The sequence below is a fragment of the Marmota flaviventris genome, chromosome 6 (assembly GCF_047511675.1).
Source record: "Marmota flaviventris isolate mMarFla1 chromosome 6, mMarFla1.hap1, whole genome shotgun sequence".
NCBI lineage: Eukaryota > Metazoa > Chordata > Mammalia > Rodentia > Sciuridae > Marmota > Marmota flaviventris.
Window position 1 is genome coordinate 6,942,370 of NC_092503.1, and position 121,896 is coordinate 7,064,265.

The following is a 121,896-nucleotide window of genomic DNA, read 5'->3' on the forward strand; positions in this document are numbered from 1 at the left end:
GGAGCCTGGTGATGCTCCTGGTGGGGCAACACAGGACCGCCCAGAAGGTGCGGCTTAGGGTAGGGTGAGCTGGCTCTTCAAGTGGGCAGTGTGACCCCGCTTTGTTTCACAGGTGCATTCACCAGAGATCAGCGTCTGACGTTCAGACTCTGGAACCTGCTTTGCCTCTGCCAGTCAGTCACCAAAGTGGATTCAGACCAGTTGCCTATACTCCCTCTTTCTGGATCCTTCCACATCTATACAAAGATATGGTGTCTGTAAGGATGAGTCAGAAGTCTATTGCCACTCAGGAGGGTCACTTCCTAAAAATACCTTCAGAGATTTAATTGAAAACATCCTTTTTCCTTCTTTGGTCAGGATGAATGAATCCCACCCTTACTGTCCATGTCTGACAGGAGGGTCAGGCCATAGTGCCTCTTACCCCAGAACCAAACCTGTGAGGAAGGTGAGGGGCGCCAACACCTCATGTCACAGTGTGGCCACGCTGGCCCTAATTCACACCCTTACCACCTCAAGCCCCTGCATTTCAGGTGTGAGCTTGGGTGTTTCCAGATTTCAAGCAAATTTCCAAGCATTTGGGGGTTTCAAGGTCTTGACCCGTCACAATGGCATCAAAGCACTCAACATACCACCAAAGAGGAGAGTAAAGGTGTCACTATCTCACTGAATCCAGGAAATTCATAGCATTTGTCACCACAGTATATATTCATGATAGTCAACTACTATTTGAAACTGTCCTATAGCCAAAAGCTGTAGGATTTCACCTCTTTAGGGTATCGCCTCTCTGGGGGCAGGGATGGGCCCTACCCCTCCATCAGAGCCTCACAAAGGCCTGAACAACTGAATTTCAATTGTCTTTGGACTCCCTTTCCTAAAGCCGGGAAAAAGCCTCCCATAAGTAGGACTATATTAAGTCAACACTTGGTAGGTGCAGTTGCCAGTGAAAAGCCCAGCCACTCTCCAGTAAAGGTGAACAGGGACAGACCAGGTACTCCTCACCCTACAGCCTTGTCTCAGTTTAATATCAAGGCTGCGGATTTATTAAAAGGCACTTATTAAGCACCTACTTGGATCTTTTCAGTATCTAGAAATGTCTCTCTGACTGTGTTAGCAAAGTTTTTCACTGGGTAAGACTCATGTGATTGTTATCCTCATGTTTTTCATGCAAAGGTACAGTCTTGTTTTATGTGTCCCAGGAGTTAGGAGTTTTCAAAGTTTCTGGCATCTATGTTCTTGTCTGTAAGGAGGTGAGTGGTATGAGCGCAGAGGGAGAGCGCTGTGTGATCGCTCCTTTAGCTTTCTAAAATGAACTAAACTATACAAATGATACTTTCCCTTCTTTCTACAGTGCTGGTTTTAGCCAGATCCCTGCCAAACACCCTAGAAATTCAGAAAAGACATCAGAGGCATCTCAGACAGAGGGAAAGTGGATGAAATAGTCCAGGGTATCTCAGGCTTTTAAAGTGCATACAAAATAAGGCCATAACACTGTGCAGTGCTCAGCCTGGTGAGAACAGGGCAGCGGAGACTGGGCTCCTGCTCTACTCCTGAAACCAAAACACCCTGGCTGGGCACCTCCCACCACAGCTGGGTGTCACGGGGTCAAGTGGCTCCTATTCTGTTTGCTTTGCCTATGAGGAGGAAACTAGAAACTGGGAGATACGGACACACCCAGTTCAGGTTCAAATGACTGCTCTGTTGAATAGTGAATTCTCATGTCTTTGTACCAACAGTACCCAGATTTCATGTGATTGCCATGAACCACCACAGGGATGACTTTTGAGGCAATCTGACTCTGAGGGAGACAATTTAAAGAAGGAAGATGAAAGAATTTAAAGACTGTTTTGCAGTTTGGTGCAAAACAAGCTGCATGCCTGTAATCCCAGTGGTTCCGGAGGCTGAGGCAGGAGGATCCTGAGTTCAAATCCACCATCAGCAACTTGGCAAGGCCCTGGGCAATGTAGCAAGACCCTATCTCTAAATAATTTTAAAAGGGCTGGGGACATGGCTCGGTAGTTGAATACCACAGGGTTCAATCCCTGGTCCCTGGCCCCAGAAAGAGACTGTTTTGCAGCAGCCTTCTGGAATAAAATTCTGAAATGGAGGACTTTTCAGTACATGAAGGAAAGCAGTGAGGCTAGGAGATGGCAAAGATGCCCTAAGAGCGAGTAACACTGTCGGAACTCTCAAATGTTATCCGACTAGTGAATAGTCCTCGGGGGGCTGTGTGGACCCAGTGGGTGGCGGCTTTTTAATGTAAGGCTGAGAGCTGATAAATGGGTGGTAATATCAACCTGGTCGCCTACAATCTCTCTACCATCATTTCACATTTTTTACTAATGGGCTAAACAAAGATAAAGGTGATGAAGTATGTGGTGTACACCGCTAGAAGGCTCAGGGACTAAATAAAATAAACGTAAGAGTCCATTTGGAATGAGGCAGACCTTTCCGGCCCGGTGGTATTCAGGGAGAGTGGGGAGGCCTGCAGCCCCTGCCCCGCCCTTGTCTCCCACGCCATGCTGCGCCTGCTGCGGGTTCCCCACTCCCTCAGCCCCGCTGCTCTTTCCTGCTGGTCCTGGCTAAGTACACGTGCAGTCACTCTCTCCATTACGTCCCCAACTCAGTACTTCCTCTCTCCCCAACTTCCTTCACTTCTCCCCCCACAAACCACGAGGCTGAGAGGGGCAGAGGTGGGGCGTTCAGGGTCTGCCTGGCTGCCTCAGCACTGGTGTCTCCCACCAGCCAGGGGCGCAAGGCCGCCTGCTCCCAAGGCCCACACAGCAGCCAGCTCTGACTCTGAAAGGAGAATGACAAACCACAGGGAGCCTGGGAATTGGGAACTGAGGAGGCAGAGAAGAAGGACCTGGAGCGAAGGGAACCGTGTAGCAGCAGCTGGGCACACAGACTGCGTCAGCAATGCCAGGAGGTTGATTTCAGCTCAAAATACAAACATTTCTCAACAATTCTAAAATGCAAACAATTCTAAAATCTCAACGATTCTAAAATGCAAAAGGGCTACGGAGGAAGACGATGACTAAAGAACAAAGAGAGAGTGTGTCAACAGTGCCTCCTGGCGTTGTGTGACACAGCTCCCTGTAGGGACGGGGTGAAAATGGGAGGTGGCATTAGGCCACTGAGTTGCACACGTGTTGCAGTAAGTCCCTCAGAAACAGCAGTGGTTCTGATGGGCTGAGAACAAATCGCCTAGTGACACATGAAAAGCACTGCGCCCTGAGCATGGACAGTGCTGGCCCGGAGGTGACTCACGGCTTGGCAAAGTGACAGACTACACGCGCACGGACAGAGGACTTCTTCAGGGCAAGGCTAGGAGGCTCCATGGAGGGACGAAGTGGCAAACACTCCAAGCAGCACGTCATGGCAGTTTACACCAGAATACTGAGGAATCAGCCAGATGGTGACTTTGGACACTCACACTGAGAAGAGAGTTACCTGCTTCGACACACTGTCAGTAACAAATAAACTGATCCATTTGGTACACTGATCCTCCTCTAAACAAGAAAACAGGGTCAGGCCTTAAAGGGCAGGTGCACACTCCCATATGCAGAAAAGCACTCAAATGTCAAGCTGAAACGCTTCCTGGTCCTGTTTCGGACTTCTGCACCAGCATTTACAACCTAAACAGAGTCTATAAATACAAAGGAACTCCATGGACCTTAATGCTGTTGCATCCTGGGAAACAATCTCATTTCCACCAGGAGTCCCTATACAAGTCTAAGTCCCACTTTAGGGCCACCTTCGGCGGCCGGTATGAGTCCACAGAGAGGACAGTCTTGTTGTGGCTGCCTCACCTCTGGCACCACCTCCTACTCTAGTGTACAAATGCAGCTTTATGCATGGGCTTGCAGAGGGGCCTGCTTCTGAATGACAGTAGCCTTTTATGTAAGCTCCACTAGGCTAGGAAAGAAATACTGTTTTCTAATTTTCTTTAATGCTCTAGTTCAAAGGCTGGCAAACTCTGGCCAAAACTCTTAAACAAAGTTTAAGGACTCACACTTCCCATTTTGAAAACTTGCTCTAAAGCTACAGTAAACTAAACCCAAAGCATGCAGAAGGAAGGGAAACATAAATATCAGTACAAGAAACAGATATGGAATCCAGAAAAATAGACTGAGAATACAACTGACACCAGAAGTCAAATCTTTAGAAAGATCAACAAACCTTTATTTAGCCAAGGAGAGAGAAACCACAAATTACTAAACTCAGGACTACAAGTAGACACCACTACTGGCTTTATAGAAATTAAAAATGTTACTGGAGGTACTACAAACAACTGGCAATCATCACGTAACTTGGCTAAAATGGATAAATTCCTAGAAAGACTGAAATTACTGATATCAATGAAAGGAAGTAGAGACTTTAAGAAGTACACAGAGTGAATTAATAGCTTAAAATCTGCCCCCCCAGGGAAATCTATGTCCAGCTGGTTTCACTAGCGAATTCTATCAAATATGTAAAGAAGTTTGGTGAGCAATATCAATCTCCCACCATCTCTTGGTGAAAAAGAGGAGGAAACTTCCCAGCTCACTGTTGGAAGCCAGAATTAACATGATACCACAGCCAGACAGGGCATCGCAAGAAATGGAAACTGCAGAGCTGGGCCTTCCTCCTGCAGCACTGAAGCCGAGTCCTCAACAAGCCCTGCGAACCCAGGCACAGCACACACAGGGAGCTCATGCAGGGATCAACTAGGGCTTAAGCCAGGAACACAAATCAGTCCATACACTTTATCAACCAAACTGAGGACAAAATCTACATGATAATCTCCATACACGAAGAAAGAACATTTGGCAAAGTCTAATATCCGACCATTACAAAAGCTCTCAATGAACCAGGAAGAGAAGGAAATTTCCTCAAATGGAGAAAGGGTATCAGTGAAAATCCTAGTGACTAATTTCTACTCAAGATGAAAAGCAGGAGAACTAACATCATCAAAATGGCGATATTACCAAAAGTTCTCTATAGGTTTAATGCAATCCCAATCAGAATCCCAACGGCATTTCTTGCAGAAATAGAGAAAGCAATCATGAAATTCATATGGAAAAATAAAAGACCCAGAATAGCTAAAACAATGCTAAGCAGGAAGTGTGAATCAGGCAGTATAGTGATACCAGACTTCAAACTATACTACAGAGCAATAGTAACAAAAACAGCATGGTACTGGTACCAAAACAGGCGGATGGACCAATGGTACAGAATAGAGGACACAGAAACCAATCCACAAAACTATAACTATCTTATATTTGATAAAGGGGCTAAAAGCATGCAATGGAGGAAGGATAGCATCTTCAACAAATGGTGCTGGAAAAACTGGAAATTCATATGCAACAAAATGAAACTGAATCCCTTTCTCTCGCCATGCACAAAAGTTAATTCAAAATGGATCAAGGAGCTTGATATCAAATCAGAGACACGGCGTCTGATAGAAGAAAAAGTTGGCTACGATCTACATACTGTGGGGTCGGGCTCCAAATTCCTCAATAGGACACCCATAGCACAAGAGTTAATAACTAGAATCAACAAATGGGACTTACTCAAACTAAAAAGTTTTTTCTCAGCAAAAGAAACAATAAGAGAGGTAAATAGGGAGCCTACATCCTGGGAACAAATCTTTACTCCTCACACTTCAGATAGAGCCCTAATATCCAGAGTATACAAAGAACTCAAAAAATTAGACAATAAGATAACAAATAACCCAATCAACAAATGGGCCAAGAACCTGAACAGACACTTCTCAGAGGAGGACATACAATCAATCAACAAGTACATGAAAAAATGCTCACCATCTCTAGCAGTCAGAGAAATGCAAATCAAAACCACCCTAAGATACCATCTCACTCCAGTAAGATTGGCAGCCATTATGAAGTCAAACAACAACAAGTGCTGGAGAGGATGTGGGGAAAAGGGTACACTTGTACATTGCTGGTGGGACTGCAAATTGGTGCAGCCAATTTGGAAAGCAGTACGGAGATTTCTTGGAAAGCTGGGAATGGAACCACCATTTGACCCAGCTATTCCCCTTCTCGGTCTATTCCCTAAAGACCTAAAAAGAGCATGCTACAGGGACACTGCTGCATCAATGTTCATAGCAGCACAATTCACAATAGCAAGACTGTGGAACCAACCTAGATGCCCTTCAATAGACGAATGGATAAAAAAAATGTGGCATTTATACACAATGGAGTATTACTCTGCATTAAAAAATGACAAAATCATAGAATGTAATATGGCAATATGTAAATCAATGGATGTGTAACTGATGTGATTCTGCAATCTGTATATGAGGTAAAAATGGGAGTTCATAACCCACTTGAATCAAAGTGTGAAACATGATATATCAAGAACTATGTAATGTTTTGAACAACCAACAATAAAAAATTAAATATATATATATATATATATATATATATATATATATATATTTCCTCAATTGAAAAAAAAAAAAAAAAGATGAAAAGCAGGAAAAGAATGTCCATTCTCACCACTGTCACTCCATGGTGCACTGGAAGGTCAGCCAGCGTGGCCAGGCAGAGTTGAAAAGAGAAGCCTCTTGTGAAAGGAAGAAGCAAGACTACCCTTATTTATGAGCACCACAACTTCAGGTGCAGAGGACGCTCCAGAGTCCACAGGACAGCTAGCAGGACTACTTAGTGAGTTCAGCAGAGCCACGGGGTCAAAGATCAGTATTAGAAATCAACTGTAAGTATACATACTAACAACAAACATCTTAATATAAAATCAAGAAATATTTTCATTCACAATAACATGAAAAAGAATACAACACTTAGGAATGAACATAAGTTTGAGAGTTGTACACTGAAAATTACAAAGCATTGCTAAAAGAAATTAAGTACCTAAATAAATGGAGAGAGATCCTGTGTTTGTGGATTAAAAGACTTAAAATTAAGATAACAATACTCCTCAAATAGTTTCATAGATTTGATGCAATTCCTGTCAAGATCCCAGCTGGGTTTTTTGCTTGTTTTGCAGAAATTGACACACTAATCCTAAAATTTATATGAAAATGCAAATAACTCAGAATAGTCAAAATTGTCTTGAATAAAGAAGAAAGAAGTTTCAGGACTCACAGTTTCCATTTTAAAAACTTGCTCCAAAGCTACAATAATCAAGACTGGGAGACATCTACCTAAGATAGACATACAGATCAACAGAACAGAATTGAGAGTCCAGATGTACATTTTACATCTATGGTGAACTGATTTCCAACAGGATGTAAAATCAATTCAGTGGAGAAAGAACAGTCTTCAACAAATGATGCTGGGTTATGCAAAGACCCACATGCCAAAGGATGAATTAACTAAAAATAGACAATAGGCTTTATTAAGAGCTAAAACTATAAAACTCTTAGAGAAAATAAAGGTGTCTTTGTGACCTTAGATAAGGCAATGATTTCTTAGATATGACATAGAGTACAAGCAATAAAGAACAAATTGGTAAATGGAACTTTAAAAAAATTAAAAACTTCTATGCTTCAAAAAGGAACCCATTAAGAAAATAAAAAGACAAGTAATTACTGCAGGGGAAAAAAACACCTGCAAATCACATATCCAGTAAAGAACTTGCAGCCAGAATTGATAGAAGACACTTATCACTCAACAAGTGACAAAAAAATGCTAATTTCAAAATGGGACAAAAAAATCTGAGTAGACATTCCACCAAAGAAGTTGTATGAATGGTCAAACAAGCACATGAAAAGGTTTCGCCATCATTAGGAAAAAGCAAATCAAAACCACAATGCAACACTACTTCACACTCAAAAGAACAGCAATTATCCAACAGGAGAAGCTGGAACCCTCAGATGCTGCCAGTGAGAATGATGAGCATGGACTTACCGTGCAACCCAGCAGTTCCACTCCCAGGAGACATGTCCACACAAAGACTGTGTATGGGAATGTTTCAAAAAGCAGAAGCAACCCAAATGCCCATTGACTAGTAAATGGATAAAAAAGTATTACACGTCTACATGGAATAGCAATCATCAATAAAAAGGAATGAAGTATGGATCCATGCTACAATGTGAATAAATTCAGAAGTGAGCTATGTGAAAGAAGAAAGACACAAAGGCAACATATTGTAAGGTACTAATTACAAGAATTGTCTGGACAAGCCAGTATACTGAGGCAGGAAGTAGCTGAGTAGTGACCTTAGGTTAGGCAGGAATGGCAAGTGATGCAAGTGGACATGTGGTCTCTTTCTGAGGTGATGGAAATGCTCGAAAATCAGATTAGGATAGTGATTGTACAACTATATAACTGCATTAAAAACCATTGAATTATAATACCCTTCAAATTAATAAATTATAAGGTTATGTAAATTACTGCTCAAAAGGATATTAAAAAAACTTTTAGACAAAATTCTAATTGTTTTATAATCCTCTGGATGTTAATTTCTTGGCTGAAAAGACCCACTGCCCTGGAGGGAGGGAACAGAAAACATGCTGGAGGAGTGGCCGGCCTAGTGTAGCTGCTACGTGGAAGGAGCAAGTCAAGGACCTGAAAAGATTTCGGGAAGCTTCAAGGTCAATCTTTAAAAAAAAATTTTAATAGCAAAATGAAGTAAAGAATACCATCAATGACATAAGGCTAGGCTTTTTGAGAAGGTTCACTGCTGAAATTCAGTTTACACTCTGAATGTAGATGCGTTCTCCTCGTCCGGCAGTATTTACACCGACGACCTAGCACCTCTACATCTTGGTTTAAAAATAAACTGAGCCTGACATGTGGTAACTAGGCTTGAGCTTCGGTTGTAATTTGCTGGTTAGTAGGATATGATTAAGAAGGGCTACCTCATACCATTAGCGTTGCTTCACTATGTCCTCTGCTGGTCAGCAAGGAGACACCAGTCCCTAAGGAACACCTAGCCAGTGTCCAGCTGAACACACTGGCTGTGCTCCTTCTGCTGAGGAAAATGCCAGGCCCCTCTCCTGACTGCTGGCTCTTAAGCTGTGAACCATTAAAAGACAGTGTGACTTAGCTTTCCTAAAATAAACCATTTATTGAAAAAAGAACCTTTTTCTTAAATTTCATTAATCAGCCTTTTGCATAACAAACCTGCAGCTTGCCAACAACAAAAAGGTTTCACAGTCAGTGCACTCAACAACAGGAGATCAGAACAAGGTCCAGGACACCTGATAACACCACGACTTCTTTTGAACCCAGAAGGGTGAAAACACTACATTGATGTCACGGTTCTCCACCACGGGAGAAACAGGAGACAGAGGCGGTGGTCCGTGTACAGTAGTAATGGCACTTAACATGCAGCTTCTTTAACCTCATGGACACTGTCACTCAGGAGGCCCTGTGCCACGTCAGACAAACAGGAGCAGCGGGAGCAGCGACGCCTGTCACCTGTGCAGTCTTCAGTTGGAAGGTTAAAAGGCGAGCACTGCTTCTCAGCAGTGTTTATGTAAATATTACATACAGTAGTGACTAAGGGGTTCTCCAAGTCCACACACTACCAGGCCACGGGCTGGAGAGCTTCACTCTTCATCTGTGCAAACCTGTGAGGAAGCAGGAGAGAGCTGAGCCCAGGCAGGTGCAGGCACACAAGCAAGCTCGCCTGAGCCGAGACTGACAGTAAAGGCCGGTCCACTACCCTGGTGCCAGCACCCTGCTGGACACAGGGGGAGAGGCACAAGAAAGGAAATGCTTGGGGACAGTGCTGAGTGTCCTCTCTCAGGGAGAACCTGGGAACGGAGAACTGAAGTTACTTTTTCAAACATATGTCTAATCTTGGGTCAATGTTGATCCATTATTTACATATTCTATAAGAAATAACTATTCCCGATGACTAGTCCCTAAGGCCCCACAGCTAGCCCGGCTGCCTGTTCCACACCCCCGCTCTTTCCCGGTTCTCTCTGGCAGTGGGAGTGCCTCACAGAGCCCTGTGGTGCTGCTCTTCGGGGTTCCAGTCTCCTCATTCTCACTGTTCTGACACACACCCCAGCAACACTTCTGCCTCCCAAATCTCTATCACAGCCCAGTTTCTTCTGGAGTGCCAGCCCTAACATCCAAATGCTCATCTGAAATCCACAAGCAAATGTTCCAAACGTGCTGTGAATTTAACTTACTGGAGGAGAAACCATCATGCCCCTGGCCCGCCCCTTAGCCAGTTGCCCTCTACAGTGGTGAAGGTAGTTTCCATGAACTGCTGACAGCCAGGAAGCTGGGCCACCCTAGACTCCTCCCCAAGTTCCCCCTTCACATTTCACATCCGACCAGATCCTTAGTCAAGGCCATGCTACTCCAAACATGGTGGATAGTTTGCTAATTGCCCATTCTCAACTCTTCAGCTGTATCAGCAGATTCCTAACTAGTTCCTTATCTTCAGAGTGATCTTTCCAAAAAGTTATTTAATGATGTTATATTTACAATAAAACTGGCATTCCTTAAAGCTGCGCTGCTCCTTTTCCAGGCCATCTCTTGCCCTTTCCGTACCCCGTTTTCCTCACCTGTGCTGGCTCCTCATCGGTTCTGCCCTCTGGACTCAGCCTTCCATGCCTGTTCATGCAGGCTGCCACACCCTGCCTCGACTCCTCACCTGGCCAAACCCTCTCTAATAGGCTAGGTTATCAGCCTTTCAATCAAGAGAAAATAACAACTGAGATCACCCAACTGCTCTAATTCTCCTGCTCAGTAGGCCACCACCACTACCACAGGTCTCACATCAGGCTGTCCTGACTAACCTGTCCCTGATGCCACAGACTACCCATTCACTGCAGTGGAAACTAATCTTGGAGCCAGTACCATTTAAAATCCTATTTAGCTGTCCCAGGTGTACCTAAATATGTGCCGCCAAAATAGATCAAGAACCTCAATAAACATTTTTCAAATAAAAAAAAAAAACCATAAAATTCCCTCACATAAGAAGACATTTAGTTCCTTTCCTTTTTAGATAAGGTATTTTAAAATTAAGTTTCCAAATTTCCTTACATGCCAGATGCAAAACTGAACTTAAATATTTAAACATGAAGATAATGATCAGTGATCTGACCTTGACAAAAGAATGGTCGAGGAGCTGGCTGGCCGTCCACCTCATCTTCGGGTCACTTTCCAGGCAGTGAGAGAGAAAGTCCTTTCCCTCAGGGCTTAATCTTTCAGGAATTGGGGGCTTATGTCCCATTCCCACTTTATACATAATCTGAAAATTGTGTTCATATTCATGCCAAGGCCTCTACAAAGACGGGGAAAAACGTCAGATTTTAATATTACATGGCCATATAAAATGCAAATACTCAATCTTAGGCATCTTAAAATTGGTATCTATATTTGAAGTAGCAAACTTACTCAAAAGACCAAACAGAAAATACTTCAGGCCTTGAGGCCACCTGATCCCCGTTAAGCATTCAGCTCTCTCACTAGAACACGACAGAAGCTGGGGACAGTACATACAGGAACAGATGTGACCGTCCAATGGAACCTCGTCTAAACGCAGGCGGACAGCACGGTTTGCCCAGCCCATTTGGGATATTCTGTTAGTCCAGCATAATTTAGAAGCCACTGTCACATAACTAAAAGATGTAATATGTAAAATGATACAAAAGTCACTAAAACATACAAAACTCAACATTTCTCTCACAGGGATTTAATATGCTCCCTGGTTGAATAATGAAAACTCTGTGTGGGTAAAGCTTATTTTACCATGATGAGAAGAAAAATGAGGTTCACAGGGGAAGGAACTGAGTTATTATACCATTCTAATTTATGTGCTATTGATTGGTTATTCCAACATGTACTCTTGAATGGGAATACATGTTCTTGTGTGACTTGACTAAAATAATGCGGACATCGTGGCTATCTTCCTTAACGCTAACAGAGGTAACATCAGCAAATATTTGCTGAGCACTTGCAAGGTGTGTTCTTTTTCCACAGCTGCAAGTATAGCTGGATAATGATTTAACTAGTTTCCTAAGAACACTTAAGAGCTTGCTAGTGTTTCTTCTGTGTAAGTGATGCTAGACAGCCAGACACTCTTGTGTACATGTCTATACTATACATTTTTATAATTACTCCTCAGTAGTATCTTCATCAGAAGCTAAATTTTCAGAAGGAAGAATTTCTTGATTTGAGGGTATGCAATTTAATTCTGATAGATACTGTTTCCCAGAGTATTCTGCATTTTTGACCACAATATATGTCAATTTCCTTATACCCCAAAAGCAAGTATTCTATCTTTTTAAAATGTTATTCATGTGCTAAGTAAAAAATAAAATTCCACTTTTAAATATGTAATTCTGATGAAGCTCAACATTTCATGTTTCTTTCTTTCTTTTTTTTAATTAACAGGCTTATTTTTTACAGAGTACTTTAAGTTTACAGAAAACTCCCTCGGAAAATACGAAGTTCTCACCCAATTCCCCACCCCTCCAGTTTCCTGTTATCCTCATCTTGCATTCGTGTGGACCATTTGTCACAACTGATAGGCCAACATCCACGAATTATTGTTCATCAAAGTCCACAGTTCACATCAGGACTCACACTCTGTGCTGTGGAGTCTGTGGGTATGGATACATGCACAATGGCATGTATCCATCACCACCATCCCACACAATGGTTTTGCAACCCTGAAAATACCTGTCCTCCATGTCCGTGTGCTTCAACCACTGATGTTCTTGATGTCTACAGTTCTACCTCTTGCAGAATGTCACACAGATGGAATCATACAGTAAGCAGCCTTTTCAGATTACCATCTTTCTTCACTTGGCCAGATGTAACTAAGGTTCCTCTATCTTCTAAGGATTCATAGCACATTTTTAAAGATCTCTGAATAATATCCCACTGTGGGGATGTAACAGTCTGTTTACCCATTTATCCACTGAAGGACGTCTTGGTTGCTTCCAACATTTGGCATTTATGAATAAAGTTACTGTAAGTACTAATGTGCAGGTTTCGCATGGACCTAAATTTCAATTTCATGTTTCTTTTTGTAACTGCTTGCTTCTTTATGCTTTCTTTAAATTCACTTGTTAAGTGTTCTCTATAGCATATATCTTATAAACACTTGTTTCCTAGTTTGTCCTTTTCCTCAACATTATTCTGTCTTTTGATAGGTCACATTTTTATCTCTAATTGTGTTTTCTGGCAGAAAATGTGTCCACAGAATTTATAACCAATAATAAACCACAACTACTGCCCCATCCCTGTACAGTGCCCTCCTGAAGTTCCTCCTCCAGGTACAGGTTCTGCTTACCTTGCCTGTCACCATCTCTATGACAACGCAGCCCAGACTCCAGATGTCTGCTGCACGTCCGTGGCCTTCTCCTTTAGCACGGGTAATGACTTCAGGTGCCATGTATGCTTTAAAAGTCACAGATATAGTGATTGTAATACTATGTATTAAGAGTGCCGAGCAATAAATTAATATTTTTATATTATTTTCCTGAATTATGTCAAAGGAATGCTGAAACTGAAAACAGGGATTTTGAATCATTTGTTGAATGGACTTTTTAGGGACAGAATTCTGTTTTAACAGACAACTTTTGAATGTGCAAATTTTCAAATAAATTGTATTCACATTGAAAACAGGAAATTGAATTTGCAAAAGAGGATACAAAATTTTGTGACATTAAACAATCAAAATACCGTTTCAACTAAAATAGTTTTAGTAACACTATAAACAACACAAGAGTCTTTCTGAGAAGAAAAAGCAGCTATCCTCCCAGGGTAGTTAAGATCATTACTCAGTCAGTTGCCCTCCAGGAGAAGCCTAAGCATGTGGGGGAGGGTCCTCCTCATGACCTGTAACCTGCTCCCACCCTGCAGGTCTGTGCTGACCAGGAAGGGTGAAGGGAAACCCAGGAGCCACGCCCACAGCACTTAATGAGTGCAGACCAGCCCCACTGGCCCATACCTGCTGTCCCCAGTGTGCTATTCACTTCACCAGGCATGGTCTGGGCATTGTTTTTAAGCTTTACTGAGCATCCAAAATCTCCCAATTTGATGAGTCCAGATGAGGTAAGGAAGATATTGGCACCTAACAAGAAATAAGCAGTCATTAATCAGCCTCTGAAACACAATATTGGCACCTGCATGTTAATGTGGTAATCTAAACTACAAGAAACTATTTATAAACTAAGTAATATAAAGATTATGGAGTTTTACTTACAACGTGCAATTACAAAAAGATGTGATGCTTATTCACAAATGTTATTAATACAAAGCAACAAAATTTAACATCAGGATAGACAGCTCTGACCAATAAATTTGGAAATGAAAGATGCATAGATTCTAACTCTAAAAACTCACAGAATACTTGAGAAATTATTATAAAACACAAATGTGTGTGACAGTTCCTGAACATTAGAGTTGGATGCAATTAACAGCCTCCACAAGAGGAAGAGACACGTAGAAAGACCAGCACACACGCTGTGGTTCTTCAGAGGTGTGGCTGAGGCCACCTCAGGATATGTTTTAGAATATGACTAAAAACAATGTTCTGTAATTTTCCAATATTTCTACAAGCAATATACAAGCCTAACTCATACCAACTTATAATTGGAACTTGGGGTTACTGCTCACCTCTCAATGCAGCTTGACCTTTTACTATAGGCTACGAGATATTATTGCTCCAACTAAGTCACACATCTCTAGCATGCGTCTATGGTACTTCTTCACAAAAAGCGACACAAAGACGTCCAAACTGGTAAGCAGTCATGTGATGAGAGGTAGTCTAACAGTCATCCTCAACACTCGAGTCCTCCCAAGGTTCAGGTCCCCACAGTGGACTAGAGTGGTGATTCTGCAATCCTGCACATGTACTCAGCGTTAGCCATGCTGAACTATAAGGCATTAGATAAGGACACCGGTGTGCTGAACTGATTCAAGGACTTGGGCAATTCTCTTTACGCAGCCACCATTTCATGACAGTGCACCAAGGGTAAGATTTCTGAACAACTGAAATAGGCAATGCCAGGGGCTGATACCGGGCCAACTAAGCAAAGGCCCAGAATAATCCCCACAGCAAAGCCATGTGGTGGAGAGGCAGGCAGCCAGCAAGACTTGGGAACGCTTGGTGACTTAGGGTGAGCCATGCTGTGAGCATGAACAACTCCTATGCTCAGATGCAGCAGATTCTGGTGGGATCTGAAGTAGTCCAACAGACTGCATCTGGTCTCTGGTCAGAAGTCACACCAACTCTCAAGTAAGTGTGTTTAGGTTAAACTCAGACTACATGACAGATGGAACTCTTTAGTGCCAATTAGAGAAAAAAATACTCTCCTGCTTTAATTATTTCCTAGACTTAAAAAAAAAAAAAAGGTCAGGGGCACAGTGTGGTTAAGACAAACGTCCACACTAACAGATCTGAGATGAAAGGATCGCTATTCCCCTTGTGCCAGAGTGAAATGCACTTCTAACCAATCAGCATGACCGAATTAACCTTTAACAGAACTTTAATTTGGAAGTTGGTGTAAATAAACCCTGTTCTTACCTCCAAAGACATAACTGTACATTGACTTACAAAGCTATTTCTGATTTACTATCATTTTATAAATTTACAACACTCATTTACAAATACATAAGGATGCTGACACTAGAAATAGAAAGGTTGCTTTGTTGACGAATATGTAGTAAACACACAGGCTATGTCAAATCAGCTCATGAAACTTCCTTTTGGAGAAGCAGATTTCTCTAACAAACAGATAAGAAGCTAGAGACTCTTCTCAGGGATGCAGACATGGTTTTATATCACTTCTCAATGTGGTGTTTGTTAAAGTAAAGATCTATCTACGTGGAAATAGACATACTGTGTAGGAGAGGATGGGAGCGAGCATCTCCAGAGCACCTACTATGTGGACACCGGGTGCGCGTGGGGATTACCTTTAATGTCACGGTGAACTATGCCATGCTCATGGAGGACGTTGATGGCGATGGTGATCTGCTTTGAATACAGCCTGATGACATGCTCCTGGAGCCCCAGTCTTGACACCTCTTCTAATGTGCCCTCGTCACAGTACTCCATGAAGATGTACATTTCTTCCTACAGGAGGAATAAGATGAAGCCCTGACTGTGGTGTTCCTTATAGTGTGAACAGTCTGGAAAACCACCCAGGCCGTGCTCCAGAATCATTCTTCTTCCTAGTGATGCACCACACTGGCCATCCCAAGCACTGAGTGTGCTGTGCAGAAGATGTGTCTAACAGAGCTCATCAGGGTAAGAAAGCCTCCTCCAAATCACAGGGGATGCACTTCTATAATCCTGCAAGATCAAGTCTGCCATATAAACTGAGACAAGGAGTCACAAGGCCTTCCTAGATACTATTAAGTACTGAAACACATCCTTTTCCAATGTAGACATACTTGTGAAAACATCAGAAATGATCAACACTCAACTCTCCCTGGAAGCTTCGGCTCTGCACCAAGACACTCCAAGTTATCCTCTCTTCCCTGACAACGTGCATCTCTAAACCCAGGGGAAATGAATGTAAGGTTTTAATTTTCTGTCATTTTACAAAGTTTCCTGAACAGCAGAGACAAGTATTCAGCATCACTTAATGATGTACTGTGAATGGAAAGCAGGCACATGTCACGTGGAGGGGTGCTTCAGAAGGACCTTCTGACTGGCAGGACAGGTTTCAGTGCTTTGTAATGTCGGGTTGATGACTACAGTCTACAACTTACATTTTAGGAGGAACTCCTCTAGTTTCAGAGAGAAGGCAGAAATGATGTAACTCATGGAGATTTCCTGATAATTAGGCAAAGTTACTGTGCTCTGAAATGAGAAGACCTGTGATGTAGAACAGGACTCCATCGTGCACCCTCACTGACTCCTCACACAAAGCAGTGTGACTCAAGGTGGCTTACTCTGTGCAGCTCCACACCAAAGTACCGAACCAGATTGGGGTGCTTGATGCCCTCAAATATCTTCAATTCGTCTGCAGTCTCCTTGATGGTTTTATGGTCATTTGGTTGAAATCGAATCTGTGAAAGGAAAATTGCTGGTAACTATCAACACCATCACAAACAAGAAACAGGAATGTCCTAAGCAACGAGGTCTGTAAAGGTGTCTCTTTGACACTTTCATTGTCCAGGCCCACTGGCATATGGTCCTTTTGTATGTGACTCGACTTACAGATTTTCTTTCCTTTGTTGTTCAAGGAAATTAAGAATGCTTGTGTTTGAATAAGTGAGGATATATAGCAGCTAGAATTACTGTTACAACTGTGAATATAACCACCCAAAACATTTAAATATCCATAAGCAAGCTATCACTGGTGTTTTGCTTTGGGGCAATACAGAAAAATCAAATCTGATTCTGCCCGTATGAAGTTTACGGCTCTAGATTTCACAGGTAGACCATGCAGTACTGTGTTTCTGTGCCTCGTCTATTATTCCACTTGGTGCAATGTCCTCCACGTTCATCCATATGGTTGAAAAGGTGAGTACAGTTAATAAAACTGCCAGAACAGCAAGTTTCAAATTACAAAAAATGCGATGAGGAAGGTTAATTAGCTTCATTTACTCATTCCCCATTACCCACATGTATCAAAACATCACCCTATCCCATCAATACGCACAGTTATAATTTGTCAATTAAAAATTTAACACAAAAGGAAAAAAAGTTTACAACCACGTTCGAAAGAGGAGAGCCACTGGCCAGCAAGAGGGCAAAGTGGCTGGGACCCTGCTGGTCAAACCTCCCATCTCACCCTCAGCCCATCCACCTTCCCAGCCATGAGAGGGCCCCTCCCTTGGCAACAAGCCCTTTCCCTCCCTCCCTCAGGCTGTTCTTTGGGCTTCCCCTACTCTTGTCAATCCACCTCCAGCTGTCAAAACACCACCCATGTCTGACCGTCCTCACAAATGTCACCTTCTCCCCAGCTCCCTGCATCAGGTCTTTCTCCTCCTGTGGCACTTCTCATACCTCCGTGGTCTTGACATACTCACTCCCCACCCTCACTGGAATCTTCAGCACCTTTATACCCCACGTCATTATGTTAGCTCAGCTGTCGCGTTGGTCCTGACTGTCTCAATGCTAAGACATGGGCCTCAGGCCTACACACCTTGCCATGGATAGCACTTGTCAGCTGTGAGCAGGAGAAGCTTGTCTTTACTCTCTCATGCTGAGCAAACCAACTCAAGGCCCCACTGAGCCAGCTGACTCACCTCCTTCATGGCCATCAGCTCCCCCGTGTCCACACTGATGCAGGTGTAAACCTTCCCATATTGTCCTTCTCCTGCGAACAACACAAACAGGCTGCTCGTCTAGTTAACACAGACAGGTTTAGTCACTGAAGCTTACAATCATGTTGTCCATTACTTCTGGATGTATGTTTATATATCTACAATTATGTTCACTAGAGTTTAATTACTGCAAGACTCAAAATAGTTTTGAATGTCCCCTAATAAGTGAAGTCTCAGACATCAATGTGTCCTCTCTGTAAATATTTTTAAATAGAGAAAAACTGGCTTCAGGAAACTTCCAAAGAGACATCAGACAAGTGATGAGCGGCTTACACTTCTGAGCTCTCATGCCTCACAAGGAGATCTGTGTTGGGGTGGAAGCTAGTGGTCAGGAGCACACAGGCCCCGTCTAACCTGTCTGCTACAAGGGCCAGGAGCATGGGGGCAGGTATTCTCTTGTGTCCCCTCTGGGATGTCAAACCATTGGGATTTACAGCTGAATTAGATGGAGAATGACAAACTCTGTAAAGCACTTGACTGTGCCAGGCACTACCCTACTTGATATCACCAAGGCCCTCCGGTTCCCCGAGGCCTGGAGTCCTCTTTCACAACTGTGTCTGCCCCTCAGGGTTAATTACCTGACAGATGGACACATCGAACAGAGACTATTTTCACTCCACCTTCCTTATTTTCCTTACCAATTTTGTTTCCTCTTTGCCATTTGAAGGTCACCTTCCTCAAGCCAACATGCATGACATTATCATAGGATTTAGGGGTATCACAAACTTGACCAATGATATTTTTTCTCCTCATTTCTCGATACCGCTTTTCTTCAAACAATCGGACTGATTTCTGGATAGCTTCTATGGGTCCTTGTTTAGAAGCAGAATCTGCAGAGAGACCCACAAACTCATCGGTCCTAGTCACTACAACAAAGTCAATTTCCAGTAAATACCAATGACAATGGAGCAACAGACATCAGCATGTCGTCATACTCAGATAAGAGCAGGTGAATGGAAGGCCTGCAGAGAGTGTCTCTCCATGACAAGACACACTAAATAAACCCGCTGCTTGTTAGAAGTACATCTCCAGCCCACCCTCCTGCTGGCCAGCACCTTAGCAAACAGGAAAGCTTACCAAGTTACTTTCCTACATCAGTTTATATTTCAGTTCCCCATTATCTGCTAACCAAAAATCTAAGTTCCTTCAAACAGGATTAAAGGTCCTGTAGAATTGAGACCCAATTTCACTTTTCTAGGTCTTTTTGTTTTAACCCTTCCTCTTTTCTTCTCTTACCACATGCTCCAGATCTGTGAGACTGAAAGATTTATGGAACACACCCAATTGCTGTTTACTTTCCCCTTTCAAGATTTCTTAGTCTTGAATATGTAAATATGAATTGTAGTAGCTCTCCCAAGGGGAACAGACCCAGTGGTTCCCAAGTTTACCTTACCATAAATTGTTTCGAAAAGCAGAGCAAAGATCTGGACTCTGGGGGAGCCATGAACAGACCCTCCATCAGGATCAAGCCTAGGATGTCTCCCCTACATAAATCCTAGACATACACGTAATCTGTCACCAGGCCTGTCAAATATGGCACCAAAGCTTTTTCCTACTGCCATTCCCTTTTTGAAGCCCACCTTAGTCCACTAAGTATTATTAATACTGAATCACTTGAATGGGCATTCTAACTGATCTCCCCAATTCCTCCCCAATTCAGGCTAGCAGGGTAATCTATTGCATAGTGTTTTCTAATCCCATCCTCCCTTTAACCAAATATACCAGCTGCTCAAGAGCCTTTGAGAGCTGCCCACCACCTCTAGATCACTAAAGACCTCACCCCTCAGATTTCACCTGCATTTACATCCAAACCTGCCAGTCTGGTCCCATTGGACCATTCTGCAGCTATCAAGCCTCAAGGTATGTTTTTCTCTGTATTTTGCCTCTTGCTTTGTTATAGACTTGTCTTCCCTCAAGAGTCAGGTCAGGGCTGGGGATATAGCTCAGTTGGTAGAATGCTTGCCTCGCATTCTAAGGCCCTTGGTTCAATCCCCAGCACCACCAAAAAAAAAAAAAAAAAAAAAAAAAAAAAAAGTCAGGTCAGTCTCCTCCTTCCATGAAATCCTTCCTAACCTCTATAGGTCCTGGGGACAAATACTCTTCTGATTGGTCATACATATGAAGTTCCCAACTTCTAATTCAAAGGGGTGCTGTGCTGGGGAGAGCTCTGGCCTTAAAGACAGAAGTGTATTCTAATCCCAGCTGTATCATTTACTACCTTGGCCAAATTATGAGGTCTTTCAGAATCTGTTATCATTTATGAAATGGGAGAAACATCTATTCTGCATACTGCTCAAGACAGCTATGACAAAAAATACATGAAAGCATTCTGTTGATCATAAAATGCTAGATAGTGAATTTTCTGTTATTCACATTTCTGATTAATACTGATTGATCACCTACTTCATTTCAGTTTTTTCCCTCAACTTTTCAATATAAACAGCTAAATATACTAAGCTGCTTAAGAATATAAAAAGCTTGTAATTTGCTAAACAGGAAACATCCACAAACAATTAACAATGGGAACTGATGTCAGAAGTATAAATGAGATCACAAAATATTAATGTAAAAGGTCCAATAATTCAGAAGTTAAAGCAAAAAAAAAAAATTTCTTTTTTTTTTTTTTTTGGTACTGGGGATTGAACCACAGTGTACCACTGAGCCACATGTCCTTCCCCCAATCCCACCTTTAAAAAAATTTTTTGAAACAGGATCTCACTAAGTTGTCCAGGCTGGCCTTGGTTAGCCTCTTGGTTAGCCTTCCAAGTCACTGGGATTATAGGCATGTGCCTTGGTGCCCATAGCAAGCTAAGACAATTTTAAATTGGAACTAATCATCTCACTCTTAGAAAACATTTTTAAGTTCAATGTCCTTCTTTTACCTTTGGTCTGGCTAATAAGTGTCCGAAGTTCCCAACTTCTTCGTGTTGACCCACTTGAATCACCTCTTGGATATGCTGGTTCTGCAAAAAGTATTTTTTTTTTTTTTTTAAACACAATTTAAAGATTTATAAAATAAATATACTTGAGGGAAGACTGAAACAGTGAGTGGCCATGGTTACTCTCCGGCCATCCTTTCTGGTGATCAGTTCCTAATGTGCTTGATGCGGGTGCCAGAAACTATTTCTATAATCAATTCTAGAAAATTGTACCAAACTCATACGTTGCTATCAGGTTTTTTTACTACTTCCCATAAATAACAGAAAAGAACACTGTATGGGTCCTGCATTCCTGGGGACTCCATTCAAGAGGCTGTTTTCGGAAACCCTGTCCTGATGCAACAGGAATAGCAACATGTTGCTGGGCAGAGACACTGAGGGCTGCATTGGAATAAAATTTCAGCCTATCATCAACAAGTGCAGTATCACTTTGATATTTTTTAAAGTGAATAGGAGTACCCAACAATTAAAATATCAGCAATACTGATTAAAAAAAAAAAAAAGGCAAAAAGTAGTCTCAGAATATGCAAAGCCAGCTAAATAGAGGCATCTATATGAAAAGTCAGGGTGTTGAGCACCAATCTTCTCATAGAGCCTAATGCTCCTGACCCTTTCTTCCTCTTTACAGGTGTTAACAATAGGCACTGACTGAGACAAATCACTAGGCAGGTAGAGAATGTGGTTGACACCTTTAAACACTTACCGTCTCGCTCCTCTGTGGGGCTTGAGTGACGACTCAGAGACCTAAACTGCAATTCAGCAGCTATGGAAGCCAGTCGATCATTTTCAGGGACGCTGGAACCCCTGTTTTAATATTTTTAACAATTGAACTATCAATTCAATGGAACTTAAAATGAAAGATCTGTGAGATTCTTCTGGAGCCTTGATTCTCAACTGGGGAAAATGTTGCCCCCCAAAGGACAATGGCAGTGTCTGGAGACACGCTGGACTGTCATGGAAGAGTACAGTTGGCATCTAGTGGGCAAAGGACAATGCACAGGACAGTCCCACAAGAACTGCCACCCAAAAGAACAGAGCTGTCACTGAGAAAAGGTCCCCTTCCACAGGCTGTGAGGAAAATTCTGGAGCCAAAGAGAGCTCCACTATTATCCCTCCACAAACAGCAGGCCAGACCCACAGTTCCTGCCTGCAGAATGTCCTGTTTTACATTAACACAGGACATAAGATGGGTTAACTTAAGTATGACTGACAGGCATGGGAAGCTCCATAGTTTAAGCCCAGGTAAGGTAAAAATATGGCTAATATAGCTAATGTTCAAGGTTTCCATTAAATTATATTTATTTACTCAACCATACTTAATGTAATAAAATTATTACATAGTTCAAAAGATTTCAAACCTCTAAATGGTAAGAAAATGGAAGGGAATACCTAATGCTTTTTCAAGCAGTATTAGCAAAGCAAAAGTACAAGAGCAGGAAGCTTAATATATTAAATAGAACAAAGTTAATTAGTTGCTTTTCCAGAACAAAGTAGCCAGAGTAATATTCAGCAACCAGAATGAACCCATAAGGAGTAAATACCAGGATTAATTATAAAGGAAGTGTTAAAACTGCAATACAAAAATTAAATAATCCAAAATAAATATGGCATTAGTTGATTAAAAAGGTTACTGGGTGTGTATTTTTAAGTGAATGATATAATGAAGTATGGTAGCATTTATGCTCTTTTCATTAAACACTAAGTAGTTGACAACACAGACTATTGGGAAAATTATGAAATATATACATTTTTATGTTTCCTTAAATCTTCAAACCTAGTATAGTACTTGTTAAAAAAGAAAGAGGGTGACAATTTCTCTGCCATGTAGTTCAAAACCACGGGTGCTGAAGTGAAGGAAGACATCCACTTATCAGCAGTGCCACAGTCTGAGACCATGGAGGAGTCACCCAACGCCTTTACCTTCCTGATTCCTACAGGCAAAATAAGTCGGTCCCATGTCCTTCAGAGAATTTTGCAAAGATAAAAAGCAAGAACACACACTTTTCCTAGTGGTGTATCTGGGAATGTTTAACAACTACCTGTGGGGTGGGACCTGAGAGGGTAGGAGGTAGGCCGTGGAATTTATCAATTTTGACAGGGTTATAACCATTATAAAACTCTAGACAATTAACAATCAGCTCCTGGGAATCAGCAGGAGCTGCTCCAGCAAATCCACCACAGTGAAAACATTTTTTATGCACAATGATGAGAAGTGAAGCCCAGAATAGGTATTTGTTAGGGCAAATAAAATCAATGAAAAATGCCCTAAAACACTGCAAGGTCAGGTGAAATTCAATTTTGGTTACTGATTCTCTAAGACAGGCAAAGGCTACCCACTGTGGGCTGAGAACTGAAGTCATCAGTGTCACTGCCTCCTTGTGGCACTCTTCACAAGCCTGGGGCATGCTGTGCCTCGGGCTCTCACCTATGGCCGGTGAGCCTCCAAAGCAGTGAGCCAATCCACAGCAGCTCTGTGGTCCACCTCCCAGGACCACCAGGATCACCGAGGCTCCCCGTGAAAGTAAGCAGTCACGTGCAGGTGGTAGTCTCCTGACCACCCCTCACATCTTTGCGTGGTTTTGCTCTTTTAACTACCCTCATACATACTAAAGCAAACTTTGCTCATTTGTAAAAACAATGAATTTCAAGATAACATATTATGATGCTATTAAAATTCTTGGATGTTAAGAATTGTCCAAGTATATAAAAACTGAACACAAATACTTATGAAATATTATTTGTGACATGCCAAAAAACAAAACTGCTTATGCAAACCATCAAGACTGAATGCACAGAAAGGCCAATTGCACATATTTAACTCCTATAGTAAAATATAAATAAATGCCTTAAGCCTCAGTTCTGTGGAGACTTTGAGACTGACTTTTAAAAAGTGAAATATTCTTTTCCCTTTCCAGTTCTGGAGAGGCCTCCTGTGAAGGAGGACACAGTGAGTGTGGGAGCCAGTACCATTCTGCTCAATATTCCCAGCCACTGTCTGGTGCAGATTCACCTGCCTTGACTCTGCACTGCATTTGTAAAGACAACAGTCTCAGCAGCCACCACGGGATATGGAAGCATGTGTGCACCATAAAGTCCTCAAAACAAAACAAGGATAAATGAGAATCTGGTTCAATGTTAATTGTTAATTTTTTAGTTGACTGCTTAAGCTGTAAAACACTTATATTTTTAGGTTATTTAGGTTTTTAGGTTACATTTATTACTAAAATTAGGAACATTAATTATTTAATGAGAAGACTGGAAACATTTGTAGAAATTTTAAACTTGTTAAAATTCAAAAACTTTTCATTTTTAAAGGCTTTAAATCCTAAAGTCATAAGTCATCTATCTGCCAACTAAGATATGAATCTTTTTCCCCTAAGAGCTGAAGACTGTAGAATTTCACTACATTTCATCTCTTGGTCAAATCACCCTCAACCCAAATAGTTTTGTACGTCACCTTCCTTACCAGAAGATGGGATATCGACAGCATCCCATCTTTCTACCCAAGTATAGCAGAGGAATTCAGAGACCCAGAGTCCTTCCTTATATACATCAGAAGAACTTGATAAACTCCTCTGCCAGGAAATAGCTAGAATGGAAGAGACTGGGAGTCTCTCCTTATACAAAAGACTAATGCAAGAGACTTAAATTTTTCTGAAGCTTGCCACATCTGAATGCTCTAATAATCATCTATTCTCCAAACACCATCAACTCATTTTCCCACTTTTGTATAACTACTTCTAATCAACAATTATTTAAAATTAGGAAATTAGGTCAGAAATTGATACCTCTTAAAAAATTCATTTCCTAATGCCATGATGGGATGCCATCTCTGTACTACGCTGTGACTGCCAGGGAAAGGCAGTGTCATGTCCCCTTCTACTGTGCCCAGATTCTTCCCTCTGATCCTCTATGGTCATTTTGGCTAATACCGAATCCAAAGAAAAATCAGCATCAGGCACACGGTCCACCTGGCTGGCTGGTGACTGTGACAACCACAAAAGACCCTGAGCACCACTCAAGTACTAGAGGAAAGAAGCCCAGTGGTCCCCATGAGGTATCCTAAAGCTAAGGTCCCTGTGGAAGGACACATGAGGGATGGCAAGGACACATGCGCTGATGGAATGAGACTACCTGGTATCAGGGGCACTGCTGATGGGTTTGAGTGGCACAGAGTCGCTACCACAGGGAGCCAGGCGGCCGGTGGTAGTGGTGGCAGTGGCAGCAACAGGAGCAGCAGCTGGGCTGCCATGGCTCCGCCCATCCGAAGTCACGCTCCGAGCGCTAAGACGAGAAGAAAAGCTTCAGGAACACAGGTGAGAAAGCGGATGGACTTGCAAATGGCTTTCAATTAAAAATAAAACATGAGGAGAAGTGAAAAATATTTAAAAATACAAAATGCTGTTTGAGATTCATGTATGGGAAAAAAGGACTAATTTCAAAGGTTTTTAAAAAATAATGTGGTCCTTACTTAGCAAATCCTGTCAAATGAAATTAACTTATGAAAGTGACCACATAGGGGAGACAGGATGCTCACTACCTCAAGACGCAGAAATGCCACCACATTCAAGGACATCCCTGTGAATGTACTTGCTCCTGAACCCACTTCAGTGCTCAGCTGCTTCATAACTAGCCAAGACCGAAAAGGTCATTCCAGCTTTCTCCACTTTTACAGAGATGTTCAGTACTGTTTTCCAAATGTTTACTATGCTACGCAAACTTAAGTTTGTTTACCTAAGGTAATTTTTCAAAGACAGAAAAAGAAAGAATTATTCCAAGGCCAGAATACACTTAGTAGCTTGAGGTTATAAAGAAGCTGAGAAATTCAGTTATCTTTAAAGGTACAGGCCTGTTTTAAATTTGCATGTCTTTTTTGTTTGCAACTAAGGCTCTGTGGTATGACTTCAAGATAACGCAAATAAGAGCTTTTAAGAGCATATGGACAAGACAGAAAAACATTTAGCTCTCAGGGCAAGCAAACAGTTGTTTCCAGAGCATCGCCATGCACGCCAGAGAAGAAGCCATAAAGGAAATGACTGGAGGAACACCAAATACCTGAATCCCTCTGGCGTTGGGATAATTAGATGTGGGTTAGGAGGGTCACTATGGCATCGAGGTACCTTCACAGGACGGGGGCTGTTCCGATGAATAGCTGCCAATGGAAATGGCAACAAATGCGATTTGTTAAAGTGGTCAATAGAAAACTGACACACCAGGCAATTATTAAATGTAAAGGGAATATCTCTTAATCTTGTCAGTGACCAAAGTAAAACCATTCAAGAGTAAAAACTTAATTACAAATATTACATCATTTTTTTTTTAAAGTTAAGAAAGCTATATTAAACACACAAATTTTTTTCACCAAAACCAATTTTTAAAAGATATATACTGAACAAACAAATGATTACACTCACTTTAGAGGTAGATGAAAATGTGGCAATTCTCTAATATAAAGGAATTCTCTATGCTATCTACACTTAAAAAGATCTGGTCATGCAAATATTTCAACAGGCCCTACGCTGGGGGAGTCACTGTCACATTCTTGAGTACATGAAGTTTTATTTGATTCCTTTAAGACAAACCAAGTAGATGGAGTATAATTTAACTGTTCTTTTTTCCAGAGTATGTTCTCTTTTTCTTTTAAATATTATAGTAAAAGTTAAATACAGATAAAATTTAAAACGAAAACTTTAGAGATTTTACCTAGTGATTATAAAAATGCTGAGCATTCCATTTTCCCAACAACTATATGTAAACAGGAATGGACGTGTGTTATAATCTGTCCATCCTCACGCTTTCCTCTCAGTTCTACTCACCCTGCTTCACCCCTGCTGGAGACTGAACTCAGGGCCTCGTGCATGCTCGGCAAACGCTCTACCACTGAGCACATCCCCAGCCCTGAACTTTTAACTACCTGATTTTACCCTTCAAGTTTTGTTTTTCTATGTCATATTTTCTCTTCACACTGATAATTCAACTGAAATGGGAATCCTGTTTCTTCCTTCATGGTTTTGTTTCCTTCCTTTTAATAACATTACACAGGAGAGGTGGTAGCAAACTCAGAGAGATCTAAAATTCCCTTGTAAAAATAGCAGAACAAAAACCAAGCAACTATTAGCAGAAAGCCAGGAAATCTGAGTTTGGTTCCTTATCTCAATTATTCTAATATCGAGTAAAAGAAACTCAAATAAGTAACAAAGGTGAAAAGGACAAAAAGAACGGGGCTGGGTTGTGCAGTGGTGGAAGCTTGCCTAGCAGGCACAAGGCACTGCGTTCGATCCTTTGCACCACATAAATATAAAATAAAGATATCGTGTCCACCTAAAACTTAAGAACAAATATTTTTTAAAAAAAGGAAAAAAGAAACAATTTGATAAGGATGATGTCATTAATTCAGCAAAGACTGGGAAGTACTTAATCAAGAACCACTACAACATTTTCCCATGAAGGTATAGACATTCTGTTTTAAAAAGAGCAGGCATGCACACACACGTTTAATATTCTTCATACATGAAACAAAACATTTATTTTAAGAGTGTAAGCATGTTTATTTATTTATTTAATGTTGTGAAACTGACATTTCATTGGGAAGAAAACCCAAATGGCCAATAAAAATAAAGTAGATGTTCAAATTTCACTAGAGGTCAACATTTATCATAGAGATGTTTTCATGGCCAAAATAAAGATAAGCCCATAGAGTAGTGAAAGAATTTAGTACAACCACGATGTCTGCAGTGTGGCCAGAAGAAGATGAATTAGATCTGAACCTGTTGACATGGAATTATTTCTACATTGTCAGATGCAAAAAAGGAGAGATTAATATTCAAGATGAACACATTTTTATACAATAAATGCAGGAAAACAACCCTATAGATGCTTGTATGATTATGTGAGCAGAGAAAGGTAGGGTGGAATGTGTACAGGTGCATGAATAAAGAGAAAACGTAGAAGGCTGCACATGAGGCTACTGTCATTAGCTGCAGCTTACAGCACAAGAGAAAGAAAGCAAGCAGCAGCAGCAACATGACAGCTGATGTGCGCTCAATTTCATTAATTTTCCTTGTCAGAGAAGAACACAAAACCAAAAGACAACTCTCACTGTGTACGGGACACTAGAGTGTTTACAAAATATTATTACCTTATTTACTCCTCGTTAGCAGCCCATTTTACACATTACAAGGGGAGACTCAAAGATGTTAAATGAAGCCCAGGTCACTTGCTGTCAGGCAATCTGACTCTGAGTTCAGTTTTACCATCCCATAGTGGCTGAGGGGACAAAGGACAACTTGAGCCTACAGCAGGCACTATTAACTGTCCCACCAACAGTTTGAAGTGACAGGCATATTCAAAGATCATGGACTCAAATACTACTGGTGATTACCTTTGCATTACGGCAATGTGAGTATTTTTCTTGTCTTTTATAATTTTTCCTACATCAAAAATTTTCCTTAATGTACATCCTCTCCATTTTTCTACATATTTTTTTCTGTTATAATTGCTTTACAAAGAAAATACTGCTTACGCAATAAAATATTTTAAAGAAGATATGTGTACTGAATTACTGAATATGGATTCTTAGAAAAATATTTTAAGAGATCAGAAAATCAAACTCTATTTATGATAACAGGCTTAAGCCAGTTTGATGGGAACACAGTGGGCTTTGTATACAGCTCAAATAATCTTACAAAAAATAATCCCCATTTTTACAATAGTCTTGGTAGAAAGAGTTTGTATAAAATAAATGAGTCTCAAAGTTTAACAACCAATGATTAACACTTGTTCTTATACTAAATTTTCTGAAGCTAGCAAGTACCCTTTAAGAAATACAGTTCATGTTCAAAAATTTACATTTATAAATTATTTTTGTGTGATTTAAATTGTATAAAAGTTTTGGGTTTTCACTTTTGGGTGCTTATATGCAAATACACTTTTGTTTTATTCAGAATGTATCAAGAATAACATGATACTTATTAGTCTCTTCTTGATATTTTGTTTTTAAAGTTTCGACATATACTGTAAAACTATATAGCCTAATAATAATTGAAAACTGTAGTTAAAGTAATGTATACTGTGCCATAACATTACTTATTCTTAAAAAAAAAAAAAAAAAGTAAAAACAAATCAGAATTTACTACCAAGGAATGGGGAAATGGGTTCCTAGGAAAACTTGTGGAGAAAAATGGTTGCCACTCTTTTCCAGAGATAAGGGAAAGGGGAAGAGAAGTTATTCACCCACCTGCAGTGTCTTTTGACCTTTTCAATCTTTCCTCCCCATGAGCAAATATTTTAAAAGGAAGAGTAGAATGGTAGTATTGATATATTTTTTAAAAAAAGAAGGTAGTTTCACCTTGCTGATTAGCAGGAAACAGCCTTGTGTTGATATTTTAATCTTCCTATGGGATTTAGAACAATTAATGTGGAATTCTCTAAATATATACCTCATTTCTATCGCTTTCACTGTCATTTCCCTAAATACTCTTAAAACATCTCACAAGATGACCTGCTCTTATCCCAACCAGTAGGCTCCAGGAGAAATGCTGGAACAGCTGTCTTACCAAGGTACAAACCTGTAACAGGACTGTGTGGCTTTCCTATGACATGGCCGATGCATTCGTTCATCAAGGCTTGTAGGCTCTAGAAACCAAAGGGAAATGGGAAAGAGAAGAGACGGCAAGTAGAGCCTGCATTACATCAGCAGTACAAGTTAGGTTTCCAGTATATTTAAGAGACATGCTACTTTGAGTAAATATTTTTAATTAATTTAAAAAAATAGGTTTAATCATAAATTAAACACAAATGAAATGTAAAAGAATATAGTACAAAATTCCATTTTTATAAATAAGCACAAATTAGCAGTCAATTGCCCATGATGCATTGATACACACAAGCAAAGGACTTCTCATGTAACCAACTCTACACTGGGAAGATAAAATAAACAAATTCACATTTTAAAGAACATTTTAAATCTGATGGAATTTATCAGAACAGTGATAATACTTAACTCGAGCATTACACTGAAGTGAAATAGCTAATCCTTACTCAGTTTATAAAATGCAGAAACTAATATTTTAGAAGTACCAGGGTTTACAAACAACTGGATACCAGATAATGACTTAATTTAACCCTATTGTGATTAAAAATAAAAGCATTTAAGATCTTGCTATGCTATTTAGAGTGTTCCAAGAACCATATTTATATAGGAAACACATAAACAAGAGAATAGAGAGTGATTGACTTTTTTTTTTAAATTTTTTTTCTTTGTAGTTGTAGATGAACAGAATACCTTTATTTTATTTATTTATTTTTTTATGTGGTGCTAAGGATCAAACTCAGTGCCTCACACATGCTAGGTAAGCGCTCTACCACTGAGCTACAGCTCTAGCCCCTCAATTTGTTTCTTAATGAAAGAAAATTATAGACTATTCCATACCAAGAAGTCATCTTCTGGCAGAGCTGAAATAAAGGCAGGTTCAATGGCTTGCAGAAAATCAAATCCTTGAGTTGCCCACCTGTCACATGAAAATGTTCAATAATCACAAACCCACCAAGGAAACGCTACAGCAGTCTCATATTACATGATAATGGAAAGTAATATAACTGGAAAATTACTCTTTAGAACAAAATACATGTTTTATCTTTATACAAATGCCTGTGTTGAGTAAGTTTATAGTAAAAGTTTTCTAATAGTTAACAGGATTTCCTAAGTATAGATTTTCTTTTCTTTTCTTTGTGGGTAGGGCAGGTAATCAGGGATAGAACTCAGGGGCACTAGACCACTGAGCCACATCCCCAGCCCTATTTTGTATTTTATTTAGAGACAGGGTCTCACTGGGTTGCTTAGTGTCTTGCTGTTGCTGAGGCTGGCTTTGAACTCTCGATCCTCCTGCCTCAGCCTCCTGAGCTGCTGGGATTATCGGCGTGCACCACTTAGGCGTGCAGCCTAAGTATATATATTCAGTAAAACAACAACAACAACAACAAAAAACTGATCACTATCAAGTTTAGAATCCTCCTTGTTACACCACCTGCTCCAAAACTTCATATACCATATAGGAACAAAATACCACCAACCCTAGATGACTCATGCAGAAGGCATGCTTCTGGGACATTACCTGGGTCTTGTACCTCTACCACTCTCACATTTAGTCAGGACATAATTCATCCATTTCCGGGCAAAGCTTATGTATTTGTCTCCTATCTTCTGTCTGAACTCTCCAGACATCAAACGAACAACTTCTTTATGGTACTGTAAGAAGATTTCAAGTATATCAAAATTATAAAAAATTTATTATAGTAATGCCTACACACTATAATGTCATGTCTGCTAAAAATGTCATTATCTAAAACCAAAAAGTAAAATCCAATTAAATCTTTATATTCTGAACTGCATGAAGAATTAGTGTCTAAAAATGCAGTATCATAAAGGCTTTATTCATAAGCTTATATTAAGAAGTATGTGTTTATCATATTAAACATCTCTTAAAGTTTTAAAATGTAGTAGAAAGCTGTTAAAACAAAATAAAAACCAGGCAATTATCTAACAATTTAAAAGTCAACTAAAATTTCCAATATTTGGCAGCAACGTACAGTAATATTCTTGGCTAAACTATGATTACAACAAATAAAGTTTGTTGTTAAATGAGTCTTAATACTTCTGTAAGTAACTTACAAAGCAGTTACTAAAGTATACTACATTGTTCCTCTTATTTTACCTACCTCAAACCCAAAATTGTACCCCTGAATCATTGCTTCTCGGTAATACTGCTGCAAGGTGACAGATTCAGATTCATCAACTTCGGCATCAAACTCGGAGGTGAACATGTGGTCTACTCGGTCAATGGCATCACTTATTCTGTTGCAGAGCTCTAGTGCGTCATTCTGAAGAGTGCGAAGTCACGATGGACACAAAATGAAGCAAATCATACATTACTTACTGCATTTAAAAAGGAATGCTACATTCATCATCACACTGACATTAACTACCACAACACATTACGATCACATTTAGTTAGCAAAAGAAATCACTGAATACAGAGGGAATTATATTATTTTCATTTTTATTTGTACTTGGCATTCTTTAACATTTTATAAAACACAAAAGGAAAAAAATCCACTTAAAATGATAATGCCTAATTACAATCTGGTCTTTGAATAGGTGCTGGTGTCTTCAGTATTTCTGTGTATCAACCACCAGAAATGTTACTGGCACTGCCTGGAGATATTTTTGGTTATTAAAATGGAAGGAAGTAGAATTTAATAGCATATGGTGGGCAGAAGCCAGCAACGCTGCTAAACATCCTCCAATGCACAGGACACACCCTACAACAAGTAATTATTTTCCCAAAATGTCAGCAGAGCAGATGATAAGACACAGACTAAAACAAGCTTTAATTGACTCCACAGGCAATATCACAACAGCTTCAGAATGCTCTCCCTTCCCACCCGTCCTTACACACACCTGTGTGCACACAGAATCCATCAGACAACTGCCCCCATATATGGTTACAAAAATATATTTCTCAAATCATCAGCATTTCCCTGAAGCTAAGAAAATAAAATGGTTTTCACCCAGCATATTTCAACAGCCTTACCTGCTACTGTTACTTTCCATTGCATATACCAAAATCCAGCCAAATTAGACCATGCGATAGTCAGCACATATCCACCACCCTGAGCCGTGGACACACATGCCCAAATGTTCCTTCCTGATTTGCATCTTTTGAAACCCTTCAAGTTGCTGTTACGGGGCCCTAAGCCTTCAGGCCTGTGGTAAGTTTTTAGGTCCTTAGGGTATAAACTCCCCAAGTTCAAGAATAATCAGCATCTCATAAAATCCTCACACTCCAGAGTTCATCCGCTCAGACTAAAATAAAAGACAAAAGTCTCCCACTCTGCCACTGGTGTGAGACTACAATTTATAAAAGAGAATTATAGATAAATAAGACAAGTCAGATTGGAAGGGAAAAAAGCAAATGTCTTTCAAATGATTTGTCTTGTAGTTTCAGGGTTTACTTCTTTAAGAAATCACACCTTACTGTGACTGAGAAGACATAACTGATGGCTTGTGGGAAAGTGTAGATGAGACCAGGACTGATAAATGCGTACAAAATAGAAAGTGATGAAAACAGAAAAAAAATGGGAAAAGAATACAGGCTCTGGCTTGCCACAGACTTTGAAGGCCTTTGTGCCCATGTACAACTGATTATTTTCCCTATTATAGTTAATTTGGCTGAATCATTTGTTCCTTTTTGAGGGAGAGGGGTTACTGAGGATTGAACTTGGGGCCCTTGAACTGAGCCACCTCCCCAGTCCTATTCTGCATTTTATTTAGAGACAGGGTCTCACTGGGTTGCTTAGTGTCTTGCTGTTGCTGAGGCTGGCTTTGATCCTCCTGTCTCAGCCTCCCAAACTGCTGGGATTATAGGCATGTGCCACTGCATCCTTGGGATGGCTAAATCTTTTGTTAAACAAAGGAATAAATAAATCTTCCTTTAGATTACATATCATTGATATGGAACTCTGGTAGTAAATCCTGGAAATTGCTAAAAAAGAAATTAATGTACATTAGGAATGAAGAGACCTAGAGTCCAGCTTCAACTTTGCTACTCAGCCATGTGACCATTATGAATTCACTTAACTGCACGATTTTCACTCCTTTCCAATTATAAATTTCCTCAGTTCCAGAAAGGGTTGATATGAGGAAAAGTGTATATTGGGGAGGGAGGGAGAATGGAGGGCAACTTCAGAGCTCCTGTTCCCCAAATAACATTATGTCACGTCTCTCGACTCTTCCACAGCAGCATGCCCAAAGATAGTCATCAGAGCCGGGGAAGGGAGAGGAGGCGCAGTACCTTGAGCTGCTGCAAAGCTCTGGCAATGACTGGCTGACTGGACGTTTGTTCCTGGCGTAGAGTCATAAGCCCCTCAATGGACTGCTGGAAGGATTTTCTGTGCATCGTGAGATGAGCTGACTGCATGACAACTAGTAAAAGATTGTCCACCTAGGAGGGAAATCAGACACAGGGTATGACAAAGACCAAAGGCTGCTTTCCCACTCTAGTTCAAACCTCATCCAAAAGCAATGTCAACCCCACGGCCACCAGGTCAACAACCACCTGACCAGAGAGTCACAGGCAAGCAAAGTTGCTCTCATAGAGCAACACTCTGCAGTGGGCAATGACGTCCAGGTTTTCCCACACAGTGGAGAAGAACCCACCGCACTGCACAGGCCTGCAGTGTTGACATAGCTAGACCTCTGTAGTGTGGAGTGTTGGGGGTGTGAACATGGGCTCTGGAGCAGCATGTCAAGGTGGAAAATGCAGGAATAGGACCAGGATCAGATAAGGGGGCTTGTGTGAATCATTTAAGAGATCAAAACTGTATTATTATTATTATTTTGTCTAACAGAAATAGTCACTGCCGTATTTGAAGTTCACTGTTACAACCATCATTCTCAAAGTTCCAAAACAACCAACCAATACAGAACTGAAGAACAACAGTGAGCCTGAAAGGAGGAAAACTAAAAGAAACTATAACCACTTAGGAAAGGGACGACGACTTTCTGAGTGTGACAGTAGCCCTGAGGAAGCAGGGAAAGCATTACTTACTGGATACACTTCTGGTGTGTCGGGGCTAGTGATTAACTGCAAGTGGGGAAGCTAGATTTATATTACCTGTCATGCTCCTGGCTTAAATGAGTGGGCAGCCTGCACCATCTCCTCACCTGGGGAGACAGGGCAGGTCTATGGGCCGGAGGGAGACATAATGAAAGTGACTGCGTTCTGGTCAGGCTGACTAAGATGCACACGGACACTCCTATCTCTGTCCCTAAGCTGGACTCAGGTAACATGGGAAGCTCCTTAAAGTTAAAATCAGGGTGCATATAAACTGACTGGGATCCTTATTATATGAGCAGGAATAGCCATTGCTATAAAAATAATTAAATAATCAGTAAGCCAGAATACTTAGGTTACTGGAATTTCTAGAATTAGAAATTAAATTACTGAGATAATTCTTTTAAGACATGGGTCTCTAGACCTAACTACCTGAACTAAGGAAAGGCATAAATAAAACAGATGTATCATTTCAAATATTCCAGTATAATGTAACATAATTATAAAATTTAATGGAACATTTCAGTACAAATTATACTGAAAATTACCAGTAGAACATTGAAGCACTCTTTTGGGAAACATATTCTTGAGCAAACCAGGGCAGTTAAATCCATCATGGGCTAGTAAAAATTCATTTTTCTGAAAGCATTTTAAGTAAATAAAGTAGCTAGAAGGTGGGGGCTCAGAGAGTGGACGTGGGACCTGGAGTGAGACTGACCTGCATACTTCTCAGGGTATCCACGGTCTCCACCTGAGGCACTAGCTTAACAGGCTGTGCGTCCCAGGTGCCCCAGCCACCATCTGAGTCCCGGGCCCGGTCACTGGGCTTGGTCAGAAGCAGATAGGCGTCCACGAGCACGTCGTCTGGGTCCTTTGCACAGTCCTTCCCCGCAGCGGCATCGAGCAACTGCAAGACGATGCTCTTCTCCTCCGCCAGAGAGTCCGGAACAAACACTTGCAAGTTCTCCAAGCCAGGAATCTGTACCTAGAAAAGAAATGATCTAGGCTTATGCATTTACAGAAATCTGTTATTTAAAAAAAAAAAGAAAAACAAAAGCAGGTTCAGGGACAGGATTTGGGAAAGACAAGAATGTGAGCAGTATGGGGAACAGCAAGCAACTGAGGTCAAAGTGACGGAAAGAGAAAGTCTGGGAATGGACTGGGGGAGGTCCTTTCAGTCTCTCCAGTTATGGGACATCTTTTTATTGTTCAATTTTCAACCACAAAATACTCCTGGGAGGGAATGGAACAACTTCAGTCAGCACTGGTGTGTGAAGCTTTTCAAGTCACCTGATGCTCTGCTGGGGGTCAACATCACCCATCATTTTAACAAGGGACAATAATGTGGTGCTGTATGAGCCACATATCCCACACATCCCTCGGTGTGGCATAACATTTCCAGTAACAATAACATATATAGATTCCAAAGTACTAAATCTCAAGCAAAGGGAAGTAAAGATGGTGACTCAAAAAGTGGTTCTAGTGATAATCCGGACCGGACACCAACATCAAAGATCCATGTAAAAACTTCAAGCTGCTTCAGGAAAAGTGAGGGTGAAAAAGCCACTATTAAAAATCAAGGTTATCTTTTCATGTACATTATTTTAACCAAGTAGTATGTGTAAATATTTGATTACTTATCTGCATTCTTAAGATATGTTAAGTCAAATAAGAAGTGTTTTTCTAATTTTCACTGGGAAATTATGGGGCAGTTCTATAATGAGGTGAATGTATGGCCTCCAAAGCCTAAAATTTTCATTATCTGGAACTTTTTGTAAAAGTATGCCTATTTTAGAAAAAAGAATGAAAGGCAAAGTATTTCAAGTATACTTATTTACCTTCACGTACTGTTTTGCTTTTAGAACATCTAGTAGGTTTCTAACCGGGGCTGAGAGAATAAATTCTGCTGCTATTTCCAGGTCCTAGGATCAGTTACAAAGAAACTTCTTTAGTATTAGCTTTCTTAAAAGTAAGATAAAAGAAAAAATTTAAAAAAAAATAAAGGAAAGTAATCAGGTTTGCAAACTCACCTTCCTCAACATTTTAGCAAATCCAAGTGCTTTTGAGGCTCTTTCTCTGGCTTCGTGGAAAAGCTCCTTGAGTGCCCGACTGATCTCTATAACAGACCTCCTGCCAGCAGATCAAAGCCAGGTCAGAAGCCATCAGGTGTGCCCCAGACACAACAGCATGAACAACAAAGATGAAGCAAATCCCAAGTCACAGTAACAAAGACTGCAGGCGTTTTCAATGGGAGCAAGCCATTACTGTGAACGTATACATAATATGGAGAAGCTGGCTACTCGGTTTGGTTTTCTGGATGGGCATGTGTGCAGCTCCTGATTCAATCCTGGGCAAGCACTCCACCTCTAAGCTACATCCCAGCCCACTCCTTAGTTTTATAGGAAGTACTCATGTCCTTTAAATATATGCAGGATACCTTCAAGTAATAATAGGTCAAATTCCTAAAGGTTTCATTGATAATTTCTTGGAGTTTGAGATAAGTACAGTCTGGTAAATGTCTAACAACTGGCTCTGCAAAAGCATGGTGGCATGTAATACATGTCCATCTGTGAGGTGTAATGCTCCCACTGTGGAGGATCTCAAGGCAGCAGTGAGACTCCACAGAGCAGTGCCTCGGAAGGGATGTGCACAGTCAGTTAAGGCAAGCCAGTTTCAATGCACCACTGTGCATAAAGCTCCTATTAAATCCATCCCTAGTGAACAATTAGAGCATCATAAAATGTTCTTTAGTTCAATATCTGTCACCTTGAACTCTTATGTTTATTTAAAATCTATGATATTAGATCTCAAAACTACAAGACCTATAAACTGACGCATTCTATTTCTCAACTACTCAATTTGGTTTCCCCAGGTGAGAACGTGTGTGGGAACCCCTTTCTTTAACCTTGGCATAGAAACATCCCAGGTATTTTGAAACCCAAAACGTGTTTTGCATCAAACTTTGGGTGGTGAGAGACAGAAAACATTCTAGTTCTGGAGAGCCAGTTTCATTTGAGCATTAGCTAAGACTGAATTACATATGACTGATATACGGCCACAAAACGGCTCGATGGCAGATATATATGCCACAAATAGCAATTTCAATGGTTCATCACAAATAGCGTCTGCATAGAACTGGAGGAAATTCAACAGGGGAGTAAACCATGATTTCATATATTTAAGCTTAAAGTTAGCTTAAAGGAGAAGCTAAATTTATCCACTGTCATTAACACATACCATGCACTGCTACAGAAGTTTCAAAAGACAGAAACATAACATCTCATTAAAGACATTCCAGCAATTGTGGATAGAGATCACTGATTCTACTCATTTTTAGTCAACTTCATCCTTTACTCTAAAGGTATTATTTTCATTATGTGAAATAAACTCTTAAATTCACTTTCAAAAAATTTCTCACATGAAACCATAACTAAGAGACATAAAAAGACATGACAGTAAGAAGCAAGTCCCGCTAAGTCTATTGCCCAAACTCCTCCAGCCCGACACATCTGGGTCTGAACGAGGCTCCCACAGGCTCAGCACTGACAGCAGAACTGAGAGGAGAAATGGAGCAGGAAGGAGCACAGCTCCGACCTTATTTCATCTGAGGCACTGCTGTCGTCAGCACTGGTCCAAAACTCGGCACAGCTCTCCTGCAAGCCAAATTCCAGAAAGCTCCCTGTGGATTTCAGCAGCATCCCTGCGATGTCACTAAGGGAACAAAAATAACAAGAATAAAACTGGGAAGAAAAATCTTCCTAAAACCAAAAGGCTCAGCTACTACTATAATAACTTAAAACTCAACAATGAGAATTTTTCTTCTAATATAAAATAATGATTATTGTGAAAAAGTTAAAATCTAAATTATAACACATACCTATCTTTGTTTTATTACCCAATTATTTCATCACAAACCATAAAATTTTATAATCTTTTTTGGTTGTTGTTGTTACCAGGGATTGAACCCAGGGGTGCTTAACCACTGAGTCACATCCCCAGCCTTCTTTAGTTTGGCAGGGCCTCACGAAGTTGCTAAGGACCTCGCCAAGTTGCTGACGCTGGCCTCGAACTTGTGATCCTCCTGCCTCAGCCTCCGAAGCCAACAGTCGTGAGCTACCACACCCAGCCTTATGTTATATTCCTAGTGGCTGTGTGATTATTACACAAATGTTATTTCCATCTTAAACAAATGTTACAAAATGTTATGATAAAAAATGTCAAACTAAATGATGGGATACAAAAGCAAAATGAATTACTTCAATGCAACTGTTTTTTGAATTTCCCTCACAACTAGCATTCTATAGTTGACAAACATGAAATACTCTATATAGCTGATCCTTCTCATTGAACACACCATCTAAACACTAATGTTAAAATGAACACCCAGTAGTCAAAAAAATCTAAATGAATATAATAAAACTTCAACAACTGTCTAATGACCTTGATACTGTTCAAGGAAAGGCACTTATCACCTAGCAAAAGAAGGCAGGGAGGCACAGGACTTGTAGTAGATGTGGTGGACGGCAAGTGCGAGGGTTGCTGTCAGAGAAGGACCAAACCCAGCTGAACGCAAAGCTGTTTCATGGCCAGAAAGCCCTGCAACCACCTTGCACAAGTGTCTAATATTAACAGGGAGAAGAGCAGGAAGAGGGGGTCTGTCAGAAGGACAGACAGGCGGAAGCCAGTTCAGGAAGAACAACAAACAGGATCACGCATGGAGATGTGTCGAGCAGAGGCATGTTAGTGAAAAGGAAACCGCCCAGCCAAGAGGAGCAGAGGCTGCTCATGCCACCAAGGGTCAAAGTGAGACTGGGACAGTAAATGGGACCATTCTGGGAAGAGCCTTGGATGTCACACTACTTTATTTGATCATTTGTTGGACAAGTAAGTGGGCACCAAAAATCTAAGTAGGAAAGGACCCGATAGACACATGCTTTTAAAAAGAATATCATACAAGAATATTCAGGGTGGATTTGCTCAACAGTGACTGAATGCCTATTATTTATTAAGAAGGAGTAAACAAAAATAGGAAAAAAGCCCTCCGGTGGAGAGAGATAAAAAATAAAATATATCGTATTTCAGATTAATAATCAGTACTTTGGAGAGAGAAAAAAGCTAAGGAGTCCTTATGGGTAGAAACTTTGATTTAAAATAGGCTGAGAAGGTAACATTTGAACAAAGACCTGAAGGAAGTGGGGAAATGAGTCATGAAAATATCTGGAAGAGCAGTCCATGGAAGAGGACCAGCAACTGCAAAGGGCGGTGGCAGGAGCCAAGCCCAGCCTATGAGAACAGAAGGTAGGTCAGGTTGGACATGCAGGAAGCAGAGTCTAGGAGGAGATGAGGGCCAAGGTCCGTCAGTAAGAAGGCAGACTGTGGCCAGCCCCAAAGGCCACTGTCCAGGCATTCTCACTAGACTGAGAGCCACGGGAGTGTTCAGAGATGGCCTGCTGTGCCACGTAACAAGGTCCATCTGATTCTGGTGAGGTGCAGGCAGAATAGGGAGATGATTTAGAGAGTACTGCCCTGACATGTGAACAATGCCAGCTCAAGAAGAGCAGGGGCAGGAGTGTGAGCAGAGGTCCAATTCTGCATGTGTTCTCAGGGCCAGCCAAAAGGACCAGAAGCCGCACATGTTCAAGAAAAAAGTGAGGGTGGACCGCAGAGCAGAAGCTGTGGCTCCAGTACGGCAGATGCAGTCGACTGCAGACCTGGGACCCCAAAATGGGCAGTCCAAACAAGGGGCAGCAGGGAGGACAAGGAGCCTCTCAGAATAAGGAGTGGGAGGCAATAGCCAGAGCCTGGGCTCAAAGCATCTGAAGGACAAGCAGAAGACAAAGATACAAATGCTGAAAGGAAGAAATGAGGGTGCAGTAAAAATTACATATTTCTAGTGTAACTAGCAGGAACCTATTCAAAATTTTCTTCAACAAAGCTTGATAGACTGGAAACAGCAACGACAAGCAGAAAATACAAAATATAACATAAGTTACAGGCAAAGCACAATTAAGGGAAATAAAGTGGGAGGGGAACTCGGGGGGGCAGTGATGCTGAAAACAGCAAGGAGAGCCTTTTTTAAGAAGGCCGACTATGGGAAAGCCTGCCTGGGGACCACAGCCTGAAGCCCAGGAGCAAGGAGACAAGAGCAAGTTCACTGCTCAGAATAAAACAGGATGTAAGAAGACCTACAATCCAGGCAGAAAAGTGGATAAAAGATTCTGAGACATCCAAATGGGACAGAGATGGGTGGAGTCCAGATCAGCCAGGAGCTGGAGTCAGAAGCACACCTGACATGGAAGTTAAGGGGCTAGAGCATGACAGGAAGGAGCGAGGGTGTACGTGACTTATGAAACGAAGCAGAAGAAATACCAACATATAAGCAATGGGGAGAGAGCACCAGGAGACACTGACAGGGTCCAGAGCACAGGAGAGTCCCGAGCTCACCTGAGTCAAAGCAAGTCAGACTGGAGTGGCCACTGGCAGAGTCCTCTGAACTGCAGCCTGGGCTCAACAGTGTGGGCCTGACCCAGGAGGAAACGCATTCCTACAACAGACCAGTGCTGTGCTCCCTCCTGCAGACCGTCCTGGTTTCTGTCTATATGCTTTCATCAAGCATAAACCAGTTATGAAGAGATGTGTGATTAGGCTAAATTACCAAAAAACTGTCAGTGGAAATACATAAGTTCTGACTGTCCCCACCACAACTGAAACACCCAGGTCTATTCTACCCTTGGAGCACTTCCTTCCTTTTATTAAAATGATATAACAAGACAAAAAAAAAAAAAAAAAGAGGGTTTACCCTAAAGCAGGATTTCTCAGGTTCTAAATGGATACTTTGGGTGGATAACTGCCTGCTGTGGGGCCCGTCCTGTGCAGTGCAGGATGTCCAACCCGGCTTCTGCCCACCAGGTGCCAGTATTATGTCCTCCAAATGTTGACAATCAAAAATGTCTTCATATTGCCAAATGTCCCCAAGGGTCAAAATCAACTCTGGTTGAGCACCACTATTCAAAACTTAGAAGAGGGGCAGGTACATTACAGGTATGAATGATTATAATTTTCAAGTAACTGAACATTCAAACGTGTGAAAGAGACTCCACGGGCAAACCAGGAGAAGAGTGAGAAAGGAAAGAAGCCATACTGTGAAGCAGAAAGATTCCTACCAGAAGAGTTTTCCAGCCTGTGCCTCTCCTCCCCGTATGTAATGAGTTATTTCTTTGGTGAAATTCCATTCTTCTTCTAACAGATTTTTTAAACTATGGGATGCTTGAGGTAATTGCTGTAGCATTTGGATCCAGCTTCTCATGTAATCAAAATATACCTTAAAATACAAAAATATAAAAGGAGATATTTGAGAGTAAATTCAGCAATCCACATCTTCACCTCTATTAACATAAAAGATACTAATCAGACAGGCATGTCAAAAGGGACTGTGGAGAACATGAGACACAGAGGCGAGGTCTTTGCCACATAAGCTAAGGTCTAGGGTAGATCGTTTTTAAAACTGTATAACTCTTCAGCAACTTCACACATCATCCACATCCCTTTACATGCCTAATAACTAAAAAATTCACAATGTACAGGAAAGTACAATAATAGGGAAAACAGCACTTGGAAATGTTCATTATGGTACCGGGAATAAATTTATTAAAGTATGTTGTATTCACATACAAATATATGAAACACAAATCCTACTGTTACATATTTTTATAATATAATCAATAAAAAAATTTTTAAAAAGAAATCTTCATGATGAACAAACATAACTGTGGTTCTCGTAGGAGAGTAGGATCTTTGCTGGTTTCACTGTTCTTTTTAGCTGGGGGCAGGTGTGCACTGAGGCGGACATGCCGCACCTCCCCTACCTGATGCCCCAGATTTGTGTGGCCTAACTTCCCAAGGTTCATTAAACAACTTAAGATGTATGACCAGACTATCAGTTGTCCTGAAGTGGGTCTGTGCCCACCACCACTTCTACTGCGGCAGCCCGCCAGGCCTCAGCCCTCCTTTGACTGAGCTGCTGGGTGGGAGAGTTTTACCTACAAGCAGTTTTTCTCAAGACAGGCTCACAGAGGCTGTTCTGACCTCAAGAGCACACCCGAATCACACACTCTCTCCCTCAGGACACCTTCTGACACGGAGTGGGACATTGCCATGAGGCCTGATGCCCAGCTGCCACGTTGCTCTCGACTGCCGAAGGTGACTTGCCTCCTGCACTTAGGAGTTCCCAGGATTCTTTCTCTACCTTCAAGTTCAGTTTTTTCACAGACTACAATGTAAGAGTTCACTCTCTTTTTGTTTCTCCTCAGAACCAGTGATAACTTTCAGTCTGTGGATTGCAAATCTTTCCTTCATCTCAAAACAGCATTCCTCTGCTGCATTTCTGAAGGCTTGGGTCCCCCACCATCCAGCTGTACAGTGGTGCTCTGCAGGCCTGGGGCCACTCGACCAGAGCCGTGTGTGACCCACCATCTTCCCAGAAGAAGCGAGTTTCGCACACTCCGGTGCTCCCTCACCTCGTGGATCTCCCCTCACACCCAAGGGCTGCAAACAGCTGGCACCCCCACGCTTCCTCACCGCTACTTTCAACCCACTACTCTTCCACATTCTCACTTAAAAAGCTCAACAAAAGAAAGACTCTGCCCCTTGAAGGTTTAGGTTCCAGCTGTACCATCAATTCCGTCTTCACCTGTCATCACCGACTTCCAATCTGCCCGCTTCAGACCTGTCTGTCAGCTCTGGCCTGACCTTCCGAGTCCCCACCCTGTTCAGGCTCAGCACCATGCTGTGACTTCGACTCTGCTTCAGTTCAGCCCCCTGGCTTCCTCCTCCTCCAACAGGGCCTTCCTCGTGTCTCACACCAGAACTGCCCAACCTCCCAGGACCAAGCCAACACTCTGAGGCCCTGCCTCCTCCCCTCCTTCAGTTCATTTGTTCACTCACTAACACAACTTCCCACCAAGCAACTAGCCGCCAGAGTCCACAGAGCCCGGTCTTTCTCCAACTCACAACCCCCTTCCTGGGTCCACTTTCCTTGTCAGCTGCTCCCACAGGCCCACTCCTCAACACCACTCGTCAGTATGCTGAAGTCCGTCACTGCTTTTCATCTCACTGCTTGTTAAGACCCCACTGCCAGCCAAAGCACAGCTAGGCCATTCCCTGTGTCCACACTGAGAAGCTGAGAGCCACCAGGAAGCCACCTGTCAGGAAGTCTCACTGTTCTGCTCAATCACAATCGTCCACCACACGACATCCAGCATTCCTGGTGATCGTATTTATTTCACTACTCATTTTTCATCTCTCTACAACCATCGTTTAAAACTCCTCCGTTTCCTCAACCCACTAATACTGTCGCCCCCATTCTTAGCAGAGGAGTTCATCTCTCTTAAAAAAAGAACAGGGGGTTGGGGTTGAGGCTCAGTGGCAGAGCACTTGCCTGGCTGTAGGAGGCACTGGGTTTGATCCTCAGCACCACATACACATAAATAAATAAAAATAACGGTGCATCAACAACTAAAAAAATAATTTAAAAAGCCAGAAGTCATTAGACATAAAATCTCTCAGCCTCCTGACACCAAAAATGCAAATGTGCACATATACTCCCCGCCTTCTTTACAATGAGCTGCTGTTCCCCCTCATTTCAAAATCTGCATCGTGACACCCATCTCTTCCTGAAATCAGCACAACTTCCTAGCACAGACTTTCCCTCTGCACACGTGGGTATGTGCACACACACGCATAAATGTTCATCTCTCCCCTTATCAGAGTCAATCCCAAAGGCTGTCAATGCTCACAGGCCAACTTAAGAAGCAAGCTCTTACTGGATCCAGTCTTCACGATTCACCCGGCTACACCATCTGGCCCCAGCAGTCACTCTCGGTGACCCACCCTATGTCCCTCCAATTTCACACTTTAAAATTGAATTCTTACACATCTTTCTCGATACACATTATGCACTCTAACCCAAGCACTCCCACATGCAGCGCTAGGGGCCACCTGGCGCTGGATCCTACAGCTGCTCCGGCCTCCAGCCCTCTCATCACTGCAGCCAGAGGCCTCTCTTCACTGTTTTCCTTGGGAACCTTCGTTCCTGCCACACCCCTTCCCAACACAGAGAGCTGGCATCTGCTGCCTCCTGTCGGAAAAGTGTTTATTTCAGTCTCTTTTTCATTGCTTCTGTTAGAAAGTTAGGAGGCCAAAAAACAATCTAACAAATATCACCTAGAACAACAAATATTAATATTTGGTCATATTGTTTCAGAAATTTTTTCTGTAAGAAGATACCAGAAAGTTAATTCTCCTTTCTCTCTCTTCATTTCTCTATCCTTCTTCCCCAGAGGCAATAAATATCATGAATTTAGCATGTTTCTTTCCAAGTCTGTATGCTTTACAAAACAATCTGTCATTACACAGATGACAACATATATTATACCTTTGGGTATTTTTAAAATTTTTTACATAAATTGGGTTATACTGGATGTATCAACCTTCAGATAAATCCCAGTGTCCCTTTCTCAAGAGAATCCTTCCTTTACCTTCACACAATCTCAAATCGTACCCTCAGGGTCCACAAAAAACCTGTGCCTCTCCTTTGTAGTATTTTTCACAGCTGGAATTTTTCACGCATGATTAGATAATAACCAATCTACCCATCACTCCAAAACTCTAAGTCTGCACTCATCACTGAATCCTCAGTACTCTACAAGACACCCGGCACACAATAGACATCCAATAATTAAGGTGCAGAATGAAAAATTTTTCCCTGCTCCTTAGTTCTTTATCCTTCTGCAGAAACCCTGTGTACACATGGGCTCTTTCTTGTATCTTCTGCAACTACACTTCTTGTTCCTCACTTTTCACATTTTCCTTTTGACTTCTCTTTATGTGGTGTTATGGTTTGGCTGTGAGGTGTTCCCCAAAAGCTCATATGTGAGACAATGCAAGAAGGTTCAGAGGGGAAATGATTGAGTTTTGAGAGGCTTATCCCAAGCAGTGAATTAATCCCTTGAGAGGACTCACTGAGTAGCAAATGAAGTGGTAGGGTGAGGCAGGAGAAGGTGGGACTTGAGGCATGGCTTTGGAGTACATGTTTCTATCTGGCCAGTGGAGACCTCTCTCTCTGCTTCCTGATCACCATGTGAGCCACTTCCCTCTGCCACAGTCTTCTGCCGCGATGTTCAGCCTCACCTTGAGCCCTGAGGAATGGAGCCTGCTGTCTGTGGACTAAGACCTCTAATCCGTGAGCCCCCAAATAAATTTTTCCTCCTTTAAAATTGTTCTGGTCAGATCTTTTAGTCACAGTGGGAAAAAAAGTTGAGTAAAACTCGTGGTTTGTTTAGGTCAAGCACAGGTCCTTCCACCGTCCGTTCCCTGCCCTGGTTACTTCTGAGCTAGGGGCCTGGAAATGAGCTGAGGCAGCTCAGCTTCAGTTAGGTCTGTGGCCTCAAACCTTCACCAAGTCGTCTCCTTGGACCACAGACACGCAGTAAGCGCCTCAGTTTCTAAGCAGAGAGGATGCTGTCACACACTGTAACAACCCTGAGTTGTGGACTTTCTGCATAGTAACTTGCTGATCCCTGCCCCCGCACTTCAGCAGTGCTCCCATGGGCAGCTCTTCTGGGCTGGCAAGTTCAGTGGGAACACTGAGCATCTCACCACTGCAGCCTGTGTCATGTACACATCTTTAGTCAACAGCAGAGCTCCACAGGGACACCACGGCTCCAGACTCTCCAGGTCTAAGGTGGGAAGTACTCAGAGCCTGCATCTGCTCTGGTTTAGTCTACATTTCAAGGCAAATAATTCCATCAATCTTTTTAATTTGTGGGATGGTGGTAAAGGAATGGGTACTGCTGCAAATTTTCTCCTTTTCTGAATATGGATTTTTTTTTCTTCTCTTTTTGGTAGGTTTCAAGAGAAGGGTACCGGGTAATTAAGAGCTGACTGCCTACCCAAGAGCTATTCTCTCCTTCCTTCCTAACAGAGACAATGATTTTTGTTTAGGTTCCCCCAGTCTTCTAAACATTCCCCTGATTTTTCTAGCACACTACAGGGCACAATTTTAAAACCACTGGTAATTTCCAGTTTTTTCATCTATGACAGTACACATACTGACTCATGCAAATCATGGACAGCAAAGTGAAAACTAAACTGTTGCTCCTCACCTGGCCCCACCCCACGCCCATCACAGGGCACAGGTGCCTCTGGAAGCCATCAGAAACAACTCAAGAAGCAAGGAACTTTTTTTTTTTTTTTTCAAAAACTTTCATTTGATTGTCCATGGAAAGCAACAACAAACAATTATGTGTTGCTTTTTACCACAACTTTTCAATAATAAAAATTTTTCTGATGTAGGAAATAGATATTACTTCAAAATATAGCCATTTGACACACACTGGTCTTTCATGTATTCTAGCCAATTAGAAAATAATCTCAATTACATCATAATTACTTGTCATAAATACCAGATTATTTTAAATTCCATTCCCTGGCACCTCCTTCATTTTCTACTCTTATTAAGGTTGAAAAGCTGTTTGACATGTGAATTCCAAGCCTCCACTGACAGAAAGAGGCCACGCCACAGCCTTGCCACTGAGAGAAGGAGAAACATGCTGGGTGAGCTCTTGCTGCTGAGGCAAGGCTTGCACTGGTTGGCAAGGGACTCTGGCTTTTTTCTTCCAACGTAGAAAACAGGGGTGGTTCCTGGAGGTGCTGTAGCCAGCCTGAACAGGACACAGTGGAACCAGCAAGAGTGAGAGACCCTCCAAAACGACACCCTCCAAGCAGCAGTTTTCTCATGATTTCACCACCCTGCCAGGATCCAGGCTTGCCCATGGCCTTGCCCTAGAGACTCCAACACGCACATGCACATCAACACTCCACCGCACACTACGGAAGACAGAAGCATGTCAAGCTACAACCCTGGGTCAGGAAGCTCCCAGTCCAATCAGGGAACCCTGAGAAGAGACTGTGCTTACGATAGGTTACAATACAGTTCTCACAGTAACTGTGAAGAGAGTTCAAAGAAGGTACAGAAAGGAGGCTAGAAAGGTTAAAATTATCAGATAAGTTTTCTGGAGAAAAATAAACTCTGAAAGTAAGTCTGAAGTAGCTTTAGTTAAGGAGGAAGGATGAGGAGAAAGAAAAACAGTTCTATTAGAAAAAAATAATATAAACAAGGGTCCAAAGATCAGAAACACAGGGCAAGTATGATTCGTGTGAGAAGACTGGGCCCCAGGGTAAAACAGGTCCACTCTTGCTCCATCAAGTCGTTTACAAATCCTCAATGTGCCACTTCATTGAGGAACTCTCCTTTCATCTTTGAGCCTTAGGATCCTTGTGGTAAGCTCCCTTTAGACATCCCCAGAGGAGTTCGAGGGTTCATCTCAGCATACCTGTACCCCAGAGCTATGGACATGTGGGGGTGGAAGTGTGCACCCTGGCCAGTCCTCACCAGATCCCTTTCTTGCTCTGCTGTACTATTTCCATAGCTATGAGAGGTCCCTAGCCCTGTACTAGGAATTACCAAAAGTTCTGCTAACAGGTGGCTGAAAAAAAGAAGACCAGACTATGATTTTCTTTGTGGACCGTGATGAACTGCCCTAGAGTTAGATAATGACCAAGTTGACAATTCTTGCCAAAAAATGCCAGTTTAGAAACCACTGAGGATTAAGGAAGGAAGGAAGGAAGGAAGGAAGGAAGGGAGGGAGGGAGGGAGGGAAAGGAAAGGAAGAAAAGGAAAGAAAAGAAAAGAAAAAGAAAAAGAAAGTGAGCTAAAAAAAAATAAATGTAATGTGCGACCAGGTCGACCAACTGCAGTGAAAGACAGCCACACTCACCTGGTCCATATACCCAAGAAAGTCCTCCCTCTTCCTTACCATCAACATCTTATGCAGATCCTCTTCGAAGGCATCAATGTTGCAGTCGGCCTTCTCCAAGTCATCTAGAACCTCCTGCAGCATGAACTGGTAGTACTGCTTCATCAAAAGGCCACCCTTGAGGACCTCTTTACACTCCCTCACCAGCTGCAAAAGAACAGACAAGCTCTACTGTCCACACCACTCGACCAAGAGACTCAGAAAGGGGGAAACTTGCCTCTGAAAAACCAGAAAGAATTTCCACGTTCTTCAAAGTTTATTTTTCATGAATATTGTAGTAGTCTCAATTTAGTAAGAACAAAATAATGAAAATACAGAAATTTTAATATTACAGCCAAGAACTGTATTTTAATATTACACCAAGATTCTGGTGCACACCTGTAAACCCAGTTACTCAGGAAGCTGAGGCAGAGGATTACAAATTCAAGACCAGCCTGGACAACTTGGCCTGCCTCAAAATAAAAAAAAGCAGGGTGGGGGGGTGGGCTGCAGATTAAGCTCAGTGGTAGAGTGTCCTGGGTTCAATCCCCAGTACCACTAAAAGAAAAAGAATTATAGCATAGATACACAGAAAATAACATATAGGCAACAACCTGCTTTGCTAAAAGTGCTTACACACACACACATATACACATACACAAATATTTACTCCTATAAGTAAATTTATATTGCAAGTAAATTCTATAAAGTAAGATCAATTTTTTCTACTAATTTGCATTATTGTAAGAGAGAAAAGAGAAAAATTTTCTGAGGAAACTGGTAAATTTTAACTAAAAACATAATAAAGATTCAAACATACCTACATACAGCAGAGCAAAGAAGTTGTTCAAAAACTTTAGTAGAGTTTACCTACTATGATGTGTGATTTTGTCTACCTTCAAAAAAAGTCTAATATTTGCAAAAGCAAGCAAACAAACCCTAAGCTAATCTGATGGATGTAGATGGAAGTCAAGGAAAACAAGATTAAAAGACAGGTAAATTTGCAATATATAGGTCTGGGAGGTCAGGTTATAAGGAGGGAAAAAAGCTAAAATGAGATGACCTAGAAAGTCCCTCACATGGATAATTTTTAGATGGAGTCCTTAAAGGTTTTTAAAAGAATTATCTACAACGAGAGCGCTATGGCTGTAGTTAAGTCTACTAAAAAGTGTTCTGTTCAGATTATTTAGATATAAATTTCTGTATTAAAAGTGTCACGTAGGTGCAATAACTGATCTCTGAATGCATTTGACCAAAAATTTCTATTCTCTTTGTTCCCTAGCAATACTACATTATAAAGTGTTTTAATAAAAATTACTATTTTATTCTCACAAGAACCCACCAGCAAAAAGTCAGCTCTACCTTGCTTTACCAGGGTGTTGCTGGTGTGATCTGTGAGGAAGGGAGTTCAGTACTTTACTAGAAGGTCCTCAACCGCAATACTGAGGAGAGGCGGGAAGCAGGGCCAAAGTGGACATCAAGATAGCAGCAGAGACGGGCTGGTGGAAGGAGCAGAGCTAAGGTGGAGACAGCTCTGGCGGGTGCCAGGTGCAAACTCAAGTGCCCACTGGCTCTGCTCTTCTACAACAAGCTAAAGACACCTCCCACACACACATCCTGTTCTGAACCTCCTGTACAACCTGATCCACCCTTCCCTCCATCTGTACTGCTCAGTCCTATCATCCTGGCTCTTAAATTCCCAGGGGATAGATGTGGCAGACTACAAAAAAACCACAAATCTATCTTTCTTTTCTTGTAGATTAAAGTAAAAAATTAAGGATTTTGATAGTGAATATCCATATGTTAACGTGATCACAAAACATGAATGCAGGCACTCTTCAGCAGTCACTGCTTGGTAAAACTGCATCTAGCATCCCTCAGCCTTCTCTGCAGCACCAAAGCCCCACAAGAGCCCAGCTGGGAAACCAAAAGTTGTCCTCCCTGTTTAAACCACACGTGAACTGCTTAAGCAAGGAAGGAATCCAAATACCTCTCCTCTGCATATACTTTCTCTAAATAGAACAAAATATAAACTTAAAGAATTTAAACTCTTAAAAATGACTCTGTTGCTGGGTGCGGTGGCACATGCCTGTAATTCCAGCGGTTCAGGAGGCTACGGCAGGAGGATCGAAAATTCAAAGCCAGCCTCAGCAAAAGCAAGGTGCTAAGCAAATCAGTGAGAATCTGTCTCTAAATAAAATACCAAATAGGGCTGGGGATGTGGCTCAGTGGCCAAGTGCCCTCAATTAAGTTCAATCCCTGTTACCCCTCCCCCACACAAAAAAAGAATGAATCTATTTGCAGTACTCAATGGCTAATATAAAGGAAACACCCTTTTAGAACAAGAAACTGGGTGGTAGAAAGGCTAAACCACAGTCTGAGAATCAGGATCTTTCTTAAAGGTAAAGAACGTTTTAAAATCGCCCTAAAAAGCACACCTAAAAACACGAACATGCATTCGCTATTCCCTGTTTGTAACAATTAGGAGAGAAAAATCCTCGCCATGAAAAGGCTAACCCTGTAGACTAATGTTAGTGCTGAAAATTTAAACAGCCTTTGAAGCAGACCTGCTTGATACTCAGGAGAGATGGCTCTCCAGCGGGTCTCTGTTCCAGTCGCAGCTTCAGACACTCATGAATGACGTTCAGCAGGACTCGGCAAAGCACTAAAAAGGCAGGTTCGAAGGAGGGCAAGTCCATAGCCTTCAGCTCTTCCCAGGACACAGCACTGTGTTTCTGCTCCGAGGAAGGTGGCGTCCTTGATAGTTGCACGTAATCTGAACCCCACATGGGATCTGGAAATTCAGAAAACTAACAAAAATTCAAGACAGAGATTAAAAGAACACACAGGACAGTGTCCTAAGCTTGTGGTTACAACCTGCTATTCTCTATAATTTTCTGACAAATCTACAAAGTTCTAACTTTAAACAGAAAGAAATCTTTAATAATTCAACACAGACCCCAAAAGTTCCAAAAATGTTACATGACAATAACAATTAAAAGCAAATAGTAATATTTTTATCAAAGTGGTAGTAAGACAAAGCTTCGGAACATGTTTGTAAGTTTACATACAGGATGATTCACATGTGTCTCTTGACGGGGAACCAAAGAATTATTGAAATTTGAGAAAAGATTAAAGTCAGAAGAGTTCATCCTAAATAGCCATTTAAGTGAACACAAAAACTTCTGTCCATTTTTCATTTAAAATTCCCAATGACATTAAATGCCTGAAAGGAAAAACTCTGTTCCTTATTTTATAGGTATTTAATCTCGAGTAATATATAACCTGACATCAAACAAATAAGATGTCAGCATATAACCATTAACATAGCAACCTAGGGAATACACTTGAGTATTTTCAACTAGCAATCTACATCAGCACTGAAAAGAAGATTAATTTATCCTTTTATGTTCAACACATATACCTGCATTTAAATTAATGCATACTATACTTGGGTTTCCCTAAAAGGCAGGAATTTCTAAAGCAGTCCCATAATTTTTAAAATGATGATTGTGAGAAATGTGGTCAGGGTTGGGCATGAAAGGCCTTTTTCCCACTAGTATCGTGACTTCAGAAAAAGGTGTTTATTTAAAGCTCTATAAAATTCAAGCAAACTTTCTATGATAACTTTCTGCTGACCCATTTGCTACATCTTTTAGCATGTTCTATATCCCCAGCCCACTGACCCATTTGCTGAGCAAGGGAACAGACCCTCCTTCTCCAGGCAGCACTGCCAGACACCCAACAGGCAGGTCTACCACAGTGAGGCAGCGCAGACCTGCTGCTAGCATTTGGTTGATACAGAGCAGGTACCCCCCCACACACACACCATAACTGTAACAGATAAGCTTCTCTAGGGACCCCCTCCCATCTTGTCAGTAAGATTTTACTGTGTCAACAGGATTTGACAGGAGTTCTACAGAGGGCTCAATGTGGTTTGAAGTTTCTTCTTTTTTGTAAATGCCAGGTGTGATGTTTGATGTCAGCTTGTTGCTATGCAAAAAGTCACTATCTCTTGTTTTCCTTGGTAAAAACCTGTGAAACCTCTGACCTGAAACATGAGACTGAGAGTAACTGGTATGTACCCACCCATTGTCATTGTCCTGTAACCAATCCATTAAGTACAAATCTAAAAGAATGTCTAAACCTACAGTCCACAGATTTTTTTTTAGGCATTGGCCCTTCCAGACCTTTGCAACTTAAATAAACCTGCTTCCTGAAAATTCCTCAGGTGTCAGGTCTCATGTGTCCTACATCACAGTAAGTCAGCACCAGTCCAGATGTGGGAAACAGTCAGAACTGAGCACTGAAGAGGAGACAGAAGCTTCCTTAAGAGAAGATCAGGGTGAAGAATCAGACACGGTAGCTGACTTCAAATGTTGCTGATTTAATGTATGAAACAAAAAGGCACCATAAAAATAGTGTAATGGAACAACTAACTACTTTAAAGCCCACTGGAGAAAATAAATTAAGAGTTCTGAAATAAGTTAATAAAAACAGCGAGAATAAAATGAATACCACCAAAAATGGAATAAATAATTTAGAAATCAACTGAAGCAATTATCACTATAACTCAGGGCCAAAGGAAAAAGGAACGAAAATTTAAAGTAAAAAATAAGAGGCATTAAGTGAGATCCAGAAGCTCTACCACAAGAACAGGAGTTCCATGAAGAGCAGAAGGAAAAGATGGAGGAGCTGGGGCACAGTCACGAGGGGGTGGGGGGAGCAGCAGCAGGTTCAGGACCATCTCTACAGCCACCACCTCTTGGAACAGTGAAGAGTGTGACATCCAGTTCCTTTACCTCTCCAAAGCACTGCATGAGGAAGTACGGCGGTCTAGTCTAATGAAAAATGGACTGGAAGGAGAAGAAAACTACCAAGGAAGTGACATGCTGTGATCCAGCAACACCTGTCCAGGCAGGTACAGCTACATGACGATGATCTGGTTATGAACTCTAATTCAAGATGGAGAATGCATTATGCTTCTTTGAAAAAGCAATACTACAAGAGAAAAAACCTGAATCTTACGTTTCAAATTATTTCAAGAAACCCACAGGGTGGAGAAGAGGCAGTGTGGGCAGCACTGTACTTCACTCCAGTGAGGAGTACCACCCCCACCTGCCCAGCACACCAGGAAGACTCGATAATGGAAGGATAATAAGAAGAATGCAATGTAACTCCTCCCAATCCCAATGTCATTTAATATGTATTTGACAAGTCCATTATGAACTTTATTTGGAAGAAAGTGATGTACAAAACAAACAGCTCAAAAATTTCTGAAAAGAAAAGGTGAATAAGGACTGGCCCAATCATAAACAGATCAACAGAAGGGAGAAAAACAGGCAGCTATCTATCTGAGCTGCTGAAGGTAAGCAGCTCATTAAGAATTTGGAAAATAATGGGTCATCTAATGAATGGAATGAACGATTAAGGGAAAAGCAATTACATGCTTACTCACTGGTATACTACATCCCATACTATCACAAGGACTCATTTTAAAAATTATACAGCTACTTTAGAAATTCCTATCTATTACAGGAAACCAAAGTACATGTTAATTTAAATACAAAAAGTATGTGTCAACTATATACAATTTTATAGATTCTAAACATATTAAAATCTAAACATCGAGCAATACCCTAGCTTAGTCCAAATGAAATTGTCATATTAGTCAGCTGAAGAGGATCAAATATTGGCAATTTTGTACAAACTAATAAAAGGAATTCTGGGAAGACATTTCTTTTATGCCCCCATAAAAATACACGTATCAACTAGGACAGCAAAATCAAAACTATAAGACACTCACTTGAAATTATAACCAAAAAAAAAGACAAAATCCTTGAAAACACATAATTTAAGTGCACACTATGAAGAGTTTATTGAAAGAAAAAAACAATTCTTTAGCTACTCAATAAACAAGCAAACCAAGGTTTAATAACTAGGAAAAAAACTCACATTGTCAGAATTTTCAATCTCAATGCTTCATGCCAAAAGCAAATGAATACAAATTTATTAAAGGAAAGAAAATATGAGCCAAAGACTTTCAAGTATCAATTTGCTAAGTGTCAAGGAATATCCAAGAACTTAGAAAATAATTTTCCCTTGAGTCCTTCACTAGGAGTCAACTAGTGGACAAGCGTCATACATCTAAAGTAACTCAAGACAGCATATAAGAAATATGAGTCTTAAAATATAAAACCTGTATTTTTAATGTCTGTGTGTGTGTGTGTAAAAAGACACAACCCTGTAGAACAAGGACTAAATGAACTCAATGATCACTGTAGAAGAGAAAGTACTGAAAATAAATAGCAACTTTGCATTCTGACAACATAACCATAACTTGCAAATCTGGGGGTGACAGACAAAATACCTTAGCATTTCACTGAAAATAAAAGAAAGTCACTTTAAATGAGAACCAGAAAATAAAACAATATGTCCAAAATTGGGACCCAAAATCGGAGTGGTATTATATAAACGAGGGTATTATGTAAAGATATGTAAGGGTATGCAGAAATATACCATTGTAAATATACTCTTAATGTAGTACACATAAATATATATACAGGGGGAAAATAATCTAACTTTAATACTAAAAATAAATAAAATGGCATACCCCAAAAAGCTTACATTGAAAAAAAAAAAAGATAAAACAAATTTTTTTAAAGATTAACTATCTCTATTAGAGGAGCTAGGCTTCTCTGAAAATATATTATTTTCCATATTTAAGAAAAAAATAGGAATACACATAAAAGATCGTCACAGAATAGTAACAGACATGACTATATGAAAATTGTAAATTTCTCTATAGTTGCTATAGTTTGGATCCATGTCTTCCAAAGGTCCCCAGGATGGTGCTTTTGGGAGGTGCTATGAACCTTTAGGATGAGGGGCCATGTGGGAGGTCCTTGGGTCACTGGTGCATGGTCCCAAAGGGTACTGTTGGACCCAGGCCCCTTTTTCTCCTTTGCTTCCTGGTCATGAAGTAAGCAGTCTTGCTCTGCCACATACTCCTCGCCATTCCCATGTGGCACCCCAGCAGAAGCTCAAAGCAATAAGTCTACTCAATCTTGGAGGCAAACTCCAAAATTGTGAGCCAAAATAAAATTTTTCTCTTTATAAATTAATTATCCCAGGTATTTTGTTATAGTGATGGAAAGCTGGTTAACATAATAGTGAAAGTATCATAAGCTAAAAGACAAATCATAAAAAAAATTTATAGCCACCACAGAAAAATAAATAATATCCATAAAGTTTCAACAGCTCAATAATAGACAACCCAATAAAAAATGAGCAAAATAAACATGAAAATTCAGAGGATATCTACTGCATTCAATAAACATGAAAAACACTCTCAAATGTCACCACAAATGAAAGGAATTAAAGACTAAAATGAAATTACATTTTTTTGGTTGATGATGGTACAAATGTGAGGAGAAATGGGATTTCTCCTAAACTCTGCAGGAAAGTATAAATGAGTGGTCTTATTAAAGAGATGGCAGTACCTATCAAAGGTGTAAGTGTTCACACCCTATGACAGTAATTCAATTTCAACCATTCTTATAAAAACAACAGAAAAAGTTCATAAAGGGGTAAGTACAATAATGTTTGTGACTACATTATTTATAAAAACAAACAAAATTCCATCAAGAGTTAAATGGTTAAATAATCTCAATGGTTAAATAAGCTACAGCATGTTGTTACAATGAACACCATGCTGTTATTAGATGGAATTAGCTTTGCAGAGAACATGTAGAACACTACAAGTTGTAGTAGAGTATGTACAGCATTGTCACATTTGTTTCAGAAAATGTCATGCATTATGTAACCCAGATCCATGTTTACTGAAGCAGAGAAAAGTCTAAAAGATAGAGCAGGACAGGCAGGAACTTTGTTTCTTTATATATTCCAATAAGTAAAAGGAAAGCAAATTGTCTTCAAAAATATAAAGGATTACATTTTTTTTTTTTTTTTTAAAGTCTCTGTTACCCTTCCAATGTGATTCTATTACAACCTGCAATTCCTCCAGGGACCAGACCAGCAAGGCACAGGAGTGCGCTAGGGTGGCTGTTCATGCTGGGGTAACCTGGAGCACTCATATGGCTGTCAACTCCAGCTAGTAGGTACCAGCTAGGAATGTGGCCCAGTGTTGCCAAGCTTCTCAGATATTCCAGGAGTACCAAAAAACCCAGATTTTTATGTGAAATCTTCCCATTTTCAAATACTAGCTAGTCACTAAATAATATATAGAGATGGATGAATCGACAGATACAGACACACACATTTCCCTCTTCACTTTCTGTAAACACCTGTGGGAAAGACTCAGGCTGGAAGACAGCACGCTGTTGAGAACATGAGTGGCTTTACAGAAGCGCTCTGGCTTCACCTACTGGCTGTGCACTCCCTGGCTGTGCCACCTTGACCAAGTTAGCTGACCCTCCTCCTTGCCTGAGGGACATGGAAGTGTCCAATTAATGCTAGGCACCAGCTGTCATCTCCACATCACTGCTGCTGCGTAGTTACCATAGGATCCAGTTCTCCACGGAAACCTGACGGCTTCTGTCCTGCCTCTGATCTCACGTCAGTTCTGATTCCACTGGCTCACAGCTGCCAGAACGACGCTGCACAACCTCCCGCCATCCCTCATATAAGTCTGTTTAAGAAAGCAAAAAACCTCAGGGCAAGTGAGCAAGTATGTGCTTGCTAGTCTGTCACTCAATCAAAAGTTCAGATAATAATTGGCACAATAAAAAGTTAACTACAGTAGCTGCATAATAAGCACGGATCCTAACACAGCGGGTGAGGGAGTGCTGTGGCCTCACAAATGTTTCCAGCGGCTAACTCAGATGGCACTGGTGCTGCCCTGCCTACATGTGGGGTAGGCACATAGGTTAAAAATGCCAATCTCAGGTCCTATGCGGGAAGACTCAGACTTGTCCCACATCCAAGGGCAGAGGTACATGCATTTTTAAAGCTCCCTGGGTAATGATGATATGCAGCCAGGTTTAAAGCATGGAATTCCAGAATCCTGGGTATGGTTCCCTCTAGCAATCCACAGCATGGTGATTGGGAAAAGTTATCTCCTGTCCCTAAACCAGTTTCCTTATTTGTAAACTGCAGAAATGATACCACTTCCTAGAGCTGCTGTGTCTGGCACATGGTAAGTCTCAGTAAATAGTAGTTGTTGTCCTATTTCCTAGTTTCTACATGCTTGATTCACTCCAAATATCAAAGTCAGACTCTTCAGGGTTCTTATGCTTACTGAAGAAAATTAGCATAATTACTGTTTGACTCCAAAGACAAACAGTATTTCATTGGCCATCAGAATTATAATACTTATATAATCAGTTCTAAGTCAAAAGAAAGCAACTAAGAAAGTAATCAAACACCTTCCCAGTATCTGGGGTACTATGTGTGTTAATACACAAAGTCAGACAGTTACAATATTTTGTACATCACACTAAAATATAAATACTCATTTTATCTTTTCCTCTTCTGAAAAATGTTTCATGAGGAAAACAAAATCTAAGCATTAAAAACCCACATCACAACCTGTAACTTAAGTATTTGATGGGTATATACATTTTAAATTGCACAAAACCCATAGAATTTTACAAAAGTGCAAATTTTAAAACATCAACCAGAATGCTGAGGATGCTAAGATGGCATGCAGACTGAGATAAAAAGTCACCACACTACAGGTGTGTGATATAATGTCACTGAGGAGTGGGAGGGGGAAAGCAGGCTGACTATCCACCAAAAAGCTAAACACAAAAAAAATACACTTTTTTTTTTTTTTAAAGCCTAGGAATTGAACCCAAGGGCACTAAACCACTAAGCTACATTCCAAGCCCTTTTTATATTTTATCAGGAGAAAGGGTCTCAACAAGTTGATGAGGCTGGCTTTGAACTTACGAACTTCCTGCCTCTGCCTTCTAGCTACCGAGATTACAGGCGTGTGCCACAGTTGTGCCCAGCAAGAAGAATACTTTAGCACTGCACTCTAGTGCATAAATTTATTTCTCATAGGGTACATAGGTTAGCAATTCTGAAACCAGTTAATAGTATGTTTCTGGTTTCTCGGGATACTGTTTTTTTGCCGCCAGGAAACTTGGCAATATTTTATACCAATGTTAATGTATCAATTTTAACACATGTACAAAGCTAAGAAGTCAATATTAAGGGAAGCTGAATGAAGAACATTGGAGAACTTTCCTTTCTTGTAAAGCCCAAACTATTCTAAGATAAAAGTTTTTTCAAAAAATACAACGGCAATATTGATATTACACGCATAATTTCTTGATTAAATTTTAAGCTAGAACTGAACTGTAAATAATATTACAAAGCCCAGCCTTCGCTGCAGTCCCTATGGGAAGCAGACCTGAGATTAGCAAATGCTGAGAAGACTCCCAATGACCTTCAAGGAAGGCTGGGAAATCACAATAGGAGCAGTACCCAAGGAGAAGGCTAGCACTCCACCACAGGGACACCAGGAGGTGTTCCAGGAACTGGCCACAGATACATCCATCCCCAAGAGCTGCCGAGAACCACACTTTCAATACAGCAAGATAGAGTACAGCAAGGTGAGAAGGAGCAACAATGAGATTCGGAGCGGCTCTGCATGCCCAGGCAGTAAGAAAACCAGAAGGCAAATGAGGAATCATAATAATCATCTATGGAAAAGGGTTGAAGAAAAGAGCTTTCTCTTATTTTTTTCTGTTACATTTTGTTCTTGCTGCCAAGGCAGGGATGGGGATGAGGACCAGGTTGGGGGACGACAAAAACTTCAGCTGGTATTATTAGTTTAGTTACATAGATTTAAATAAGTTTTATTTGATAGCCTAAGAGACTCTTATTTACAACACCATTTCTACAGATACATATTTTCAAGACCTCAAACAGCTGCCTTACAAGTGAATCTTGGAAACTAACCCCTCAGTCATCAGAGACTGCCTATGTAATCATAAATGTGTCCTGAGGTGGGGTACAGTGGCCAAAACCGGCAAACCCTGCAACTTGGGAGGCTAAGGCCCTGAGTAATTGAGTGAGACTGTCTCAAAAATTAAAAAGGGCTGGAAATGCAACTCAGCAATTAAAGGGCCCCTGGGTTCAATGTCCAGTACCAAAAAAAAGGAAAGAAAAAGAAAAAGAGATGTGTCCCGAGGAAATCAATTAACAAAAGCCAGGGAACTACACCTTCGTAATTTGAACAAACCATGAAGACAATGCATGATATTTCTAGTATTCAAACAAACTGCAAATTTTTTAAATATCACTAGTTACAACTTTTAAGAAGATTTTTGAAATATAATAAAGTTTTAGAAGAAAATTATTTCATAAAGCTTACTTACAAAGAATATAAGATCATATGTTATTTGTCAATACTGGTTACAACTAATTATATTAAAAAGAATTAAAATATAAAGACAGATAAGACAAACCAAATACCACAAATATATGTCTTCTTTATAAAATCTTTCTTCTATATCTACTACAATAATCACAAAAACCATAAATACAAGACAAAATATACGGTATGTATTATGTATAATCTTGGTTAAGTACAATCTTTTAGTCTAGTGTCAGCCACTGTACCTCACCTCAGGACTCTTGGTCAAGATGTTTCTGACAATAATGAACACAATCGTTCTCAAGTCTAACAGATTATATTACATGAAATGTATGCCTTGAAATGTGCCACTATTTGGCCAGGTGCAGTGGCACACAACTATAATACCAGCTACTCAGGAAGATGTTGAAGGAGGATTACAAGTTTAAGGCCCTATCTCAAAATAAAAATTTAAAAAGGGCTGAGCAGTAGCTCAATGGTAGAATACTTGCCTACCATGTGCAGGGCCCTGGGTTCAGTCTCCAGTACCATTCCTCAAAAAAGTATGATTACTTGGCAGAGATTAAAAGGTAAAATTCATTTTTAAAATTTTATTGGTGTCATTATAGTTATTCATGGAGTTTAATATACTTAATGTTTATATGACATATAAATATAGCTATATATTTATATATGCTAATATTTAAAATACTTAATGTATTTATATAATTTAATATATACATGGAGTTTAATTTACTTCATTTAATTCCCAGTGCCCACCTTTTCCCTTCCCTTAGTCCCCTTCCCCTTTTCTAATGGTCTTTCTTTTACTCTTTTCTTTCTTTTGGCAGGGGCAGGGGAGTACCGCGGACTGAACTCAGGGGCACTTGGCCACTGAGCCACATCCCCAGCTCTATTTTTTATTTTATTTAGAGACAGGGTCTTATTGAGTTGCTTAATGCCTCACTTTTGTTGAGGCTGGCTTTGAACTCTGGATCCTCCTGTCTCAGCCTCCCGAGCGGCTGGTGTAACAGGTGTGTACCACTGTGCCCAGCTTCACTCATTTATTTTTTATTGGCACTTTACAGATATACATAAAAGTGGGATTCACTGTGGTACACCTATATGCGCATACCTAATCTAGTTAAATTCACTCTGTATTTCCTCCCCTTCCCAGTCTATTATAGTTTAGATGTGGTGTCCCCGGAAAGCTCACACGTGAGATAATGCAAGAAGGTGTGGAGGAGAAATGATCAGATCAGAGCCTTAATTTCATCAGTGAACTGATCCCTGGAGGCAGCTGGGACGTGGCTGGAGGAGTGGGGTATTGGTGGCGTGGCTGTGGGTATATATCTGGACCACAGAGTCTCTCTCTCTCTCTCTCTGCTTCCTGATCATCCTGTGAGCTGCTTCCCTCTGCTACACTCTCCCACCATGATGTTCTGCCTCACTTCAAGCCCCAAGGGATGGAGCCAGACTTCTATGGACTACGACCTCTGAAACCATGACCTCTCAAACTTTTCCTCCTCTACGACTGTTCTGATGGGTCTTTTAGGCAAAGCGGGGAAAAGGTGACTAAAATACCTGTCCCTACTACTCCCTTCCTCTCATTCTCCTTCTGCTCCATTGGTCTTCCCTCTATCCTTATAATATTCCACTCCCCCTCTTTATCCCCCTTACTTTGCTCTAGTTTCTGCATATGAAAAACTATTTGCCTTTGATTTTCAGAGTCTGGCTTATTTCACTTAGCATGATGTTCCTAAAATTTATTTTTAAAATAAGAGTAAAGAAGCCCACATTAATTGAATGTCAAAGGAAAAAAAATAACAGAACTTCTAAAAATTAAAGAGTTTATATATATGGCTTGCATAGTGTTTTTCCCATATAAAATATTTTCTGAATCCTCTCAACCACCCTGTGAGGTATTCACAGGGGTTGTTATGCACATTTTTCAGAACCCTGAGACCTAGAACCAGAAAGATAATGTCATTCACAAAGTTATGTAGTGAAAGAGAGCTGCCATGAGGAGTGGAGACCAGTGAGTGGACTTCAGAGTTGTAGCTCTCTCCCTGATACACTTGGTAAAACCTGTGAGGGGCCTATGCATGTATTCTCATTCTCTGTCCCCCCCGCCTCTCTCTCTCTCTCTCTCTCACACACACACACACACACACACACACACACACACACACCTCCCCTTATAGAAATTATGTTCCTGAAATGGAAAACAAAAACAAAATCTTACTTTCCCAGTGAGTTCATCATAACTTCATCCTTTGTTAGTTTGGATTAATCTCCAATATAGAAGAATTCCTACTTTAGCTGTTTCTCTTTCACTATGTGACACTTAACAATTTAAAACAACCAAGACTTCTATACTTCATTTTTTGAAAAGCAAACTATCTACAGGTAATTCTAGTAGAGAGCCTAACTCCCAACTTCATTAGCTTTGAATGTTCTCTTCTTCTCTACCTTGCTTTAAATTTCAGATGATCAAAGAACACAACTTTAATGGGGGTTCAAGCCACATTCCACTCAAGTTCACAAAAAATACCAGGCACTTCTCAGTGTTTTCTTGTTGTAACCCATGTGAAGGATGCACATGACTCCCTTTAGTGGCATTCCTTACGTCCACAAAGCCTGGAGGAGAGAGGAAGAGGACTGGGGAGACTGCAGAGCACTTCACAGAAAGCCAGCGTTGTGCCCACCCTGCCCTCCCCATAGGCACCACACCTTCTAGGAGAACCAATGAGTCAGAGACGAGTCGCACTGTCAGGGCTTCTTGGCTCATGTTACCCCAAACTGTGCTTCTACAAATCAAACACCAACCTGGTCTTGCCCACATGGGTCTTGATGAAATTAAAACACCCCGCCAAAAATCTAGACCAAAGAAACCAATTCACCATTTGGAACATATGACAAACTCATATTTCCTAGCTACAGTTTTGCTATTGATTTTGAAACCGGCATTGTAATACAGTTGTAGTATAGTGATTCACAGAACACAAGGAAATAAAACTTATTTACTCTAATAAAAAGGTGTACTCAAAAAAAAAAATACTGACATTATTCACAAAGTTAAAATACTATTAAGAGTACTGATTCATCTTATAAAGATTTTGCTATATTTATGCAAATGCTTGACCCCCTCTCACCCCCCCTTATCCTAAAGGTTCATGATCTGGCCATCAGAATCAAAGAAAAGCGTGCAAATTCAGATTCTCTTATGTTTCCCATCTTAGAGAAATGCCTTCCGTTTTATCAGTTCTGACTCCAAAGCAAGTCAGATCACATAATAAACTCAATTAAAAAACAAGCATATACATATGTATGTATGTATGCAGGCATGTATGTATGTATGTATAGGGCTAATAAAATTTCAATCACAGACTAACAGGTACAAGTGATTTCACTTAATTTCAGTGCTTTTTATTTAAGCCAGATGAACATACATACTCAGAAAAAGAGGAAAAAATTGCTTGAACTATTTTTGGACTCTTAAGAACAATATCCCATGCCCTTCAATAGATGAATGGATTTTAAAAATGTGGCACATATACACAATGGAATATTACTCAGCAATAAAAGATAATAAAATCATGGCATTTGCAGGTAAATGGATGGAGTTAGAGAAGTTAGCCAATCCCCCAAAACCAAATGCCAAATGTTTTCTCTGACACAAGGAGGCTGATTTACAGTGGGGTAGGGAGGGGGAGCATGGGAGGAATACATAAGCTCTAGATAGGATAGAGGAGTGGGACGGGAAGGGAGGGGACATGGGATTAGAAATGATGGTGGAATGTGATGGACATTATTATCCAAAGTACATGTACGAAGACATGAATTGGTGTGAATATACTTTGTATTGGTGTGAAAAATTGTGCTCTATATGTGTAGTAAGAATTGAAATCCATTCTGCTGTCATATATAAATTTTAAAAAATTAATTTAAAAATGTACTCTTAAAAAAACAAAAATAAATATGTTTTTAATTCAGGAAAGGAAAAAAAAAAAAAAAAGAACAAGGGCCATGACATGGCCCTTTCTAGTTTTGCCACACTTAACAGTAAGGAATTCCTAAGGTGCTATGAAAACTTACATCTATACTGTTTTTAAGCCACTTCCTCTAATAATACACTGATTTCTCAAAAATAGACACATACTAAAACAAATATTTAATAATAATCAAGACTTCCCTTAAATTTCTATCCTCTATAGTGAACACTATAACTTTACCAAATAGTATACACTTTTTCCTCTGGTCATTTTTACATTTCTCTACAATTCACATCTCTTTAAAATATAGTAACCAAAACTGGAAATGCTACTCAAAAGGGAGTAATCTATGTCAAAGGGTAAAAGGAAAAAGTTGTATCTGTGAATACCACATCCACTTAAAAATACCTGAGTATGACTTTAACTTTTTCTGTAACTACCTGCAAGTCACCCAGGACTGTGACTTTCCTCCCTCCTTATTTACACTAGCCTATCCTTCCCCATCCTACATTTATATGGTTGGGCTTTTCCCCTTTGCATATCACCTTGACCTTAATTCATTAAATTTCTTATGGTATTCATAGATCCATTTATCATGGTACTTTATAGAAATAATTAAATGTGTAATTTATAGTAATTCCTATTATGCCTTGAAATATCAGCATTATGGAAGTACATAATAACCAACACAACATACATGTAGTTTATATGTCATTCACAAAGTTATGTAGTGAAAGAGAGCTGCCACGAGGAGTGGAGACCAGCCCACAGACTCCTCCTCAGATTCCAGCAAATCACTTAGATCTTCTGCATCATTAATCTCACGGTAGTAAACTAATGTAAGAATTCTTTCTTTTTTTAATTTTAGTTGTAGGTGGACACAATACCTTTATTTCACTTATTTATCTTTATGTGGTGCTAATAATGCTTGAAATATCAGCATTATGGAAGTACATAATAACCGACAACTTACACTGTAGTTTATAATAAATGACAGAACTAAGGACACTACGGTACTGATGCCTACTGACACCTACCTCCACTGGACGATCATTCTTTACCAGCGCTAGGCGTGCCCTTTGCAAGGAGCCATCCATCAGCTTGTGAAGTCTTAAGATTAACTTTCTTAACCCCATCTGCTTCAGGGCTTTGTCTACAAAAGGCCTATAAATAGAAGTCAGACAATGTCTACTGAAGCCTGCTTCGGTGCTGTAGTCTGCCGCTCCCCAGCCCACAGACTCCTCCTCAGATTCCAGTCTCTCAAGCTTCTTGGACACACAGTCTCGTGACTGGACATGGAAACCGCTGTCTACAGACGGCCTGACTTCTGGTACCTTCGGGGGGGAGATTGGCTCTTCTTCACTTTCATCTGCACTACTTTCCAATTCCTTCAATTCTCCCTCTGTGTCCTCGCCCTCATCTTCTGGCTCATTACCTTTGGATGGTCGAGGGGAAGGGATTTCAAACACTGGCCAGCCAATGTCGGATAAATTCTTGATACCTAAAACAGTGCCCATAATCCTCAGTTTCTGGTTTAAGTCTTTTGTGATGTTTAACCACAAACAGAGTGCCTGCACCCTGTCCTGGAAGTCTTTCGCAGCATATTTTTCATAGTCCTTTTGGAGAGCCTGCAGCGATGGATAAAGTGCTTCTATATATTCCAACAGCTCCATTATCCGTTTTACCTGCTCAAATGAGACCCTCTGGCGCTGGAGGTGCTCATGGTATGTTGAGTAACCCATACTCTTTGTTCCGTGAGGAGCTTTGCACTGCCCTTCTATTGAAGTACCATTGAAACTAGCCCCATTTCTAACAAAGGCAAAGCTTCCATAATTAACCTTGAAAGTAAGGATTTCATTGATAATATCTGGGATGGCTTGACGGGCTGTATATAAAAAGAGGTCCTGGTCATTAATGGTCCGTCCTGCATGCCAGGCTTGTAGCTCTAACCAAATCAGTTCATTTGATCGGTTAAACCAAAAAGCAGAAGTATTTTCTTGTCCTCTTTGCTCCCTATCCTTCTTCTTTGAGACTGAGGTAAGCTTTAGCAGAAGTCGTAGGGTTTCAAAAAACTTTAAACGATCTGCAGGGCAGTCAGTCCTGGAAGTCTGGCGTGCGGTCCTGGCTATAGGCATGGGCACAGAAACCGGGAGCTTGGCGTTGCTACAGCCAAGGCTGAGGTAAGGCTTGTTGAGATCCACGTCTGGAATTGATTTTTTTGGCAAAGACCCACTCACTGAGTCTAACATGAATGAGCACTGTACATTTTTCTTATGATCACGCTCTGTTGTTCTAAGAGTTGCTCGGATCTTTTTATCTTGCTTATAGCTATATTCTTCCACATTCTCCACTGTTTTCCCAGTGTCTTTATGTGGAGGCTGATTTGATGCATTCATTTTTTCTATTAAAAAAAAACCAGAATATTATGTAACTCTAAAATATGAAGCTGCTCAATATTTTCAAAAATTGATATTCACATGTATTTAATGAGACCATTATTGTGGGGTGGGAAATACCAAAGGCTAAACATTTAAAGAATCAAAATATAGTTCTCTTTAAAATTCTAAAAAAAATTATATTCATTTTCCTTGATACATCATATGTGCTGTATTCTTTTAAATTCACACCTACTAACTAAAACTACTTGTTTACCTCTGCACTACAAAATGCAGTTATCAAAGCATTTCATCAAATTTCTTTAAGCTATCACCTTCAATGTAAGTAAAAACAAATGCCATGGGAGAGCTGACAGAACCTAAATTCAAAAACATTCAATTCCTGCCTTTGTCATGAGCAAATCACTTAGATCTTCTGCATCATTAATCTCACTGTAGTAAACTAATGTAAGAATTCTTTCTTTTTTTAATTTTAGTTGTAGGTGGACACAATACCTTTATTTCACTTATTTATCTTTATGTGGTGCTAAGAATCAAACCCAGTGCCTCACATATGCTAGGCAAGTGCTCAACAACTGAGCAACAAACCTAGCCCCTGACAAAAGATAAGCAAAAATATTAACTTTAGTTTATTTAATTCCTTATTTCTTCTTTGCCACTAACAAATAAGTGATAACATGTTAAGACTCATAAATTAATTCAATATAATCTGTCCAGTCTTTAGTACTGGCATACAATCATTCAAAATTAATGCAAACAAAGTAACTCACATATTTCCTTCAGATAACTGTAAAAGTTTTAATAATTCCAAGTTTTGGAATTCACTGTATATTCTTCCTACAAAGAAACAGAATGATATACACAGTGTTGTGCTATGAGGATTGGAAGTGGAGATTAATGAGCTTAGTTTCTAACATACTAAAACTGAGGGTACTGTGAGACAGTCAGGTACAGATGTCTCTAGGTAACTAAAATACAGGTGTTAGGCTCAGGGAAGAAATCCAAAGATATGAATCTATAGAATACAGAGATATACTTTAACAGCAGGACATTATGAAAGAACAATCAGGAAAAGTATGACGAAGAGAGGTAATGAGGACATAGAACAAAAGGTTGTATTAACTAGTATGTGCATCCCAAGAAAACAGCTTTGGGTTAAAGAAAATAAAATCATATATAACAAAAAACAATTTTATTAGAGTTTAGGATTAAAAAAACTTAGAAAATTAATGTGGTATAAAGCATTACTGATAATAGCCACAAAATGTTTGTATAAAGTTTATAATTTGAAAGTAATAGAGAAGAGTGAAAAAGAATTATTTTCCTTATATAATTGTGCTTGCTCTTCCATGATTTAAAGGTCCTAAGTGAAACAGAATTAATCAAAAATTTCTGGAATGACATTAATAATTCCAGAAGACTAGCCAAATCTATGCTATATTTATAAAGTTGCAGACCATGAAAATACTTAGTCTAAATCTTTATGGCAACAATCAAAAGGACCAAAGCAAGGTCATAATTTAACTTTTTGGCACTGATATAATCTCATTTTAGCAGGCCTAAAAAACTAATTTTGTAGGTCATACGTATATACACAAGTCTTGTTAAGTTTACCATACAAGATTATAGAATTTTTAAAAATCTATATTTACATAAAGTAGTAATTAAATATTAGGATATACAATCCATTGTGTATAAGGAAAAGCAAACTAGGAAAGAAGGCAAAGGGAGACAGAAACACTTATTTTTTTCCCCAAAACACAAAACACATTTGCTTTGAAGAGTATATACAAAATAGAAATTCATAATCTAAGTTTAAATAATAATGCAATTTAAACTTAGTATAAACTACAGTACAAATAAATGTGCCAGTATGTATCCATCAGTCTACCCCAGCAGTAGCTACATTTTGCAAATATATTTATGATGGTACAAGTAAACAGAAGAGTACTTTCTAGTGTTTAATGACCAAACAGACCTTTACAAAATCATAAAGGACTTATCAATTTAAAGGAGATTTGAGAAAAACACTAGAGTGTTACAAAAACATCTATAGGTTTAGACTCAAATTTCCCTAAACACTGTACATTTTGTGTTAAACCATTAACATCACTGATGAACTTTTAGTATACCTCAAAGCCCGTTATGATGGACAGGTTAATTTTTTTCAGTGTTCTACTAATACTAAATCCCCCTGTAATTAACAAAAAGTCAATGCAAACAGAGCTTCTGCAAAGGAAAATGGGTCACAAGTACAGAAGTCAGAGACACAGAATGTTCTATGTTGCAAGTTTTAGTTACAGGACTACAAAACTAGTTCCCAACAGCTTAAGGCAAGTAAAACACCTATCTCCCAAGTGGCTTTAAAATACAATTTCTGTAGTATAACAAAAGCAAACTCTGAATACTTTTTGCATTTGGAAAATCACCAATAGTTCCTGACAAATCAGAAGAATATGAAAAACTTATAAAAAGAACTTTATAGTTAAAATGAAAGCAGCCAATGACAAGCAGTATGGTTCATATGTTTAAAGACATTAGACAACTGAATTTCCACCATTCATGCACACCTAGAAATGGCTCTGCAGAATATGTGTAAACCATTAACATCACTGATGAACTTTTATTATACCCCAAAGCCCATTACTGATGGACCATATATGTGTTGTCTAAAATTTAAAACACTGGCCTTATCTCCTCTCAAGTGAGAAAGCATAAACAGTTACACATGATGTTTCCCTGAAAATATGAAATGATCATTAGAGCAAGGATATCCTCAGATATCACACAAGTATTCCCTTCAATTAATAAGTTTATTGCTTCTGCCTGCACTAGAAGAAAGTCCACACTGTATCCCTTGAGAAGTAGTGGTAATAGCCCTTCCACTCCCTCAAGCCTTCCAGTTGTAAAGACATAGCTTTAAGCCCTGGTCCTCAGTTTCTCACTCTATAAAATAGGGGAACTGTGTCCTCAATTCCTTTTCTAAAATATCATGAACCAACAAGTAAAGAAAAAGAGGATATACTACCAGCATCTTTTCATCTTATCTATACAAATCAAATATTTATTTATTAACTAATATGGATTCCGTAGTGGCTACTTCACTGGTATCTATTTTAGATAAGAAAAGTGGGTAAATTTCTTTGAGAAAATGAACAAGGATTGATTTTCAGAATGACAAATTATAAATAGCAAGCTATTTGTTTCCAAAAGGGTAAGAATGACAAGTAGTTAACAACCTACTGCAAATAAAGTTTTTAAACAGTTTAAAAAATCACCTTCTATGGGAAAATCATCATCTGTATGAAAGAAAAGACTCCTGGCTGTTTGGGAATTGCTCTCTGGATAAGAATGCACTCAAGTGGAAGTACAATGACCCACCACTCTTACCTCCCTTTCCTCTTGAAGAGCTCCAAGGGGTATGCAGAGGGAACAAGCCATGAGAGATCACATACTGAAGAAATCTGTATGGAAAGGAAACTGGCCAAAGAGAAAGAAAGAACCCACTAAGGAAAAGGAGAGACAAGGATGAGCTTGAGGTCAACAGGGAAAAGCTTCTCAGATGAGATAAGGAATAAAATTATGGTCTTGCACGGTAATAGGTGGATGAGTTTCACTTATTACCGTGGAATCTGTTTTAGGGCAAGTGGTTTTCTAAATTTAACAGAGAAACCAAAACCCTAAGTTTTCAGTGATATAAGGTTCCAGGCCATATGTGAGACACAAGGAGGCCCAGCTCTGCATGGTTCAATTCACCTACCTCCAAAAAGAGCAGCGGGGACCAGACAGGAGGAAGTGGAAACAAAAAACACTCTCAACTTCTAGGAATACTAACTGGATTTTGGATCCTACCAAACAGAAAAGTGGAAGACACTTAAGTGGCCTGAGCTCCCTTCCAGCTCTAAAATTTCTAAAAGTAGAAAACAGGTTCCATCCAAGGTTACAAGGTGCAGGATACCATATAGTGGCTCCATAGCAACAGAGAGAGCCCTACAGCACTATAGGTCACTGGTAGATGGCAGAGCTCTCAGGTGGTCTAAGGAATTCAGGGAAGGAAAGCCTGGCTATCTCTCCATGAATTCTTGATACACCATTTCTGGATGGACAGAATCTAAAAATTTCAACTTAAAGAGATTAAAAGAATAAGAAAGGGCCATCAATCTTATACTTGGTCATCTTGGGTTAGCACACGGGAAAACACTTGGCCTCTTTCACATCTTCAAATGCCTCACATCACTGACTTTAACCAATAACTCAGGACAAACCTTTCTACCTCTAGATAATTATTTGTCTCCTCTATTAACAATATTGCTAATGGTAACAATACAAAAATTAAGAAAATTTAAAAGCAGCATTAAATTCAAATTTAAAATAAAGGGAATTACTAATCTTATTTTGTTATTATTGTTGTTGTTGTTTTTAGCTATAGGTAGACACAATACCTTTATTTTATTTTTATGTGGTGCTGAGGATCAAACCTAGGTGAGCGCTCTTCCTCTGAGCCACAACCTCAGCCCCTAATCTTATTGTTGAAAGTATCAACCAACAGCTACATATCATATAAATAGTATATACTAATATATAATATACATATCTTAACAATATTATATACCATTATATAAATATTATATGCAGTGCCCTTTCATGTTTATCTTTTTAAGTATAAGACTCACCTTTCAAATAAGATCGACTAATTGGCCTCCCTACATTATTCCTCTGGTGTTTGGCTGACATTCGTTTCATCTGTCGAGGAGTGCTGGGAGGAGAGGTGCCATACGGATGTTCTGTGTTTGCTTCATCAGAAAAGTCCTCAGGATCAGATTCAGGACTCTTGCAAGCTGAATCTCCCAATGTGTACGCTTGCCTGTGAAAGACAGTAGGGAGAGAAAATACTGAGTAATATGTCAAGTGACCTCAAACTCAACTGATTTCAATCTTTAAAGAACCCCTTAAAATGCTATGTGTATGTCTCCTCAGCATTATAATCCTTCTCTATTTCCACCTGTGAAAACTCAGTGAGACCTTCTTTCACTCAAAGGGATCAATGACTGTGACTGCTGCTGCTCTGGTGTGAACAACAGAGAGCACAACATGGGACAACTGAGATGCTACCTCTGATATTTCCAGAGCTCTTTCTGACTTTAATGAAGTTTAAAACTAAAAACTTACAAATTAAGGGAAAAAACAGCAAAGGACTAGAAGATACAAATCAGAAAAAGAACTAAAAATGGACTTAAGAGCTAGCTACTGACAAGCTCAATTGATGAGTGGGCAAGTTCAGTCCTGCTCTCAACTCAGAACCTTGCTCCTCTCTCTGAAGGGCAAAGACAGAATAGGGAGCAATAAAGGAATACTTTATGGCCCATGCAGCAAAGAACAGAGCACAGACACAGTGTGACAGGTCCATTTTTCTAAGTTATCTGAAAGAACTACATCTATACAACATAATATAAGCCCTGACACCACGGAGCCCCTTAGAAATGGTTAAGATAGTTAATTTTACATTATATGTATTTTAACACAATAAAAAATGGGGGGGGGGAAGACAGTGCAAAGCTGAGTTCAGGTGGGAATGTGGGGGAAAAAGGAATTCACTTCTCTTCACCTACAAAATGCAATCCCTTATTAACTTGTTCTCTGAAAATATTGCCTATCAATTCTTTACCCCCAGCCAATTTCTCAAATGGTATGACTATTTTGATAACATTCTAGTTTTGCAAAACTAGCAAAGTAAAATTTAATCAAACGGCAAACACACTTCAAGACAGCAAACTGGAAGGAATTCATCACAAAATTCTTTCCAAGTGAGTATCATCATGGTTTACCTCATTATGAATATTCTTTATAAAATACAGTTCAACTATATTCAGTGTACAGTTTTCTTTCTGGCAACTTACGTCCTGATATAAAATCCAAGTTAATTCAAAATCATAAGGAAAAAGAAAAACCACTCTAAGGTCATCATCTTACCATAATAATAACAATACCATTACTAAACTAAACAAAAACTCAAAACATAGGTTACCTTTTGAAAAATAGAAATTCTGCAGAATTATACCAATTTACAGTATTAAATTATATTTTTAACAACCCTGAGCTGTCACACACTGATTTTTCAATGATGTACTTTTATCAGCCACTCTAGATACAGTGTGAGCACACCTGCCTGCTCCCAACTGTGCACACAGTAAGATATGCAAGTCAAACGGCCTGAAAGTCAACTAAAACAATGAGAAAATCTGTTTCTTTAGGCAAGCTATATTTACTATTTAAGTCTCATAAAGACATACAACAAATAGTACAACTTAGAGATTAACTTGGAATATTTTTATATACATTTCTTTTGTTTACTATAAAATAGTTGATTTAGATGATTAAAGAACATGGTTATAAATGTTAAGATCATTTCTTCTTCATTTGTTTTAGTGGTTAATTAAATGATAAACAGCATAGGCTTTGTGGACCTATGAATGGACTTAGATTCAAATACTGGCTCTGCTGCCAACTACCTATGTGGGCCTTGAACAAATTTAAAACCTCTTCCTTGCACATTTATGTCAGGAGCTGCCACACAAGAGCTGAACACCCCCTAGCTTTGAGTGATGGAAATGTGGAGACTGGCTTCCCTGCACACAGAAGCAGGTGGATACCATAGAGATGGAGAGCAGAGGAGCAAAGCTTTGGGAGTGGGCATTACCCAATGGAGTAGGTTTGCCTTCTTGTTCCTTGGTAATACTACCCCTTACCTTTTTTGGATGGCATTTTCCATGGAACCTCCCTTTCTGTGCCCCCTATATAAAAATAAAGAATTCAGTTGGCTCTCTCTCTCTTTCCAATGGACCCCTAAGATCATGGGAGCCGTCCCGGATTTTGAAAGTGCATGCATGCTTTCTTCACCATTTTCTCAGTTATTGATGTAGTCAGATTTTGTGAACCCAGCATAGGTCACCAGCCCAGTTAGATGGTGATACATTTACAAAATAAAAATAATAAATATTTAGACTCTATTTCTGTGCATTCACCTACTCCACACTGAGAAAGAAGTGCACAAAGAATATAGAACTGAAAACCATTTTAATGTCTTTTAAATTCTTTCAAACACAGCAATATAAGGATTTTGTTTTACTTAATTTCCCCAGTAATACATTTAAAATAAATATTATAGAAAATGATTTTGCATTTTATTATTTATGTGCCACCAATACTGTCCAGCGTAATGCTCACAGATTTCAATGCTTTTCTACAACAACATATTTCATACATTAAAATGGAAATCACTAGAAAACCATACCACAAACATTTGGTCAATTAAATTCATCAAAGCTAGGCAGCATGGAGTAGTGGGATAAATAGAAAAATGGAGTCAGCTATGAAATAGCAAACAAAAACTCATTCAGAACATGCCCTCTGCAGTCATGGGATGCCAAGTCCCAGCTCTCCTGCATGGATAAAGCACACACTTCTAAATTTTTCCAAGACCAGTAAGGAGACTAATTTAAAATTAGTCTACAATCTGAAAAGCTTTAGGAAATTTACTTATGAAGCATTTTTTGTTTTGTTTTGTTTAAGAATCAAACCAAATAATGGGAATAAAGGACTATGCAAAATATAAAATGGTCTCTTTTACCAGTGTCTAGCAGTTGTGTGTAGATGAATAAATTCAATTAGTGTAAAATAAAGCGAAACAGGGTCTTTTGAAGAGGGACTAACAATGTCAAACCTCAGTGATACAGATGGTAAGCCCCCTGACCTGAGGACAGTCATGACATAAAAGAAATATGTACCCTCATCTGATCTACATAAAATAGAATTGAATCCTGTGTTTTAAGCAGCTAAAGAGCCTAAGAAAGCAAATTTAATAAAAAGACAATTCTCATGAGATTTTAAATTAGGGAAACAGGAAGAGATTTGTGTTGAACTGTCTTCAACTGTGGACAAATTATTTCCCCACACATGAAAAAAATTCACTTGGCTGCACTCCCCAAATAAAAGTAGAAGAATAAATCCTTGTAATAGAATTCTACAGAATCTGACAATCTATTGTTTCCAAATCTGTCATCTATAACAAAACAAAAAGTCTTAGTCTTTATACCTTCACAAGGATACAATAAACAACTACTGACTTCAAAGTATTTCCAAATTACTTAACTATTCTAACAGCAGACATTAAAGAATCCCATTGAAATGAAGATGAATACTGTCATAAACAACATGAAATGTAACACACTTCATATTCCCTTTTTCATTATGCATCAGAAAAAATGAATTAGGAAAGATGTCATGTGGTGCTCCAAGGTACCACACTTAAAATTAACATGAATTTTATGGCAGGTATCACATGATGGTAAAGCTATGCATTTTGTACTTCCTTAGGATTTACTTAGCCAAAATGGTATTCACCCTGGTCAGAAATGTTACTGGTTTACAGTCCAACCAAGTAATTTAGTAACTCAATTACCTGTCAGAACAAAATTCAACGTTATTTAAAATAAATGTTTAAAAGTCAAACATCCAGTAAATAAATTCATGTCTGCTATCCTATCAAAAATCACTAAAGGAAGAGTCAATACTAGAAATGACTCAAATGGAACTTACTAGAGAGGAAAATATACCTGAATGAAAAACACTCTAGTCAGAATAACTGTAAATTAGACACAGCAGAAGAAAAGATCAGTACATGAAGACATGGTAACTGAAACTCTCCAAAATGAATCAGAGAGAAAAAGATTGGGGGAGGAGGGAGCAGAGTCTCAATATCCCACTGGACAATATTAAAACAATCTAACATTTCCATTACTAGAGTCCAAAATTAGAGAAGACACAGAAAAAATAATTAAAGAAATAAGGACTGAAAACTTCAAATATAAAGTTCACAGATCCAGCAAGCCCATGAACTCCAAGCAGGAGAACTATTAAACTACGAGTTTTTCATTACCCACATCATAAACAAATTGCTGAAAATCAGTGAAAAATCTTCAACGCAGCGAAGAAAGGCAACTTATGTTTGGTAGCCTTAGCTTAGAAGTAATATAGTATAGGGAAGATACCAAGCAATAGTTTGTAACTTTTTAAAAAAAAAATTGTACACAAAATCTAGGAAAATAAATACAGGAGGTAAGTTCAAAAGAACTTGCATCATTTCAATTAACCATACACATCAGTGGTTAGCTGACTGGTTTGGAAGGTTCACGTGGATGCCAATTACTCTGGATGAGAAAAGTGGTACAAGGTCTACTTTTTGCCTTATTTGTGTTTAAAAACATTCAAATGTGAAATGTCTTTCTGGTACTAAACTTCTGACAGTCACAAAAAGAAATGGCTCACTCTTTCAACATATAACCCTGCTAAGTACTACCCACTTTACACCAGAATCTGGTCAAAGAAAAGTATGTCTTGAACTCAATCCAAGAAAGTCTGGATAGTTTTTAATGAAAAATGCATGGAAAGAAGATAAAAATTCAAGTAACTGGGGTTAAACAGTTCTACTCTAACATATTAGGTAAAGCACAATAAAGCCTGAAACAGCTCATTTGTAAAATGCAGTTAGGTTACACAAGTTCAAACACATATGTCATTCTGCAAAAGCCCATAAGTTTTTTTTTTAACTTCATTAAGTTATTCAGTAATGACTTCAGAAATAAAAAAAGTATTTTATTCGTTTAAGAAGGGCAGTACTCATCTTTTTTTCACCACCAACTGTTCTTCAGCACATAGTAATTAAAGGGAAATTTCTGCCACTGGGAAACAGAGGAGAGGTCTGGGCAGAGTGGTTGACTTTAGGTTTCTTTTTTTTAAGAATCTGTAGAGTTTACTTGGCCTGCATCATAATTCAAAGGTATCTGAGTTTGAAAGTACATGGTTGGTTCCTATTTCTTCAAGACCCAATTTATTAATAAGTTAGTTGATTTTGAAAGACTACATCTGAACATTCATCAGCTAACCTCCACATGAACTGTCAAACCTCTGCTTACCAAGCATTCACTCTGTAACTTCTGCACTAATTCCAGCACAAGGCCTTTGCAAACCTTGCTGGTCTCCCATTATTTATCAGGATAGATGCTCAGACATTTTGTGTTTTAACTAAAATTCACCTTTTTTTTTTTAACAAAAATAGATTTTTTAAAGTATATGGTTTATAAGGGCTGGGGTTGTGGCTCAGCAGTAGAGAGTTGGTCTAGCACAGGCGAGGCCCTGGGTTCCATCCTCAGCACCATATAAAAATAAATTAATTACTTAAAGATATTGTATCCAACTGCAACTAAAAATAAATAAATATTTTTTTTTAAAAGTATATGGTTTATGGTTTTCTTCATCTCTCCTCAACTACAAATGAAGCTCCAAACAGACAGGAACACATATGTATTCCTTATCACCATCTCTCCAGCGCCCACAAAAGTCCCTGGTAACAGTATATGCTCAACACTTCTTTTTTTTTTTCTTTGTTTTATTAGTTGCTCAAAACATTACAATGACCTTGACATATCATATATCATACATTTGATTCAAATGGGGTATGAATTCTTATTTTTCCCACATGTACAGATTGCAGGATCACATTGGTTATACAGCCACGTTTATACATATTGCCATACTAGTGTCTGTTGTATTCTGCTGCCCTTCCTATCCCCTTCCTATCCTCCCCTCCCCTCCCTTCCCATTGTCTCTCTCTACCCCATCTACTGTAACACATTTCTTTTTTTCCCTTCCCCCTCACATCCTCTTATATGTAATTTTGTATAACAATGAGGGTCTCCTTCCACCTTCCGTGCAATTCCCCTTCTCTCTCCCATTCCCTCCCACCTCTTGTCCCTGTTTAATGGTAATCTAGGTTGGTTCCACAGTCTAACTATTGTGAATTGTGCTGCTATGAACATTGATGTAGCTGTATCCCTGTAGTACGCTCTTTTTAGGTCTTTTGGGAATAGTCCAAGAAGGGGAATAGCTGGATCGAATGGTGGTTCCATTCCCAGCTTTCCAAGGAATCTCCATACTGCTTTCCAAATTGGCCGCACCAATTTGCAGTCCCACCAGCAATGTACAAGTGTACCCTTTTCCCCACATCCTTGCCAGCACTTGTTATTTGACTTCATAATGGCTGCCATTCTTACTGGAGTGAGATGGTATCTTAGAGTGGTTTTAATTTGCATTTCTCTGATTGCTAGAGATGGTGAGCATTTTTTCATGTATTTGTTGATTGATTTCAACAACTTCTTACAATTGAATTCCTGAGTTTAGTAGTTTTATCTGTGATAGATTTTTAAATTACATTAGAATACGATTATTTTTCATTATTTTTATAAATAATAAAAATTTTTAAAAAGCTTCAAGTATTAAAGATTGTTGACTTCTGGCAATACTGTTGCTTAAGCAATACTGAAACCCTGAATGCCAACAAGACTATCTATGGTAGCAATTAGGTATGGTGTAGACAATAATGATTTTGGAAGACAAATGGTTTGAGTCAGATTAACATGGACTGAAATCCCCATACCCCTGCATTTAGGAATAAGAACAAAAGTTTTCATGTTTTAAACAAATTATTATGTATTTTCTTGCAAACACTTTTCATTTAGAAGTCTTCTGATCCAATGCCACTGAGAACTTGTATTTGGCCAGTTAATTAAAATATGTATATTAAAAGCATTAAAAATTAAACATACAAATAGAAAAAAATGAATATACTGTGGTGGCTATGACTTTGATGGCCTTTGATGAAACTGGCCTTTTGGTAGTCACATTTTTATATAATCACCTTCTCTAGAATTTGGAATGACCCTGTGACTGGTTTAACCAATGGAATGTAGCAAAAATGAAAGTGGGCCAGTTTTGAACCTAAACCTTAATGAGGCCTCCTTTGTACTCTAGGGGAAACTAGCCAGGAGGTAAGAGGCCCAACCCAGCCACGTGGAGGCTGCAGGAAGTAGAGGGCTAGGTCAAAGTCAGGCTTCTTCAGATCTTCAGTTGTCCCTGTCCCAACAACACACACAACAAGCAGAAAAACCACTCAATACAATGATAGGTAATAAATGGTTTTTATATTAAACTGTGATAAGGTTTGTTAAACTATAATAGATAACTGCTACACATAAAAAACTTTAAACACTTTGTTTTCATTTTAAACCCATGAAAGGGTTTTAAGTGATCATCACTTTGATGCGAGCCACAGCCTTGTCTTTTAGTGTAGGTCCTTTGAAGAAGTGATGAGCCCACTTCATGGCATGTTAGATGTACAATGCATCATTTACAACTTCCCCTTCGTATTTCTTTAAAATAGAACAAGAATGTAAAGACTCTGGAGCAGTTTTTCAGGATTTTCATGATTTTTACTCTTCAACTTTGAACAGCTCTCATATATACCTAATTTTTTTTTTTTTTACAACTTTTTTTGCATGTGACTCACCTATATTAAGATTTTGTAGGGCTGGGGCTGTAGCTCAGTGGTAGAGTGCCTGCCTTGCATGTGTGAGGCACTGGGTTCAATCCTCAGCACCACATAAAAATAAGTAAAGATATTATGGCCATCTACAATTAAAAATTTAAAAAAAAAAAGATTTTTGTAAAGCGTTTCAAATTAGTTAATGTGGAAACTATGGTCCTACTTTGCACACACATTTCAGATCTGTTTAACAGTATACAGAATCACGAAATTACAACTAAAAAGTAGAATAAAACTAAATAGATTAAGAGCAAATCAGGAACTCTTGATAAGCATATAATTCAAGTGATGGGAACATAAAATCATGGGTGTTCTAGGGAGCAACCCACTAACTATGAACATGAGTCGGTATATTTTATAGAAGAAATGTCCTGGATAGAATCAGATCTTGGAAAACTAGACATGAACATATCTTCTAGCATAAATCTTTTGATTCACTGATAGATTTATACAATGTATATTTTATCAGTCCTACACTAGGTAGAATAAAAAAGAATGCATGAAGACAGAAAACTATATATATATATATATATATATACACACACACACACACACACACACATACATATATACACACACACATATAAATGGATATACACATGGAATTTGTGTATATAAAATATATATATATATATACACACACACACACATATGATGACAAATCACCCCATATGGATAACCTTTACTCATTAGTATAAATAAAAATAAGCTGTATAAAAATATTTTAGATGCTTTCATAAATTCTAAAATGAAATACAATATAACACAATGCTTTAAAGACTTAATACTAATTATCTTCACTCCTGATTAAATAGAAGCCTCTTCAAAAAGTAGAACAAAAAATAAAAAGGGAAAGAGAAGCTTTAGGCATGTAAATACACATGAGTTGTGTTATACATGAAAAGATAAAAGTAATTATTGTTATACCTGTAATTCTAATGTATACAGTTGAGTACTTAAAAAATGGACAAAGAATTTGGACAGTATCAGGTATATGCTAGAAATCTAAAAACAAAAATGTTTTTTACCAGACCTAGTAACTACAAAAATTGTGTGAATATGTCAATATCTTCATCCAAAGCTCTGAGAATAATTACCACATCATATGTGTACATAAGAAAACAATCAAAATTGCTCAGACCTCTTTGGAGACGCAGCTGCTTTTACAGGGCAATGCAGCGGGGAGCAAAGGGAAGGATGTCCCTGAAGTACAAGTGAATGTCACTGTGTAACACTGTGGACACATTCTGCAATGAAATGCCAACCAAAAATAATCAAAGGAAAGCAACATAAAATAAAAGTGATGGTTCTTTCAAAGCTTGTTTTAGGGTTAACTAAACAGAACTCTGGAGTGAAGATAGGGATATTCAGAAGATAAGAACTGTCAAAGATGGGAAGAAAAAACAAACAAGGGATTATGACAAGGGCATATAAAGAGAAACAAGAAAAATGTTTAGAACTTTAAAGATGGCAAAAATAATGAATTATGATTTCCTCCTACCCATTCTCTTTCTTACAAATGAGAACATTAAAAAAAATTCTTATTCAAAGCCAATTTTGTTTGTGGAAAAACATTTCATATCATGTATTACTTCCCTGGCATTCTTAGAAATAAAATAACTATAGAGCCATTTCCTCAGGAAAAAGATGAGCTGCCTGTATCTCCTGAGCTCAAGCTTCCTTATCTTAAAATTTGAATTGTAAAATTAACTAACTGTAAATGTGCCCCACAACACATATCATATGCTTAAAACATGACCTCCAACTGTTGGAAGAACAAGTCAAGGACATGTAAGCATGTGAGATAGCCTCTTTCAGTTTTCAGTGAAGCAAAATGAAAAGAAGTGAGGGACAGATAAGGAGAATTTGGACATTGAAGCTCACTTCTGCTTTGCATTAGTTCAAACCTGAGGGCCAGTTTTGGTTTCTAATACCATTCTCCAGTAAGAGAGAATTTTAGAGAAATGGTTGATTCTAGGACTGGGACAAGAAAGGTACACATAAGCCTGGAGCATCTCAGAGATCGCAAGTGAGAAGGAACACAGTAGCTCAATGAAAGAGCATCCATTTGGCCCAGGCCAGAAAAATCTAAGCAACAAAGTCCATGGGGCAGTACAGAGTTACAAACATGAATCCAGGAGTCCACATCAACAGTTACAGGACAAACCAATAAACAGATGACAGAAGAGACAAATCTCCTATTCAGAAAAAAAGTCAAATTACTTAGGTAGATACTTCCCTCTCAAAGAGATGGAGCTTAATTCTCCCCCCAAGTGTAGGCTGCACTTTTAGTGACTTATTGCCAAAGGATGTGCAGAGATGAAGAAAAAATAACTTTCCAGTAGAGAAATAAACCAACTCTCCATCAGCCAGGTGGTCAGGGTTAACATCATCAGTGATGAGTCATGGTGACAACACATGCTCCTGATACATATGTTGAGAAAAGCCCTCCACCCCTGTGGACTTCCTCCCCCAAACCCATAATCTAGCCAAACCAAGAGAAAAATACCAGACAAACTCAAATTGAGGGATATTCTACAAAATACCTAACCAGTACACAAATGGTTGAAGTCATCAAACACAAAAGAAAACCTGAGAAACTAAGAACAAACAGAAAGCTAGGGAGACAATCTGGTATCCTGGAAGGGACCTAGAAACAAGAAAAGAATATCAGGAGAAAACAAATGAAATCCAAACAGAGTACCAAGCCACATAATAATGTGTCAATACTGGCTTATCAGTTATAATAGACGTATACAGAAATGTAACACTAATGAACAGATAAAAATGGGCATAGAATACATGGCAAATCTCTGTACTAGTTTTTCAACTGTCTAAATCTAAAACTATTTTAAAATTAAAAGTTTATTTTAAAATTAACTACATTAATTGGAACAGTGCCATGACAAATCTGAATAAATTCAGTGTTACAAAACAGGTATATAGAATAAAAGACAAAACTAAACCAAAACTGTAAAGATTAATTATAAAATTAAACAGTTTTTATTAGAGCATTATAGTTACACGTAATAGTCGGATTCACCATGACAAACTCGTATACATGCATGGAATTCAATTTCAGTTCATGATCCCCTCGTTTCCCTCCCCTCCCCCCCTTCTCCTTCCTCTACTAGACTTCCTTTCCCTTATCTATTTATATTTTATTGATTCTTTTACTTAAACATAAAGATAAAATTCTCTGTGGTATGTTTATATATGTACATAATGAGATTTTTAAAAATAAAATAAATGACAGCGGAATGCATTACAATTCTTATTACATGTATATAGCATAGTTTTTCATATCTCTGGTTGTATATAAAGTATGTTGACACCAATTCATGTCTTCATACATGTACTTTGGATGATGATGTCTATCACATTCCACTGTCCTTGCTAACCCCCTGCCCCCTCCCTTCCCCTCCCACCCCTCTACCCTATCTAGAATTCATCTATTCTTCCCATGTTCCCCCTCCCTACCCCACTATGAGTCAGCCTCCTTGTATCAGAGAAAACATTTCGACATTTGTTTTGAGGGGATTGGCTAACTTCACTTAGCATTACCTTCTCCAACTCCATCAATTTACCTGCAAATGCCATGATTTTATTCTTTTATTGCTGAGTAAAATTCCATTGTGTATATATGCCACATTTTTTTTTATCCATTTATCACTGAAGAGCATCTAGGTTGGCTCCACAGTTTAGCTACTGTGAATTGTGCTGCCATAAACATTGATCTGGCTGTATCCCTAAAGTATGCTGTTTTTAAGTCTTTTGGGTATAATGTCCCTGTAGTATACTGTTTTTAAGTCTTTGGGGTATAAATGGAGAATATGGGTAGAGGGTCAAATGGTGGTTCCATTACCAGATTTCCAAGGAAATCTCCTAACTGCTCTCCATATTGGCTGCACCAATTGCAGTCCCACCAGCAATGTATGAGTGTACCTTTCCCCCCACATCCTCGCCAACACTTATTGTTTTTTGTCTTCATAATAGCTGCCATTCTGACTGGAGTGAGATGATATCTTAAGAATAGTTTTGATTTGCATTTCTCTAATTGCTAGATATGATGAACATTTTTTCTTATATTTATTGATTGATTGTATATCCTCTTCTGAGAAGTGTCTGTTCAGGTCCTTGGCCCATTTGTTGATTGGGTTATTTGGGTTTTTTTGGTGCTTAGCTTTTTGAGTTCTTGCTCTATCTGATGTGTGAGGGGTAAAAATTTGCTCCCAGGATATAGGCTCTCTGTTCACCTCACAGATTGCTTCTTTTGCTGAGAAAAAAACTTTTTAGTTTGATTCCATCCCATTTATTGATTCTTGGTTTTAATTCTTGTGTTATAGGAGTCTTATTAAGGAAGTTAGGGCCTAATCCCAAATGATGAAGATTAGGGTCTACTTTTTCTTCTATTAGACACAGAGTCTCTGGTTTAATTCCTAGGTCCTTGATCCACTTTCAGTTGAGTTTTGTGCATGGTGAGAGAGAGAGGTTTAATTTCATTTTGTTGCATATGGATTTCCAGTTTTCCCAGCACCATTTGTTGAAGATGCTATCTTTTCTTCAATGCATGTTTTGGCACCTTTGTTTAATATAAGTGGGTTAAAACACTAGAAAAACTAAGGATAACAGGAACATATCTCAACATCATAAAGGCTATCTACACTAAGCCTCAGGCCCACATCATTCTAAATGGATAAAAATTAAAGGCATTACCTCTAAAAACTGGAACAAGACAGGGATGCCCTCTTTCACCACTTCTGTTCAACATAGTTCCTGAAACACTGCCAGAGCAATTAGATGAAAGAAATTAAAGGGATATGTATAGGAAAAAAAGAACTTAAATTAGCACTATTTGCTGATGATATAATTCTATACCTAGAAGACCCATAATGTGATTTTATCAAGAATACACTCTGCATGGCCTCCCCTTTCCCAGCCCCCCACTGTCTCCTGATCTCCCTCCAAACTGTTGATCTTCCCTTCATCTTTATTATATCCTATCCTTCTCTTCCCTTTCCTTTATTTCACTCTAGTTTCTGCATATGAGAGAAAACATACGACCTTTGAGTTTCTGAGTTTGTCTTATTTCATTTAACATGATATTCTCCATTTCCATCCATTTGCCATTAAATGCCATAATTTCATTCTTCTTTATGATTGAGTAAGAACTCCATCGTGTATATATACAATTTCTTAATCCATTCTTCTATATTTAAACACCTGGGTTGATTCCATAATTTATTATGGAATTGTATGCTATAAACATTGAGGTGACTATTGTTATAGTACACCAATTTTAGATCTTTCAGGAAACTACCAAGGAGTGAGACAGCTGAGTCAAATAGTGGTCCCATCAAAGTTTTCTAAGGAATCTCCATACTGCTTTCCAGATTGGCTGCACGAATTTGCAGCCCTATCAGCAATGTATGAGTGTGCCTTTTCCCCCACATACTCACCAAAACTTATTGTTGCCTGTATTCTTAATAGCTGCCATCTGAGTGAGATGAAATCTTAGCTTTGATTTGTATTTCTCTAATTCCTAGAGATGTTGAACATTTTTTCATATATTTGTTGATCCATTGTATATCTTCTTCTGAGAAATGTCTGCTCAACTCCTTAGCCCATTTATTGATTGGGTTGTTTGGTATTTTTGTTGTTGTTTTTTGTTTTGTGTGTTTTTTTTGGTGTTAAATTTTTGACTTCTCTATATATCCTGGAGATTAGTGCTCTATCTGACATGTATGTGGCAAAACTTTGCTTCTGAAGTATAGGTTCTCTATTCACCTCATTTATTGTTTCTTTTGTTGAGAAGATTTTAGTTTGCATCCATCCCATTTATTTATTCATTCTTGATTTTATTTCTTGCATTTTAGGAGTCTTGTTAAGGAAGTTGGGGCCTAATCCGACATGATGAACATTTGGGCCTACTTTTTCTTTTATTAGGCGTAGGAATCTCTGGTCTAATTTCTAAGTCCTTGATCCACTTTTAGTTTTGTGCATAGTGAGAGATAGGGGTTTAGTTTCATTTTGCTGCACATGGATTTCCATTTTCTCAGCACAATTTATTGAAGAGGCTATCTTTTCTCCAATATGTGTTTTGGCAACTTTGTCTAATATGAAATAACTGAATTTATGTGAGTTTGTCTCTGTGTCTTCTATTCTGTACCATTGGTCTATGTGTCTATTTTGGTGCCAATACCATGTCATTTTTGTTACTATAGCTTTGTAGTATAAAGTCTGATATTGTGATGCCTCCTGATTCACTCTTCTTGCTAAGAATTGCTTTGGCTATTCTCAGTCTCTTATTTTTCCAATTGAATTTCATGATTGATTTTTCTATAAGGAATGACGCTGGGATTTTAACTGGAATTGCATTGAATCTGTATAAAGCTTTTGGCAGTATGGCCATTTTGACAATATTAATTCTGTCTATCCAGGAGCATAGAAGATATTTCCATCTTCTAAGGTCTTCTTCAATTTCTTTCTTTAGTGTTCTGAAGTTTTCATTGTAGAGGTCTTTCACCTCTTTTGTTAAATTGATTTCCAAGTATTTTTTTTTTTGAGGCTATTGTAAATGGGGTAGTTTTCTTAATTTCTCTTTCATAGGATATATATCACTGATATATAGAAACACATTTGATTTTGGGGTATTGATTTTATATCCTGCTACTTTGCTGAATTCATTAATTCTACAAATTTTCTAGTGGAATTTTTTGTATCCTCTAAGTGTACAGAATCATGTCATTAGCAAATAATGATAATTTGAGTTCTTCTTTTCCTATGTGTATCCCTTTTTTTCATCTAATTGCCTGGCTAGAGTTTCAAGAACTATGCTGAATAGAAGTGGTGGAAGAAGGAATCCCTGTCTTGTTCCAGTTTCTAGAGGGAATGCTTCCAACTGTAATCCATTTAGAATAATGATGTACTTGGGTTTAACATATATAGCCTTTACAATGTTGAGGTATGTTCCTACTAACCCTAGTTTTTCTAGCGTTTTGAACATAAAAGGGTACTATATTTTGTCAAATGCTTTCTCTGCATCAATTGATGCAATCATGTGATTCTTTAAGTTACTGACGTGATGAATTACATTTATTGATTTCTGTATGTTTAATCAACCTTGCATACCTGGAAAAAAACCCACTTAATCATGGTCTGCTATTTTTTAAAATATGTTTTTGTATGCGATTTGCCAGAATTTATTGAGAATCTCTGCATCTGTGTTCATCAGGGATATTGGTCTGGAATTTTCTTTCCTTGATGAGTCTCTGTCTGGTTTTGGTGTCAGTTTGAAAGGGTTCTCCCGTGTTCTATTACAAGAAATAACATAAGAAGTATTAATTCTTCTTTGTAGGTCTTGTAGAATTTGGCTGAGAATCCATCTGGTCTGGGCTTTTTTTGGTTGGTAGGTATTTGATAGCATCTTCTACTTGCTTGCCTTAAATTGTTCTGTTTAAATTGTGTATGTCCTGCTGGTTCAATATGGGTATATCATATGCCTCTAGAAATTTGTCAGTGTCTTCGAGGTTTTCTATTTACTGGAGTATGAATTTTCAAAACAGTTTGTAATTGTTTTCTGTATTTCAAAAGCGTCTGTTGTGACATATCCTTTTTCATTTCAGATTTTAGTGATTTGTCTCTTTTCACTAGGGTAACAAAGGGTTTGTCAATTTTACTTATTTTTTCAAAGAACCAGCTTTTTATTTTGTCAATTTTTTGAAATGTTTCTTTTGTTTCAATTTCATTGATTTCAGCCCTGATTTTAATTATTTCCTATCTTCTATTACTTTTGGTGTTGGTTTGTTCTTCTTTTTCTAGATCTTTGAGACGCAATATCAGATTGTTTATTTGTTGGCTTTTTCTTCTTTTTAGTGAATGAGCTTAATGCAATGAACTTTCCTCTTAAGAGCACTGCCTTCACAGTATCCCAGAGATTTTGATATGTTATATCACAGTTTTCATTTATCTCTAAGAATTTTTTATCTCCTCCCTAATGTCTCCTGTTATCCATACATCATTCAATAGCACAATTTTTAGTCTCCAGGTGTTGCAGTAGCTTCTATGTTCTGTTTTATCATTGATTTATAATTTCATTCTATTATGGTCAGATAGAATACAGGGTAGCATCTCTTTTTTTTTTTTTTTTTGGTATTTGCTAAAACTTGTTTTGTGGCATAATATATGGTCTATTTTGGAGAAGGATCCATATACTGCTAAGAAAAAAGTGTATTTACTCATTTATGGATGGAAAATTCTATATGTCAGTTAAGTTTAAATTACTGGTTGTTTTATTGAATTCTATAGTTTGTTTAGTTTATGTTTGGAAGATCTATCCAGTGTTGAAAGAGGTGTGTTAAAGTCACCCAGTATTATTGTGTTGTGGTCTATTTGATTCTTGATGTTGAGAGGGGTTTGTTTAATATACATAGATGCCCCATTGTCTGGGGCATACATATTTTCAATTGTTATGTCTTGTTGATGTATGGTTCCCTTGAGCAGTATGAAATGTCCTTCTTTGTCCCTTTTTACTAACTTTAGTTTGAAGTCCACATTATCTGATATGAGGATGGAAACCCCTGATTGTTTACATGGTCCATGTGAGTGACATGTTTTTTCCCATCCTTTCACCTTCAGTCTGTGGATGTCTTTTCCTATGAGATGGAGTCTCTTGAAGGCAGCATATTGTTGGGTCTTTTTTTTTAATCCAATCTGTCTGTCTGTGTCTTTTAATTTATGAGTTTAGACCATTCACTTTCTGGGTTATTACTGAAATACATTTTGTATTCCTGGTCATTGTGGTTTATTTTTGGTTTTTAACTTGACTTGGTTTCTCCTTTGATTGGCCTTTCCTTTAGTGTAATTCCTCCCTTTCCAGATTTTCATTGTTGTTTTTCATTTCCTCATCATGGAATTATTTGCCAAGAAAGTTCTGAAGTGCAGGCTTTCTCACTGTAAATTCTTTTAACTTTTGTTTATCATGGAAGGTTTTATTTCATCAAATCTGAAGTTTAACTTTGTTGGATATAATAAGATTCTTGGTTGGCATTACTTTCTTTCAGAGCTTGGTATATGTTGTTCCAGGATCTCCATACTTTGAGGGTCTGGGTTGGAAAATCTGCTGAGATCCAAATTGGTCTTCCCTATATTACATTATCTGATTCCTCTCCCTTGGTCTTCTATTCTTATTCTGTATGCTAGGCGTTTTCATTATACTGTGTCTTGGTATAGATCTATTATAAGTTTGTACATTTGGTGTCCTGTAAGCCTCTTGTATTTGATTTTCCAATTCATTCTTCATGTTTGGGAAATTTTCTGAAATTATTTCATTGGAGAGATTGTACATTCCTTTGGTTTAAATCTCTGTGCCTTCCTCTATCCTGATAAATTTTTAATTTGGTCTTTTGATATTATCCCATATTCTTGGATGTTCTGTTCATGGTTTCTTACCACCTTCACTGTGTGTTCAACTTTACTTTCAAGGTTGTATATTTTGTCTTCAGTGTCTGAGGTTCTGTCTTCCAAATGATCTAGTGTATTGGTGATGCTTTCTATTGAGTATTTTTATTTGATTTATTGTTTCCTTCATTTCAAAGATTTCTTTTTTTTTTTCCAGAAACTCACTCTCTTTCTTGAAGTAATCTTTTGCTACATGTATTTGTTCTCATCTCTTTATTGGAGTGATCAATTTTTACCTGTATTTGCTCTTATGTCATTTTTTAATTCACATATCATTTTAATTATGTACCTTCTGAACTCCTTCTCTGACATTTCATCTACTGTTCTGTAATTGGATCCTATTGTTGTAGAATCTTGGTTTGTTTGGGGCACTTTCCTCCCTTGTTTTTTCATGTTGTCTATGTGTCTTCCTCTCTTGCAGTGCAGATCTGAGGTATTGCTGTTTCCACCCTATAATCTTGTAGCGTACCTGCAGGTTACCAATACCTCACCTTTAAATGGGAGATCAATGTTTACAGGATCCAATGCAACCAATATGCAGCCATAAATCTACTAGCTTCTACTTAGACATTTACAGTTTTGTCGCTATGAACAGAAATGATGAATTCGGTTATCTTCTACCATATAGCCAATAGGTTTGCATAAGGGTTTACAGTTTCTAATGATGGACAGATGGTGGGGGGTAGGATATGATGTTTATGAGGTAGGATGTGAGAATACAGAGGCATTAGAGTATAGGATAAGTGAAAGGGGAATCAAAAGAAGTTGGATGTTAGAAGGAGAAAAGAGAAAGAGAGGCGACCCCATGCAAGGCTCCCTGTTGCCTCTGCAACAGGATGGTATTTGTTAGCACATCTAGTAGGGATACCTCTGGTGCAACTGGGCCCCAGGGACCTTGGTGATGGTCTTCCAGGTCCTGGTTGTTGTCCCTAGATGGAAGTGGCAACGTCTCTGGTTGGTGGCAGCAGTAGCGTCAAGAGTGTAGGTATCCTGATGTTGAGTTTCCAGGCTCCAGTGGTGTCCCATGATGAAAGCTGCCCCAACTAAAGATGGCGTAGGTGGCAGCGGAGGTGACCCAAGATGGCAGTGGAGGTGTTCCAAGATGGAAGCAACCGTTGTCAGAGATAGGGCTGGAAGGATGGACTATGCAATGGCGTTGGGCAGCCTATTCAGTGATGGTGCATTGTGTTGTGCAGTGCTGCAATGGGCAGCTGCCTCGTGGCCCTGCCCATTGTTCCACATGGTGGAGACTGCCATGTGGGAAGGGCTTTGGTGTCCTTTAGTGTCCCAAGATGGAGGTTTGGGTGGAGCCACTCATTGGGAACTGCAGCACGGTGTTCTTCTCTGCACTGGGAGTGGTGTTCTGCTCCAGGCTCCAGAGAGGCTGTCATGAGGTCACATCCTTAGTTTTTTGAGGAATCTGCATACTGCTTTCCAGAGTAGTTGTACTAGTCTACAGTCCCACCAACAGTGTACAAGTACCCTGTTCCCCCACAACCTGACCAGCATTTATTCTGTTTAAAATCTTGATCGCTGCCAATCCGAGTAAAAGGAAATCTTAATGCAGTTTTGATTTGCACTTCCTAGACTACTAGAGACATTGAACACTTTTTCATATATTTGTTGGTCATTTGTGTTTCTTCTTTTGAGAAGTTTCTGTTTAGTTCTTTTGCCCATTTATTCATTGGGTTATTTATTTGTGAAGTATTAAGTTTTTTGAGTTCTTTATATTTTTGGACATTAATCACAGCAGGAGCAGCAGACTGACATACTACACCTGCCATCCCAGTAGAAACAAGAGGCCACTGAAGGGTGTTAAGTAAGAGAGGGACACATGTGAGCCTATCATCCTCTTCAAAGGACCTACCCCTATCACCAGCCCTAGTAGACAGGCATACAGATACAACTTCCTAACACTACTCTGATTTTTTTCCCACAGGAGGCTTTTCAACTACAGCCATGTGTCACTTAACAATGGAATATGTTCTAAGAGCGGTACCATTACATTGATTGTGTCACTGGGCAAACATCACACAGAATATTGCAGGAAACCTAGAAGAGAAATAGGTAGGTCACTGAACATGACCTCTTGATACCTTTTTATATTATTTTTGTTTTTGCACAAAATTCTCTATTTCCTAAAGGAACTGTTTTGTAATCCTATCATAAAATATTTAGCTATGCAGTGAAATTACTCATTCAGGAGGTCAAGCGTTGCTTTTCCTGTATATATGATGAAGTAAATAGTTTATCACTTCATTGTAGCACTAAAAAAAAAACACGAAAAAAATTTTCAGTTACAAAAATAGAAATAATACTGTTTTCAGTGATATACAATAAACTATTCCATGATATTTGGAATAAACATAGAGAACAACTGTTTGTAGACAATGGGCAGAGGCTGTTCATAATTGTAAACACTGAGACAAAACAAGGCGACCTATGGTTACCCTGGCTTCCTTCCTGGAAACCCTTCAGGACAGGGAGGGAATCCAGGCCAAGCAAGTGGTCTTGCAGAAGGAATAAGACAGATTGGAGTCTGGATGGCTAAGAGATGGAAGTACATTCTGGAGAGGAAGAAACAATGTAGAAAAAGGTAGACCAATAGCTCGAGGAATCTACCTAAGGCTCTCTGAGTTCTGGATGAACAGATACACTTGAATAGAAACTTCCAAAGAAAAATTAGGCAAAAAGCCAGGGGAGCTGTGAGCCCACATAGGATTAGTAAGCATTGAGTGCCAATTAGCCAAAGTGGAAGGTCTTTGTTTATGGATCAGTTGGGATATTCAGTAAATACTGGAAAGGTTCAGATCTTAAGTGGGGCTAACCTATTCTAGGGGAAGGTTTCTCTGGAATTAGTCTTAACCAAGCTTGAATACAAGTCTTGAAAGGATAAAACTGCTCTCAAGAATGTACTTTCATCTCTTAGCCTTCCAAACTCCAATCTGCCTTCTCCCAGAAGACCACTTGCTTGGCCTGGATAAAAAGGCAAAAATCATCTAGTTTGGGAAGTTATAATATTTAAAGATAGTCAAATTCAACCCATTTGTTTTGCAGCAATCCCCATGATTTCTATGAGATTCCTTGTGGATCTAATAAAGGATATAAAAAGTCTAAAATTTTAACAATTTAGCAGACAGAGCTGATACCATTTAAAATACCAAATACCCCCAATTCAAAATGATATTTCTCAACTACAGATGGTACCAGAAACAAAAACAAGTAACTTTTACTTGCTAAAAGTTACTTTAGCAGCACTTTCGCAGTTCCTCTGGGCTTGTCAGAAAAACAGTAAGTAGTTCTATTACTCCAATCTCTACTACTGAGAGGGAAAGTCAATTATCACAAACAAATTTAGCGTCAAATTTTTCTTTACTCACTCCTGGAAACTTATATTTAACTTATAAATATATTCCACTTCTACAAGAAAAATTTTAACTAGCCTTTGCCATTCTTTTTTCTCATCTTTATGATTCTTTGTTCAATGCACATAAGACCTTTAATAAATAATCACTCCTATGATAAATATAATTTTTACTAGAAACTTTTATTGAAAAAGTTTTAACATGTTACAAAATGTTGGGAGAAAAAAGTTAAAACACAATTGGAAAATTCTATTGAGAGAAATCAATTTACTATGCAAATTCCAGATGAATGGGTTACTTTAAACCATTCAAAGAAATAATATTTACTAAAAGCTACCACGTGCTAAGCACTATTCTAGACACAAGTATACAAAGGATTATAACAGATAAAGGCAATCAAAACAAACTTGAAAAAGAATACAATTTAGGGACTCACTCTCCCAATTTCAAAACTTACACAAAACAAGAGTAATAAAGACAGTGTAGAAGTGGCATAAGGATAGATACACAGATCAACAGAAGAGAACTGATTGAGAGTCCAGCTATAACCTCTATCTATGGCTAACTGATTTTCAACTGAGGTGCTAAGATCAGTAAGTGTTGGGACAACCAGCTACATGAAAAAGAATAAAGTCAGACTTAATCTCACACCAAATAAAATTCATCTAATATGGACCAAAGATTTAACCATTAATTTGATAGACACCTGTATAAAGATGACATAGCGCTGCAGAGGTAGCTCAGCAGCAGGGCAAGCTTAAGGCCCTGGAGTTGATCCTTAATACTGCAAAAACTAAAAAGAATATACGAGGAACTCTTCCAGCTCAGTAATAGAAAGACAAAAAATAAAGATCCTTCAATATCGATACACAATAACCAAGCACCTAAAAAGATGATCACCACCTTAAAGGATATTAAACCCAAACAGAAGCACAGTACATCCATCAGATGGTCAAAAAGTCAGATAATAACAAGTATTGGACTTGGCAAGATCAGAATTCTCATACACTGCTGGTGTGAATGCCAAAATGGTTAAGCCACTTTGGAACACATGACCAGCAATTCTACTCCTAGATATATATGCAAGAAAAATTAAAACACTTTCACATAAAAACTTACACATGGATGTATTATATTATAGTAGCACTGTTCATAAGGGCCAAAAGGTAGAAACAATCCAATGTCCATCAACTGCTGAGTGGATAAACATGTAAAGGAATGAAGTATGGCACATGCACATGAATGGAACTTGAAAACATTATGTTAAGGTGAGAAAAGCCAGTCATAACAGACCACACATTACATGATTTAATCTACATAAAATACTCAAAACAGGCAAACATCCAGAGACAGAAAGTAAATTAGTGGTCACTTAGGACTAGGAGGGATGGAAATTGGAAGGGGTTGGGCATTGTTAAAGAGTAAAGGGTTTCTTTCTGAAGTAATTAAAATGTGACTGTAGTAATGGTTGCAAGTATCTGTGAACATGATAAAGCCACTTATTTAGACATTTTTATGATGGATTATATGGGATACAAATTATGTCATAATAAAGTTATTTTTAAAAAAATAAGTAAGGGTAAGATTTCTACTCTTATAGTTCTCTTACTCTCCATGTAAATTCCAATTCCATTTTAACAAAGAAATGTCCCAGAGATACAACACTTTTGGTAGTACAGAATTCAAACACACAAACTTTCAGATTAGTACAAGTTTTCAGCACCTAACACAAAGAAAGGACTATTTCACCTATTGTTTCTTGAAGAAAATGAATAGCAAAAAACTTAGCAAACCACGATACAGATCTCTGCACAGCCTAAACAACTCATTTTAATCACCCATATTCAAATTCTGAAAAGTTAATTTGAAAAGCACCAAAAACCTAGCTGATATGTAAAAAGACAATCCTACTTACATTAAAACAATGGGAGGGGGAAGCTTATGCCAGGTTCTACCTTAACTCTCATTCAAATACCATTTCCAGGGAGAAAGTCTTTACCAGGTACATAAGGTATAAAATTCAGTGGTGCAAAAAGGAGTCCAAACTTTGTTTAAGATGCCTAAAAGGAAAGGGCACTTTGTTTTTTATTAGTTCATTCATCCTCAGAAAATGAGAGCATGCTGAGAATGTAAAGGAAGAGATGCCCAGAATTAGTAAGACTATTAGAAACGTCTTGGCAGTGATAACTCACTGGAACCACTCTATTCTTTCCACCTAGGTATCTACCCAGGGCCTATGTGCGCAACTACTATAGCAAGGTTTAGAGAGATGTACAAACTGTATTTATAAACATTTTTATAATTTACAGTATACAATATTTCACAAGAAAACAAGTCTGAAATTATTTCCTTTAATTTTATGTGCTAGAGTTTCTAGCTTTAAAAAAATGGAAAAGAATTTCAAAGGAACGATGCAACTATGTGGGAATATTTGAAACTTCAATATTTTAAAAAATAAGCCATATTAAAAGTTCAACTGGTGAAAGATATTCCTTAACTTATAAAAATGTCTCATTAAAACTGGCAAGAAAAACTTTAAGTTACCAGTTAAAAAAATAAATCACAAATATTTAAATAGCAATAAAACATGAAAACTGTTCCACCTATGCAAGTAATCAGACACCTCCATTAAAACAAGACAGCTCTTTCTGGCCCATTAGATTAGCAAAAACTTTTTAGTAAGGCCCAAAACTGGGAAAAGGATAGCATGGTAAGCACTACCTCTGACCTGCACATTATACCACCCTGGCACAAGAACTCCTTGACAACAGGCTTTACCAGCAGACTGACTGTGAACCAAGAGGTCCCCTGCAGTGCTCTCTAGAGCAAGAAAAGAGTAATGATTTAAATGGTTTGACATTTTTACTACATGGTAAATGCTCACAATATATTCAAATAAGACATTGTGCCCACTTCAGCCTCAAAAACCTCTTTCCTGTCCCTGTATAATCCACTTGGCATCATTCTTGTGCTCTCTTATTGATGTAATCAACTATCATTTAAAACTTTTACCATATCTTTTCATATTTATGTCAAAGGAGAGAGTATATAAAATGGAGAACTAAAGACTCCAAACTATAACAAATATGGACTTGAGATGTGGTTCTAGGTACTCTGTCCTAAAACATCTCTTAAGGCCTCATATTTCCCATCTGAAATGCACATCGATTTTTTAAGTTCACTGCAGTAGTTACATAAAATAATGGTATACTGCTTATATGATGACACAGGAAGATTATGCACATCACTATTCTTGCACTAAACCATGAACTACGAAGTTCCCTCTACCCTACCTTTTCTCCTCAACTAAAGTACAGACACTTTGAACGCACAACATGCCTTATTTTAGGCTTCATTCATATAATAAAAGATGACCTATCTGGGAAGTATAAAACTGTTCAAGAGACATCCCAACAAAAAAGAAAAGAAATGGAGGAAGAACACAGAAGCCTGGGAATGGAAACTGAGCAGAATTCCGTGTGGATGGAGACTACTTTAAGAGGAAAGGGATTCAGCAGGACTAGCTGATCTGGACTTCAAGCTGACTACCTATGGTTCAAATCTGGCTTCTGAGGAACAGCAAATCTGTGTTCAGATGCGAATTAGGGTGACATCACTAATATGGCCTCTCAGACATTCACGGGCTCCCTACTCAGCTTAATCTGAGGGTGGTATGATCTAAACTCAGAAAACTCCCTGGCCCTGGTCATTAGGCAGAGCCGACCTTTACTCTCAGTGAAAAGCTGGAATGGGAAGTCAGACTTCATGCTAAGATGCACTCACAAGCGACAAGTGACTACTAGTTGGTATAGTTAAATTTCATTCCTATGGCCAGGCTGATTACTCTCCCTTTATAGTAATTATTCCTTGGTAAACACATATTCTTTCCTTTTTTTTTCCCCCTGTTAGATAACACTCAGATATTCAAACAGCTGAGTAAAACCCAGAGGGCTTTTTTTAAAGTAAAATCTCAGTTCCAGGTTAAGTTTCATAACGAGTATTCCTGGCATTCCTGAAGTATGTTTTCCCAATTTATTTCTGACATCCTAATTCTTTAGACAAATGAATATAATAATAGTTTATAAATTATTTTTTTTGTTCAAGACATGATATCCAAAATTAAGTGTGTAAAGGAAGCAAAGCTTGAAAAGATAACCAATACAAAGTTGTATTTCTACTTTGCCAAGCAAAGATATTGTTTTTATATGTTTACATAAAATCTATTGCCACCATTGCTTCAAGAAAGTCCCACAATTTACTCCTGGAAAATAAGTTTGACTTCATTGGGGGGAAAAAAAATCACTACACTGTCATTTTATTTACTCCCAGTTAACTTCAGTATTTATTTGGAAAACCTTCATTTAAGGAGTCAATTTGGATTATTCTTCCACAGAAACTGTCCTTAAAGGCATTTTACTTTAAAAAAATTTTTTTTTAAACTTCCTTCCAATGACCCTATTGAATGGGATGACCCCTCACTCTCCACACACCTTGGCTTTCTTCTGTTGGTCTCTCCCTACAAGTGTAGTGTCAAGGCACCCACACCAGCATTCTTACCTTGATGGCTGCCTTAATTGCACTCTCAGGGCCATACACTGTAAACACTCTGGCGAGTGAAAGGCATGCAAAGCGCATGCACATCCCAAGGTCTACCCACAAAACAAAACCTCATAACCTTAATAAGCCCTGACTCAAAAATTCAGATTTGTGGGTCTAAACACTACATAAAATGCTCTCAGAGACCTATGTGGCAAAATCCTTCTTTAAACTTTTCAAACAAACTTTAGGGTTTGAATATTTAACAAGGGCTAATGACAGTAAATAGAGCAAAGTGATTAGTAACCTGATTTTTAAACCTAAGCATACTAGTACTGTCAAGCTCCTCTGCTCCAATTAAAATAAAGGAAAGGCAGCAGCACAATTCATTTAAATGGGCAAAGACCTAGAGAAGAAATTTAATGGATAAAAATGTCTTTTAAAATGCATTTTCTAAGGTTGGGGGGGGGGGGCAAATATGTTGTTGTTTTTATCTAAGAAACGTAAAAGAAATAGCCTAACATAGGAATCTTTTTTCCCCCTGCCTCTGGATTTATTTGTACAAACAGCATAGAAGGACATCAGTCCCTGTAAACAGGGCCTCAGGGGTCACACCAGTCCTTCTGTCCTCACATTCACAGAGGCTTTTACTATGGAGCGTTTGCAGGGACTTGAACACCCTTGGGGGCAGGAGCTGGAACCCAAAGTGGAGTTGATGCTGGAGCAGGAGTTGCGGCTTGGGCTTGGGCTTTGCCTTTGCCCTGCAGAGCCTTCATCCCTGGCCATGTGGGCACAAGCACACTTCCCGTGCTTAGGATGAGCAAGCAAAGCAGGGCGATCAAGCTTGTGGCTGGTACCTTTTGGCATCTTGGGCTTAACCTCCCTAGACTTGAGAGCCTCAGCACCTGCACTCACGGCCTTGGTGTTTTTTGCCTGCATCTTGTTCAGGCCCTTCTTGTTGTGCTTCTTGACAAAATGCATATTTCTCAGGAACTTGGAGTCTGCCCCCCTTAAAAGAGTCAAATCTTTATGAAAGGGCTTTCTTGATGCCATTTCTGTGCCATTTTCGGGATTGGTTGTACGTGGTGTGGTTCTTGGACTGGAAGAGCCATAGGAATCATTTCTAATCAAATGCAACTTGAGGCTATTTATTACACAACTAATTCAAAAAATGTTTTTAGAAAGGCATAACAAACCAAAATATATTAAAAGAATATAATCCTATGATGTTCCAATACATCCATAAACAAATTTATACATTCATTTACCAAATACATCATGGGCACATCATGGTAGAAACAATACCAGGCACCTTAGGGTTGAAGAGAACATCCAAGGTGGTTGTTACAACCCTTGAGTAGTTTGCAGTCAAGAGAAAAAAGACACATGAATAATTTTTAAAATATGATAGGAAGAAATGTAAATAGTTCATTAATAAGATAGCATTTAGCCCCACAAATAAAATTTTCTTAAAATTTAAGTATATAAATTTATTTTTAACATATCAAACTGGCAGACTTACAAACTATAATTGTAATGGCAAGAATAAACTCATATTCTTGGCAGAAATTGGCACAAATGTCCTGAAAAACATTTGACAATATAAATCAATATCTTTAAAAATAAAACATTATCAGTCAGTAAAATCCTGAACATAAAGAATAAAACAAATAATAACTAAAATACACAGACACAGTCTTTGTCACAGCAATTATTCTTCCAGAATTTTATTCTAATAAAACATCTTGAATATACATAAAGACTGAGCTAAAACAAGCTTATAATATTGTTTAAAATAGTGAAAGAAACACCTTAAAAGTCCAACAAGCATGCACAGTGGCACAAGCCTATAATCCCAGTAACCCAGAAGGCTGAGGCAGGAGAACTGCAAGTTTGAAGCCAGCCTCAGAAATTTAGCAAGACCCTGTCTCAAAATAAAAAATGAGTAGGGTTATAGCTTAGTGGTGAAGCACCCATGGGTTCAATCCTCAGTACCAAGAAAAGTCCAACAATATGAAAAATTGTGTTCTATATGTGTAATAAGAATTATAATGCATTCTGCTGTCATGTATTTTAAAAATAAAAGCAATTTTAAAAAAAAAAGAAAGAAAAAAAGAAAAGTCCAATAAAACACTTGTTAAGATCACAAATAGCTCCCTGGAACAGAAACCGAAATAACACACAGTGGGAATCATACACAGCTGCTTTTCAACAGAGGTTTCTACTGTAGACCATGGTTACACCCAATATCATACAATAAAAATCAGCATGTTCTTTCTACTCTTTGTCACACGGATCCAGTGACTAGGCTCATGAGGTAGAAGTCACTGGCTTTGCCATACCATACAGATCAGATTACAAGTTTAATTGAAATCAAGATTCAAGGCATATTTCACTCATTTCTAAAACACATTTTTCCTATATCATAACATTTTTGATGTTGCATTATATCTTACAATCAGTATTTTTTTAAAAAAGCACTATCTCACAGTTTAATTGCAGTTGCTTTTTCTTTAATGATACATAAAATCATGGTGCATCTTACAATCAATGGACTATTGTAGTTGATGAAATATTACTCTCTGAAAGATCAATTTCAAGAAACATAAAACAACTAGATATGAAGTCTGTTCAAGAGTAGATGCAGCAATGTAAATATGAAGCAAAGCAATTTTTTTAAATGAGAGAAAACTTTTTAACAGGATTTCAGAGGCAATAAAGATTATGTCCAGATATTTATAATTCAATTAATTACTTCAAACTATTTGACACAAACGAAGACACTCTGTTATAAAAGACACAGTAAGCTGGGTACTCAAAACACATCACTGGTGACAATTGTGGAACTGTATCTGAGCCCTGAGCTCCTTATGAGAGTGACAGAAATTCCTTTGTGTTCCAAGGATGGCTAATCTCAAAGGACAGACACAGCCTTGATATTGAGAGATAAAATGTCCTCTACCCTTCCTCAGTGATCCCCATGTTCTGTAAAAACTCACTCTTCCTCACAATCCTCAATAATGAACACTCTTCCCATTGGTGGCCTAGGGGAAAAAAAATCATCTTAACCGCCCAAGACACACTTTGCCTTTCAAGCTTTGGTGCAGGAGTCAGGAAGGCCCTGCTGCAGACCCCACTGACTTCGCCAAGTAACAAGGCTTCAGGGACCCCTCTGGGATCTGTGACTCAAACAGTGAGTCCAGCTCCTGATTAGATTATAAAATCTCGTAAACTGAGTCCCATTCAAAACTGTGCTTCAAACCTTGATCGTGAGTAGCACAGTAAGAAACTAACTTTGATTCTTTCTGAGGAGTGCTTTATTTCAACTGCTGACTTCTTTGGGTTTCAGGATCTGGACATTTGTTAATCTCTACAACCAAACTAATGGGTTATAGTGATCTTATCTCTGTTGGTTAAAAGACAACAAGCATCTAGTTTGTTAGCTTTTCTTATTTGTTCATTCTGAGCTCCAATCAATTAAGAATTTCATGTCTGCCACAGTTGTTTTCTAAATGGTGAATTTTATATTTCTGTGTTTATGTTTCATCCATGGCTAAAGCTTTAAACTGACTATGTACAAAGCATTCTCTGTGTGTCTCCATGCTTCTGTATCTGTAACTCAGAAAGGTTTTTACCCCTCATTTTGTGAGTGTATATTTTCCTACCTCTAGGTAGATATCGATTAGATTATAAAATCTCTTAAAGAAGTCCTATTCTGGGTCTGGGGTATAGCTCAGTTGGTAGAGTGCTTGCCTCATATGCACAAGGCCCTGGGTTCAATCCCCAACACCACCAAAAAAAAAAAAAAAAAAAAAAAAAAAAAAAATATATATATATATATATATATATATATATATATGGATTCCCATTCTGTAAACCAGAATGGTTTGCAGATAAATAAGTACATCTATAAACTAAATATTCCTAAAACTCCCAGAGATTAAAGAAACTGAACCTTTAATTCAACATGAGGGGGAAAAAAGAAGTATCATACGGAAACTAACTCAGAAACAGTTTAAGAATTCGAGTTCACATGCCTGAGTGCAATGGTATACACCAGTAATCGCAGTGACTCTGAGGTGAGGCAAAAAGATTGTAAGTTCAAAGTCAGCCTCAGCAATTCAGCAAGACCTTAAGTAACTTTCTGAGACCCTATCTCAAAATGAAATATAAAAAGGGCTGGAAATGTGGCTCGGTGGTTAAGTGCCTCTAAGTTTAATCCACAATACCAAAAAATAATAATAATTCAAATCTTTAGAAAAATGAGACTAGTTTATATTGTCAATTTAATATAAACAGCTAATTTTTTCCTTGCTCTTCACTACTTACAATGTACATATAGATTTCCATTCTACTTATGACCTTCCTAAACTTATACAGATTTACTCATGGAACTTCTACTTAATGTTTAAGATTATAAAAATATAAATTCTCATTTATCCATATTGAATCTTGTTTTTGTTTGTTTTGTTTTGTTTTTTGTATCAGAGATTGAACTCAGGGGCACTTTACCATTGAGTCACATCTCCAGGCCTTTTAATTTTCAGACAAAGTCTCGCTATGTTGACCACGTGATCCTTCTGCCTCAGCCTCGCAAGTCACTGGTATTACAGGAAAGCACCACTGCCACCACACCATTGAATCATTATGTTGACAAACTTTATTTCAAAAATAGTTAAGAAAGCTAAATCTTTAGATAACTTAAAACTTTAAATGATACTAGATTGAGTTATCCACTAGATACCTCGACCTAAGATAGAGTACTAGAACATTACTAAATATAATTTGTTTATATACCTTTCCTATTTTTATATGCTAGCAAAAGACTATCATGAGTTGATTAATGAATACATTCATTTGGATACAAAAAGTTATAGAAGGCTCACTGAAAGGGAATTTTATTTCTCAAAGTCAAAACTGACTTTTTTAAAATAAAGTTTTCAAAAAGATCTTTTGTATCAAATATCATACTGATATAAAAAAGAAAATTTTAGTTTTATATCAGCTTTATACTGATATAAAACTAAAATTTGTATCAAAGGTTTCTTAGATTATGACCTATTCTTACAAGAAAGTTGTAAGTTGTTTTTTACTTTCTGTGTAATCTGTCTAGATAGCAAGATTCTGTGATTTATCGGCATAATCTTCTATGGTTTATGCTGACTTACTGTATCCTTGATCATTTATGAAAAAAAAGTGTTTCATTTAGAAAATTTCTTTCCAATCATTAACTTGCCTATGTTTAAAGTTTGTATTGTCACTGAGGTTAAACATGTAGCCAACTACTGTTTCTTGATGACCTTGATCCCATCTTGAAACATTTAAATCTTCTGACAACTACTGATACCTTTCCCAAATCAAATTATAAATAGTATCTTTTCTACCTAGAATTGTCTTTAAGATTTCCCAGAGGGCTCCTGGAAAATCACCCCTTTATAGGGGTGAAAATTAAAAAAAAAAAAAAAAAGATGCTAGAAATAATTGGGATTATTTGATATGTCACTATTGATGAATTATCAAATCAGAAAAGATGCTGAGCACTTCCTAGGTTAAGTTTGCACAGGTTTAATGTTGTATAAGTATTTCAGACACTGTTTGCTGCAAACAATTGTCAATTCTCTCACTGACCACGACACATTTCCATTTATCAGTATCCGAGTGCTACTTTGCTTGATACTAGACAAGTAAACAACATTGTCACAATTTCAGTTGTGTTTTTTAAAGTTTCACTTGATCTCAACTTCTTTAATTTGAATCTAAGCCCTCCAGCCTCAGCCTCCTGAGCAGCTGGTTGCAGGCTTGTGCCACCATCTAGCCTAAGATTAAAGGTTTTCAGGAGATTCATATCATTTATCTATGAATTTTTATTAATATACATATATTTAGGACACATTCCAACTTAAACAATCTTTTTACTTGGTGTTCTTGATGTATTCTTGGTATATTCCAATAATGCTTGGTATATCATAAGGACTATCTTATATCTGAACTTCTTTTTTCCTCTGTAAAGATGTATTTCCAATTTTATAAATTACAGGCAACATGCATGTTTCCTTGAAAATTGCATTAATCATTATGTTTGTAAACATTCTGTCCAAAATTGTTTTGGACTGACTTTTTTCTTGTTTCATATTGTCATAGAACCACCAAACATACTTATCAATTACCTTACTCTTATCAGGAATCCTCTTTGGGCCTTTCACTTTTGAAAATTATCAGTAGTAAGCCTGAAGCCACTTGAAGCTCTCGTGTCATCTACAGACAGGGCTTTGTTTTGCTCTGCAGCCTCCTAACAGTACTTGCAGTGAGCTATGCCAGAGTCTTGTCCTCAACAAAGAAAGGGCTGTCTCAGGGCCCATGCCAAAGGACTATGCCAGGTACTTTGGGGTGCAGGTCTTCAAGGGCATGTTTAAACAACTCTGAGAAGATAACAGTGGACTGAATTAGGATTTCTAGAACTCCAGTCAAAAAGAACATGGATTCATGAGACTGCTAATTGAAGAGAACAAGAATTACATAGGACTGAAATAACTGATACAGGATGACTGTGGGTTTTGTTTGGACTATTGTTGTTGTTATTAATGTTTATTTGCTGGATATATAAATAAACCCTTTCTTTTAAGCTACCTGCTACGATTTGGACATGGTCTGTCCAAGGTTTATGTGTTGGGATCTTGGTCTCCAGGCAACAGTACCAGGAAATGGGGGGATCTTTAAGAACTGAGGACTAGTCCTTAAGTCAAATGAAGATGGGCCCTCAGAAGAGTTAGGGTAGTTCTCTTGGGATTCCAGTCTCACTCTGCTTTTGTGCCTGACAATGATTTCTCACTCACATACATTCCCAACATTACTATCTGTCACGAACTGATGCAGCCAAGGGAGGCTCTCACCACAAACTGCGCCATGATATTTAGACTACCAGCTTCTAAAACTAAACTAAATAAACTTCTTTATTTTATAAAAATTAGATTGCCTTAAGTATTTTGTTATAGTAATAAAAAAGCAGACTAATAGACTATACATATATAACATAACAATTTAGTGGACTTGCCATTGTAAATGAAATTGTCCAAAGCACCTGTTTTGCATATAAGTAAAATAACTTAATACATTTCTATAAAGAAATGTGGCACCATGTCTCAAGAACCTTAAAACTCTAAATATCTTATGACTAGAATCTATCCTAAAGAAATAATCTGGAATACAAAAAAAATTTACATAAATATCTTTATCAAGTCATTAATTACAAGTGGAATCATGTTATAAACTGCCGCAGTCTGGCTGGGCACATCATCTTAATAGCTCGCCTCTCAACCATTACTTCTGGCAAAATGCCAGGGGCCATTCCGACTAGGCTGTGGCTCTCAACAATAAACCACATATTATAAATATAGTATCAAATAATTTAATTATGAGACAGATAAAAAGAATATTTGCCATTGTTGAATTACAGGAAAAGGATATAGCAGTTTGTAAAGATACACTGTATAGAAGGGGGGAAAATTACACATACTCATAGACAAAACCCAGAAAATAAATATGCCAACATATTAGTGATAAACATTTTAGATGATAGGATTATAGTTGGTTATTATTTTACTTTTCATATTTTCCATAATGGAATTCTGCTTCTTTCATAACCAGAGAGATTTCTGATTTACTTTAAGTGAACAGATTCCCTTAACTTTTCCGAGGCAGCAGTTGGATCAATCTGAAAAAACACTACTTTTAACTATACCATTTAACATTTAAAAAAAGAAAATAGCATTAATCTAAATAAAAATACATTAAGTTAAATGAACAACTTAAAAAGGACTTCCAAGGAGAAAGACATCTAAACAAGTAGTTTAACCAGTAGTAAGCATTACACTTCTTAATTCAGTAGCATGATTTATGATCTTCCAAAAGCTAGTCAGAATTCCAAACTCTTGTAAGAATAATATGCAAAATAAGTCACAATGGAAGCAAAAAAAGGGAATTTGGAAAAGCTGAGTCCCCAAACACTTTTTTTTCATTTCTATGCCTTCTGCAGACATGGGGTTGGAAGTCTTAATAACAGATTATTGCAGCTATTTTAAAAATGCATCTAGCTTTAATGCACATTTGATGGCTTTTTAAGGAAATTTATTTGTTGGATATATAAATAAACTACAATGGGATTTCCCCTTTTTTACCTAAACCAAAAAAAAAAAAAAAACACAAGTGTAATTATGATGCTCATACCTACTATATAAACGGTATTGTTTCACTAAATCTTAATTACAACCTAGAAAGTATATGCTATCATTATTTTTGCTTAAAAATAAAAACAGACTGAGAAAGGCTAAATAACTTTCCCCCAATCATACAGCTAGTAACCAAAAAGTGATTCAAAGGCTCATACTGAAGCCTATGTTCTAACCAGTATGTTCTCTGCCTCCTCCATCCAACAAGCATCAGCGCAGAGAGAGCCTACTGTGCCAGGAATTTGGATATGAAATTAAGCAAAACAATGTCCCTATTATTAGTTTCATGTGTACTGATGGCAAAAGACATCAGTAAGATATAGACATCAAAACAGATATAAGCACAAATTACTGCAAATGGGGCATGCACCGTGACACAAAACTATAGGGGGCTCTACAGATGTAAACAGAAGGACCTCCAATCTATGGGAAGCGGGAGATATCAAGGTTGACACTAAAGCAAGCATTGCTTAAGAGAAGATCTGAAATGAAACTGCCCTCCCCTAACAAATACCCACACACACACACTCACACTCACACACATATGCATGTGTGTCAAGGAAAAAGGAGTTCCATTTTTTTTTTTCAAGGACTACGCCATTTTGTTTTAGAGGAAAATGAACAAATCATCTAAAGCACTCACATATTCCAACCCTAATTCTACCCTAACTTAATCTCAAATTCTACACTGGTCTTGTGATTCCTGTAGTGTAAGCACAAGCAGCAAAAGGGTGAGACAGGCTAAGATGCATTCCTACTCCTGCCTTTAGGGAACAAACAATGCTGGTTTCAAGGAAAAAGTACTCAGATTCTAATCTTACCTAACTTCTTCAAAATTCCTTTTGACCATTTAGTGGATGTATACTGTACTTGTTCTTCTGACTCAGGTCTCAAGGGACAAGGCACAAAGCATGACAGCATCCTTCCTTTTCAGTAGAACCATGTTTTTTAAGCCAAGGGTTAAAAACCATTTATGGGTAGTAAAATCAATTTAGATCATGATGGACACTTTTTAATAGAACAGAGTAAGAATTATCAGAGTGCATCACATATTGCAAGGTCAAATATTATTTCACAGGTTTTTATTTTAGCTGTACAGCACACAAATGCTGTTGCAAAATAAATTTCTTACTGTAGTCTCAATCACCATGATTTTAAAACCAATACCACTGACAGATATTCTAATCTTAACTCCTGCTTGCACTAAAGACAGCACAGAAAAGAATAACTTATCTAAAAAGGTTTGAACAATGGCTCTTTATTCTGTGAACTAAAGGTTCATGGAGGGAAAAAAAAAGTTGTGTAAAATAAGCTTGGGATTTCTCTTTTTTTATTTTTTATTCTTTGGTATTCGGACTTGAACCTAGGACACTTTACCACTAAGTTACATCCAGCCCTTTTTATTTTTTAGGTGAAGACAGAGTCTCACTAAATTGCTTAAGGCCTTGCCAAGTTGCTGAGACTGGTCCTGAAATTGCAATACTTCTGCCTCAGCCTCCTGAGTTGCTGGGATCACAAGGAGAAGCCACTACACCTGGCACAATTTCATTTTTTTTTCCTCAACATATTTTTTCCTCTGAAAATGAATCCTTCCCCTCTACTTGATCCTAAAAAGTCAAATTAATCTAGAGGAAAAAAACAAAACCAGCCTTGCTCAGTGGCAAAGCACCTGCTCCTGTGGACCCGAGCTGGAGCTGGGCTGGGTGAGCCAGGTGGTTAAAGAACACCTTTGGCTTTGGTCCCTAATCAGAGCACAGGACGACTCAAGGGAAAGGGAAGCAAGAGCCTGCAGACCTGATTGTAAGCTGTGACCTGGGGCAGCTGCAGCCTCTCTAGGCAGGTTTCCTCACCTGTGAAATGAGAGGCACAGCAGAGATGGCCTCTAAGGTCCCTCCCAGCTCTCATCTCTTGTAACTCTTGCAAGCAGTGGCTGGGAATAAATAGGGTAAAATGAACATTAAGTGTCCTACCCAGTAAGACTTGCATGGGTAAACGCGTAATTCCTCGAGTAAAAACTAAATACTTACATATTTAACAAGCTAATGCCAAAATTGTTATGAGAAAACCAAGGTAAGTTATGTTCCTACATAAGACTTTAAATTTTAAATAAAAATGTACCAAATTTTCTTTCAAAATTTCCCCCACTCAAAGACTAAAAAGGTTGGCAATTTTAACTAATTTGACATCTGTAAACTAGCTGTCCTCTATTTAGAAAGTTCCACATACAGTTATTTCAGCAGTATGGCCAAACAGTCTGCTCACATGCAGAATAGCTCCCAACAAAAACAGCAACCCCATCAGCTTAGAAGCGTCACATTTACTTTTCTCTACGGAAAGCTTACCCCTTCTGAAATAATGCTGAAATGAAGTCTGTTTATGAAATACTTTTGACAAAAAGCCTAATATATTCTTAAGAGCATGCCCTGCTACTTTATAAGTATGTGGCATCTATATGATCCAAGAGACTAATATACCTGCTGATATCTGTAAAATAGGATAAGTGAATGTGCTCCTAAGTCAAAATAAATTTTCATTTTGCTTGTTTGTGAATAAATATTAAAAGGCACTCTGTTACCCAAGCCTGAGGTCTGTAGGGATCTTAGACTGTACATATCTCATTTCTTCCAGCAGAATAATGTTCACATAAAAATAAAGTCATTTCAGGGTTGGAGTTGTGGCTCAGTGGCAGAGCACTTGCCTGGCCCGTGTGAGGCACTGGGTTCGATCCTCAGCACCATATAAATAAATAAAATAAAGGTATTGTGTCCATCTACAACTAAAAATATTTTTTAAAAAGTCATTTCAAATATGAAAAAGGAGAAGGCATTTTAATATAACATGCTGAGAAACAATTATAGATTTTAAATAATAGTTCTATAAATGTAAAAAAAACATCAAAAAGCAAGACCTTTTTCTGTTACTACTAAAGTTGTTTCTAATCTGCAAATTCTGTTACCCACATGAGCTAAATAACTAAAGAACACCAGCTTGCTACATTCAGCTCTGATGCTGAGACACCAAAAACAAATAAAATTTAAGTTCATTTAAAATTTGGGAATCTCATCTATTTCAATTTTTAGTAACAATTCAAAATAAAGGAGACTTAAAAGTATAAATGTACTACTTAAGAAAATGAAAATCTATAATTAGATTTTCATTTTAAAATAAAACATGTAATATGTTCATCATTTTAAAAAATTGGGGGAAAAAACTGGCATGTAACCCTTCACTTCTTACTTTTTTGATGCATGTGGATACTTTTAAAAATAGAATCATACTATTAGTTAGAATTTTAAGAAGCCCAAGTTCATAGTTTAAGAAAGGAAAATTAGTTTGTATTGACAAATCAAGAAAAAAAAAATATAGCATAAGAGGCAACTAACTGGTCAAAGACCTCTTTCAGTCTCCCTGCTTTTCTCTGGGGGTTAACATCACTGGCTGAGAGACCACACAACTTTTCCACGAGATCGACCGCAGCTTCATGTCTTCACAAAACATTTCAGTTATTAAAATGAGAATTGCTCCCTCCAGCTCCAATATGAAAAACCCTAGGAAAGAACCCTATTACTCTGGCTTGGATCAATGTCCATTCCTAGAGCCAGGAGTCTGTAAGAAAAGGCAGCTCCAATTTGTACCACATAGCTGCAGTAAAGACAGGGATGCTTCCAAGTGGAGGAAAAGAAAGGTAGGGAGGGGGCTGGGGATGTGGCTCAGGGGTAGCGCGCTTGCCTCGCATGCGTGCGGCCCGGGTTCGATCCTCAGCACCACATACAAAAAAAAAAAAAAAAAACAAAGATGATCCTCAGCACCACATACAAAAAAAAAAAAAAAAAAAAAAAAAACAAAGATGTTGTGTCCTCCGAGAACTAAAAAATAAATATTAAGAGAATTCTCTCTCTCTCTCTCTCCCCCCCACTCTCTCTTAAAAAAAAAAAAAAAAAAAGGTAGGGAGTAGGACAAACTGGTGGAGAAACAGGTTCTCAAATCTGGATTGCTATTTCTGTAAATTCTGTTTGTTTCTGTTGGGTTTGTTGTTGTTGTTGTTTTGTACTAGAGACTGGATCCAAGGGTGCTTTACCACTGAGCTTTTAATTTTTATCTTGAGACAGGGCCTCCCTAAGCTGCTTAGGGCCTTGCTGAATTGCTGAGGCTAATCTCAAACTTGCAATCCTCCTGCCTCAGCCTCCCAAGTCACTAGAATTAGAGGCGTCTACCTTATAGCATGCCTGGCTATAAATACCAAATATAGATTACCAAATTACTGTTTGGTAATCTGCTTTTTGCATGTGAGGGTTATATTACACAGTTGGAAGTACTTGAGAATCTTAAAAAAAATGCAGTTCCACCTAAAAGATATGCATCATGAATATTTTCCCATGCCACTAGATATTCTTTAAAAACATAGTTTTTAATAGGTGTACAGAATTCTCATTTTTTAACTTGATGACTTTAATCCAGAAAAACCACATACGATCATAATCCTTTTTGAACACAATATTCAAAAAGTTGTATGCAAGCACCAACCACTGACATCTTAGTCACACCTTTTTCAGAAATTATGCCAAAGGATTCTTCATGGGAGGTAGGGAGGTAATGGAAAGAGTAGAAACAATAAGGTGATCCTCTGAGACATATATTTGTAAAATTCTACCATACCACTGAAGGCTTTCTTACATAAATATCTTGAAGGGACAAGGATACAACATACCCTAAATCAAAGCATGAAAAGCAAGGTCTGTCATAACTTAATTAAAGTAAGACTGAAAATTAAAAATAAACACACTATAGGTCTAGTACAGTGGTGCATACCTGTAATCCCAGCAACTCGGGAGGCTGAGGCAGGAGGAACTCGAGTTCAAAGCCAGCCTCAGCAACAGCAAAGAGCTAAGCAACTCAGTGAGATCCTATCTCTAAATAATATACAAAATAGGGCTGGGGACATGGCTCATTGGATGAGTGTCCCCGAGTTCAATCCTTGGTATCAAAAAAATAAAATAAATAATGATAATAATAAACAAGGGAAGCAGGCGGAGTGGGAGGACAGCCAGAGTGAAACCTAGAAAAATTAAAACCTAAGAGTTAGACTTTGTCTCCCTGTGTCTTATACAAAAAGCAAGGGCTGTGCCAATCTCCCTGATCTACTACCATTAGTCACTTAGAACGCTCAACTGATTTTCCTTGCTAATGTCATTTTTACCAATCCATCTCTTAATTATACTTCGGTCTTTTACAGGCAAGGGAACATACTGACAGTCACTGCACAGCAGCATGTCTGAGAAGCTGAGGCCCAGTGAACGGACCTTGTTCTTCCTGCCAAGGTGACGCAGCTTATCATGGCCTACAATTGTCAGCCAATCTCCTTTTCTGACATCTCTTCCATTTTCTTTTTAAGAAAGTATTTCCAGCAGAATACACACCACCTGGTCAAATGAGAAGGCTAAGACAAAAGGACACTAGGAGTGAAAAGATAATCACTAAGGAATGAGGAATTACTAAGCAACAGGAAGTTATTAAGGCAAGTGTATCCAGTTAAGTGTCAAGACCTTCACAGCCCCAAGTTTCAGTAGCTCAGAACAAGATTTACAAGACAGTAAGAGAACATACAGGAAGGGAAGTAGAGTAACTTCCAACAATCCGGCAATTAAAGGGAATCAGAATGGAGTCAACATAAAGTTTCTGCCCCCACTGGAGTCCTCTGTTACTGCTGCCTGGTGACTCCTTCTCTGTCAAAAGCCACCCCACCAAGGGCACCTACTGTTACACTGGTCTAGAGGCCCATCCAACACCAACCCTCCGTGGACAGCTTCTCTGATGGTAAGCAACATCCAGTGTCAAGACTGAAACAAGCAGGCTCAAAGTAAGCATTCAAGTTAGAGAGATCAATTTGCTTAGAGTGTTGATATTCAAGTACTCTTTTAGTAGTGAAACCCATTTTTTCAAATGAACTCACAAGAACCCATTATATAAAATAATTGATTAATAAAAGTTCACTGACATATAAGGTAAGTAAGAACAATGAAGCCATATTTAACATAAATATTTTAAATGAAATGTTAGACAGGAGCTTTACATCAGACTTAATATTCAATTTGTTGTGTTTTCTTCAAGTGCACAAATCCAAGAAATCACAAAGATAAATTGTTGCAAATGATTTCTAATTGCTCTCCTAGTCATTTCAGGATCCTCACAGAACTGACCCAGAAGCTTGAAAAAGAAATTATAAGGAATGTTGACTTCAAAGCTTAATCACTAATAACAACAGCTGTCCTTATTAGAAGTTCTTTACCAAAAATAAGGACAAGAAATATCCACGACAGACAATAAGCTTCATGTTGTAATCAGCTTTTTTGCTGCTGTGACTAAAAGGACGGGACCAGAACGACTGTAGAGGAGGAAAGATTTATTTAGGGGCTCACGGTTCAGAGGTCTTAGTCCACAGAAGGCCAGCTCCATTTCTCAGGGCTCGAGGTGAGGCTGAACACGGCAGAAGAGTGTGGTGGAGGAAAGCAGAAAGAGAGACTCCACTCCCCAGATACAAATATATGCCCTAAAGCCATGCCCCCAATGCCCGCTCCTCCAGTTACCACTCAGTTAATCCATCAGGGGATTAATTCACTGATTGGGTTTAAGGCTCTCACAACTCAATCATTTCTTCTCCAAACTTTCTTACATTGTCTCACACAAAAGCTTTTGGGGGACACCTCACAGCCAAACCACAACACAGTAAAACTACAATAGAGTACTATCACTTCTCAACCTGTTGTGTTCTTCATTAAGTCACTGCGTAACTCTTGTCAGAAGGAATGCACACACCAGGCAGATGTGATGGGCTAGATGGCATCTGCAGTGGTATCTGCCACAAAACCTGGGAGGCCAACACGTACAGGCCTGACTTCTACAAAAGACCTGTTAATACAACCTTCCTAATCAATGACAGACATAAAGTAGATGAACAAGGATAGCTTTATCCTAGCCTATCACAAACCAGGTAACCTGGTAGCACAAATAACCACATTATTGGTCTCCACTGTGCCAAAAAAAGTGGCATTTAGCACATTCTCAATATGCACATTGAGCTTCTTCAAAATAGTTAAAAATATAAAATAAATTCAAATAAACAACTGGGGAACTCATGCCACATCTCTTTATCAAAGATTGACAAGAAGTCTGTCAGAGGTCAGCTCTGGCGTTGTGAAGAGAAGGTGGTAACAATGAGGGCATAATAAAGGCAAAACAACAGCTTTATCAAGTAATCTGCTTCACAGATTTGCTTTTGTAAAATTAAATGCAATGTTGCTAAGAAAAATATTTCTAAGATCTTTTTGTTCCGTACACTGCTGTTCACTTAAAGTTGGATAAAGCCCATTATCCTGACCTATTTTTATTATAACAAAGAGAGAAATAACCAAGGTTTCTCTTCATCACGGAAAAGCAGCCATTTTTTCAGCACATTTTTGTTTCTTTGCCCTTTTCACTTTTACCTCTGAATGTTCAGGTCCACTTTCCCAGAATAGAGTTCAACAGCATGTTAACTTCTGGTGTGTGGATAAGGAAATCACACCTCTTCCTCACCCTGGGTCAGGCATGGCCTATACAGCCTGGCCTTTACTCATTACCAACTGTGAACTCTGGGCAGGATACTTAACCTTTGTGCCTCAGTTTCCTCCTATGTAAAAAAGAGACAATAACAGTTCTACCTCACAGGGGTGTTGTAAAGATTAAATGAGTAATTTAATAAGTGTTAAGAATTTTAAGCAAATAAGTGTTCACAATTGTCATTTTTTAAAAAAGCTTAAAGGGATCAAAATTGCTCAGAAATTGAATTAACACATATAATAATGTAACAAAACTTCTAAAGAATGCTAGATAAACTCAAAAGTAATTCTCATTACACGCTATACTGTTCTTTATTAGAGAAGTCGTTCTTTATATTCTAATATAAAGAAGTCGTTCTTTATATTAGAGAAGTCTGTTCTTTATACAGAGGTATCTTAGAATTAAGAAAAGTAAAGTAAAAACAGCTTTACTGAAAATCAAACTGGTTTGGGCCAATTCAGTGAGGACAACCAAGAATGTGTCTCCTGTGTTCAGTCCTAAATATGACTACATATTTGTTTAAAATTTCCTTAAGCAGGAAAAACAGAAAGAGCACACCTAACTGCCTTATTTCTAGAACTAAATACAGCAAGATAGTAAGATGGGAGGTGCTGACAGTATTTTCTTTACAGGGGACAGGGGGCAGTAGTTTGCAAATTTACTCTGTGATGCAAAGGACAGTGAGTAAGAAGGCATTTGGACGCACAAACAGGCACATAAGAGGGAAAATCTTAGCTGTGGTGCATTTATTATCCCAATCAAAAAAATAATGACATAAACGTAATTAACAAAGTCTCTGTGGAACAATGCTCTGCATAGCAAAGTTCGCCTCAGAGCTTCCAGCGGTGGCAAAGTTTCTCACAAATCAATGCTTACTTTATTTGCACGTGCGAGCAACAATCTGCACAGCGCTTCCCCCACAGGACACTAAAGGGCCCTCCAAGAGGCCAGGCGACTGCTCAGTCCCAGCGCAGTTTCCCCGCAAAAGAAGCCGGCATCTTCCGGGGGCGCGGTGCAAACCGAGGGAAGGAGGGACGCGCGGGGCGCCAGCCGGGCGCACTGGCTTCCCGAGCGGCTCCCTCCCTCGGACGGGGGCGGAGTGAGGGGCCACTGCGGTTCGGCCAGCGGAGAGGAATTCGGCGCGGCCGCTGCAGCAGCTCGCGCCGGGGGGCGGCGCGGCCGGCATCCAGGGCAAGGCGGGCCGGCGGCTGCGCGCGGCCGGGCAGGGGTCGCTCGGCCGCGGCGCCCCGGCCCCAGGCTGCGCCGCGCCCTGCCGCCGCGGAGCCGGGGTGCTTCCCTCCCCACGCCCCCTCCGGCCCCGGCGAGCTCGGGCCAGGACCCGACCCGCTTCCTGCGAGCCGTCGGCAGCCGCCGCCACTCACCTCGCCGCCAGGCAGCGCTCGGGCTCGGGCTCGGGTTCCGGCGGCGGCGGCGGCTCCTCCATGGCGGCGGCAGGGGTGACGGCGAAGGCGGGAGGGGGCACCAGCTCGGCGGCGGCTTCTTTCATTCGTGCACGGAGCCCCGCATGGCCGCGGCGGGCAGTAAGCTGCAGCCTGGCGCGAGGGACCGGAGCCCCGAAGTGCGGGAGTGACTCGGCTCCGCCTCCGCCTCTAGCCCGCCGCAGGACCCGAGCGCGCCGCGGCCATCTTGGGAACGGCGGCCGGCCGAGCGCCGGGCTACGGCGGGCGGCGAGGGACAAGCCTCCGTGGGCGGCGGCGGCGGGCGCTGGAATCCGAATGGGCGGGGACGCGCAAACCGAGGGAGGGGCGCGGTTCCCCGCCACCGATCAGGTGTCGGCTGGGTTGGTGACAGCGGGCACTGTGGTGCAGAGCTGGACTGTGCGGCGTGCTGGGCGGCCCTCGGGGCGCGGGCGCGAGCTCCGAGGACACCCGGAGAGGCGGTGCTGGGCGTCTGGGGGGTAATCGAGGACTTGCAAAGTGCTTGGTCGTTTGAGCCAGTGGATGGCCGCCGCCGCCGAAGGTCGGGCCGTCCTGAATCCCATCTTTCGGAAATAGGGATGATGTCACCCGGGCGCGCGCAGCGCGGAGGGATGAAAGCGCGGGCCTTCGCCGCGCTGGTAAAACTCAGCTTCCTGAGACCGGGAATAAGTTTACGGAAGCTCAGGCCATGGAGGGGACCCTCACATCAGCGAGGCACCGAAGACCACTGGTCACCCCAGCGCGGGGTTCCACGTGGACCTTCCGGAGACGCGGACCGCAGCGTTCCTACACTGAAGGGGTGAAAGAAAAAAGAAGCTCTAAAGTTTACTTTAGGCATATTGAAAACTTTTGCAATTCCAATGCTTCGTTTATCCTTAGAGACCACGTGGGTCTTCACAGCTTTAAGTTGCAAACATTTGCAAAATTTCCTATGGAGTGAAATCCAAAGTCAATTTTAAAACACCATCCTTTAAACAAGTATGTTCGCCTCTAGTCCTTCAAATGCGCTGTTAAAAAAAAAAAAAAAATCGGTTGAGCCAAAGCTCAAAATATGTAAAACATAGTTCTGAACAAATGTTGGTAAGAAAACTGGCCAAAACAAAACGTTTAAACGTGATGAGGTAGGACTTAAAGGTCAGCTGAGAAGATAACTAGGTTGCACTCAAAAGATTCCAAAATTTATTTGTAGCTAAGTTGCTTCCTTCAGTTTTATTACAAGAGTCTGTATTTTTTTATGACCAGATAGTGCTGAATTTCTGAATTGATGTTCATCTTATTTTTTCAACAACACGTATTCAACAAGTACTTGTTAAATGCATACATGAGGACTGCTGAAGATAGAGCATTGATCAAAACAGACCAAATTTTTCCCTAATAGAGCCAATAACCTTATGATAAAAGGAGAGAAAAAAACAAACGAGTGTTTAAGGAGAGTAAACTTTTTATCTTAATAAAAACCATATTATTTCTTAAATCACTAATTCCCTTTTGATGTGTGAAGAAAGTTCTGCAAATATTTCCCACTTTCTGTAATTCTAGTTCTCTAATTTTCTTTTAAAATTTGCTGAGCCTGAAACCCTTCTGAGAAGGCATATTAGAGATTTAAAAGCTTAAATAGTTAAAATAAACCCCTCTCCTCTAAGAAGCTCTGTACTGTGTACTCTTCAGGGCTTGCATTCCAGTTAACTGTGACTACCGACTGTAAGATAGCTAGAGTGCACACAAGTACATCCAGATCACAAGACACTGGCCAAATGTAAATCAGCTTGGAGAGACCTATGACCTTTTTTCACCTTCCACTTGAGGGTTCTATTTTAGCCAGATCCAAACAAATTTTACATTTAACTAATCAGATAATGCAGCACATGGAGAAACCTAAGTGGTACTAAACAGGCAATTTAAGTGCAGTGACTTTGACCTACCTCCACACTGGGTCCAGTCCCACTATTTCCCTAGCCTTCCCTCTTGAAGAATTGCTTCTCCCTGTATCCTCAAGACGGAATTCACAAGACTGTCTCCCCAGGCCTCCCCTCTCCCCAGGGCTCCAGACAGGCCTTCCCAGCATCCACCCCCAGTTACCCAGGGTTCCTTTCCTTCCTTTTCTGCCTTTTCCACTGAAGTGTATGTCCCTTCAGGACAGATGCCTTTCTTTGTTCTTCTGTGGTCTACCTAGCCACCAAGAATCACTAGTGCCCAGCTAGTGTCTGACATATAGTAGGAGCTCAGTTAATATTGTTATGACAGAGTTAAGGACATGCCATCTCAAAATATGCAACTGGTATATTGATTATTTCAGTCTTTTTGAAGTCACTTGACTTCAGAAAGGACTATTTGACCTAACATTTCCTACAGGCAGCAAAACATGAAAATTCTTTTTTTTTTTAAAAAGAGAGAGAGAATTTTTTAATATTTATTTTTTAGTTCTCGGCGGACACAACATCTTTGTTTGTATGTGGTGCTGAGGATCGAACCCGTGCGCTACTGCTTGAGCCACATCCCCAGCCCAAAACATGAAAATTCTTTAGGGAAAGCGATCCTTCACATAGCAGTGCTGGAAAACAACCCTTGATCACCTGAGACTGGCAGTGGGGCTCAGTGCACCTAAATAAACACACTCTGAAGTGACTCTAGTTTTCCACCAACTTCTACAGACCCTCCCCATTTTATTTCAGTTAAATCCCTAGAATTTGCTACTCTAGTCTATATGCCATCTGTCCTGTCTTTCCCTAAAATTTATTATTCTTTGTCTAAAAAGTATAAAAGCATCATACTTTGGTCATTCCTTTGAACTTTACTCTCTTGTCAAGATCCACATATACATGTACAATTTTTTTTTTTAATCTGTGCTTTTCTCTTGTTAATCAGCTCTTGTATTAATTGGGTTTCTTATCCAGCCAAGTAAGAACTAAGAGCCCACATAAGAACTAAGGAAGATACAGAGACCGTTGTCCTCCTTACAGTTACATTCATCAAGGAGGTGCTTCTTTTAACATTAATGAGCTACTCTCATAATTAGGTTTTCATCGCTAAACTTATGTCACTATTTAGCACATGGCTGGTCTCTGCCTTTAATTTTGTTCTTAAAAACAATGGCAACAAAATCTTCAAAGAATTGCTTCTCCCTGTATCCTCAAGACCGAATTCACATAGCCTTTATTGAATTTCTTTTAAAAAATGAATTAAAAGCTAAAATTCGGGCTGGAGATGTGGCTCAAGCGGTAGTGCGCTTGCCTGGCATGCGTGCGGCCCGGGTTCGATCCTCAGCACCACATACAGACAAAGATGTTGTGTCCGCCGAGAACTAAAAAATAAATATTTAAAAATTCTCTCTCTCTCTCTCTCTCTCTTTAAAAAAAAAAAGAGATGTTAACTTCTGTTAAATGCTTTAAATAAATAAATAAATAAAAATAAAAGCTAAAATTCTCCTAAAGATCCAGTTTACGTGGAGGTACATAACATTCTTAACTTTGCTTATAATTAGTTGAAAGTCCAATTTTGACACATACTTGAATCCAGTTACATATTCATATGTATGTATTTTTCTGCTTTCCCTAAAAACTAACAAACCTTGAACACAGGCTACCATTATTTAAACTATTGGATGTACCTATCAGTGCAAAGAGCGTTGTTATAGCATTAAGGCTGGTGTATTAGCCGAAAGTTAATTTTATGAGTTTTGTCACAAAATGATTCAAAGCAAATTTTTGTGCCAAGCTATGCAATAAATAGGGTTATGTCTTTGCTGTTTGAAAACAAAAACTCCAAGATTATGGTTTTGAACATTATTATTAGTGTGGTGCTGCATTTTACTTAAAATAAGCTTTTCCCTTTTCCCAGTGATATTCATGAAGTCTTCCACCCAGATTCCTGTGTGAACATTCAAGACTTCACCAGCCCCTGGCCCTCTCTGTTCCCAGGGGCTCAGCTTAGCTCTGCAGTGGCAGAAAGAGTGCAGACATCCCAGTCTGTTGATGCTCACAGGGGGCCGATTCATTTTCACTCCAGCACAGCCAAAGAGAGAAGACTGTGAAAGAGCAATGAAATCTTCAACTCCTCATGGGGGACTTTGACACATGGATTTTTTTTTCCCCATAATGATACAAGGACATCTATTTCTACTTAGTAGTAAAACACAAAGAAATATTGGATATGAAAAAACATAATTAGTGCACTTTTTAAAAATAGTCCTTGTCATCCTTCTTGTCTGAATAGTGGGGACTTAGATAAGACCTCTACTGCTTTGTGTTGTTTTTCTGAGAGGTGATTTACTTGTTTTTGTTATTTCTCCACCAGGACACAAATCAGCACTTATTTCAGACATTCTCCTCTTACACAGTATACATTGAGCCGGTGAAGACTTCAAATCATTAACAAAGAATTAAAGGTTACGTGCTTAAAAAAAAAAAAGTTATTCTTATCCAAAGGAATAAACTAACAAAGGAAAAGTGGAGTCCAATGTGTGAATAGTGAGAGTTTAGCGGAGGGTCATGTGCAGCCTGCTCACAGCCTCTTCGTATCCTTCTAGAAATGCAGGCAGGAGAAGCGGAGTGGGGGACCCACATGGCTTCTTTCCTGCTCTGACTTCTCAGTTCACCTCTCAAGCTCCTGCCACAGCAAGGGCTGGCGAAGCCCCTGAGGGAGTCGGCTCTTGCCTGATTCTCTGTATTTCATTTCTCCTTCTGATAACCAGGTATGAAGTTGGGAGAACTGTGAAACTGCAAGTTGCAGTTCCTAAATTATCTTCAGATCCCTTCAAATCATATGTGCTTTGTGCAGGATGTGGAACCAGGCACAGAAGAGAACAGAGATGACTCGGTGCCCTGTGCCAGGGGCTTCTGACCCTCACTTCTGTCTGTCAAGGTCACTTGTTCTCCCAAACACTGTTGTGTCCTGTGGTTGGTTACATGTGTCTTTCTTTCTCAATAGCGGGCACCATTTCTGGCCTATTATTACTTCTTTAGCACATGCAATAACTCTCTGTACATAGTACCTGTTCAGCTAAATATCTGCTGAAGAAATGAACTGGATTATGTATGCATGCATGGATCTAATTGGGGAAATAAACCCAGGATGAAAATTTCTGTGGTACACGTAGACTAAGAGAAGTCTCCAGAGGCAGTTTTTGTTGTTGTTCTTAATGCAGCTGGTATTCTAAGAATCAGAGACTACTAAGGTAGACAGATATAAGAAAGAAAAACTACACTTAAAAGTAAACATTTCAGCATGAAGGGTAAAGCAATGTACCACATGTAAGCTCTTAATGACAAGCATCTTACGAAGAACAGAAATAAACTTGATTCTTACTTACGTTGACAGTGGCTGTGTTTGTATATACACTTGACACTAACAAATACAAGGCTTTTTATCTTACTGTGCTTGAAGTAAGGGAAAAGGAGTCATGGATAAATACGGAAATGGAGTTTAAAGCCCCGATTTTTATGAGGTATGGCTCTGGTGCACATCAGAAACATTTTGAACCAACAGACTTGTAACCAAAGGCCAGAAATAAATTCCAGAAAATCAGACTCCTCCTTTTGAGGTCTGCATTTTTAGCGTGGTTTTGCAACATCATGAACTCTTTGAGTTGGAAACATCCTGAGAAGCCATCAAAACTGCCCTTCTCAGAACAAGACTTTTCATAAGTCACAAAAGTGTCCCAGGCTTGAATCTTCCAGTTTCATAAGGCAATATATGCCATGTTTTTGACAACTCCCAGGCTTAGGAAATTAATGTTTGTAACAATTCCAAATCTGCCTCCCTGTTATGTCTAACCCAGGGGCCTATCTGGGACTGCATAAAATAAGTGGATTTGACACTTAAGAACAACTGTCTTACAGTTGTATCCCAAAATGACAAAAATAAAAAGTCTTCTCCCCAACTCCCCACCCTCCAGATTAATCCTCCCTCCCATGACTCCATGCAGACTTGAATTGATTTTTCTTCTCATGGTGTGTTTGAGAACTTAGACTTGACCAGAGTGGTTTTGATTAAACTAAGAGAATCTGAAATCATAACTTTAGAACTTTTACCTCAAATTCATATCTCTCTCCATATATATATATATAAGGTATTTAAGAAAATATTTAATACTTCATTTTCCTATTTAAACAAAGGGCACTGTGTGTCTTCAACAACGAGGAGTTTAAAAAGGAGATGACTACTGTTATTTAGACTACTACTGCTCAAAATCTGAAGTGAATGTGGGTCATTTAGAGACCTTGCCAGGTAGATTCCCAATTCAGCAGGGTTGGCTGGCACCACAGAGTCTGCATTTTTAACAAGCTCCTAAGTGCTGTGGGTGCTGTGGGAAGGAACACTGTGAATAGACGCAGTACTCTGCTAAGACAGATAACAGACCCCTGCTTAAAGGGGGTGACCCAAAGAAAAGATGGAGGTGTTAAGTTCAAAGATAATTAAGCCTCGTTCCAGTGAAACTAACAGGTATGTGGTGAGTCTTGAGTTGTGGGTTCTTTGTGTCTCTCCAAAAGAGATATTGATGTCTATCTAAGCCTGTGCTGCTAGGTTTTTTTTTTTTTCCAAATGCCTGGAACTGAGTGATTTATAAACAGTGTAAATGTATTGTTCACAGATCTGGAGGCTAAAAGTCCAAGATCAAGACCCTGACAGGTTTGGTGGTCTCTGCATCCAAGATGGTTCCTCAAACATTGCTTCCTCTGGAGGGAACAGATGTCAGAAGGGACCAAAGGGGAAAAGGGACTTAGTGAGTTCTCTCCAGCACCTCTTGATACATCACACCAGGCTCCAAGTTCTAATGTGAATTTCTGAGGGAACACGAGCATTTCAATCACAGTGGAGTCCTTTCCTGGTACCTATGAAAGTGACCTTATTTGGGAATGAAGCATTTGGAGACATGAGGTTACACTGAAGCAGAGTGGGCCCTCTATTTGATATAAGTGGCATCCTTAAAGAAGAGAGAACAGAGACATTGTCACTAGTGCGGAGAGAAGGCAGAGATGTGGCCCTGAAGGCAGAGATGGAGTGTGGCCAGGAAAGCCCATGACACAGCAGCAAACACTAGAAGCTACAAGAGCCTCGTCCACAGTCTTCAAAGAGAGAACTGCCCCGCGGACACCCCAGTTTGGGATACTAAAAATAACCAAGCATTCCAGAACAGAGCCACTTCCGCGGTCTTACTCCACTCCGTCTATGGCACTTTGTTATGGCGGCCTGGGCATGGCGGAGTGGAAGGGAAGAACCCCGAGGCTCCAACTGTGTGAGCACCAGGAAGCTGTGCTGTGGCCCTCTGTGAAAAGGTGCCCTGAGAAGAGGAGGACACCAACATGACAATGACCCATGACACAAAATGTGGACCTGTGTGAGAGAGTCCCCATGGGAATGTACCCACGCAACAGTACAGGGGTCACTTAGTAGATGCCTGCATCTTATTAAAAAACTGCTTACATTAGGATTCAGCAGATAATTTAAAGACGCTTGGTGACTGGTTTGAAAAATAATGTAGAGACCAATGAGCCCTTCCTCTGGCTGCATGATAGAATCACCCAGGAAGGTTCTAGAAACTTTCATGCTTACATTCCACCTTCCTCCCAGATCTGCATTTGATTGGCCTGAGATGGGACCAGTATTGCTACGTCAGAAATATTCCTCATTTCATTCTGATGTCCCAAAGGGGCTGAGAATCACTGTTACAGACCCAAACCTTCAAAAGCAGGGCCAACCTTGACAATGCAGTCCAAGAGTGTCCCTTCTCATTTACCCAGTGCCAAATGTGAACGGCATTGTGCAGGGTGCAGTAGGCAATACAGGGTCTAAACAACCAGCCACTGACCCTTGAGGCGAATTACTTGTGCAAATACAGACATGCCCATGTTTAGCCTGGATGGTGACAGTCGGCCACATGGGTGCTGCTGCGCCCCTGTTTGTTTGCCTTCTCTCAAGGATCACAGATGTATACTGCCAATTGTCCAATGTCTGAAAAAAGTTGTATATCTTGTGTGTATCTTTCTTAGCTATTTACAGTGGGTGGGCATGTTCCTTTGCTAGGACTGTCATAACGAAGAACCACAAACTGGGTTAAGACAACAGAAATTTGTTCTCTTCCAGTTCTAAATACCAGAAGTCCAACATCCAAGTGTGAGGGTCAGCCTGTGTCATGCCTGTCTTCTGGATCCTGGGGGTGGCCAGCAAGCCCTGGCACTCCCTGGCTCATGGTCACATTACTCTAATCTCTGCCTCTGCCACCACATGGCCCCCTTCCCTCTGTGGCTGCCTCCGTGTCTCTTTTCCAGTCTGCACTTGTGTGCAAATCCTACCTCTGAGTTACTCTCAGAGGTAGGCTCCCCTACCTCTGAGTTATTCTCATAGTTCCAATTGGATTCTTAATACAAACTGTCGTCTGTTGGTCAAAGGTCAGAAGAGCAGGACTCTGGAGTTGCCAGGGTTCCCTAGCCAGAGCCAAGGACAGCAGTCAGACTGGATGAAGGGCCACCTCCTTCCAGCATGACCTCATCTTAACTAGTGA

The 121,896-nt window shown here is 39.2% G+C and overlaps 1 protein-coding gene and 1 pseudogene across 5 annotated transcripts; both read right to left on the minus strand.

Annotated features, from left to right (window-relative positions):
• Window positions 1-9,013: 9,013 nt before the first annotated feature.
• Map3k4 (mitogen-activated protein kinase kinase kinase 4) lies at window positions 9,014-113,607 on the minus strand. 5 transcript variants are annotated; one of them, XM_027939448.2, is made up of 27 exons: window positions 113,340-113,607; window positions 71,014-71,204; window positions 64,982-66,345; window positions 51,191-51,433; window positions 48,645-48,791; window positions 41,934-42,091; window positions 38,365-38,481; window positions 36,801-36,900; window positions 36,609-36,692; window positions 35,489-35,755; window positions 34,009-34,158; window positions 31,874-32,035; window positions 31,270-31,403; window positions 30,588-30,666; window positions 29,725-29,791; window positions 26,213-26,309; window positions 25,292-25,441; window positions 21,861-21,961; window positions 21,101-21,181; window positions 18,857-19,048; window positions 18,141-18,211; window positions 16,839-16,955; window positions 15,855-16,014; window positions 13,888-14,010; window positions 13,228-13,334; window positions 11,032-11,211; window positions 9,014-9,538 (listed from the first exon to the last, which is right to left on the minus strand). In XM_027939448.2, the coding sequence occupies exons 1-27, from the start codon at window positions 113,462-113,464 to the stop codon at window positions 9,518-9,520; spliced, it is 4,788 nt and encodes a 1,595-aa protein (XP_027795249.2). In that variant the 5' UTR covers window positions 113,465-113,607; the 3' UTR covers window positions 9,014-9,517. The 5 variants fall into 5 exon arrangements, with proteins under 5 accessions (XP_027795249.2, XP_027795248.2, XP_027795252.2 ...); XM_027939447.2 differs by having other exon boundaries at window positions 29,713-29,791; XM_027939451.2 differs by lacking the exon at window positions 25,292-25,441.
• Window positions 96,787-97,244, minus strand: LOC114095959 (large ribosomal subunit protein eL29 pseudogene; annotated as a pseudogene).
• Window positions 113,608-121,896: the final 8,289 nt, after the last annotated feature.

Coding starts and splice junctions, on each gene's coding strand:
- Map3k4 (XM_027939447.2), bottom strand. CDS start 113,464: ATGAAAGAAGCCGCCGCCGAGCTGGTGCCCCCTCCCGCCTTCGCCGTC. Junction 42,092..48,644: donor ATCTGCATAAGATGTTGATG/GTAAGGAAGAGG, acceptor TTGTATTTTAAG/GTATATTTTGATTACATGAG. Junction 16,956..18,140: donor AGCTGATGGCCATGAAGGAG/GTGAGTCAGCTG, acceptor TTCCTTTCACAG/ATTCGATTTCAACCAAATGA.